Here is a 141,943-nt window from a genome sequence, read left to right as displayed (position 1 = left end):
CCTTTGTAACATCTCTTGCTCTGAAATCTACTTTGATTTTAGATTTTAAATTTACTTTATTTTTTTACTTTGAATCAGATTTTAAAATCTGATTTTAATACAGCCACTCAAGCTTTCTTTTAGTGTTAGCGGGGGATCTTTTCTATTCTTTTCCTTTTAAACGATCCGTGTCTTTATATATAAAGAGGGTTTCTTATAGATACAAATAGTTGTGTCTTTTTATCTGATCTGAATACCTCTGCATTTTAATGGAGGGTTGAGTCCATTAAAATTTTTTTTATTGTGGTAAAATACACATAATGAAATTTTCCATTTTAGCCATCGTAACACTTGCAGTTCAGTAGCATTAAGTTCACTTCGCCCTGTGTGCCGACGTCACCACCATCTCCAGAACCCTTTTCATCTTGCAAAACCAAAACTCTGTACCCATTAGACAGTAACTCTCCACACCCCTCCCTCCGGCCCCTGGCAACCACCATGCTCCTGCTTGACCAGACCCACATTTTGAACTGCCCTGGACACAGGGCCTCTTGGGGTTCCCACCCCAAACTCACCTGATTGACATCAGAACTCGCCCCTTCCCCTGTCCTGCCTCCTGACTCCCCAGCCCTTTTTCCGGCCCCTCCAACCTCCTGAGACCTGAGACTCGCTCTGGACCCTCCCCTTTCCCCCACCGGGGCACCAAGTCCTTTCTGCCCTTTGTTCGCCTTTCAAACTCCTCCTCTCTGCCCCTGGAGGTCCAGGCCCTCGCCGTGCCATCCATCGGGGCGGGTACAGTAATTCCCCAGCGGGGCTCTCTGCCGCTCTCCCCTCTGACCCCGATTCCACAGCAGCAGTTGGAGTTTTTCTGTCCTGGGAACCTGATCCCATTACCATGCTGCGCTAAACCGCCCCTGCTCCCTGAGGCTCCGGGTCCTCCTGGCGCTGCTGGCTTTGAGTATCTTCTTGTTGACCACGTTCTATCTCCTACCCCACCGCATCCTTTCCAAAATGCTTTTAGTTCATTCCCTGAAAGCCCCAAGGTCTTTCCAGGCCCTCCTGATGCTGTTATCCCTGCCTGAGATGCCCTCCTCCCACCTACCCCTGGAGCTTATCCCTCACACAGGGGTGGGGGCACACTTGGGGAGAGTCCGGAGGAGGGATGAGCTCTGGGACAGGGTAGACGCCTGGGGGGTGGTCCCAGGGCTTGGGCTGGGTGGGCGGAGTGGCTCCCACAAAGAAGCCTGAGAAGGGAATGGCTGGGGAGCCCACTGCCCTCACCTCCCTCTCTCCTACATTCCGCGAAATCTGACCCCAGCTGGAGTTGCAGCAGGAGCTGGAAGCAGGATAATTACCGTGGGCTGAACTGGAAACCGTCCAGGGCCCAAGAAGGAGCTGGCAATCTTGGGCTGGTGCGCAAACAGCTTCGGAGTGACGGGAAATGCCTCGAAGGCCGGGGTGCCTCGGAGATGAGCCGCTTCCCAAAATAATCCAGGGGGCAGCTGTCTCAGATTCTGAAACTGGGTCTGGCGGCCCGAGCTGCAGGAAGCCCCAGGCCCACACCAGCCTCACTCTGGGAACAGATGGCACTGGGAATATTTTTTTCTTTCACCAAAGTCAGCTGGTAAGCGAACAGCTTGTCTGGAGAAAAGCGTCCCTCCACACCCCCCCACCCCCCTTTTGGCAACAGATTGAAGCTGCCACCTCCCCTCCCCTAATCCCTGCCCGCCTCAGGCCTTCTTCCTTGTAAGACCCGGGCAGCCGAGCCAGAGGGACATCACAGGTATTCTCACCTCAGAGCTCGTGGGGTCCTCGCCCACTGGTGGGCTTGACTCAGGGAGCAGCCAGCGCCCCCTCGCTCTATGGGACAGCAGATTCTGGGAGGCCTGGCTGGTTGGAAGCAGACAATAGGGATGTCCCGGAAATGATTCTTTCAGGAAGAGCCAGACAAGAGACCTGGGTTGGCCAACAATTGCACGCTTTTATTCATCTCACTATGATGGTTTCAAGTCGATTGATATGCTTATTGCCTGTAAAGGGGATGCATCTATGCACAAGTGGGATTTTTGCATCTGCACAAATCATTCCTAAGAGGCCTTCCTGAGCACCTACTGTGTGCAGGCCCGGGGCTCAGAGCTGGGGATACAGAGAGAGCTCAGAGGGAGGCTCTGTCCTTGCTCACGGCCCGTGGCGGACGAGGCAGCGCGGTGCCGTGGTTAGAGCGCAATGCTTGCATCAGACTCTGAGGCGTGAATCTTGGGTCCGTCCGCTACTTGCTCGGTGATGCTGGGTGAATCACTTACCTCCCTGAGCCTCAGTTTACTTCTCTGTCCAATCAAAGCAATAAGGAATCTACTCTTTGTAGGGTTATTATGAAAGTTAAAGAAGAGAATCCCTCTAAAGAGTTTTAACATTGCTGGGCACAGAGCATTCAGTAACGTCAGATGACATCACCATCATCATCACCGTCACCATCATCATCACCACCATCGCCACCACCACCACCACCACCACCATCACCATCGCCATCATTCCTACACCTGTAAAAATGGAACTGAAAGCCCCTCCCCCCATGGGTCCTGGTGAGGATGCCATGACGAGGGGTCAGGGCCCTGGCACACCGGGAGCTCAGGGTCAGGCATGAAAGAGCTAGATCATCAGGTGAACCCTACCTGGCTTTCGTATGTTCCCTGCACCCAGGCTCTGCTTGTTGGAACCCACGACACCCAGCACATCAGAGAAACTGGGTAAATATTTGCTGACTGACCCACTGACTGTGACCTCTTACCTCCCCTGGGGTCGGGCACATCCAGACCTGCTGCCTTTACTTGAGCCCACCCAGCTGGCCTCCCTGATACCCCAGGACACCAGTGTTAAAGCTGAGCTCAACTCAGTTCACTGCTCTGGACTTGGGCTGGTTCCCTCAGCCCCTGGGCTAGGCCAGTGGGTTCACCACCTCAGCTGAAAACACAGAGGCAAATGGAGGACCACTGGCTCCAGGACCTCTCCCCTTCCCCTTGTCGTTTGGAACAAGAGACAGCGCTGTGATGTCGTGGGAAGTCCTGGGCTCCAACCCCAGCTGGGCCACTTAGCAGCTGTGTGGTCTTGAGCAAGTCACTGCCCGTCTCTGAGTTTCCTTTTCTGTAAAATGGGAACGATCCTCCCAGCTTAGCTTAAACCCCAGGTGGGAGTCATAAAGATTAACTGAAATAATGATGGGCAGGGTTTTGAAGAGTGCTATCAGCTAAGCAATAGCCATGGCTAACATTTCCTGGATCCTCATCTTTCTTTAGCTGTCGTGGTCCAGGCAGCCTGGCCACTCACCAAACCCACTTCCTCTTCCTGACGGGCAGGCAGACAGACTACATTTCCCAGCCTCCCTTGCAATTTGTGTAACCGAGTCCCAGTCAATGAAATGTGAATAAAGTAAGATGCAACATTGTTGGTCCCCTGTATCCCCTTTAGTGCTCCTTGATGCCCAGGTGATGCCAGCTGATGCAGACAAGTGTGGTCATCTTGGGAGCCATGTGCTGGAGCCACAGGTAGAATCGCCCTGGGAGGAGAGCTGCCTGCCAGTCAGGAACACCTGCTTTGAACTGTAGATGATCAAGAAATGTTTGAACTCTCATCTCTTTGGTGTTGGTTACGGCAGCTGGCGGCACCTTGACTAAGACAGCTGTGTCGACTCTGCTGTTTAATTCGTTTATTTTATTTCAGTTATAGAGTTTTTTGTTGTTTCTAGAAGTTTTCTTTGCTTCCTTTTCAAAATTTCTTGGCTATTTTATAGTCTCTTGTTCTTTATTCATATTTTTGATTCCTTTTTTTTTTTAATTTTTATTTATTTATTTATGGCTGTGTTGAGTCCTCGTTTCTGTGCGAGGGCTTTCTCTCGTTGCGGCAAGCGGGGACCACTCTTCATCGCGGTGCGCAGGCTTCTCACTGTCGCGGCCTCTCTTGTTGCGGAGCACAGGCTCCAGACGCGCAGGCTCAGTAGTTGTGGCTCACGGGCCCAGTTGCTCCGCGGCATGTGGGATCTTCCCAGACCAGGGCTCGAACCCGTGTCCCCTGCATTGGCAGGCAGATTCTCAACCACTGCGCCACCAGGGGAGCCTTGATTCCTCCTTTTAATTCTTCCTACACACAGGTATCTTTATTTTATGTTCTTGTCTGAGGATCTAAGGCCCCGGGCCTGTCTCTGCAGTCGGATCCTGTTTGCGCTGAATCTCACTCATGGTGCTTTTTCCTCTGTGTCTTCTGTGAGCTCTGCCTGTGTCCTTTCTACTTAATCACTGGTAATTCTTCGAGGCTTATGCTGAAAATGGGAACCTCCAGAGATAATTCACATCTGCTTCAGCGGGACACCGAAGGTCTCTCTGAGTCGCCTCCTCCTTTTTTTTTAATAAAGATTTTTTTTGATGTGGACCATTTTAAAAGTCTTTATTGCTTGTTACAATATTGTTTCTGTTTTATGTTTTTGTTTTTTTGGCCATGAGGCATGTGGGATCTTAGCTCCCCGACCAGGGATCGAACATGCACCCCCTGCATTGGAAGGTGAAGTCTTACCCATTGAACCACCAGGGAAGTCCCTGCCTCCCTTTAAATTAAAGTCTTAGTCTGGGATTTGTGGTCAACAGGGCCGGTGTAAAACCTACATTAGGGCAGGCTGGTGGTTATGACTTCAGGGAGATTCTTTTTCTCCTTTTCCCCCGGTGCCAAGCTTGATGTAGGCTAGTGTCCTTGCTTTTTCCGTCTTTAGGCTTTTTTTTTTCATCTTTAGGCTTTTTGCTACTAACTTATTCCAGCAGTGAAAGCATAGCCCTTGGGAGAGTCCAGCTGTAGGTGGGGCTCCCTACTGACTCATGCTGGGTGGCCCAGGCTTATCCTCCCGCCCCACAGCCAAGTGCGGTCATGGCAAAGGACCATCAGGTGACTGGCCTTGGTGAATGTCCCTGGGGCAGAGCCAGCTTCAGCAACTGCTCACCTCCTGGGGACTTCCAATTTCCCTCCTAGTTATCTGGCCTGTGAGGATTTTCTTTATTCTTGCTTGTTCAGTGTGATGCGTTTTAATACATATATGATATATGTGTATGTGCATGCATATAAAAACATGTTCATATACGTAGATACGTATATTGCTTTTTCACTGCTTTGCCGTGGGACTATTGCTCAGTGATTAGTCTTCCACATGGTGGAAAATGGATGTCATTTTCTGGTTGCAGATTGTAGAGTTTGTGTTTTTTTTTTTTTTTTTGGCCACACCACATGGCTTGTGAGATCTTAGTTCCCTGACCAGGGATTGAACCCCGGGCCCTCGGCAGTGAGAACGCCGTGTCCTAGCCACTGGACCTCCAGGGAATTCCCATTGTAGATTTTGAATAAGCACCAAAGTATCTTGAAAATTCTCTCTCCATCTCCGCCCTCCCCAAGTCTCCATGTGGAGGCAGGTATCGGCTCCCCATCCATTCACCTCCACTCTCTCCTCCTTTCCAAGACCTCCTCCCTCAGCCCGGTCCTGTCTCCCAACCCAAACCCCGATCCAGCCAGACGGTGGGGTGCGCCCAGCGTTTACCCGTAGATACTCTTCCGCATCACAGCAGCCTGTGCCACCAACAAAAGGCTTCTCAAGGACAAAATTAGTGTGGGGTGTGCAGGGAAGGTGGAATCTTCTTGAATGGCCAGCCCTGGCTGTTCTGGGGGACAGGACCTGTCTGGGGGCCAGAGTGGGCCAACGTGGCAGTTCTGGATGCGAGGAAGAGGCCGGAGGTCCCAGACTGAATGAGGCAAGAAACAGGCGCAGAGGAGCCAGTGGCCTCAGGTGGAGACAAGGCCCCACGCGCTCACCTGTAGAAGGCAGAGGCCCCCAGGTGTCGCCAGGGTGCAGGAGACATCCCAATCAGCAGAGCTTTCTAAAGGCAAGGCCGTGCCAGGGCTGCCTAAGAGATGCGTGAGAAGAAGGAGGACAACCACCGCTCGGGGGGATCTGCACATGGTTCCAGCATCCCAGGGGCAGGGTGGGAATGGGATACACCTGATGCGCTGGGTGCAGCGCCCTGGGCCAGGTGCCTTGCTCAGACCCAGAGCCCAGTGCCCTGTCTCGTCTGTCCTGGTCATCAAAATCTGGTCAGTGGTGGTCAGGCAGGGCCCACCAGCCGATGTCCATCCAGCACTCAGGGTCCAGGGGGACAGGCAGTGCATCGTGGGTGAGTTACCATGGCGGGGACCCAGAGCCCCTGGGTTGCATATTATACACCAGGCACGTTGTTCTTGCTGGTTCAGCCTTACGTGGGCATAACTCACCTGGGTGTCAAAGCAGACTGTGCATTGCTGACAAGTTCTGGGTGATCCCGTTGGACTTGCCTGGTTCCGGGTCCCCCCGTAGACGTTCTCAGTCCCCGGTCCAGGTGCAGTGTAGACACTGGGAGGTCTAAAGCCTGCCCAGGTGATTCTCACATGCAGCCGATTTTCCGAACCACAGCTCCAGACACAAAGAAGTGGAAACCTATTGCCCCTCCTGGTTCATCCTCCATTTCCATAGAGAGAGGGTTTGAGGAAGCATCCACCTTCTCTAAAAAAAAACTGCACATGCGGTACTAAGCAGTGACCGGCTGGCCTAGGATATGAGGCCAGTGAGAAGTGGGGATGCAGGAAGGGGCCCCCCAGGGCCTTGGACGGCCACTGCTGGGCAGGATGGGAGGGAGGGGACAACCTCAGGTCTGGCCGGGATTTACTTCCTCGTTGCATGTTCTATGCTCCCCTGTCTCTGCTCTTGTCCTGCCGTCTCTGGGCCACGGCCGTCACTTCTCACTTTGGCCTTGAACTCACAGTGTACGTGGCCTCTGTGCCTTGACCCCCTCTGCTGCAGCCCGGGTCCCTGCTCTGTGAGCCCCACCTACGCAGATGGGTCTGCCTCCCCCGCTGAGTGCCCCCATGCCCAGCACAGGTGGGTGGGAGAAGGGGTCGGTGAGCACCGGTGAGTGACGGGGACCCTGCAGAACAGGTCACTGTGGCAGCGCGCCGGGTCACCCCAGTCCTCAGTCACCATGGCTGTTCTTGTTAACCAAGTGTGTTTCTGAGCGTGGACGGGTGTGCCCGCCTGCTCACGTGGTCCTACGTCTCTATACAGTTTGCAAGATAAAAATGTTTCTGTGTTTCTTTGGTTCAAGGGTCCTCCCCACCCCCCAGCAAACCGTAGACGCTTTGCGCCCCGTGACACGAGGACCTGATGCTGCTGGACATGCCGAGCACTGGGCCTCCACCGCCCCCCTCCCCGGGTGAGAACACTGGCAACTTCCTTTCCCTGGAGCCCTCAGACCCCTTTCCTGCCGTCCCACAGCCGGGGCGATCCCACAGGAAACTGCCCTCTAGCACACCAGGAACTGGACATTCAAATCCTGCCTCTGCCCTCTATTTGCCCATGACCCTGGGGGAGGGACTTAGCGTCCTAAGTCAACGTTTCCTCTTGGAATAGGAGATATTATTAATAACAATTTCCTCCCTTCCAGTTTCTGTGGCTGCCTGGTAACCTCCCCATTTCTTAGGCTCCTGGACCCTGTGGGTGAGGAGTGCACCTCACCTCTGCTCCCAGTGTCTGAGGCCTCAGATCGGGAGGCTTGGGTGGCTGGAATCCCCCAGAGGCATCTCTCTCACACGTCTGGACACGTTCTTCTTCAAGTGTCTGTGGGGCGGTCCCTGGGCAAGAGGATTAGGCACGTGGCCCCTGAGGGCAGGGTGGGGATGGGGGTGAGGTGGGAGGAGCTAGATTTGGGCCTCCGTGGCTAGCAGGAAGGGGCATCTCCAGGGGTGGGGGGTCACCCAGATCCTCCGCTCTGAGCCCACCTCCAGCCTCCTCCCAGTACCGCTCAGAACAGGGGTGGGGGGCTGCAGAGACCTAGAGTGGGAGGCGGTGGGGACGGCTGGGAGGTGACCTGATGGGGAGGGCACTACCCGCGGGTAGCATACACCCAGACAGCCCCCTCCAGGCTCGGGGAGGAGGAACAGCGCCCTGCTGCCAAATGCCCAATCGTCCAGGGATGGACCCTCTCCCAGTGAGGACATCGAGGATGGCTGCTGCCTCGGGGTGGTCCCTCCCATCCTCAGAGGCCAGCGGATCCCCACGTTACCTCCCTCTGTCCAGAATGCTGTCCTTGCTGGCATCTGCACGCCCGGCTCCTTGACCCAGTTCTTAGCTTAGTGGTCATGGCTCCTGGTCACCAAGGTGGAGCAGCCCCGCTGCTCTCTCTCACCACCCCAGAGCCTCTGCATTTGTCACTAGGATATAGGATGCTCACACCATCCTATATCCTCTGCATTGTTCAGCACTAGCTGTTACCTCCTCCCTCCCTTCGTTTTGCTGTCTGTGTGGGTTCCTGTTTATCAGTCCACTGAAGGCAGGCACCCTGTCAGGTCTGCATCCTGTGTCTAGAACAGTGCTCAGGACATTATAGGAATTCAAAAAAGAAGTCTTACAAAGGAAAAAAATCTTTCTAACATTCTGTACCATCTAACAGTGGAACAAACGGCTTTTCGGTAGTGAGCTCCCCGTCACTGGTGGTATTCAAGCGGTAGTTGGATGAGCACTTTTCAGGGTGTGTTACAGAGACAAAAGCAGGAGGTAGAGCTTGTGCTTAGGGCAATCACAGCTCCCATCCAAGGGTCTCTGAACTTCCAGTGCTTCTCTCCCTGTCTTGCTACCCTCTGGCTGTGAGATGCTGGGTGACACCCTACTCCACTCTGGCCCCAGTCTCTCCACAGTTCTAGAAAACAAGAGGTGGCAGCATCTATTTGGTTGAACCACCCAGATGGAAAAGGCTGCAGAAGGAAAGACCAATATTTATTCATTATCATATCCAGAAATTAGCCTGGGAGCCACAGATAGACATTTCTAACCAGCGCCCGTCTGGCTCTGCCTGTCGGGCTCCTGCTACAGATTCCTTTTCATGTCATGTCTTGCCGCCCACACAGGGGTTTGGCTCGAATATTTGCCAGCCGCTTGGTTATTTTCTGAGGCGATTAATAGGAAGGTGGGGCATCCGACAGCAAGCAGGATGGTCTTTTAAAAGGACATGTGCTGTTCCCGACAAGGGCCCATGTGAGCGTGGTTCAGAAGCTCTTGGAGTGGGTGGGCAGGGCGGGAAGAGCCAGGGCAAGCGGAGTGAGGGTGGGGTGCCATCCGGCTGGAAAGACCCATCAAAGACGAGAGGCTGCATGGGACAGGCCAGGTCTGTTTCAGTCCCGTTGTGCACTTGGCCTCGGCCCATCACTGCCGGGCTCAGGAGCCGTGCTCCATCTGTGCTTCCCTATCAGCTCTTAGCATCAGCATCACGTACCCAACTATTCCTCCCATCTTCAATGAAACCTTCCTCTCCCACTTCTTCTGGCCTCCACTGCTGTCTCCTTCCCCCTCTTGATAGCAAAGCTTCTTGAAAGAGCAAAACTCCTCCCCATCTTTCTTCAATCTGCCCCCAGCCCCCTCCAAGCAGGCTTTTCATGCCAGACATTCCCTGAAACTGCTCTAAATGAAGTCAGCAGTGACCCTGCCCCGTCCAGACCCTGAAAGCCAAAATCCAATGTCGGCCGTCAGACTTCAGCTTCCTGACCCATCAGCTGCCTCCGACTCTGCTGGTGGGTCCCTCTCTCCTCCTGGCTGCCCCTCCTCGCCTGGCTCCCAGGACCCCGCGTGCCCTCTGTTAGTGTCTCCTCACTCCCTGGATGCTTCTTCCTGTCTCCTTGACCTTGATCACGTTCAGTGTTCAGTTCTTGGACTGTATCTCCTTTTATTAACCTCTTGCTGCCCCAGTGATCCTGTTTGGTGGCTTTATTTTTTTATTTTATTTTATTAAAAATTTTTTTTAAATTTAATTTTATTTATTTTTTTTATACAGCAGTTTCTTATTCGTTATCCATTTTATACGTATTAGTGTATACATGTCAATCCCAAACCACCCCACCCCCCCGGCCACTTTCCCCCCTTGGTGTCCATACATTTGTTCTCTACATCTGTGTCTCTATTTCTGCCCTGCAAACCGGTTCATCTGTACCATTTTCCTAGGTTCCACATATATGCATTAATACACGATATTTGTTTTTCTCTTTCTGATTTACTTCACTCTGTATGACAGTCTCTAGATCTATCCATGTCTCTACAAATGACCCAATTTCGTTCCTTTTTATGGCTGAGTAATATTCCATTGCATATATGTACCACATCTTCTTTATCCATTCGTCTGTCGATGGGCATTTAGGTTGCTTCCATGACCTGGCTATTGTAAATAGTGCTGCAATGTGTCTTTTTGAATTATGGTTTTCTCTGGGTATATGCCCAGCAGTGGGATTGCTGGGTCATATGGTAATTTTAGTTTTAGTTTTTTAAGGAACCTCCATACTGTTCTCCATAGTGGCTGTATCAGTTTACATTCCCACCAACAGTGCAAGAGGGTTGGTTCCCTTTTCTGCACACCCTCTCCAGCATTTGTTTGTAGATTTTCTGATGATGCCCATTCTAACTGGTGTGAGGTGATACCTCATTGTAGTTTTGATTTGCATTTCTCTAATAATTAGTGATGTTGAGCAGCTTTTCATGTGCTTCTTGGCCATCTGTGTGACTTCTTTGGAGAAATGTCTATTTAGGTCTTCTGCCCATTTTTGGATTGGGTTGTTTGTTTTTTTAATATTGAGCTGCATGAGCTGTTTATATATTTTGGAGATTAATCCTTTGTCGGTTGATTCGTTTGCAAATATTTTCTCCCATTCTGAGGGTTGTCTTTTCATCTTGTTTGTAGTTTCCTTTGCTTTGCAAAAGCTTTTAAGTTTCATTAGGTCCCATTTGTTTATTTTTGTTTTTATTTCCATTACTCTAGGAGGTGGATCAAAAAAGATCTTGCTGTGATTTATGTCAAAGAGTGTTCTTCCTATGTTTTCCTCTAAGAGTTTTATAGTGTCCAGCCTTACATTTAGGTCTCTAATCCGTTTTGAGTTTATTTTTGTGGAAGGTGTTAGGGAGTGTTCTAATTTCATTCTTTTACATGTAGCTGTCCAGTTTTCCCAGCACCACTTATTGAAGAGACTGTCTTTTCTCCATTGTATATCCTTGCCTCCTTTGTCATAGATTAGTTGACCTTAGGTTCCTTGGTTTATCTCTGGGCTTTCTATCCTGTTCCATTGATCTATATTTCTGTTTCTGTGCCAGTACCATATTGTCTTGATTACTGTAGCTTTGTAGTATAGTCTGAAGTCAGGGAGTCTGATTCCTCCAGCTCTGTTTTTTCCCCTCAAGACTGCTTTGTCTATTCGGGGTCTTTTGTGTCTCCATACAAATTTTAAGATTTTTTTGTTCCAGTTCTGTAAAAAAATACCACTGGTAATTTGATAGGGATTGCATTGAATCTGTAGATTGGGTAGTATGGTCATTTTCACAATATTGATTCTTCCAATCCAAGAACATGGTATATCTCTCCATCTGTTTGTATTATCTTTGATTTCTTTCATCAGAGACATAGTTTTCTGAGTACAGGTCTTTTACCTCCTCAGGTAGGTTTATTCCTACATATTTTATTCTTTTTGTTGCAATGGTGAATGGGATTGTTTCCTTAATTTCTCTTTCTGATCTTCTGTTGTTAGTGTACAGGAATGCAAGAGATTTCTGTGCATTAATTTTGTATCCTGCAACTTTACTTAATTCATTGATTAGCTCTAGTAGTTTTCTGGTAGCATCTTTAGGATTCCCTATGTATAGTATCATGTCATCTGCAAACAGTGACAGTTTTACTTCTTCTTTTCCAATTTGTATTCCTTTTATTTCTTTTTCTTCTCTGTTTGGTGGCTTTAAAGCCACTGAAATGACAATGCCTCCAGGCCCCTCTCTTTGACGGCTAACAGGTTTCCAACTGCCTCCGTGATGGTTCCACTTGGATGTCAAAGCCACCTCTTCTCAAGCTCGACACGTCCACCACGGAGCGCCCGATCTCTTCCCAGCTTCCTCCTCAGTTGGCAGCTGCCCCGTCCTTCAATTGCTCAGGCCAAGAGCCTTGCATTCATCCGTGGTGCCCCCCTTTCTCTCACACCCCACATCCAATCTGTCAGGAAATTATATTGGCTGTACCTCCAAAATGCCTCCAGAATCTGACCACTTCTCACCACCTCCACTGCTTCCATCCTGGTACAAGCCACCTTCATCCTGGCCCCCTACAGTCTGTTCTCAGCACAGCACTCAGAATAACCCTTTAAAAACATTAAGCCAGAGCAACACTCAAAAACTTTGCAAAAGCTCCCACTTTTCACCTGAAATACTAGCCAAAGTCCTCACAGGGATTGCAAGACCCCTTATAATTTGACCTCCTGTACCTTCTCTGGCACCACAGCCATCACTCACCCCAGCACTCACTCCTTCTTGGCACCCCATCACCATGCTGTGAGGAAGCCCAAGCAGCCGTGTGGAGAGGCCCACGTGGAGGAGAAATGAAGTCCCCGCCTGGTAGCCCCAGCTGAGCTCCCAGCCTGGAGCCAGCATCACCCGCCAGCCATGCTAGGGAGGCCGTGTTGAACCTCTGGCCACCCCAGTGCCCCAAGCCGACACCACTCGAAGCAGGAGACCCACATGCTCAACTCACAGAATTGCCGTAGTAAACGGTTGTTGGTGTTTTAAGTTACTAACTTTTGGGGTGGTTAGATAACAATAAATAACCTAAATAACTGTCCAACTAAGGACTAGGTTTAAAAATATATTTTAATGACGTGAACACATACATGCATATATTATACACAAATGCCAAAATGTGTTAACATATGTGCTGTTTGTTTTATTGGCAGTCTTTGTGTTCTGTTTTCCTATTTCGCTTGGCTCCCTTTTCTTCTTCCCACACTTCCCACCCTATGTCCCCAAATCATGTTGCCTTATTCTCCTGAATACGCATGCAATCATTTATTAGTATATACAGACACGTATAGAGAGGTTTTGCTTGGAGGCAGAGGGCTCTCTGTTACCAAAATGTGATCAATATTATATTCTCTTGCCTATATTTTGTTTTTCTTATTGGACAATTCTTTTGTGAAAATCCCTCCAAATCCCCTGTAGAACTCCAATTCATTCTTTTAAATAGTTGTGTAAAATTCTACCGTGTGGCCATCGCATACCGGTCAGCCATTCCCAGGGGTGTGCTGGAGCCAGCTCATACCGGCTTCGTGAAAGTCTATTGTTAGCATTTCGGGAATATCGTGAGCCAGTTACTAAATGCAACCAGTAAAAAATATTAAATTCTATAAACATATAATTAAATACATAGATTATACTCAAAACAAAGGTAATAAATACTCCAAACGTATCACTTCCTAATTATTTTACTATTATCGATGCTCCAGGTTATTTACATCTATTATAAAATACAACACGACGGCGTGCTTCTGGGCACATTTTCCTAAGTCTGTGATCAGACGTGTCCTGTATGTGGTTTAAAGCTGGCCATGGCGAAAGCACACACCCCACAGAAAGTGGCACACATTACAGATCTCGGCTTGATTGATTGTTTTGTTGGTTGTCTAGACTTGAGAAATATTAACATTAATAACACAAATTCAACTTAAAAGCAAGTCACGTCTGAAGCTATTGCACTGTGTCTAGCAGAAAAAAAGTGAGAAACTATTCCCCCAGGATTTGAAAACTGTTATTTGGGGCTTCCCCGGTGGCACAGTGGTTAAGAATCCACCTGCCAATGCGGGGGACACGGGTTCGATCCCTGGTCCGGGAAGAGCCCGCATGCTGCAAGCAGCTAAGCCCGTGCGCCACAACTGCTGAGCCTGCACTCTAGAGCCCACGAGTCACAACTACTGAGCCCACACACCTAGAACCTGTGCTCCGCAACGAAGAGGAGCCCCCGCTCAATGCAGCTAGAGAAAGCCCACGTGCAGCAATGAAGACCCAAGGCAGCCAAAAATAAATAAACTTTTTAAAAAAAACTTATTCAATTCAACAAAGAGGGCACTCAGGCCACTGATGAATGAGTGGAGTTTCAACATACAACTTTTTTGTTTCCCTTTCACCTTACTTTTTAACAAAAATGTACATTCATGTTGGACCAACACTTGTTCATGGGTCCCAGCTGTAGGTTGGCTACACGTACAGAGTTTGGCAAAAATCTGCAAAAGTATTCTGTGAGGATCAGTTGACTACTTTAAATTTATAAAAAAAGGTATTGTATATTTTATTATTATTTGTAAATGTTATGTCACACATCCTTTTTGTTAATACGTTTTATGATAAATATAGGTATATACACAGACACATGCATTTTTCCTGGAGGGTGGGTTGTTTCTCACATGGCCACATACCACCGATTCTGTCCTCTGTCAATAGGCATCATTTTGTTTCCATTCCAACAAGGAATTCCATTCCATCCATGCCAGGTCAAAGGGTGTATGTAATGTTAATAGATATTTTCAGGTTGCTTTCAACAACCATTATAACAACTCTACTTTTTTGCATCAGTGTGTGAGTATCCTTTTCCCATACAGCTGCTAACCATAAATTTATAGATTTATTTTTTGTCAGTCTGATGTAAAGTGGTATCATTATTTCACTTTGCTCCCCTCCCTCATACCGGTGTGAGTGAAGGTCTTTTCGTATGTTTGTTGCCATTTGGATTCATTCTGTGAATTGCCTCTTGGTGTCCCTTTTTTTCCCTGTTGGGTTGTTTATTCCCTTTCTGCCAATTTCTGTATGCTCTCTGTAAATTAGATGTAAGCCTTATATGTGTTCTCTGTGTTTAAATCTCTTGTTCACCTATTGACTTGGTGTTATCTTTTGTCATAGAAAAATTAATTTTTATATTACTAACTGTTTTTCATTCCTTCTATAGCTACTGGGCATCTGGTCTTGGTTAGGTACATTTCTCTCCACTGAGAGTGTTCATACAACCCTTTAGAATTTCTTGCTGCATTTTTATTAGGTCTTTCATATGAAGTTTATTTTTACATATGGCTAAAATAGGAGTCCAGTTTTATTTTTTTCTGATGGGTAGCTAGTCATGTTAGTATAATTTGGAAATATTTGTGGTTTAGTAAAACAATAATAATAGTTATGTATTAATAATTCCCCATTGTATTGAAATATTATTTTTGTTATCAAATATACTTACATATATTTCTTTATTCTAATCTGTCTGTTCTCAAGCCAACAGCATGTTGATTTGACCCTAGTGTCTTTATAGTAGGTTTTCATTTGGGGGGTTTTAGGAATACGATATATAACACTGTTTCTGGCATGAGGTCATTAAGAGAGCTTCCTTTATCTTGCTATGTCCCTTTCAGTGCATTTACCACAGGGAGGCTCTGTGTTGAAATTGTGGAGACACCAAATGAAAGCAGTTGGATCCCTGAGTCACTTTATGGAGGAGGGTTTCCCTGGAGCATTGCCTGATTGCATCATCTTTGCATGAAGGATAAATAACCTTTTGTTTTGAACTCAGCATAGTTTATCCTGTCCTGACTAATAATTGATGTTGCTGCATTTAAAAGCTAAGATACATGGCATTAGCTTAGTGGCTGGTGGTTGGCACCAAGGAAACTGATACTGGAGGGTGGGTGTTGGCAATCCAGGTTATAAATGCTGACACATTACTTCAATCAGTATGCATTAATTTATAGCCAAATGAACTTGAACACTAAACCAAGAGGTAAGAAAGCAGGGTATTATAAGTGTGTCTTGGCTGTTGACTACCCTCAAAAAGATTTTGCATGAATTCAGGAAGTGGTTAATTTGTAACCAGGAATAAAGAGAACAGAGAAATTCCAGAAATTAAGGGCTTAGCAAAATTGGAAAGCCAGAAATAACTTGATACAGCACCGAGAAAGCCATTGAACATCAAAGGCTCAAACTACCTCAGGGCAAAAAGCAGATTAAAAAAGGTCCCAATAGACTCAAAGTAGCTGCCATTACATTGTGAGTGAGTGAGACTTAGGGGCAAAAAGGCAGATAAGCAAAACTGAGATCAATATCTCAAAAAGAAGTTTTGGGTGGAGGTATGGAACATGGAACTCATTGGAAACAAATAAATTGGAAGCTTACTATGTTTTTAAGGAAATCGTGTTGTGAAAGAAACCCAAAGCTTGGACTAAAATAAGGCTTTGACTGTTCTTGACTTAAAACAAGCCTTGCGTCCCCAGCCGTCCCTGGGCAGACGGCAGCTAAGAGTTTCACGGCCCCCAGTGATGGCATGGTCTCCTATGTCCACTTCACACGTGGCCAAGGAGGATGATGGGGCAGCATGGTGGGGGCCTTGGCAATGTCCACCCAGCAGCGTTTCAGAATTACTACAGAGCAATGGCCCTACCTCCATTCTTCCCATTTCCATGTGGAAGTGTTGACCTCAGTTGTCCTGACCCGCCCCATCAGTGAACATTGGGTCTGTACAGGAGGCTGATAATGTCTCTTTCAGTTTGTAGATTGTCGACTGAAAAAAAATGCACAACCTAATAGTTGAGAATTATGTTTTATTCAGTGAACATTCTGAGGACTTCAAGCCTGGAACACAGCCTCGCGGATAAAGCTGAGAAACTCTTCTGAAGAGGCAAGCGGGGAGCCAAGATATATAGGAGTTTTTGCCACAAAAGACCAGGTAGTCAGAACATCAAAGGATTACTGTAAAAGAACGCCAGATATCTCAAGTTAAGGAATTTAGCGCTTTTCTATGTATGGGAAGATGCAAGAGTCTGGGCTTACTGCAATCATTCCTTTTTAAAAAAATTTTTTAGATTTTTATTTTATATTGGAGTACAGTTGATTTACAGTGTTGTGTTAGTTTCAGGTATACAGCAAAGTGCTTCAGTTATACATATACATATATCCATTCTTTTTCAGATTCTTTTCCCATGTAGGTTATTACAGAATATTGAGTAGAGTTCCCTGTGCTATACAGTAGGTCCTTGTTGGTTATCTATTTCATGCATAGTAGTGTGTATATGTTAATCCCAAACTCCTAATTTATCCCTCCCCCTCAACGTTTCCCCTTTGGTAACCATAAGTTTGTTTTCAAAGTCTGTGAGTCGGTTTCTGTTTTGTGAATAAGTTCATTTGTATAGTTTTTTTTAGATTCCACATATAAGTGATATCATATGATACTTGTCTTTGTCTGACTTACTTCACTTAGTATGATAATCTCTAGGCCCATCCATGTTGCTACAAATGCCATTATTTCATCCTTTTTTTATGGCTGGGTAATATTCCATTTTATGTATATGCCACATCTTTGAAATCATTCCTTTGATATGCACCTCAGCTACATGGGGCCAGCATCCTGTGTTTTCTCATCCTGAGTCTCCTCAGGGTGCACCGTCGGGGTTGGCTGAGGCAGTTGACTGCTAGATGGTGGGCATCTTGTTTCTATCCTGAGTCACCTCAGGGCCCACCGTCGGGGTGGCTGTAATGTGATGGCTTGATGGCTGCAACATCCTTGGTTTACTGATATGGCAGGCAACATTTTAGTTCACAAGAACTCCAGACCAAGAGAAGGCAGGTACAGAACCCCTGGAAAGCACCACGCAGCCACTCACTCGAAGATCTGAGATTTCAAGCTGGATTCGGAGACCCATGGCAGTTGAGGAAGGTGTGTGACTTGAATATTTGGGGACCAGGGAAGACAGCACTTCCCAGTTCCCAGGTGGTTAGGTGGGGCTATGTGGCTAGTTCCAACCAATGAAATGTGAGTGGAAGTGACACCTATTACTTCCGAGCCAAATTGTTGAAGAACTGCAGAGCTACCCTTACACTCTGTCTTTTCTTGCCATGGCGACCCTGGAGACCACAAGATGAGATGCTGGTGGACAGAAGGGTGCCTAGGTCTCAGAGTGGTGTATGGAAGGGGGGGGTCTCACCAACTCATATTCGATTTTGCTTGAATGAGATATGGGTTTTTGTTTTTTTGGTTTTTTTTAATGCTTAGCCACTGGGTTTAATTTAAATTAGGTTATTTTGGATTTTCTACCTGTATAATTATATCGTCTTGAAAGGTGACATTTTAATTTCTTCCATTCCCATCCTTCCACCTTTTATTCCTTGTCTTTGCTCTACGGTGCTGCCAGGGTTTCATGTTCAATGTTGGATTGAGGTGGTGATAGCAGGTATTGTGGTCTTGTTCCTGTTCTGAAAGGAAAGCTTTCAATATTTCAAGCATTAAGACCTGTAAGATGTTTTCTGTAAGTTTTTCATGGGTGTCTGTCGTCTGTTTTAAGAAAGTTCCCTCGTACCCCCAGCTTGTATAGCATTTTCAAGCTCAAACGGGTGTTGAATGTTATATATATATATATATATTTTTTTTTAAATTTATTTAATTAATTTATTTTTGGCTGTGTTGGGTCTTTGTTGCTGTGCGGGCTTTCTCTAGTTGCGGTGAGTGGGGGCTACTCTTTGTTGTGGTGCGCGGGCTTTCTCATTGCAGTGGCTTCTCTCATTGTGGAGCACGGGCTCTAGGCGCACGGGCTTCAGTAGTTGTGGCACGCGGGCTCAGTAGTTGTGGCTCACGGGCTCTAGAGCACAGGCTCAGTAGTTGTGGCACATGAGCTTTAGTTGCTCCGCGGCATGTGGGATCTTCCCGGACCAGGGATCGAACCCATGTCCCCTGCATTGGCAGGCGGATTCTCAACCACTGCGCCACCGGGGAAGCCCGAATGTTGTGTTTTTTTATGTGTCTATTGAAGGGATCATATAATTTTCTCTTTGAAATGCTAATGCTGTGGATTATATTTATTGTTTTTGGATGTTAAGCCAACATGACACTTCTGGGATACCCCTGATTAGGCTGTGCTGCATTTCCTTTGCTATCTTTTGATTGAAATTTTTGCATCTATGTTGATGACGGAGACTCACTTTGTCAGGTTTTGGTATCAGGGTAAATCCGCCTCATAAAATGAGTTGAGGCCATTTTATACTCTCTTATATTCATTTTATACATTTTTTCCTATTCTCTAGAAGACCTTGTGTAAGATTGGTATTATTTCTTCTGTAAATGTTTGGTTGAATTTGCAAGGCCTGGAGTTTTCTTATTGGGAAAGATTCAATTTATTTAATAAATATAGGGTTCTTCAATTTCTATTTTTCCAGTATCAGTTTTGGCAATTTATAATTTTTAAAAGAATATTATCCATTTGTTTTCAATCTTCAAGTGTTTTGGATACAATTTTTCATAACTGTCTCATCTTTTTTTAATGTTTTCTGGATTTGCTGTGGTATCTTCTTTTTAATTTCTGATATTGGTAATTTGTGTCTTCTTTTTTTTTTCTTGATGATGTTTGCCAAGAAGTTATCAATTTTGTTAACTTTTTTTCCCCAGGGTACTGGCACTTGGCTTTGCTGATTCTCTGTTATGTTTATTTTCTTTTTCATTAATTTTATATTTATCTTCATTGTTCTTTTCCTTTTCCTTTGTGTTTATTTGACTATCTTATTTTTAATTTGTGGAAAGTACAGCTAAATCATTAGTTTTCAGTCAGTTAAATTTGTATATCAATTTGGGGAGAATTGATATCTTTACCATGTTGTTGTCCAATCCATGAAAACAGTATGTCTCCTCATTTATTTAGATCTTCTTTGATTTCTTTACCAATATATGCTCTTAAGCTTAAATTTCCCTTTAAGCACCAATTTAACTGCACCACGTATGTTATAATAGTATCATTTCTTTTATGCTCAAATATTTTCTGATTTCAATTATGATTTCTTCTTTGACCTTAGGCTATTTATTTTCCAAACAAGTGGGAATTTTGTAGTTATTTTTTTCTTCATAGATTTTTATCTTAATGGCATTGTGGTCAAATAATGTCCTTTGAGGTTGGTAGAAAGTTGCTTAATTATCTGGTATATGGTAACTTTTCACAAAGGTTCTGTGTCTGCTTGGGAAAAAAATGTGTATTTTATATTTGTTGGATGCATTGTTTGGTATATGTCCATGTGGCAGATTTCTTAATCATGTTCAAGTCTTCCATATTACTGATTTTTCATCTGATTTACTAGTAATGAATTCTTTCAATTTTAATTTTTCTAAAAATATCATATTTTTACCTTCATTCTTGAGAGATAATTTTACTGGGCTTAGAATTCTGAGTTGGCAGTTACTTTCTTCTAGTACATCAAAAATATGAATCTCTTGTCTTCTGGTTTTCATTACTTCTGTTGTAAAGTTTGCAGTCTGTCTAATTGTGCTCCTTTGAAGGTAATCTTTCTCCCTCTCCCCTTTGCCTCCCCCTCATTCCTGCTCTTTTTTTCTGGCCATACTTAAAAGATTTTCTTTGTCTTCTGATTTAGTTTAACAGGGCTTCTTGAATCTGTGGCTTGGTTTCTTTAATCAATTGTGGAAATTTCTCATCTGTTTATCTCTTCAAATATTATTTCTTCTCCATTCTCTTTCACTTCTCCTCCTGGAACTACAGTACATGTCAGTTACATGTTTCCTCTGACTGCTAAATGCTTTTCTGTTTTCCATCCTTTTGTCTCCATGGTCTTTATTCTGGGTACTTTCTGCTAATACATCTTCAGGTTCATTAATTTTCTCTTCTGCTGCATCTAATCTGCTTTTTTAAATTAAACTTTTTCCTTTTGAGATACTTGTATATCACAAGCAATTGTAAGAAGTAATGCAGAGAGATCCCTTTACCAAGTTTTCCCCAGCGGTAGCTTCTTGCAAAAGCTGTATTACAATATCACAAAGAGGATACTGAGCTTGATACAGTCAAGATACGTAACATTTCCATCACCACAAGGATTCCTCCTGTTACCCTTTTATAGCTACATCCACATCCCTCCTGCCTTCACCTCTTCCTTAATCCCTGAAAACCATTAATCTGTTCTCTACTTCTATAATTGTGTCATTTCAAGAATGTTAAATAAATGGAATCATACAGCATGTAGCCTTGTGAGATTGGCTTTTTATTTTCACTCAGCATAATTCTCTGGAGCTTCAACCAGCTCACTGCACACATCAGCAATTCCTTCCTTTTTATGGCTGAGTAGTATCACACAATGTGGATGTACAGTTTGTCTAACCAGCCACCAGTTGACGAGCATTTGGATACTTTCCAAGTTTGGGGGTATTATGAATAAAGCTTTAATGTCAACATTCACATACAGGTTTTTGTGAGAACATCAGTTTTAATTTACCTGGAATAAATGTCCAGGAGTGCAACTGCTGGTTTGTGTGGTAGTTGTATGTTGAGTTTCTAAAGAAACTGCTGAACTGTTTCCCAGAGTGACTATACCATTTTATATTCCTACCAGCAATGTATGATGGTTCCAATTTTTCCACATCCTTACCAGCATTTGTCACTATTTTTAATTTTTGCTATTCTAATAGGTGTGTAATGGTATCACATGGTGGTTTTGATTTGCATTTCCCTAATGGCTAATGATTTTAAACATCTTTTCATGTACTTATTTGTTGTTGTCTGTATTTAACAAAAGAAGTGCAAAACTTACACTCTGAAAACTGCAAAGCATTATTGAAAGAAATTAAAGAAGACCTAAATAAATGAAAGACATCCCATGTTTTAAAATACTTAATATTGGAAGTCTTAATGGAAGACAATATTTTTAAGATGACAATACTCCAAACTGATCTATAGATTCAACAAAATCCCTATCAAAATCCCAGCTTGCACCTTTGCAGAAGTTGACAAGCTGAACTTAAATTTCGTATGGAAATGCAAGGGACTCGTAATAGCCAAAACAATCTTGGAAAAGAAGAACAAAATCATAGGACTCACACTTCCCAATTACAAAACTCACTCCAAAGCTACTAATCAAAACTGTGGTCCTGGCATAAGGATGGACTTATCAATCAATAGACTAGAATTGAGAGTCCAGAAATAAACCCTCATATTTGAGATCAGTTGGTTTCTGACAAGGGTGCCAAGACAATTACAAATGTTGCTGGGACAACTGGATGTCCACAAGCAAAAGAATGAGTTGGACCCCTACCTCACCATACATAAAATTAATTCAAAATGGTTCAAAGACCTAAATGTAAGAGTTAAAACTGTAAAGCTCTTAGAAGAAAACATAGGGATAAATCATCCTGATCTCAGATTAGGCAATGGTTTCTTAGATAGGAAGCCAAAAGCACAAGCACAGAATACAAAATAGATAAAATGGACTTCATCAAAATTATTTGTCTTCTGGAGATCCTCTTTTGTAAAACGTTTCTTCATATCTAATAGGATTGCTTGGATTTCTTTTTATTGTTTACTTAAAAATTTTTTTTAAAGTTACTCTTTCTTAAAAATTTTAAAAATTAAGGTATAATTGATGTACAACTTTATATTAGTTTCAGGTGCATGACATTATGATTCCATATTTTTCTTTCTACTTTTGAGGGTTCTGTATATAGTTCAACTACTAGTCCTTTGTTGGTTACGTGGTTTGCAAAGATTTTCTTCCAGTCTATAGCTTGTCTTTTCATCTAGTTAACAGGGTTTTTCACAGAGCAAAAGTTTTAATCGTGATGAAGTCCAGTTGACCAATTTTTGCCTTTTAAGAATCATGCTTGGGCTTCCCTGGTGGCGCAATGGTTGAGAATCTGCCTGCCGATGCAGGGGACACGGGTTCGAGCCCTGGTCTTGGAAGACCCCACATGCTGCAGAGCGACTAGGCCTGTGAGCCACAATTGCTGAGCCTGCGCGTCTGGAGCCTGTGCTCCGCAACAGGAGAGGCCACGATAGTGAGAGGCCCACGCACCGCGATGAAGAGTGGCCCCCGCTTGCCGCAACTAGAGAAAGCCCTCGCATAAAAACGAAGACCCAACACAGCCATAAATAAATAAATAAATAAATAAAGAGAATTATGATAATTATAAAAAAAAATTATAGAAAGAATCATGCTTCTTTGCCTAGCCTTAGATCCTGAAGATTTTCTCTTTCAAATTTTTCTACAGTTTTATCGTTTTGCAGTAAACATGTAAACCCATGATCCACTGAGAGATAATTTTCCCTTAAGGTATGAGACTTAGGTACTTAGGTCAAGATTCCATTTATTTTTTTCCCTATGAATGTCCACTTGCTCCAGCACCATTTGTTGAAAAGGCTGTCTTTCCCTCATCAAATTGCTTTTGCTCTTTGGTCAAAAACCAGTTGGGCATCTTGGTGTGGGTCCATTTCTGGGTTCTCTATTTTGCTCCCTAGATCTGTGTGTCTGTCCCTCCACCAACATCATATAGTGTTCTTTATTTTAGCTCTATAATAAGTCTTGAAATTGGGTAGAATGACTCCTCCCACTTTATTCTTGTTTTTCAAAACTGTTTTAGCTTTTCTAGTCCTTTGTCTTTTCATATAAATTTTAAAATAATCTTGTATATGTCTTCAGAAAATCTTCCTGGGATTTTGATAGAGGCTATGTTAACCTTATATATCAATTTGGGAAGAACTGACATCTCTACCATGTTGAGTCTTCCAATCCATGAACAAGGTACATCTCCTCATTTAATTAATTAATTAATTAATTAATTAATTTTATTTTTGGCTGTGTTGAGTCTTCGTTGCTGTGTGCGTGTTTTCTCTAGTTGTGGTGAGTGGGGGCTACTCTTCGTTGCAGTGTGCAGGCTTCTCATTTTCGTGGCTTCTCTTGTTGCGGAGCACGGGCTCTAGGCACTCAGGCTTCAGTAGTTGTGGCACGTGGGCTCAGTAGTTGTGGCATATGGGCTTAGTTGCTCCATGACATGTGAGATCTTCCCGGCCCATGGCTCGAACCCGTGTCCCTTGCATTGGCAGGCAGATTCTTAACCACTGTGCCACCAGGGAAGCCCTTCCTCATTTATTTAGATCTTCTTTGATTTCAGCAGCTTTTTATAGTTTTAGTATAAAACTCGTATATGTGTTTTTTTAGACTTACACTTTAATTTTTTAAAGAAATTGTAAATGATATTGTAATAATTTTAGCATTCATATGGTCATCGCTAGTACCTAGAAATACAACTGATTTTTGTGTGCTCACCTATGATCTGATGAACTCACTTACTGGTTCTAGAAGTCTTTTTTGTAGCTTCCTTGCCTTTTTTTTTTTGTAGACAATCACATCATCTGCAAATAGGGACAGTTTTAATTCTTCCTTTCTCATCTTCATGCCTTTTATTTCCGTTTCTTGCCTTCGTTGCACTGGTTAGAACTTCCAGCACCATCCTGAATAAGAGTGGTGAGAGCAGACATCCTTGCCTTGTTTCCGATCTAATCTGCCTTTAAACCCATTTATTGAGGTCTTATGTCTGGTTATCATACTTTTTATTTTTTACAATTTCTAATTGGTTCTTTAAAATTTTCCTGTATTATATTTTTACGGTTTTCAGTTTTTAGAAATAATTTTTTACATTTTGAGCATATTAAGTGAAGCTGTTTTGGAACTTCTGTGGGTCTCTCCTGTGATCCATTACTGCTGTTTCTTATGCACATTGCTGCATTGTATGCCTGGTTACCTCTGAGGGTGTGACAGACAGAATAGATCTGATAAATTGTTTGTAGAAATATTTTGAAGTCTAGGATGATGAAACCTCTCTGGAGGAAGATCAGCGTATGATGCTATCAGTTACATGGGAGTGCTAGCAATCTGGGATCCGCTTAATCCAATTTCAGGATTTGGGTGTCTCTGGGCCCGCAGGTGAAGTGGACCTGAGTGTAAGGGGGGTCCACCCTTACTCCTGGGTGCAGCCTTTGAGGTCCCCATCCAAAGTGGGGGTTATGCATCACTCCCTCAAGTAGTCCTGGACTCCAACCCCCTCCCCCTAGCCTGCTAAGCTGGAAAACCAGGCTCATCGTCTCATCTCCCTCTTTCAGAATCAGCAAGTCCCCAGGGAAAAAGCAGCCCCCAGTGCAGACCTCATCTTTCTGAGTTTCTGTCTTCTCCCAGACCTTGAACTCAAAATTCTTCGCTACCTTGTCAGCTCTCTAATGCCCTCCGGTAGTTTTAAAAAATACATGTGGCCCAGGGTTTCTAGCTTTTCTCAGCGTGGGGCTGGGATGGGCGTCGTCGTCTGAAGACCTGATCTGCCATCACTGGGGGTGCATGTTGGAGCGCGCCTTTCAGACGGGTGAAACGAAGACATATTCGAACCCTGGTGGTAATGACCCAGCGGAGGGGGAAATCCGGGATGCAGGACTGAGGAGGATGGTGTCATAGGCAACGGGGGATGGAATCTTTTTTTTTTTTAAACGAGTATAGTTGCTTTACAATGTTGTGTTAGTTTCTGCTGTACAGCAAAGTGAATCAGCTATAAGTATACATATATCCCCTCTTTTTTGGATTTCTTTCCCATTTAGGTCACCACAGAGCATTGAGTAGAGTTCCCTGTGCTATACAGTGTGGTCTCATTAGTTATCTATTTTACATATAGTAGTGTAAATATGTCAATCCCAATCTCCCAATTCACCCCACGCCCCCCTTTCCCGCTTGGTATCCATACGTTTGTTCTCTACGTCTGTGTCTCTATTTCTGCTTTGCAAGTAAGTTCATGTATACCATTTTTCTACATGGTTCCACATATATGCGTTAATATACGCTATCCTGAGACATGACCCAGTTCAGATGGGAGCCTGGATGCTTCGGTTTGTGGTCGCCCCCTTGCCTGTGTGGAGTGAAGACGGTAATCCCGGCAGGACCCCTTGGCCTGGTCACGGTGTGGAGGCAGGTGGCCCCTGCTTTCTGCAGACCTTTCTCTCCGGGGGGAACTATTGCTAGTCCAGTAAGAACCATGGGCTGTGCCTTCTTCCTGTGAAAGCTCCAGTTGGCCGTATCCCGTGGCTCAGGAGCTGAGCAGGGGAGGAAGGATGTAAAGGGAAGCTGTGGAGGTCCTTGCACAAACAGGGTGGGAGCCAGCAATGCTCAGCTCATCCGCCGTTGCTGACGGCCACCAGCTTACGAAGTCCTGCCCTGAAGTGCATCCTTTCCAAGCTCACATCCTGCTGTTCCTCAGGATAGATCCAGTGGTGTCTCTCCTTTGCCCCCAACCTGCCCATGGCTCCCCACTGCCCATACAATCAAGTCTGAGACATTCGGCTGGGTGCCCAAGACCCTGAAGCATCTGGAGCCCTTCTCATGTTGTCACCCCTGAAAGCAGTTGGGGCCAAAAATGACCCGGCCCCAGGGTAAGGGACAACTGGGAGAGAGAAGGCAGCTTTCTAGCACAATCTTCACTCAGAAGGTTATTCTGTCTGCTGCCCAGTGCCAAGGCAGAGAGGTGTGTGACTGTGTGTGTGTGTGTGTGTGTGTGTGTGTGCATGTGGCTGTGTCCTGGCCCGGTCCTCCTTGCCTGGAAACAGGGGCATGGAAGACCTCCACGGGGCTCTCCAAAGAAGCCTCAACGTGCCCCAAGAACGTGCCCGCAGCAAAGCAGTGATGTCAATCCTGCCCCTCCCCCCGGCCTTTTCCTGGTCCTTTTCCTCTGCCCCAGCCATGAGGCTGGTGGTGTTGGGCAGGAGGACGGTGTGTGCTGAGAGTCTGCGCCATCCCATGGGACTCAAGTCCCTTGGGGTGGCGGAAAGAGTTTGACTAGCACTTAAGATGGAAATTCTGAGCTGAGCTGGACCCAGAGGGACACTGCTCTGGCCGAATTGGGAATGGGGTTGAGGATTGGACGGAGAGGCTCCAACGTGGCCCCCTTGGGCGACAGTTGTTGGAGGTGCAAAACCCCTGTTTGCCCGATAAGTGTGTCTGTCCCTGCTGGAGCAGGGGGTCTGCTCCTCCGCCGTGGACCCACCGGCTGGAGGTGGACTCAGCCACTGGGGGCTGTCTTCTGAGCCAGGCCTGGAGACACACTGACCCGCAGAGCTGCTCTCATGCTGCACCAGCCTCAGGGGCAGGGGAAGGGGGTGGTGCTGGGGGGGTGTGCGAGGGGACCGCGCTGCATCCCCAGCAATTGTCGCTGACGGCCCGCGGCTTGCAGCCCCTCCTGCCGCCCGCCAGTGCCCCTTTGGAGGCTCTGTCTCCTTTCCGACCTGCCTCTTGCCCTCTGGGAGGTGGTGTCCATCAGGCCTCTCCATCTGCCCTTGGGCTGGACCCTCTGAGGCTTTCCGGAGGGACCCATGTGATCAGCTGCCCCTAACACCACCCCAGCAGCTCCTTAGCTGAGACCCCAGGCCCTGGTCGCCCACCCTCCCGACAGAGTGGCAAAAAATGTGAGCGCAGCTTCCCCCGAGCACATTTTTGAAACATTAAAGCAAATTTTAATACAAGGAAGAGTTGACGTGACACTCCTTTATTAAAACCTAAGGACATCTTTATAAAAACTACTGTATATAAAGACAAAAGCAGTGCAACAGCGGTCTGTGTAAAACACATTATTATTATTATTATTACATTATATTATTATTATTAGGAATATTATTGGTTTTTGGTTTTCCCGGTTATCAGCTCTCAGAGAGACGCCACGCCTGCTCACGTGAAGTAGGGGTTTACAGGAGAGAGACAAGTCTGTCCCATGGTGTCTGCGCCCTTGTCCGGCTGATCCTGGGGAGGACACACCGACCTCGGGGGGGGGGGTCCTACCTTGTCAGGGTGACAAAGCCCCCCACTCTCGCTGTCCCCACTTAGTTTTTGCCCATCACCCAGACCCTGACTGTTTGGTTATTTGACAGTGACGTATCCCGCTAGCTTTAACCTAGAAGTTGGGGAAGAGACAGGAAGGAACCGAGGTGAGAACTTGAGGTGAGTTTCCAAGAAGAGATTCTCTTGGGGACACCAGTTTGGTTCCAGTTGTGGCCACACTGGATGCCCACAGAGGCCGTGTAATCTGTAAGTTTTGATCATGTGCACGGTGACCCTTCCTGGGGTTCGCTGACTTTGATGGGATCCTGCACATTTCGGAGAGCAGTTTAGGGCAATTCACAGGGCACCTCACTGCACCATCCCTGGGGTCACTGTTCACAGCACAGTCTATAGAAACGGTGCCCCCTGGAGGTGGGCACTGCAGCAGCCCTGAATTTCAGTCCATCAAGGGCAAACAGGTCAGGGTTTTGACGTGAAGATAGGAGTTTTAGGTAGAGTGTAACTAATAGTCAAAGCTGCTCACTCATCAAGCATCTATCTAGCACCAACTGTCTGGCAGCATCTTGGACTGAAAACTTGGGGGCAGGGCGGGGGGGAGACAATGCCACCTCCAAGGTCACTTATTCTCCTTATGAATTTGAGCATTCCTAACCATTAGGCACAACAAGTCATTTCACAGGTGATCCCAGCCTCTCCCTCAGACACGGCATGTTCCCTGACATCTCTGTCTACAGCAGGAACAGCTCCCGGAGGGGCACTGGGTAAATGTTTGTTGAATAGATGAATGAATGCATGCATGAACAAATGGAATTTCTAGAATCTTCTATCTCACCTGACTGCTCAACTCAACATTCAAGTTTTCAGGCCACGGGCTCCAAAGCTGCATACATTCACTTAATCACCATCTGGGGCTGCATTTGTGCTGTAAGGAGGGGCTGGGGAGCCTGGCGTGGCATCGGTCAGACGGAGGGTGTGCCGTGTTTGTTTTCTGGAGGGGACAGGACATCACCCCAGCCTGGTGGTGAGTTCTGGGGCTGCAGGTGGCAGTGACCAGAGTGTCACCCACTCACTGGGTGGGTGGCTGCCCCGCTGACCTTTCAGATGGCCTGTGGGGACAGGTAGACACTGTCTATGCTCGCCAGGTGAGCAGTAAGATAAGAAACCCCCAAGGTTGCTGCAGAGAGGGGGGCCCACCCAGACGTGTCTGCAATGACGTGGCTGCCCCTCCACACGGACAAGAAATGCCCCCAGCAACTCCTCTCGGGGCCATCATGTCAACTTGGATCGCTGCGGAATCTGCAAATTCACCTCTGAGGGCCACCTAAGGCATGGCTCCTCCCACTGGTGGGGACCAATCAGCCAAGCTGAAAAAATGAAAATAAATCAATAATTTTTAAAAAGTCTGTGACTCTGGGAAACTAATCTGCTTTTACGGCACGACCTCTAGTAGACACAGTAAATGCGGTGTCAGAGGAGCCAGGAGACGGGGCCTGGGCAGGGACCGTGGTCTGGAGGGACAGCAGAGGGCCGGGACACCGGCCTGGTGTGGACAGGGGTCTGGGGGGTCTGCTGGGTGCATGGGAGACGGTGCCAGGCTCGATGTGACGGGAATGGCCTAAAGGGAGCTTTTGATTTGACGGTGAGCTGAGAAGCATCTCTTGGTAGAAGAAGCCTGTTAGCCCCCATTCCTGGCTGTGTTTTCCCTGATGCCACCAAGCCCTCCTTTCTAGTCCTGGGGATGAATTTGCCTGAAGGGTTTTTTGGATGAAGAGGGGAAATGCCACCACTCCAGGAATGCTAGCTGCCTACCTGCTATTTCTCTAAAGCATCAGAGACGGGCTTATCAGAGAGACGGGATCTACCTGCAGAATCACGTGTGCATGTGTGCGTGTGTGTGTGTGCGTGCGTGTGCTTTCAGTTAAGGCCTGTTTCCTATTGGTCCCGGTCAGCGTCAGATGTCGGGCTGGCAGCTGGCGGCCCCAGGCCCTTCTGCGCTAGCGGGCTGCTCCTTGAGGTGCAGGGGGATCTCAGAGGTTCAGGTGGGGGCAGAGAGGCCCATGGGTGCTACCAGGTATTGGTTCTGCGTAGAGATTCCAAAACGCACAATTACGCTATACACAGATGAGAAGGAAAGCATAAAACTGCTCGTTATAACACACAGTTCCCAGTGGGAAAAAGTCCTTACAAATACAGGGAGTCAAAGACAAGTTCCTCAGCGGATATATTGCCGTCTTCTTTCTCTTCTTTTTGTTTTTCTTTTCGCAGTATTATTATTGTTATTTTTACAAATTATGTGGTTATAGTCAGAAGCTCACAGTAAAAAGTAAAACTAGGCAGCTCGAAAAATCAGGTTAGGGAGTCACTAAAAAACACTAACTCTGTAAATCTCTACTTGAACGTGTCACTACCCTGAATCTTATTCTCAGGGACACCGTACTCGTTGGCACGTCTGCCTGCCATGGTAGGATGGGGCAGGTTTTTGTCGGGATGGCCCATGTCCCAGGGGCTTTGAGGAGCCCTTGACATCGAGAGGGAATGAACCTCACACGTGTGCCTTTCAGATGGGCATTCACACCCACGCACACTGCCCTCTCCCCTCAGCCACTCCGTCCCACGCCAACACCCCACACACTTGACAGGTGAGGCTCAGAGAGGTGAAGCGATTTGCCCAATATCACCCAGTGGGGAAGGGGCAGCGAGTGCTGTGGGTCCCTGCACTCCATCCCCTGCATCCCAGGCTGCCCTGTGTCAGTTTGCTAAGTCTGTGACGTCTGCTGAGCTTCACGATGAGGGGCCGCCTGCATGCAACAGAGGGTTCTGATCCCCAGCCCGGCTGCAACAGTAAACCTCCACGGGGTCATCAGTCGCACCTGGAAAGACCTCTGGTGGGGTCAGGAGCAGCGCCTTGCAAGTTCTCAAGCCCAGGGATGCAGATCAGGGGAACCCTAGCCCTTGCTGGTCTCTGTGACAGTGACCTCTGGCTCTAGTGTTCGGGGCAGAGAGGCAAGGCCTCCAGCTCCTTCTCGGCAGAGGAAGCGTCTCCGTATGAACAGCTGCATGAACAGCACCCAGAACCGCAGGAAGCCAGAGATGCAAGCCCCCTAAAACACCTGGTCTGAGCCCTTCCTTTTAGTGAAGGCAGAGAAGGCGCAGGACTTGCCTGAGGTCACACCGGTCTCAGTGCAGAGCTGACGTCAGAATCTGGGTCTGTGCCCACACCCCTCTCCCCAAGGCTCAGGTTTCTCTGATTCCCGAGGCGATGCACATGGGATGCAGGTGTGTGCTGATCCAGCTGGGCTGGATGGCTGCTGAGCACGCCGCCAGGGCAACTGCTGCTCTGCAAGGCCCAGGGGCAGGTCCTGGCATGTCTCAGCGTCCAGGGTAAAGGAAGCCACGCCTATCCCTAATCAAGACCCCAAGCAAAGGTTCTCTGACATTGCCTCTGCCAAAGCTGTACACCTGGGCCCTGGAGAAGACGGGACTCAAGCCACAGGTCCAGGTCTTCCTCAGCTTGCCTGTGTGACCTTGGGCAAGCCACCTGACCCATCTGAGGCTCAGCATCCTGGTCCACGAAATGGGGAGAGTCTATTCTTTATGGGCTTTGAGAGGATGAAAAGCCAGGCTGGATGGAAAATGCTTGACACCCTAGAAACTTCTTTCTGCTTTATCAAAGGATGGGTGTTATGTTTTTCCAGGCTAAGGTGACTCACAGCGGACCACAGCATCTGGGCTCTCACCCACCTCTCTTTCCGCCCTTCCTCTGTGTCCCAGCCAACCTGGATTTCTTTTGGTTCCTTGAAAGCATCAAGCTAGTTGCTGCCTCAGGGCCTTTGCACTAGCTGTTCCTTCTGCCTGGAATGCTCTCTTATCTTTAATGTCCATGGTTGGCTCTTGCTTATCATTCAGAGCTGGGCTTAGCCTGCTCTGAAAGCCCTTCCCAGACCACCCAAGCTCAACAGGACCCTCACGAACATTGTTTTGACCAAATTCTCGGCTTAGGGCTCACTGCTATTGCTACCTTCCTTATTCACTGCTTATTTCTTCCCTGTCCTCTCCCCCAGCTAGGACACCAGCACCACGAGCAGGTGCCTGCCTGCTCACTGCCACGTCTGATGGGCAGAGGGTCTGTGGAAGACACTGGGTCCTGCTGAGTGAGGGTATGAGAGCAGAGGAGCCGGGCCCACCCAGCTGGGCGCTGGGGGGAGATTTTGGCTTCACTAACACCAGGGGAATGAGGGTGTCTACACTGTCACCTTGGCCCTTGGGGATTTATGTGATCATTTCCTAGGTCATGTCCTTCCGTGTGTGTGCCCCCCGGGCTGGCGGGGTGGGTGGTGGCGGTGGTGAGCTCCGTCGACAGATGTTACGGGCATCCAAGTTTTTGTGGAAGTCCTTCCTTAAATGGGAAGGGCTTCTAGAACTTTCCCCTCTGCATTTCCATAGTGCTCATCACTCTGTCCAGCAAAGATCTGTGTGTCTGTCTCTCCCACCAGATGCGGCTCCCCCAGGGCAGGGACGAGGCCAGCCTGACTCATCTCCCTTCCCGATCGCCGACCAGCAGAGGACTGGCAGAGAGTAGGTGCTTAACCAGAATGTGCCGTGTGTAGCAGGGTCCTGGGGCAGCGACGGTGGAGAGCTTGGGTGATGGCCCATCCACTGAGAAGCCACTGAGGAGATGCTCCAGGGACTGTATTGGGGGTACCCTGGGCTGGGGAGCTTAGACTTTGGGTTCTTATACCTCTGAGGTCAAACCGAGGACTGGTCTCCTCCTGGCTGTGAGACATGGGCCATTTCTGCAGGGAGTTCATCCCACCCACCTCCCAGGTGATGAGAGAGGGCGTACGTGAAGATAATCTAGTGCCTGCCCCGAGGATGGCCTGAGACGCGTCTCTCATTATCACTGTCATTATGGGAACAAATTCCATAAGGACGAAACCCCACAGGCATTTGGCATCCCCAGCACCCCCTGAGACACAGTGGGGCTGTGCCCTGTGCTTACCAACTCCATCTGGCTCACAGCTGCAGCAAGAAGCTGGAGCCCGGACGCTGGGCCAGACCCCCAGCACAAGGTGACTCAGGCCCATCAGAGAACTTGGGGGGACCCCAATAAAACCAATCAAACAAACAAAAAGGATACCCCTGATCACACACACACACACACGCACACACACACACTCACATTCAATATTCTGACACAGATAGGCCCACAGGCCACTACTGGAGGGGGCAAGGGAACCACGCACGGGTACGACACATGGCCTGAATCCTCCCGGCTTCACTCGGCCAGGGCAGCTGTGTCGGTCATCCTGAGTCCACCATGGCGCCACCTCTCAGAAGCCACCGGCCCAAAATGGGACTATTGCTTGCGGACGGGTGGCTCAGAAGCCCCTCCCTGCACCCGGCCCCCACCCCTGAGTTTGCTCGTAGTGTTAGAAGTCCGAGGAAGGGTTCGGGCACAGGCAGCGTTTTCTCCTCTGCCACCGCCGTGGCCGTCTTGGGTCTCCCTGGCGTCTTGAAGTGGTACTTCTCGGAGGCTGAGCCAGGTGCCTTGGGTCTCACCTCCCCCATCCTGAGGCACGGCAAAAGGGTTTTCTAGGGAAGCAGAAGGGAACAAAGTATCACATGGTGTCTCCTCCATGGGGATGCACTGGGGACATTTCTCTCTGGCCTCGGTTCCAGGAGAAGCCAGGTTTTTCTCTGAGCACATGACCTTTTTTTTGTCTTCTAGATATTGAGACCTGTTTGACTTTAAGGCTGGAAGCAAGACAAGCAGGTCTGCTATCACTGTGGTTTCATACAGCACTAGTGCCCCTGGCCCAAGCAATAAGACAAGAAAAGAGCATAGAGTGTCAGGAGTGAACTAGAAGAAGCCTAATTACCGTTATTGGCAGATCACGTACATAGAAAACCCAAGAGAACCAACAGGCTAATTATTAGAACAGCGAGTGCAGATACAAAGATACAGTTTTCAATCTGTAAGACAAAACCAGATCAACTTACAAAACCAACAGTGTTTTTTTACCTCAGCGGTTACCAGGGTGATTATATGTCTTGGCTTAGGATAGCCCCAGTTAATACTTATGGTTCTGACATAATTTTTAATGTTGTTCCCTTTTCAGCCTCAAAAGTATTCTACTTTGGATGGTAAACCAGATGGTCACCCTTGTTATAACAAACTAGAAAATATTAAGAACAGATACAGATAACACTCATAATAATAAAAAGAACCATTGTGAATCTTGGTGTCACACCACTGGATAGGACCATATCATACGAAGCCATGGAGAGGAAACCAGGACACTCCTGGCACATGGTCAGGTCACGAGATCACTGGGATAAGGTCAGGAGTGTAAACACCAGCCCACGGGGCACTTACAGCTTTGATTGGCAGAGTTCAGTTGCCTTTGTTCTTTCTCCTCTTGAGATCACCTCCAAATGAGGATAATGAGGAACAGAAATACAAACTCCATCTCTGGCAGACACAGTGAATCCCTTGTCCTATAGCCATTTATAGGGGCAATTACTCAGTCACAAATATTTACCTTCCCATACTCCCTTGCAGACAGGAGTGGTCACATACCCACTCTGGCCAATGCTATGCAAGTGGAAGTCTACTGGGAAGGGGACATGGATCCAGAGGGAGAGCATGAGAACAAAGGACCTTCACTAATGTGGCTGGAGTGGGAAGCAGGGAGAAACCTGGTTCTGGTGGCAGCCCCAGATTGTCCACCTCCACACCATTGTAGCTGGGTTTCTGCAACTTGTATCTGATTACAGCTACTAACAGATAAACCATCTTCCACCAAACTCCAGTGTGTTCCAGGGGCAAGGGGGGAAGTTAATGGAGGGGCTAAGCCAACAAAGTCCATCTTTCCAGAGGGCTTGATACCCCAAATGGCAGAGTCAACACCCCATTCTGCATCACTGGGCTCTGGGTGACAGATTCCGTGGTCCCCCATCACCTGCTTAATCATTCTCCATCCAGTACACCAAATATTTTACTTACTAGTCTAGCTTATTGTTTGTCTCTCCCAACTAGAAAATAAGCTACATGAGGGTCAAGGTATTTGTGTGTTGTGTTCATTTTTGTATTGCCAGGGTCTGGAGCAGTAACTGGTACACATAGTAAGTCTTTGTTGAATGAATGAATGAAGCAAGAATTTAAAGCCCAGATGAACCCGATTTTAAGTATAAAGTCAACAGAAAAACTTTTAAAACACATTTTTGAATTATAGCTCTCATGAGCCCTTCTTGCATAAATTAACAGAGGATACATAGAGGATAATAAAGGATAATATCCTATACCTTAGGATAACGAAGGGTAAATAGAGCAACTCTGGCAAGAGCACTAGCAATGAGAATCTATTTAACTGTAGGACTATGTCTGAAACTAATGTATTGTGACTGTTATAGAAAAGAACAAAAAAAGAAAACAGAGAACCAATGTAAACTATAGTAGGGAGGGTGGAGGTCAGAAAGAGGGAGGTAATATATGTAAACTATGTCTTATTTGCTTACAGTTGGGAGTCCAAAAAATCAGTTAGAGATGGAAATAACATTAGAGGTACAAAGGTAAATGGAAAAACTATTATAATATAATCAACTAAAATCATTTGATGGAAGTGAGAGAAGGGGAGGGAGAGTAGATATGTTCTAACTTGGGCATCATTCATAGTAGGGAGAAAATAAACATTGTCTAAAGAAATAGAGGATTAAGGGTATCATATGACAGTATAATTATGAAGATAACTATGGGATGAAAAACACAGCTTTCCAAATTGTCAGAAGATATATACACAAAAAATAAAACAAAGAAAACAGAGACCATATGGTGAAAATTAACAACCCCCACAAAAGCTATAAAAGCAGAAAGCATGTCATAAACTATGTTGACAGAACTAAGACTAAATGTAGCTGCCATATTAGTAAATGTTAATGAGCCATACACACTTGCTGAAAAAAAAAAAAAAGACTCAGACTGGATTACAAGCAAAATCCACTGAAGGTAGAATAATTCAGAATGGTTTCATGTAATAGGGTGAGTAGATGATGAAAAAGTTTTGGAGATGGACGGTAGTGATGGTTGTACAACAGTGTGAATGTACTTAATGCCACTGAACGGTACAGTGGTTAAAATGGTAAATTTTGGTATGTGTTTTGCCACAATTACACAAGAAAGAATGGGCAGAAACAAAACAAGTGCAAACCAAGAGAAACCAGGGGTCTTGATCTGAATGTTAGACAAAGCTGAAGTCAGGGCAAGAAATAGAGAATGAGAAAAAGAAGGCATTGCGTGGGGATCCAGGATGAGAGTCACCATGAGGACTTAAAGTAATAAGTGTCTTTGCACCAAATAACATAGCCTCAACATTCATAGAGCAAGAAATCTGAAAATGTAGGAAGAAAAAGACAGAGTATGTTAATATTGGTGCATTTTAATTCACCTCTCTCAGTCCCTCACAGATTAAGTTAACAAAAACATAAATAAGGTGTAGAGAGCCAAATAACCTAATTAATAACATAGTATGTGTGTGTATTTTTAAAAATTTATTTATTTATTTATTTATTTATGGCTGCGTTGGGTCTTCATTGCTGCGCATGTGCTTTCTCTAGTTGTGGCAAGCAGGGGCTACTCTTTGTTGCGGTGCGTGGGCTTCTCATTGCGGTGGCTTCTCTTTGTTGCGGAGCACGGGCTCTAGGCACGTGGGCTTCAGTAGTTGTGGCACGCGGGCTCAGTAGTTGTGGCTTGTGGGCTCTAGAGTGCAGGCTCAGTAGTTGTGGCGTACGGGCTTAGTTGCTCTGCGGCATATGGGATCTTCCCGGACCAGGGCTTGAACCTGTGTCCCCTGCATTGGCAGGCGGATTCTTAACCACTGCGCCACCAGGGAAGCCCTATGTGTGTGTATTAAACAGAATCTTCCTTCTGTTCAAATGCTCTTGAAAATGCACACACAAAAAGCAATTATCAGGCCACAAAGAAAGTAAATTCCAAAAAGTAGATGTAAGACAACATTCTCTGATCACAATACACTAGAATTTGAAAATGTTAATAACAAAACCACAAAACAAAACCCAAGAAGTTTAAAAATGCTTTAAAATAACCCGTGTCAAAGATAGAGCAAAAAATCAAAGTTGCAGGATATCTAGACAATAATGAAAATAAAAAGATTACATTTCAGAACTTGTGAGATGCAGTCAAGGCAATGCTCAGAGGAAAATTTATAGCTTTAAATATTGATATTAATAAATAAGAAAACATGAATTAGCTATCCAGCTCAAAAATTAGAAAAAAAGACAAAATACCGAAGGAATGCATAGGAAAGCACTTGATAAATTAAAACTGAAATGAAGTTAAAAACATAAAAGGAAGAAATGAATAAATAAATCCAATATCTTATTCTTTTTGAAAAACAGGACACATTAACTGTTGGTGACTCTAATAAAGCAGAAGGAGAAAGTGACCACTTAAAAGTTACCTGTACTTTTCCTTTCCAATTCCGCTTCTCCACTATCTCTTAACCCCTCTAGATAGACTTTTGACCCAACTATTCTGCAGAGTTTACCCTTGTTAAGGCCACCAAAGACCTCCATGTTGCTAAATCCAGTGGTCAATTCTCGGTCCTCCTTTTACTTGTCCTCTTGGCAGCACTGACACAGGTGACCACTTCTCCTGCTTCCAGGACACTCCAGGCCCCTCTCTTGGTTCTCCTCCTAATTTTCTTGCTGCTTCTTCTCAGGCTCCTCCATGGGTCCCTCCCCATCTTCCTGGTCTCCTCTTCTCCTTTCCACCTCTACTCACTCCTGAGGAAATCATCTCCTCCCAAGGAATTAACTACTCTACATACATTAATGTCTCTTTCAGCCTCAAGCTCACACCATAGCTTCAAACTGTCTACTTGACATCACCAACTGGATATTTAATAGACATCTAACTTAATATGCTCAAAACTAAAATCCTGATCCTCTGCTCCAAATCAGCTTTTCCCACAATTTTCCTGACTTCAGTAAATACAACTCCATCAGAGTCCCAGAGCATCTTTGGCCCTTCTCTTTCTCTCACCCCCAAATCCAGTCCACTAGTAAATCCTTCAGATGTATCCATCAACCTTGCCCTTCTGCCACCTCCATTGCTTCTACCATGGCCTCCTCGCTTGTCAAGCTCTTCTGTCTATTCTCCATACAGCAGCCAGAGGGATCCTGTGAAAATCCACGTCACATCACGTCCCTCCTCTGCTCAAAACCCTCACTGGCTCCCGTCTCACTCAGAGTAGAAGCCAAAGACCTTCCTCTCCATCCTCTCTGGTCACATCCCTTATCTTCTCTCTTTTGCTCACTCCACTCCAGCCGCGATGGCTCATTTTACGTGTCAACTTGACTGGGCCACAGGGGTGGTGTCCAGATATTTGATCATACGTGGTCTTGGGTGTGTCTGTGAGGGTGTTTCTGGATGAGATTCATCTTTGAATCTGTAGACTGAGTCAAGTGGGTCACCTCCCCAATGCAGGTAAGCCTCCTCCAATCCACTGAGAGCCTGGATAGAAGAAACAGGCAGAGGAAGGGAGAATTCCCTCTCTGCCTTCCTGTCTTTGAGTTGGGTCATCAGTCTTTTCCTGCCTTCAGACTTGGATTTGGACTGGAATTTACACCATTGGCTCTCTTGGTTCTCAGGCCTTCAGACTTGGAGTGGTATTGGGCCATCAGCCCTGCTAGATCTCCAGCTTGCCAACTACAGGTCTTGGGACTTCTCAGCCTCCAAATCTGCACGAGCCAATTCCTTAGAGTAAGTCTCTCTATATATAGCTATCTCTATGTAGATTTTACATATTTTATCTGTATTATATATAGACATATATTTATACATAGATATCTATCTACAATCTAGATTTATATATAGATATCTACATCTATGTCTATACTATATCTATATTTGTATCGATATCTATCCTATTGGTTGTGTTTCAAAGAACTTAGACCAAGACAGCACCTGTACCAGCATGCTTCCCTCTCCTCTCCCAGCTAAACACGTGGCTATTCCTTTACGTCCTTCAAGTCACCTATTACTGAGACCTTCTCTGACCACCTTATTGAAAGTTGGACTCCATCATCAACTCCCTCCCTGCTCTCATAGTGTTTTTCTCGCTAGCACTTATCACCATCTAACAGTCTACATATTTTATGTACGTATTTTATTTTATTTTTTATTTGGCCGTGCTGCCCTGCATGTGGGATCTTAGTTCCCTGACCAGGGATGGAACCCACGTCCCCTGCAGTGGAAGCGCAGAGTCTTAACCACTGGACCGCCAGGGAATTCCACACGTATTTTAAATTGTCTATAGTCTCCATATAAATGGGGCTTTTCTTGGTTCTGGCCCACTACTCTACCCCCAGGACCAATAACGACACCTGGCACAGAGCAGGCGCTCAGGAAAGATGGGGGGAACAGACAAATAACAAGAGAAGAACGAGGGAACCTACCCACTCAACCCGGTGCAACGAAATCAGAAAACTTTGATGAGATGGGTGAATTTCCGAGACAATAGAAACTGCCCAGAGAATCCAGGAAAAGAGAATCTAAACAAAGCAATTGCCAAAATGAAAGAGAGAAACTGTCCAATGGCAAATCCAAAGTCTAAAATAAGAGAAATGCAAATGAAAGCCATAATGAGAAAGCATTCCAGAGCACAGACCAAAGGAAGCTTCTACATTCCTCCACTCATCACGTCTGCAGAGATCCAAAAGGTTGAGTGCACCATGTATTTGCCCGTTTTGGGGGGGAAACCTCTGCTTCGTGCTGGTGGGAGGGACATCAGGTCGCTCCTGGAAGACAGCTTGGCGCGCACCAAAGTTATAGATGCGCACGCCCTCTGACCCAGTAATTCCACTTAACCATTATCCTACAAATACGCTCACAAGGGCAAAATTCTTACAAGCTCATTTATTGCAGTAATGTGGGTAAAAGTGGAGGATTAGGATCAAAGAAATGTCCATCATTGGGGAACTGGTTCAAAAACAACGGCTCCCCATGCAACGGAGACCAAAGCAGAATGATGCCTTCTGGAAGCCCCTGCTGGTGGCATCTTCTGCCAGGCCTGGGCTGGGTGCTGAGACACAGACCTGGACGGCGTGGGCCCAGCCCTCGAGTGCTCTGAGCTAGGAGGGGAGCCACACTGGGACCCTAAAACAAGAGCAACAGATCCGCACTGTGTCAGGGCTGAGTGGCTGGGGGCGTGGCTTGGATGGGGGTGGGGACCCAGGGAAAACTCATGTCAGGAAGTGGGGGAAGGCACACCAGGAGGAGGGCGGAGCCTGAGCCAAGGCCAATCAGAGGGTCACAGCAGGTGACGCAGGATCTTCCTGGTGGGCTGAGGCTAGACAGGCAGCCACCGAGCACTTCAACTGCCAAGTGAAGGCACTACATGAGATCCCAGAGCTCTGGGATGTAGACATGGAAGATCCTTCCTAATCCCAAGAAAGGCCAGAGTTAGGGCTGCTGTGATGGGGTATCTCTCCTGGGCTGGGCACTGTCCAAGCACTTTCTATGCGAGTCTCACTTCACTCTCCCAACAGCCCTAGAAAGGGGGGCTCCTATGTCCCCAGTTTACAGGTGAGGAAACCGAGGCTCGGGAAGGTAGTGTGACTTGCGCAGAGTCATGTATCTGGCTAGTGGTGGAGCCAGGAGTCCAGCCTGCGCTACCAGCCACTGGGCTGCACTGCCACCCCTCAGGTGAAGGGTGGTGGCCTGGATAGGCTGGCTGTGGGGAGGCCAGTTGAGCAGCAGGCACCGCTGCCCTGGAGAGAGAGGGTGCAGGGCTGGAACCCGGATGCGGCCCGCCAGGATAAGGAGGGTCTCCAGCTGGCTTCTGCAACCTAACTGGGGAGATAAGACAGAGCACCTGGCAATTTGAATAACAATGAACGCTTCCAGAAGGCTGAGAATCTGTCACAATAACTGCTCAGGATAAAAGCAGAGGCGTCACGAGGCACAACATGACTAATTGCCAGGTGAGCTGCAGATAATGTGCCCACAGCACTGATAAGAGCTCCAGCTCGATTTCTATTGCGTCCTCACAGCAACCTGAGAGGTGGAGATGCTTTGACCACTTCTCACAAAGGGGCGAACAGTGCGGGACCACCAGGGTGGTAAGAGGGCACTCCCATGGAGGGGAGAGCAGAGTCCCCCAGCACAGAAGGCGGCCTCTTAGTGGCAAAAGGTGTAGTCATGGGGGGCGGCATGGAGGAGGTGTGCTCGTGTAATGATGATAGAAAGTGAAACGCAAGCATGGAGAAAATGCAACGTAAAACTACTACAGGGAGCTGCCCTACAAGCCCCCTGAAACAAAGGGCTAAGATGAAAAAGACTGGTGAGGAGGTGGGGGAGGAGGAGCTCTCACCCACGACCTGGGGAGCGCAAAATCGTTCATCTGCTTTGGGAAACTGGGGGAGCTGTACATGCTGAAGTTGAATATATGCCTGTCCCATGATGCTACATATACACCTGTGTAAGTAGAACTCAGGCCCCCAAAGAGATCCCCATCCTAATCCCCAGAAGCTGTGAATGTGGCCTCACGTGGTGAAAGGGATTCTGCTGGTGCGAATGAGTCGAGGGCCTTGTGATGGGGAGACTGGTTACCGGGTTGGCCTGGGGTCATCACAAGGGTCCTTAAAAGAGCGGGGCAGGAGGGTCAGAGTCAGAGAAAGAGATGTGAGGGTGGAAGCAGAGGTCCATGTGATGCCATCACAGGAAGGGCCCCCCATGCCATGGAACACAGGTCACCTCCAGAAACTGGCAAAGCCCAGGGAACAGATTCTCCCCGGAACCTCCAAGGAACCAGCTCTGCCAGCACCTGAATATTAGGTGTTCATAAGGCTCATTTTGAACTTCTGCCCATCAGAACTATAAGAGGATAATTTGTGCCGTTCTAAGCCACTGAGTTCGTGGTCACTGGTTGCAGCAGCCACGGGACACTTGTACGACACCCAGGAGAAATGTGTTCACCCGTTCACCAGAGTACTTGGCTGTGAATGTTCAGAGCAGCTTTATGGATAATGTCTCCGAAGTAGAAACAACCCAAATGTCCTCAACAGGTAAAGGGATAAGCAGAGTGTGCTACGTCCATATGACGGAGTACTACACAGCAGTGAAAAAGAACAGGCTCTTGATACGCCCAACAGCATGGAGGAATTCATCTCATAGATAAAATGTTGCGTGAGAGACACTGACCCCAGGCCCCACACCAGCCAATTCCAGCCTAGGAACAGCCCACGGTTGGGCAAAACCACTCAGGGGCTGGATGTCAGAGGAGTGGTGTTGAGGGGACACGAGGAAGCCTTCTGGGTGTTGGAATGTTTCAATTTCAGACTGAAATTCACCAAGCTGTAGCATCAAGATGGGCACTTTATGTACTTCAACTCGGAAACAGTGACCAACCTCAGGAAAGGAACCTCTGGCCTCACCTTGCATGCCCCAGTGACGGGGAGCTCACTACCTCGTGAGGAAAGCAGCTGGGCTGTGAAGGGAGGCTGCCCGGCAGGAGGCTCTTCCTCTCCTGACCCCGTAACCCGCTTCTGGCCTTCTCCTTACCCTGCTGCCAGCTCGGCCTCGGGGTCCCTCACTCTAGTCCTGCAGACACGGTCAGGCTCCACGACCCTCAGAGCAATCAGGCTTCTTTGGATCAGGGCTTCCTTCCGTCCTCCCCTGCTTCAGGCGAGCGCTGTCTGGAGCGAGGCAGGGCCCAGGCCCCTGGGGTCCCAGCAGACCCTTGGCGTGTGTCCGCGCTCACTGCCGTCACCCGCTGTCAGTCACCTACCTCCGGGAGTTTTGGTTTACGCTTCTGCTAAGTGGGGACTTTGTGAGGTTCCCAGGAAGCGGAGCGTGTGAAAGCGCCTCGCTTGCAGAAAGCGCTCAGGGCACGGATGTCCTGTGAAGCGGGCGGCGAAAGCATTTCACAAAGGGGACGTCAGAGACCCTCTAGGAAATTTTTATTTTGCCTTTAGCAAGACAGCTTGTTGGTCCTCTAGACGGATGAAGATGGGCAGTGATCCAGGTGCAGAAGGAGGGGCTGAGCAAGGAAAGGTGTGTGGTGTGTGTGTGTGTGTGGTGTGTGTGTGTGTCGGTGTGGGACGTCTGGGTGTGTGATGTGAACAGTGTCTCTGTGTGTGGTGCGTGTGTATGTGTGTGTGCTGGGGAGGCTCTGGGCTAACTGGGTCCCCCTTGAGACCTGGCACCGTGGAGGTGCTCCCAGCAGAGGGTAAAGAACCCGACCGTGGAATCAGGTTGCTTCTCACTGGCTGTTTGACTTCGAATGTGCCAGCGACCTCTCAGAACCTTAGTTTCCACATCCGTAAAATGGCCAGAAAACACCTGTCCTGAGAGGCCGTGGTGCAGGTGAGACGGGCAGCGCTCTCCCAAGTGCCCCTCGCACCCCAGCTGTGGGTCACCGGGTCTCCAGGAAAAACGAGAGACCATCAAAACAAAGGTCTTGTTTGTGGACAAATTAGAATGATTTGGGGTCATAAGGCACTGCTTCATTTTAAAGAATCTAACGTGAGAAGAGAGAAGCCAGCTGCGTAAAAGGCCAGGCGGATGGGGAGGAGAGACGATGCCTTTGGGTGTCAGACGAGTCGTCGTCTCCGTGTGTTTGCAGGAGCCGCTGACTGTGTCACGGGACGGACACGGGGCATCGTGGGAGCAGCGGGCAGAGGGCAGGGCATTCGGTCCTGGCATCTGAGGCTGACCCCGCCGCCCCAGGATCACCCCGTCTTCAGGCCTCTGGGTTCCGTCTGCCTCGGGGGCTACTCCTCTCCAGACTCCTTTGCCGGCGTCCCCTGGCCCCTTCCCACACACTTCATCCTCTCCCCAGGTGACTTCCTGGCCCCCGCACGACATGATTCCGTGACAAGCCAGCCCCCTTGGCCAAATCCAAGCTGGGATTCAACCCAGGTTTTCCTCCGAGCTCCTCGCCGACTTGTGTGCGGCACCGACATCACCCCATCCACGCTCACAGGCACCTCAGACTGCAGACGCTCCACAAGGCTGATCCCCAAAGCCACGCCTGCCCCTGGGTCCCCACCTTGGAAAAATCCCACCAGCATCTCCCCAGCGGCTCAGGCCAGAGTCCGGGACACGGTCTTTGGAGCCCCTCACCCACACCCAATCCACCAGCTGGTCCTGTGGGCTGTCTGCTTCCTCTCCTCTGCTCCTGCCACAGCCCAGCCTGCAAGACAGTGCCAGCCTCTGCTGGACGGCCAGCTCCCTTCCCCTCTCACTGCCAGGGGGAGCTTTTAAAAAGGCACCTGTCCCTCTCCTGGAGGGTTTCCCTGGTCCCAGGATCAGGAAGCCCACCCCTCACCATGGCCCTGCACATCAGACACCCCCTGCATCTCCCATCCCTCCCCTCCTGTGCTCCCCTTTTCTCCCCACACTCCTGCACCTCGACTTTCCTTCTGGTGCATGAATGCACTGGCTCTCTCTGCCTCAGTGCCTTTGCACATGCCACTCCGGGGCCTGGAATGTTCCCCGATCCCACCTCAATCTCCTCCAACCACGGCAGCTCATTCTTTTCCATCCTAAAGGTCTCAGCTGCCCAGAGAGGCAGGAGCGAAATACAGAGGGCCATGAATGCCGAGCCAAGGGCCTGTCCTTATCCTGCAGGCCACAGGAGCCTCAGAAAGGCTTGTGGCTGAGGAGTGCTGCCCAGGTGCCTCTGCAGATGCAGGGCTGAAGGCTGCTCTGGCGGGTGGCGGGAAATAGAGGAGGGGTCCGTGGGGAGCTGTGCCTGGCTCTGGGGGCATCATTGTTCAAGCCCAGCATGTACCCTTCCTGCCCGTACCCTTTACTCTTCTGCCTGGTGGCATTTCTCACGGAGCTCTGGGTCTTTAAACCTCTACATCTTAAAGGTTAATTTTTAATGTTGCTTTGGTAAATATTTGATGCTGTTGCTTCCACAGGCGCTCTGCATTCTACATTAAATGCCATAAAGTGCTCCAGACTTTGTCCTTTTCATCTGCAGCTTCTGTCCATAACTCCCCCCTCCTCCTGCTCTACAGAAAGAAAGACTCTCTCTCTTTGCTTCCTGCTACGAACTTTTCAAAGTGCTTTCCACATCCGTTCTTGTCCCCTATCGGCGTCTCCATTAGCCAGGTAGAAGGTCAGAGAGGTTTTAAGTTGAAAGGTACCATAGAAGCATTCTGTCCCTTCCCTCGACTTACACGAGGGGACAGTAAAGCTTGGGGAGGCACAAGACTGCCCAAAGTTAAACAGCAAACCAGTGGTAGAGGGGGTTGAACGAGCAGCCGTGACTCCCAGCCCAGGCTCTGCTCTGGGCCCTGGGATCCCCAGTAGGACTCAGACCGTCCTTGGCCTTGCTCAGTGCAGTGGGCACAGATGTGACAACAGACCATGTGGTCCTGGCTGTGATGGGAGTGCAGAGCAGGGGGAGAAATCCTCCAGAGGATGGAGGGAGGCGAGTGACCTGAGCAAGGTTTTGAGGGATGAGTAGGAGCTCGTGGGGAGCTGGGGTAGAGAACCCAGTGAGGCCAGGCTTGGGTGAGCATCTCATGGGCAGAGACGGAGTCTGATCCATTCTGTGTCCTCAGCCCTGGCCCAGGGCCCAGGCTTTGGTCCAAAATCTCTGGGAGATTAATGTGCCTCCTTGCTCTGGGGCGTTTGCACCTTGCCCTTGGCCATCCATGGCTCCTGGTCCCCTGGCCCTGGCACCATCCATGCCTCTATGCTCCCTCAGTCTGGGCGCTGACCTGGCCCCATTCCTATTTTACTGCACCCCTGGCTGCCTCAGGTGCCCAGGCCCCTCCCCGCTGCCCTTCCCGCTGCCCTTCCTGCTGCCCTAGGGTCAGGACAGAGGTGGCAGGAGGGGGCTGAGGCTCGGGCCAGGGACACACCCAAGCATATGAACGTGCACACACACACACATCCACACACACACGATACACACGTGCGCACACACTATGCCCAAACTACACACCTGCGCTTCACATGCACACACACCCCTCAACACGCACTATATGCTACACACGTACACTACACCCACACTACATACACAAGCCACACGCACAGGCTGCGCCCTCCTACCCACATTGTACACACACACACCCCTAGTCCTGGCCTTTCCAGGCAGGCCTCACAGCCAGGGAGGAGGCCATCTCTCAAGGGCAACACATCGTGAGTCCGCCAGCCCTCCTGGGGCCTCCCTCTGCCCACCTGGCCCACACCTGGCCCTCCTGGCACCTGCATCTCTGCAGCTCTCATGATGCATGTTCCCCCTTTACACGCCCCTCCCCCCGCAGCCCCCGCCCCGCCTCTCCTCTCATGTGTCCTTCCTGGGCTGTGGCCACACGCGTGTCACCCACGTCAGACCCCATAGTGGTCCTTGGCGCTCCCCCTCCCCCGCCTCCCCACATCCACTCCCTCCGTAGGTCCCGCCTCGTCCACCTCCAAGATACTTCCGAAGAATCGGTCCATTGCTCCCCATCACCACCCCCCAGCCTCTACCATCCTGGTCTATTCCCTGGGACATAGTGGCGGCCTACCCTCGGCCTCCCTGCCTCCACTCCCGCCTCCTACTATAAGCCCTGCCTGGGCCACGGGTCGGGGAGCTCCCACCAAACTCCCATCAGACCAAGTCGCCTGATGCTGAAAGCCCTCCACCCGCCCCATGTTTTCCTTAAACTCACAGACACGCTCCCTCCCGCCACGAGGCCGCCAGCTGCGAGTCGCAACATCAGTGGCTTTTCATGAAGCGGGCAAGGCTCCATCAAATGCACACAGCCATGGGGGCACATCTGGAGGTGAGAGACGTGAGCCCTGGAGTCGTGTAAGTGATGGTGCCGGTCAGGGTCACAGGGACACAGCAACTGGGGTGCTATTGTAGCGACTGGTGTGTCCACACTTGGGGGCAGGGAAGGTCCAGAAAGGGGCGTCAAAGGCTCGGAGGAGGGTCACTCAGAGGTGCTGGATGGGAGAAGGGGGCCCATTTGCAGGGGTGCTGGGAGCCAAGTGACAGCCGAGGGGCCTGGATCCATAGAAGGCTCTGGCATTCTACCAGCTCCCCAGGACGTGTCTGCGGGGTCTGTCGGCCTGGGGGCAGCGGTCAGGAAGGAGGGCTGGACACAGACGGCAAACCTGAAGACAGATGGGGGCCCCAGGGCGCCTCTGCAGCCGTGTCTCCCTGGCTCTGAGACCACCAGGGCCGGGGATGGCTGTCTCCAGCCTACCGAATTTCAGACAACTCTAGCCGGCCTCACCAGGGAGTGGGCTCTGGGATGTGAAGACCCCAGGGTGACCAGGCCACAACAGGACAAGCCAGCACCACATCCCCGTGTCTCGTCTGTTCGGATGAGCTGCGACATAAACCCTCGGCAAACTCCAACTGAGCAGGGGGCATTTGGCGGGGAGCTCTTTTCCCACCCACAAAGTGAGCAGAGACGAGGAAAGGGGGTACCTTGGGGGTCTTTCCTATGCGTGGGATGCTGGATTAGGTCCTCTGCACACCCTCTCAGATTCTGTCTTCACTATCCACCCCCCTGCCAGGTGGGGATTATTTGCTCCCCCACCAATGTCTACGCTGCAGTTCAGAGAGGTAAAGCAACTTGCCCAAGGATGCACAGCAGGGCAGCCCAGAACCTGGTGCCAGCCCAGCCCAGGGGACTCCCGGGATGCAGCACCCAGAGATTCCCAAAGCCATGCTCCCAGAACTCAGGGCAGGATGGAACCACTCCCAGAGCTCGCGGCCAAAGCGATCTGGCAACGGGCACTCCCCAGCACCCTCTGGGTGCCTTAGAAACAACCGGAAGACCACCCTGGAAGGCGCTGATGAGGAGCAGGGGAGGGGGTGCCCTTTTGGCCCACAGGCAAGTGCAGGTTTCCGTCGTTCCGACGGGGCTGGAATGCTCACATTGGGAGACATTTGCTGCACCAACGAGCATCTATTCTTGGAAGCAAATCTTTCAGCAGCTAAAGCCAGAGTGTTAATGGCGGGGATGGGGGAGCAGGATAAAGAAGGAAAGCTTCCGTGGTCCCGCCTGACCCACACCAATGGAGATAAATTCCTTCTTCCCCTGCCCTCTGGCTCTGGTCTGGGAGCTGGGCCTGGGAAGAGCCCCTGAACTACAGGGTCTGGGGGAACGTAACAGTCATTAGCCCAACCACGATTTCCCTCCCTGGCGACCCCGCTTTCTCTGGTTACACCTGCCGCAGCCCAGAGGGCGATTCTATGGAATTCCTGTCAAATTGACATAAAGGAGCATCCTCCCTTCTTGCGGGTAACCATCCCCCAGAGTCGCCCAGGCCTTCATGGAAACATCTCTTTGTTAATTGCTCAGGCGAGCTGGCATCTTTGTTTACACAGTAGCTACCGCAGTTACTGGGTTAGGGAATTTTAATTGATTCCAAACTCGGGAGCTGGGTGGGCCTTGCGGGTCTCCTCCAGGCTGGGTGGCCAGGTGCGAGGGCAGGATTGCAGGAGGCCCTCCCAGGGTTTGAGTGGCTGCCTGGCAGTGTGCCCCTGGGAATAGGGGCGCCACGGGGCTGATCTCCTGCTCTGTGCCAGGCTCCTAGTGGGCACCGTCTCCGTCCTCCTGATGCCCCCATTTTCACAGACAAGCAAACAGGCTTGGGAGGAGCGAGTGACTGGCCCAAGGTCACAGGGCCTGTGGATCTGGTTGGCTGGACCCAAGGCCCTCACTCACCACCTCCCCACCCTTGCCCTGGCTGAGCGACATCCTGGGCCCAGAGACAGTGGGTCTAGTTCATTCTGGAAGTGCATTTTCAGTGATTTTCCCAAAACCTTCCCTGAGGTATATTCGCCCTGTGGCTGAATACCTTGATTTTCCAGGCAAAGCAAGTGAAGGGTCAGGATCGATTTCCTGCCCATCACCGGCCAGCGTTCCTTGCGGGCAGGGCTGATCCTGTCTCATCTTTCTACCCCCAGCACTTAGCACAGCCGTGACCTAGTGCCGACCTTGGATAAAGTACTGGTTGGATAAATGAGGGAGTTAAGTGTGCCCAGGCTGCACCCGCACAGCAATGCAGACTGTTTCAGGGAAGGAAGAGCAGGATGGAGCCGGAGAGTTTGCAAAGGGACGTCCGAGATGTTTCCTCGGGGTCTGAGACCCAGATGTGTGACAGGGAGGGCTGACCAGGCTCTCTGCCTTCTCACCGCCACTGCTTTCTCTGTGCCCAGAAGAACCAGGATCTGGAAAGGGTGGATGAATCTCCCTCCAGAATCACCTTGCTTCTTGTCCCAGCTACTGCTGCCCAGGATGCCTGCCTACGGGTGTCCCAGGGAACGCCGGGACCCTGCTTTCACAAGCACCTAAGAACATGTTTGCTTCTCCACAGTGAGGGGCACAGACCACTGGGGCAGGCAGATCATTGGAGGTGCCAGCATCTGAGCCATTATGTATAGCGATGAACTGGTAAACATTTAATGACCTGTTCTCCGGCGGGGGGATGGGGAGCCCTGATTTGTAGCATTTGCTGCCCATTTCCATGGTGTAAATACTGCCAATATGATGTAGCTGACTGCAGAGTTGGGGAGAGATGGGTGGTAGCCACCATCATGCACGTTTGCATCACACAGATACAACAGAGCTAAAAACTCAAGAGCACAGAAAGTAGCCGATGTAGCAATGCAATTAGGAAGTGAAGAGTTTCAAGTATCTATTACCTTTGTGTTTAATATAATTTATATAATTGGAAGTTTATATCATTGAATTTTTATAGTGGTTTAACTACGGGCTCTGAAAATTTCTCAGAATTTAACTACCAGTGCTGCTGAGGTGGCCCCAGCCACTCTTGGATATGTTTATGGATTTGTTTTATGTGTATTAGGAAAAATGTAACTTTTTTTAAAATTGAAGTATAGTTGATTTACAATGTTGTGTTAATTTCTGGTGTACAGCAAAGTGATTCAGTTATACATATATATTCTTTTTCATATTCTTTTCCATTATGGTTTATCACAGGATATTGGATATAGTTCCCTGTGCTCTACAGTAGGACCTTATTGTTTATTTTATATATAGTAGTGTGTATCTGCTAATCCCAAACTCCAAACTCACCCCTCCCCATCCCTTTCCCTTTTGGTAACCATAAGTTTGTTTCCTATATCTGTGAGTCTGTTTCTGATTCATAAGTTCATTTGTATTATATTTTAGATTCCACATATAAGTGAGATCATATGGTATTTGTCTTTCTCTTTCTGACTTACTTCACTTAGTATGATAATCTCTAGGTCCATCCATGTTGCTGCAAATGGCATTATTTCGTTCTTTTTTTATGGCTGAGTAGTATTCCATTGTATACATATACCACATCTTCTTTATCCATTCATCTGACGATGGACACTTAGGTGGCTTCCGTGTCTTGGCTGTTGTAATTAGTGCTGCCATGAACATTGGGGTGCATGTATTTTTTGAATTAGAGTTTTAGTCTTTTCCAGGTATATGCCCAGGAGTCGGATTGCTGGATCGTATGGTAGGTCTATTTTTAGTTTTTTAAGGAACCTCTATACTGTTCTCCATAGTGGCTGCACCAATTTACATTCCCACCAATAGCGTAGGAGGGTTCCCTGGAAATATGTAAAGATATGATTGCTTAGAGCAAGTCTGAGTTTTCTAACAAAAAAAAATGGCTTGATTTAAGATCAATTAAAAATGTGGTAAGTAAATAGTACAGGGAGAGAGATACACAGTCAAGAGGAACACCTAGCAGCTGAAGTTTGGGAAAGAAATGTGGTTGATGGAAATGGCTTCAATTATCACCTGTCTTGGGGGCACAGTAAAATAAGTGGGCAACCTGCAGGAGAGGAAATACAATTAATTAACAGATGAAAGGAAAGGTGTTCAACCTCACTAATAATCAAAAAAATGCAAACCCCGGTGCTGGAGAGGAGGCTGTGAAATGAGCATCCTCAGAAGATGCTGGTGGGTGGCAGTCCCTTTGGGAATAAGGCTGGCACTGATATAAAGAACCATAGCACTGTCGCACCCTTTGACTCAATAATTTGCCGGCCTGGAATCTATCCAGAGGAAATAATTCAGAAAAGGGAAAACCATAAACACTTAAATGTGTTTGTCGCCGCCCCTGATTTTCTAGAGTATGTGCCTCCCCTGCAATGTTTTTTGTCACAGTAAAAAAAAAAACTGTAAGCTGTATAAATGCCTTGTTGTAGGGGAATGGCTAAATTAATGCCAGCATATGGAATCTAGACTACTTGGGAGCTGCTAAAACGATATTTAGAAAAATTAAGTCAAAACCACAGGACCATGGCTAATTTAATGTTAGGTGAATAAAATTAGAATGCAAAATGATGTGTACAGTCATTCCCCGGCCATAACCACGGGGGATACATCCCAAGACCCCCAGTGGGTACTTGAAACTTCAGAGAGAACCAAACCCTACGTATATTATGTTTTCTTCTATACATACATACCTGTGATAAAGTTTAATTTAGAAATTAGGCAGGACTTCCCTGGTGGCGCAGTGGTTAGGAGTTCGCCTGCCGACGCAGGGGACATGGGTTCGAGCCCTGGTCCGGGAGGATCCCACATGCCGCGGAGCAACTAAGCCCGTGCGCCACAACTACTGGGCCTGCGCTCTAGAGCCCGTGAGCCACACCTACTGAAGCCTGAGCGCCTAGAGCTCATGCACCACAACGGGGGGTGGCCCCTGCTCGCCGCAACTGGGGAAAGTCCATACACAGCAACGAAAAACCAACGCAGCCAAAAATAAATAAATTTATAAAAAAAAAAAATTAGGCACAATAAGTATAATAAGACACATTTAACAACAATGACTAATAATAAAATGGAACAATTATAACAATACACTGTAATAAAAGTTATGTGAGAGTGGTCTCTCTCTCTCAAAATACCTTATTGTACAAATTTAATGCCTTTTCCATCTTAATGAAGCACTTATGAGGCACTGGGGCCGTTACTTTTGCAGTTTGAGGTGTGACAGCAAAACTAGCACAAATTTCTTTTTCCTTTTTCACAGCGTCACGGGTAGAAGATTCGTTCTTGCCGTAGATCTTAGCAAGATCTTAGCTATTTTTCTTTCCACTCTGAGAACTTTCATCCTTTCACTTAAAGGATCCACTTCGTGGCTTCCCTTTGGCACAACTGACTTGTCAGCATCACTGCACTTGCTCTGAGAGGCCATTATTAAGTAGATAAGGGTCACTTGAACACAAGCCCTGTGACACAACAACTGCCCATCTGATAACCGAGAGGGTTACTAAGCGACTGATGGACGGGACACCCTGGACAACGGGATGTTTCGCATCCGGGACAAGATGGCATGAGATTTTATCACGCTACTCAGAATGGTGTGCAATTTAAAACTTATGAATTGTTTGCTTCTGGAATCTTCCATTTAATATTTTCAAACTGAGGTTGACCGCAGGCAACTGAAACCGGGTAAAGTGAAACTTTGGATAAGGGGGAAACACTGTACGTCACTACTGGAAGAGTGTAAAAGCACGTGCATAAGAAAGCAGAAAATGCAAAACACCTGTGCGTGTTGGGGGGTTCTGTGGCTTCTCTTGTCTACTTTTACTCTTTGCACTAATAACACGCCAATAATTACGATGAGCATTTACGGAGGCCCCTATCACATGCCAGGCCCTGTTCTAATCATAGCAGTCACCCCGCAGGGTCGGTCTACTGGGTCCATTTTACGGATGGGAGAACTGAGGCTCAGAGAAGGGAAATAATTTGCCCGAGGTTCCCCACTAGCAAGTGGAGGCACCATCTGAACCCCAGGTCGATACTGCGTCCAGACCAGTGAGGGCTTGGTCTGCTGGTGCCAGGAGCCCCAGACCTCATGCTCTTTTGGAGGACCCTCAGGGTCCTGCCCCAGGGATGGGTAAGGCCTGACTTGCACAGGGAGCCTGTCATCAGGTCCAGCATGGGGCTGGGTGCTCTGTGAGCACCATCACAGGGTGTAGCTCTCACAGCGGGAGAAGTACCGGGGGAGACCCTGCTTCCCATTCCAAGAACGTGGGCTTTGGAGTCAGCTAGACCTGGGTGTGAATTCCGGCTCAGTGGCTGTGCAGCTCTGGGAAAGTTGCTAACCCTCTCTGAGGCTGTTTGCTCCTCCATGCACGGAGTTCAGGGTGGCCAAGCTGGGGACGTGAACCGGCACTGTCTGCTGCAGCTGCTTAGCTCACCAGCTCCTCAGTAAATGGGAGCTCCTTTTATTAACAATAATGACGCAATTCACTCATCGGTCTGACATTTACTAGGTGCCTAATATGTGCCAGGCTCCAGGCAGAAGAAGATGCATTCACTCAACACTTATTTATTGAGCGCCTACTTCTAGGTGCTGGGGGCACGGCTGGGCGCAAGACAGACCAATCCCAGCTCTCTTGGGATTCCTTACAGCAGAGGAGACAGCAGACAAGAAAGCAAACACAACAGAGGTGGTGAGCTCCATGTAGAAACCGAAAGAGAAAAAGGGGGAGTAGAGGGGGACGGTGGGTGGGGTCGTGGGGTGGGAAGGCTGTTGCTGTCTTATAAACCTTGGCCAGGGAGGGCCTCTTGGAGGAGGTGACATCTGGGCAGGCACCTGGTGGCAGAGAGAGAGAGCAAGCCATGCAGATATCTGGGAGGAGAGCTTTTCAGGCAGAGGGAGTGGCAGGTGCAAAGGCCCTGAGGTAGGGGTGAGCTTGGCAAGCTCCGGGAGCCGCAGGGAGGCCAGTGTGGCTGCATCAAGTGGGGGAGAGGAGGACAGAGGGGCTGGGGAGGGGTGTCAGGTCAGGCTGTGAGCCAGTGAAAGAATTTTCTCCCCTAGTGAGAAAGGCACCGGTGGGTTCTGATTCACGTTTGAAAGGGATCGTTTTGCTGCTCCGTGTGGTTGGGGGGCGGGGGGGTTGGGAGGCAGAGATAGAAGCAGGGAGAGAATTGGGAGGCGTTGTCTCGACCCTGGTGAGAAGACGGACTGGAATGGTTGGTCTTGGGAGGGGGGTGCGGAGGGAGGATGCTGGGCTCGTTCAGGTATCGCTGACAGGACGTGTGAAGTGGGAAAGAGAGGGTGGGGTCAGCTTGGCTCCAAGATTCTGTCCCGAGGAGATGGCGGGAGGGGGCGGGGGGTCCCTGGATGTGCTCGTCTGTCTGCCGTGTCTACTGAACATCCAGGTGAGTCTGGAGTCGGGCGAGACGCGGGTGGAGACAGACCCGGGATCAGGTGCAGGGGGACAAGACTGGAAATGTGGGCCGGGTGGGGTTCCTGGGGGGGGTGGAGATAGGAGGAAGAGGTTCAAGGAAGGGCCCTCCAGTGTCTAAGGTTGCAGAGACGAGGAGGGAGCAGTGAAGTGGATTGAGGTGAGGCCAGTGAGAGGCCGGGAGCTATGAGCGGGTAGTGCCCAGGACCTGGGGCTCCCCACTTTTCCTCAGCCTTTTCCCTCCTCTGGGACGTTGCCAAGCTGCTCTCTCTGTCCTTTCTCCACTTCCAGAAAACTCCTACTCATCCACTGAAACCCTTCCTTGTGTTGATTGCTCTCTGGTACTCAGCCGAGAGGGCTGTGGACCCTGGGGACAGCCGACTGCCATCTTCAACACTGCAGAAAGCCTGCCACACCTCGACGTGATGCCAGGGAGAGATGAAAAACATTTGTACAGCAGTTTCTATATGTCAGGCTCTTCCCACGTCTCATTTAGCCAGACAGCACCTTGTGAGGCCGATTTTAATCACCCTGCTTTCCAGGTGAGGGCAGTTTGGCTAAATCATGTGCTGGAGGTCCTCTGGCCACCAAGAAACAGGGGAGCGGGATTTGAACCCAGGTCTGCCAGCCTCCAAGCGCCTCTGCCCCTCACCACTCTGCTTCCTGCCTGTAAAGAAATAGAGTTTCGTAGCAGGTGGAGTTGTTCAGATGCAGGCAGCTGGCTTCGGAGGAGTGAGCCCTCCATCACTGGGTAGCACACGCCTGGGCAGGGATGGGCAGGGGGTTTCAGTGCCAACACCGGAAACCCTCTCGTCCTGGAGGCCGAGGGACCGGGGCACTAGAAGAACGATGCTCTGAGAGGTGGGAGGTCAGAAGCCCCCAGGTAGCCAGAGACACGGAAGTGGGTCGTGGAGTGACGGACCATCTCTCAAGGCACAATGAATGCAGCCATTAAAGCACTGCGCATGAAAACTTCTCAATCACGCGGGCAGCTCGCCATGACATAATGTTGAATTAAAAACCCAAGACACACAATTTCCTGGGCGAAGGCAACAACTATAAAGCGAAATGATGCGCTGACGACAAGAGAGGGCTGGAGGGGAGAAGGGGCCGCGTTTGGTGGTGAGGCCATTTGTTCCATTCCTCGCGTGCTCTCCACTGAGCGTGGGCAATTTTATGATGGAAAGTTTGGCATGAAAAGAAAGGAAACTGTCACGGCTACTTGGTGGAGGGCTGAGGTGGAGGAAATTGTAATCAAGACCAGAGATAAGGGCCCCCGTGCTCTGGCTCCAGGCGCCCCTGCCTCGCCATGCATCTCATCATCCCCTCCCAAAGAAGACCCTAAGCCTTGAGAGGCAGGGAGGGGGCAGGGAGAGGGCAAGATGTTGCAGGAATTGCCCAGGTCACATGACTCAGGAGGGCAGCCGTGGGATTTGAACTCTGGACTGCCCGTGGCTTTCCCTCCAAACTGCTTCATCCACCCCTTTCCCGTCTGCTCCGATATCACAATTTACTCATTGGTATGAGTGGGAAAATCCACCAGCAGAGCCCCAGGTCCCTTTGGATGTGGAGTGGTTGGTGCTTTTTTCTGGACCCTGGAGGCTGGTGCCTTCAAGGGCTGGGTTGGCACCAAGGGCTGGGTTGGGGTCTCTGTTGGGGTTTACGGCCCTCGAGAAAGGGAAAGAGCAGAAAAAGAGAAGGCCTTGAGCACCGGAAGACCTTCTGGGGGGCGTTTCTGGCCTCTTGTGGAATATTATTAGCAAAGGGGGTTTCACTAGAAAAAGAATCTACCTGATAATTCCATCAGAGAAAAGGACCCTGAGTTGCACTCTGTTCCTGGACAGCTGCTCCCTTCGGAGACCTCGTGGGCCTGACCCCTCACCTGGGCCTTTGCACGTGCTGTTTTTCCTACCAGCAACACACTCCCGGCTTTTTTTTTTTTTGCCTAACTCTTACTCATCCTTAAAGATCATTCCAGCCACCACCTCCTCCAGGAAACTCTCCCTGATGCCCAGGATGGGCAGGTGTCTCCTCTGGGCTCCCTTTGATCAGATCTGATCACTCATTTCCGCTGTCTGCACTTGAGTCAGTCTGACTGTGTGTCCAGGTGCCCAACTCAGAGACTGGCGCAGGATAGGAGTAGGGGAGATCGGCTCCCATCCCTGCCCCTCTCTGGACCAGAATTGGACCCTACACCCCGTCTTCCTCCTGGCCCCTCCCCCTGCCCTTGGCCCTGCCCTGGCTGGAGCCTGCAGCAGGGAGCTGCTCCCTGCCCAAGGCTTCAGGGGCATGCAGAGGCCCTCAAGCTCTGTCTCCTGACTCCTGCCTTCTTCTCTCATCCGGCTCCCTGGCCAAGGGGACCAGGCTGAAGACCCGGCCCCGACAGCCTGGGGTGGAGCAGACTGCCTGGGTTCAAGTGCTGAGTCTGCAGGTGACCAGCTGGGTGACCTTGGACCACTTACCTAACCTCTCTGTGCCTTCGTTGTCTTGTCTGTAAAATGAGGATTTGTCAAATAAGTGTTTGGGAGCTGGGAGGGAGGCATTGAATCAAGCAAATGAAACCCTCATTCTTATGTTCTAACGGGGCTGGGGCAGGAACATAGGGCACCCAATCTGAGTGCTGGAACGACACCCGGCTGCACCCGTGCTCAAGGGTTGCTGTTATTTTAAATTCACTCCCCAGCACCAAACCCAAGCGTTCCCTCTTGAGCTAACCGCCCCGCCCCCGTACCCCCCATCCCCCTGCCGGCTCTTCTCCACTGAGAAGTCTGGCTTTCTGCCCTCTCCGGGGTAAGGAGGGACAGCCCAGCTGGTGTGGGGTGAGGGGACATTCCCCAGGAATAGGATCAACGCTCCCTGCAGCCCTACTGTGTGCTCAGCCCAGGGCTGGGCCTCTCCGTGTGCCCTCCTTCACCTCTCATCACCATTGTCCAGACTCAGAGAGGGCCAGCGGCTCATCTGAGGACACACAGCAAGTGAGGCCTCTGGTCTGGACTTTCTGTCACCCCTCATCCCTCATGGTACCCCCTGGTCGTGGAGCAGCCCTAATGAACAAACACTCACTTGGGTTTTCACCAAAGCCGTGTGAACAAGATGAAAACAGGGAGAGCTGGCAGAGGGTACCTTCCTGTATCAACTAGGCCGGGTGGGAGGAAGCCAGGGCCCAGCCGGGAAGGACAGGGGTCAGAGGGGCAGGGCCAGAGTGTCCTGATCCAGCTGGAAGCCCCAAGCATTTGAAACTGCAGCCCCACTTGGGACATTCACTGTTTTCAGAATTCCGATCACGGAGGCCTCCTTGGTATTTGATGTGATGCCAAGGAAAGAAGATACCTGGTCCTCTCCCTTTGTCTCCTAATTTTCTGGAATTTCTCGCTGTTGGCTGGTGTCCCTGCAGAAACCACACACCAGAAACTCTGGCCGCAGAGCCAGCAAAAAAGTGACGCCTGGGCTTTGCCAGGGGGGAGGCTCTGGGGTTGGGTGAACTCCAGGGACCCCACGGGGAGGCACAGATGATTTCTGCAATGAGCTGGGAGGGTTCTAGGTGGGGGAGGGAGGAGGTGGGAGGGTGATGGGCTGAGAGGGGAGCCCCCGAACAAACATCAGGAAAGAATGTCTGGTTCTCCCACACGAAATCTGCAAAAGTCACGTGATTTCAAGGGTCACCGGGGCCTTTTTTCAAGCTGCTCCCTCTGTCTGAGGTGACTTTTCCATTGTGTGCCAACCAGGTGACCTCCCCTTACCTCCTCAGGTCTGGCGCAACATTGCCTCCTCTTCCAGGAAGCATGCCCTGACTCCTCCCTCCCCTGCAGTTCATCGTGGGCTCTTCTGGGTCCTCTGGGCACTTCATGTTACTGTGGCTGTTCTCTCAAGGGATGGGACACTTCCTTGCAAACAAGCCCCTTCCTGGCTGGCCAGGTGGACCAGGGGGAGCTGCTCCTCTCCTGCCCAGGGGGCCAGGTAATTCAGCATCCCCCCTGGACTCCAGAGCCAGCCCCCCAGGCCTCCCTCCAGGGCTCCTTCTGCCAATCTGGGCCCTGAAGTCAGGCAGCCTGCCCTACAGAGAAGCTCCCAGCTCTAACGGCCACGGCTCTGTCCTCTAGTCAAGGGCTGGTCCCCAGACTGGTAGCATCAGCAGCTCCCAGGAGCTTGTCTACGAATGCAGAATCCCAGGCCCACCCCAGACCGTGCACGTCAGAATTTGCAAGTTTAACAGGACCCTGGGGGATTGAATACCCATTAAAGTTTGAGATACAAAAACAACCCCCTTGGGCTTCCCTGGTGGCGCACTGGTTGAGAGTCTGCCTGCCAATGCAGGGGACACGGGTTCGAGCCCTGGTCTGGGAGGATCCCACATGCCGCGGAGCAACTAGGCCCGTGAGCCACAATTACTGAGTCTGCGCATCTGGAACCTGTGCTCTGCAGCAGGAGAGGCCGCGATGGTGAGAGGTCCGCGCACTGCGATGAAGAGTGGCCCCCACTTGCCGCAACTAGAGAAAGCCCTCGCACAGAAACGAAGACCCAACACAGCCATAAATAAATAAATAAATAAATAAACCCAAAGTTAAAAAAAAAAGAACTAACATGAGACAAGATGGTGGATGTATTTTAATACTAATTATATTTGAAAAAAAAAAAAAAAAACGCCCTTCCCAGGCCCAGTCAGGAATTTTCCCTTGGGAAGGCTTGGGGGCTGGGCAGCCTCCTGTCTCTCCTCCAGTCACCACCCCATCTCTCGCTCCCCACCCAGCCCTCTAGGCCTGACCAGGGACCCTGACCTCAGGGAAGGTTTTGAAGGATGAATAGGAGTTCCTCAGGGAGATGTGGAAGAAGAGCATTCTGGGAAGAGAATTGTGTGCAAAAGCAGGGAGGTGTGATTCGGCAAGAGCTGGAGGGGAACCAGGCCTCAAATGGAAGGTCTGAGGCAGGGATGAGGGATGAGGTGGGAGGGGAAGACTACACAACTTTCCTTGGTGGGGAAGATAGAAGCCCCTGTAGTCCTATCTTGCTGTGGGGTGTGAGGCTCTGAGGTTGGCAGGGGCTGTGGCAGTTGGCTCAGGGTCGTACTTAGTTCCGAGAGACTCTGGACTAGGGAGACCCTGGCTTAAGTCCATGGACTTACTGGGTGGCCGTGGGCAAGTCACTTAGCCTCTCTGGGCCTGTGTTTGCTCATCTGTAAAAGGGGATGGTAAAGCTGTGCAGCTCAGTTCCCAGGGTGGGAATTACAAGGACCAAGGGAAATAATGATTGGCGGCGGGGTGGGAGTCTAAACTGTAAGTGTAACCATGGTTCCCAGCGCTCGACTTGCTCCCGTGCGTCTTAGAGGGAGGTGAGCAGCAGCCTGAGGCTTCAGAGGGAGTGAGATAGGCTGGCGAGGGCCTTGGGGGCCAGGTTAGGAGCTGAAACCCTCTCGAGCGATGGGGAGGTGGGACAAACCAGAGGGAGTGAGGCAGGGACAACGGGGGGCTGGGGTCCTGAGAGGGCAGCCAGAACCTCATCTGGTCCTGAGACCTCCCTGTGAGGTGAGGCTGTGATTGTCCCCATTTTACAGACGAGGAAACCGAGGCTCAGACAGGTCTTGAGGAGTCAAGATGGGATTCAAAGCCAGATGTGTCTGACCTGGAGCCCCTGCTTTCTCCCCTGGGCCCGTAACAGTGACAATGACTCACACAAGCGTCGAGGCAGCTGGGATGACACCGTGCCTCGGGGACCCCTCTCCCTGAAGCTGCAGTGAGGACCCTGGGCGGTACCTGCAGCACCCCAGGCCGCCTCCCTTTTCTCCTTTAGCTCCACTGCACCCCTAGGGGGGGCTCTACCAATAAAGCACACAGCCTGAGGGTTAGGGTGACGTGGCAGGGCTGGCTCCAGCTCTGTTGCTGCTGCGTCAATCTAACGGCATTTGCTGAGCACCTACTATGTGCCCTGAACACCAGAGACGAGATGCCTGCAGTGGGCGTAGGTTCCAGCCCAGGGGAACTGCAGCACAATAATAGAGATGTGATTCACCAGGAGGTAGACCCGGAGCTGGGGCAAAAAGAAAGTCAGGTGGAGGGAGAGGCAGGGGAGGGCGGCAGGAAGGAGGAGCACAACCCAGAATTGCCCTCCTGCTGCCTGGGAGCCGGCAGGGGTGCGGCGAGGGCCGAGGTGGGGAGAAAACCAGAGCGTGTCAAGTGAGCAAGGGAGACATTATGAGCGAAAAAGCAGGGCACCTTGTCACCACTTTCCGGGAGGCAATGAGCCACGGAGGTGCGGGCAGCAGGGGAGACTGAGCCCATGGGGTTTTAGCAGAAAACTTTGCAGTCCGAGGTCATTATGTGCTAAATGAAGGGAAAGCCAGCTTCTCCGTGAAATTAACTGAAAGTGGCTGCGCTTCATCCCCTCGGACTGCACCTCCCCACCCCCGGATCCAGGCCGGGTCCATAACTCAGTGACTGTGGGCTCCGAGGCAGGGGCACCACAGTGCTATCCTGAGTGGTGATGCAGTTTAGGCAGCAAGGAAATGGCGTTTCCGGTGATGGGGATGGAAGGAGTGTGGGTCTGCGGGGACCACGGAGGCAGGCACTGCTCTGAGATGCAGCGCCCCTGATGCACGACCTCCGATACTGCTCTTTCAGTGGCAGCTTGGGGGCTGCCTCAGTCCACGCGTCACCGGAGAAGCTTCTGACGAAGAGGTTCCTTCCTCCTCCCGTGGATGAGGCCACCTCTCCAGAGGCTCTGCGAGCCTCAGCAGAGAGGCCATCGGCCCTGGGGCGGGACCCTGCATCAGTCTCCCCTTCGCTGGCTGACCTGGGCAAGTCAATGAACTCCTCCGAGCCCCCCAGTTTCCACATCTGAACATGGGGCTCAACAGCCCTACAAAACAAGCGGCATGTGGCTGGCCTGTGTGGGGCATGGGGTGAATGCTGTTCCCGCCACCCCCATCAACCCTGGCAGGGCAGGACCCCTACCACGTTTATTTACCCAAATGTGAAATGATCTCAAGAATCGCCGGCACTTGAGGACCAGGTACCAGGCCTGTACAAGGATCAGCCCGTTTAATTCTCAGGATGATTATGACCTCTGCTATTTACATGGGGAAACTGAGGCAGGGGCCGGTGGAACGGCCTGCCCAAGGTCGCAGAGCCTCTGAGTGGCACAGGTGGGCCTTGAACCTGAGACATCTGACTGCCGGCCCAAACAGACGTGCTGCTTCTGATAATGCCAACAGTGATGATAACGCTAAAAATATCCACTTAAGAAGGCTGATGGCGTTATGGCTGACTGGTGCCAACCTGGCTGACGGAGCCAGTGACGGGCGCGTGGCACATGGTTGGCTCTGAACAACGGCTACTGTCTTCTGCTTCCGGTCCTCCGGTCTTGTTTCTTTCTGTGACACTGTGCCTGACACTGTGCCTGACACTGAGTAGATCAATGCCGGCTGCCTGGAGGAGGGTGCAGGGAGCAGCGCCCACAGCCTCCTTCGTGGGGTTCTGAGTGTTCGCTGAGCCTTGCTAGGTGCCTGGCCCCTCACAGGACTCAGCCGGGGGCGCCGAGGTCAGTCCAGTCCACTGCCAGGCATCCAGGTCTAGTACCTGCTCCCAGCCGCTGGACCGGGCAGCTGCAGCATCCTTGGGTCTCCCCTCCGGGATGCCTATGATAAGCCTCCTGCCTCAGTCTCCCCTGGAGTCGTTCAGGGCTGGATCTTGGCTCCAGAGTTCTCCATCCCCAAATAAGGGCTCAAAACAGGCATGTGGAGACCCCAGAAGAGGAATGCACCTCGTGATGGGGACTCCAGGAACCAAGGTGCTGAGTGTGCATTTGCAACCCTCTTCCTCCCCGGCCCCTCTTCCAAGAGGAAGAACTCTGGTCCTTCTCCCCAGGGAAGAAGCTGGGCCCTGGGCCAGGAATGGAGAAGCCTCCAGGAGCTGGAGAAGCTGGGATCATCCACCTAATACAGAGCTGGGATGGGGGGAGGGGAGAAAGAGAGCAAGGCCACAAGGCTGAAGAGTTCTGGAGATGAAAGTAGAAAGAGTGAGAGCAACAGCAAGAGAGAGAGAGAGAGAGAGAGAGGCCCTTGGGGAGCATCTCAGCGACGCCCCAGGGCTGGAACGTGGGTGTTTGGAAGATCCAGGTGACAATTTGGAGTAAAGCAGCACAGACTCTAGCTCTTGTTCTGGGAGAAACACTGATTACAACCCTCCTGCCCCGACTCTCCAGCCTCCCCCCACCCCCAGTTCGACATCACGTATGACCACACCCACCACCGCACCTGGTCTCAGACCTCCACCTGCCTGAGAAGCCCCACCTCCCCTCCTGTCCACAAGGCAAGGCTTGTTTAACCTCAGACTGCTGGGGCCCACGGCCTGGCTGTGCCCCTCATCCCACCTGCACCTCCCCCGGGCTGTACCCCATCATCCTGCGACGGTTACCCATGTCTTCGTTTGCCCCACTTGCTTCTGTGTCCCCAGCACCCGGCACAGAGCCAGGGTGGGGTAGTGGCTGCTTGGGAAACTTCAGCCAAACCAAACAATGAAAGGGAAGACAGGTACACACACGGGAAGGGGAGGGATTCCTGCCGGCACAGAGGGCGGGGAGCTGGAAGCAAGGGGCAGTGGGGCAGGAGCTGGAGCCAGCTGTTCACCCCGCTCCACCCCCATCACGTACTGACCCTACTGGCTGGGCTCCTCGGGAGAGCTTCTCCGTGCTTCCAGCACTTAGCCCCCGGGGTCGTAGTGAGAATGAAAGCATGCCAACAGGGCCCGGAGCACAGCAAGCGCTCAGCAGATGTTGCTGGAACCATGGGCGCCCACCAGGAGGCCCAGCGAGGTGAAGGTCTGCTCTGGTCTCAAAGTCCATCCCTTCTCCCTTCGGCTGGTAAAAGGAAACCCAAGCAGGAAGTCCCCGGCCCAAGGTCACACAGAGTGCGGAGGGCAGAATGGGAGCTGGGCGGCTCCTGGGGATCCCCTAACCCCCATCGCGTCCTTCCACGTTCCTGATGCTCGTTCTTGTACGAAGACTCATACGGTGATGGAAACCCTGTTCTGAGTCTGCCTATGTGAGAACCAGGAGGACACAAAGAGGCTCTGAGCTCGGAAATGAAACGTCTACCCGTACCGAGGGCAGAGCCCATGGGCTGGGAGCCCAGCCTCTCATGAAGGTGCCATGAATCCAGACTTTACGTGCAATCCCAGCAAGCTTGCATGCTCTTTCCTCTCCATAGCTGATGTCCTTGAACCCCATCTGGATCGCACAGCACAGGGCCTGGTACACAGTAGGTGCACAATGTGTGCAATATGGAAAGGGGGAGACCTCAGAGACAGGCAAGGGTAAACAGCAAGGGAGACTGAGATCTGTTAGGACCAGACGCAGCGACTCAGAAATGGACCAGCGTGGTCCCTCTCCGTGCAAGCAAACCACCCCAGGTTCTGCAGGCAGGAAGGCAACAGCCCCTAAGGGCTGGCTCACATCACCGTCTTGTCAAGAACATGGCAGGGGTGGGGGGGCACCTTTGTTTACATGGTAGAGTCTCAGCTCTCAAAACACTTGGCTCCTGGTAATGAAGTTTTCCAGTGGTTCTCAAACTGTAGTGCCTACAGGCATCACCCCCAGAGATTCCTGGTTAGGAGGCTCTGGCTGAGACCCAGGAATTTATTTTGACAAACACCCCAGGTGTGTCTGCTGTGCGAGACCCACATTTCAGGAGACCACACCTTTGGGGCGGAGCCAACAGCTGTTTCATGGTCTGTAGCTTTGGGTGGGCTTGTATGTCCCCTCCCCCCTCCTCAAGGTGAAGAGCAGCCTCTCCTCCACCCATCACCTCCACACCACCAGGAGCCTGGCTCAGGGGCCCCGCCCAGAGGACCCGCTCAGTCCACATTTGTCCAGCTGAGCTGAGCAAGGCTGCGTCTTTGCCTCCTGCATGACAGATGGGGCAATTATTAGATCAGTAAGCACAAGCTGATTTAAGTGTATCTTATTAATAATTTAAGTCATTCATTATGGAAAAGGTCACTATCTGTTAGCTACTTAAACGATCATGAACTAGCTTGCTTGCATCTCCAGCAAGGAAGCAGCAAAGGTTAACTGAGCACCTACTATGTGCCGGGTATTTTGTTTGATCCTCAGGATGGCGGGGTGGGGGGTGCGTTCTTACTCTCCCCTGCTTCACAAGGATTGGAAGGTTCACAGGGTGAAGGAGCTTGCCTGAAGTTACAGAGCTGGTAACTGGCAGAGCTGAGACTTGAACCTGGGTTGGGCTACCTGCAAAACTCATGGCTTGGCAGGGATCACTGTGTTGTAGGTTTTCGCACCTGGATCTTGCAGGCTGGGCTCAGTATTGTGACGTTCTGGGATGATGTGCCCCGTGCCCTGTGTGCCCATGGCTGCAGCTCAGCCCCTGCAGAGCAGCTGAACCCTACACCCGAGCCCTGGACTTAAGCATCTGCACTCAGCCTGGCTCCTGCCAGGGGCTGATGCCTGTTCTTGGTGCTGGCCAGCCACACAGTGGGTTCCTGCTCCAAAATGCACAGACCCCTCCTCTCTCCCTCCAGCTCTGCACCGCCCAGGGACCCCCAGGTTAGGTTATTCTCTGCCTCCCACCAGACTGGAGATGGATAGACATGAGAGTGGCAGTCTGTCCATTTCCAGGAAATCATGAACTCGCCCCTGGGGCAGGGTAACCAGGCTCTGCTGGGGTAGCCACCCTTTAAGGCCAGCCGAGATCCCACCTCCCTGACCGGCTTCCTTCCCTTCCCCTGAGCCATCACTGAGCAGCCTGCCTGCATCGCCCTCAGAAGCCTTTCTGTGACTCAACATATATGCACGATGGAGCCCAGTAATAAATATACTTATTTTCAAATTTCATGCCAAAAAAAGCTTCTCCCTCAGCCCCTGACAGATCGACTTGCTTCCTTTGACCAGACTGTGAAAACTTGGGAAGCCATCCAATTTCCCTTTTTGCCTTGGCAGCTAGGAAACTCACAACTCCACTTCATGCTCAGTGGCAACAGCTCTCACACCAGAATCTAAGCAAAATAAACTTGCAAGCTTTGTTTCTAAGCTCTGTTTCAACCTTTCATTTCGGCTTTTCTGTCCAGGCACGCGTTGTTACCATGAGCCACTTCACATCTTTCTTGGCACATAAGATAAGCAAATCATCCGGTAATTGACAAGCCAATCACAGCAGCAATAATGATCTGGTATTTTCCAAGTTCGTCAAAGACAAGAGATCGCAGCCACTCACCAGGCAGACGAACCCTGGAAGCTCATCAGCGGCGGGCTGTGGCTGTCTCTCTGCAGCGTGTGTGCAGCCTGGGGGGCTTGCGGCAGGGGACCCGGCGGAGGCTGGGACTGCAGCGCCGGCTGCCCTGGCCGGGGTGCCCGGGCAGGGTTCCCCCACCGCCTGGGGTCCTGTTTCATCCACCGTCCATGGATGCCCCACCGTGCCAGGTAAACCTTGCAAATGTCGTAGTTCATTGCCGAGTAATACAAAAGATCCAGGACCAGCAGCATCAACACGAAGAAGCCATAGATCCACACTCCCAGCAAGGCGGTGTAGTTGCTGCGGGAAAACAGAGAGGCTGAGAGAGGCCGGGACAGCCACCCCGCCGGGGCTGGAGTTAATCGGGGGGGTGATTAGAAAACGTGGCACAGAGGCTACTTCGGGGTCTCAGAGAGGAAGGTGAGCCCCTCTGGGGGGCAGGGGATCTTAGCTCCCTCTTCTCAGGCCCACTCCCCACTTTCCTCTCCCCCACCCGCCCTGTTTGCCCCCTCCCAGATGCCTGGAATCCACTGCCCTGGGCCTGTCCCTCGAGCATCCCCTCCAAGGCCCCAAGTCCTTGGGCCGGGAGCCCAGGGGGCCTCACACTGTTAGGCCCTCTGGAAGAAATTTTCCGCTGGGCATCTGGGGCTCTTGCGTTGTGGTGGCCCCTACTTTCACCCTCCTGCCCCCCCGACATGGGCGCTATGCCCAGACCTGCCAGCTGTCTCCTGCGGGTACCTCCCGCTTGCCCACCCTCCTGGCCTTGGCTTATGCTACTCCGGCCACCTAGGAGGCTCTCTTGGCATCCCTCGTCATCTCCTCCCCTCCCCTGCCAGCTCCTCCCCATCTTTCTGGAGCCAGGGCAAATGCAGGAAGTCTGTCGTCTTAGGATAAACTGACCCAAGTTCCTGCCCCTCGGCATCCACACTGGGCCACCTCACACCCCCAAGTTCTGCGTGGGACTCAGCCAGGGCATCTCCCCCCTGGGGCCGGCTCCCTTCCAGCCTGCTCCATCGCGCTCCCTCTCTCGGAAGCCCGGGAATCAGGGCATCAGCTCAGCTGCCCTCCCCACACCCCACGAACCAGACACTGGTGCATCTGCACCACCAGCCACATGCCTTTCACACCCACCCTCAGGCCGCTCCCCGACAGTCCTCTCCACCAGGCGCCCCCAGACTGCACGGCTGGGGGTCTCCGGGCCCCCTGACATCGGTTCTTTTATTCCTTCACCCAACATTTCCACGCTGAGGGCCAGTCTGCCCCCCAGAAGCAGAGATGATGGGGGTGGTTTTGAGCTGCAAATGCCCCTTAGCGAAGGGAAGCTGGCTGCCCCCCGAGGAGCTCACTGGGACACTGGGCCTTTGCATAGGCTGCGTCTTCTGCCCGGCCACCGCTTTCTGTCCCCCCACCGCCTTCCTTCCTCCCCAGCCTGACCCCCACTGCCTCTTGGAAACTGCTGGGCCCTTCCTCTGGCCTGAGTGCCCCTCAAACCCTCCCCCCACCACCCGGGGCCATGCTGGCAGGGTCTGGGTATATCCTCCCGCCCAGGCCAGGGTCTGAGTCTCTCCCGGGTGCCCGGGGAGGGCCATTTCCTGGCCTCACCACTGCAGCTGGACCAGCGGAGCTCCAAACGGTGCTCGCCCGGGACTGCGGTTGTTTAAGGGACCGATTTATTAGTCACTCAAATGCCACCTCCGCCTGCTCCCTGCTGCGGGCATCTGTTCAGGTGGGTGTGAGCTGGTGGGTGGCAAAGAGGAGGCAAAGCCAGTGTCCAGCCTCGCTGCCCCCTGGGGGGGGACCCGCCCTGGCTCTCAGCAGACAGGCTCCTCGGTGTCCTGGGTCCCCTCAAAAGGTCCCTCTGGATGCTGTCTGAAGCCGGGGGGCACGGGTGTGGAGCCAGGAGGCCCTGGCTCTGGTTCCTCCTTGGCCTCACTTTGCTGTGTGGCGTGGGAGGATGCCCGTGTGTCTCTGGGTCTGGAGGAGAAGTTGTGAAGCCCCTCCCGGTCTCGGTTTCCAGACTCTGGATCTTCCCAGCTGGGTTCACCCCTGCTCAGCCTTGGCCTCTGCAGTGAGATGGGCGCCGCTCCCCTCTGGGTCCTCCAGCCCCCTACCAGGGCTGGGCCCAGGCTGGGGAGGCTGACTTTTGCCCACACGTGCCCTCTGCCCGGAACGCCTTCCTTCCCGCCACTGGCTGGGGGCTCCTCGAGGGGAGGTTCTGTGTGTCCCGCGAGCAGGCACGCACTGGCAGGTGCTTAGGACTTAGTATCTGCTTGAGGAATGAGTAACCCAACAATTCCGCATCACGGCACCTTGGATCCCTCTGCAGCTTCATCTCCAGCCACCACCTCCATGAGGCCCGCGGCCGTCCCAGGGGCTTGTTCATGCTAAGGTGTGAATGACTGCCTGCCAGGCCCACCCTCCAGGCCCCTGAACTGCCTCATTTCAAGGCGAAGCTAGCTTCACTTGGAGGTATCTAGGTGTGAATGCCTGCCGGGGAACAGAGGCCAGCAGCCCTGTCTGGCACGCCGAGGCAGGAGTCCACGTGGACAAGGGAGGAGGGCCTGGCTTCAGCCCCTGGCACCCCTGCTTTCCCCAGCAACCCCTCTCCAACCTCCTCTGTTGCCCCCCAACAGAGTTGCTGTAAGCGTCAGGCTTTTCCTTGGTGGTTCCCATGGCGGCAGCCGCGGGTGTTGAGGGAGAGGGTGGGGAGGGAGAGGCAGGGGCAGCTGTTTGCAGATGCTGCCACACTGAGAGAGGGAGTCCACGACGCCAGCTGGGGGTGGGAGCTGGACACGGCTGGGCCTAAACCATCAGGACTAAGAAATAATAACAGCAACCAAAGCAGCAGCCGGTGGGCATTGTTCTAAATGCTTTACACATCTTAGCTCATCCGACGACACTCAAAACACACATGGAAGGAAGCATTACTGCTATCATCCCCATCCCAGAGATGGAAACTGAGGCTCAGAGGAATTAAGAGACTGTCTAAGAGCTCACAGCCATTAAGTGGCAGAGCCAGGATTTGAACCCAGCAATCCAGCTCCACAGCACACATCTCTAACCGCTGCACCATACCGCCTAAGGCAGGCGCCACGCATGTTTTCTGGGCAGACAAGCCGCCTCCAGGCTTTTGCCTATGCTGCTCCCCTGCCTGGAACTTGCTCCCTACCTCCTGTGCAGGCAGCTGGCCCCACCCCCATGTCTGAGCGCAGCTATCACCTCCTCCAGGAAGCCTTCCCTGACGTCCTGTGTTAAGTCCAATCCCTCCCCTGGGCTTCCAAAGCCACCGGGCTTCCCAGAACACATTGTGTTGTCTTTGCTGTCTTGTAGGACTGTCTGCACCTCGAGATCAGAGCTCCTTGGGGCCAGGGTCAGAGTTCAATGCTCGGCCTGGGGCTGCTTTCAATGTTCCTTAAGCTAATGTATATTGAGTGCTTATAGCGAGCTGGTGTCAGTGGCAGCCTTGATAGTAATAACTTCTTCACTAGACTTTACCTTCTCTATGCATATTCTCTAGTAGTTAATAGTGATACTAGCAATCACAACGTGCCCGTGCCTTGTGTTTCCGAATCTTTGCAACAATACTGTGAGTTAGGAGCCAGTATCTCTAATTTACAGATGAGGAAATGCGACCCAGAGAGGCAAAGTCAGTGGCCAGAGGCTACACAGCTGGGGAGTGGCCGCATTGGGATTTACACGCAGGTCTATCTGACCTCAGAGTGTGCTGAATTTTGGGGAAATCCCAAGGTCAAGTCTAAGATAGATGTCCAGGCAGGAATTCCCCACATCTGCTTGGCCCATTTGTCCTGGCTCATCCTCTACCAGGAATTGCGGACAGGTCCCAACCTCCCCACCGATAGCATCCTGCATCTCTGTGTGTCATCATCATGGTGTGCATGGGCACTGCTGAGCCTGCAGGCCTCTGCAGCCAGCTTGCTGTAACTGGCATGGGGTTTGGGGGGTGGTAGCACCCCCCATGATCTCACCGCCATGATCTCACCACACCCCGCCCCCCCAGCTCAGAGAAGGGAGGGGCACACCCGCAGGAGGTGCCACCTTTGTTGACTCCCTCCGCCCTGCAAGGGAGGCCACCCTGGAGGTGGCAGCCGGCTGGGAAGCCTGGGCCATGGACGCCGTCCCCAGGCAGTTCCCTGCCTTCCAGGGCCTGCCCTCTCCATGGTTGCCTGGCTGGAAGCATTCTGGTTTTTTAAATCTAATTTAAAAATGTGATCTGGAAATTAATTTCATCCAGATGCAGGGGTCTTTGTTGAGTGTGTGTGTGGGTGTTTTATAAAGGGCAGAAGAGAAAATAGAGGCTGTTTTATGGGGTAAGATGTGAAGCCAGCCAAAGCCACAGATAGCAATTTTTCAGTATCTTTTGGAATATTTAATGATTCAGATTCTTTTGCTGCTTCCCAAGCAGTAAACAAAACCTTCTCTGATGGAGGAATGTCACTGAATACCTTCTGGGTACAGGAGCAGGTATGTCAGCCGGCGGAGGCCAGATGGAGGTCCCATCGCCACCCATGGGCAGTCCCAGTTGAGGACGGAGGACAGAGTTCCTGAGGCCATCGTGTCAGAAAGGAACATCAGCTGCAGAGCTCACAGCTGGGCCCGGGCTGGCTGGGAGATGGTTCATGGCCCCTCAGTCGACTTCACCTAAAATAACTGAACCCGCTCACGGGGAGGCCTGTCAGTCAGTGTGACAAGTTGATAACCCTGGTGACTAAATTCTGGGCCCAAGAGATTAGGCCTATGTGGATTCATATCCCAGCTCGGCAAAATTCTTTCTCTGTGATCTGGGGAAAACGAGCTTTACTTTCCTCATCTGTAAAATGGGGATAACAATGTGCCCTACTTGGTGGTGCAATTGTGAGGCTTAATGAGATAACACGGGCCTGAAGGAGAAAGGACCCAGTGAGTGCTGGCTCCTGTGATTAAGGCACAGAGGGAATGCTCAATAGATCTAGGCCCAGAGAGGCAAAGTGATTTGCCCAAGGTCACACAGCAGGACTGAGGTTGTCCAGTGCCGTGGAGGAGCATGGGCTTGGGGCTAACGACGTAGTGTCCACTAATACCAAAATATTCACTGTTCTCCCTGCAGGCCTGCTTACGGGGCCCGGCCGTGCTGGTAACAGCCTTGGCCAAGTGATGTGCTTTGGCCAAAAAAACGTCAGCAGAAGTATCAGGCTGATTCTGAGTGGAAGCTTAGGAGTTACCTTGTAATTTCACCATCGCTCTTTTCCCTCTGCCATGGGGACATCCTGCTCTGGATGAGGACTGCTTGATCAGCTCGGGTCACAGAATGCTCCCTGCCCAGAGCCCCAGGTGACCCAAGAAAGACCTGGAGTGTAAGTCAAAAATAAGCCTTTGTGTCTCGAGTCCCAGGGACTCTGGGGCTGCTCCTTATCTCAGCATAACTGAGCCCAGATGACCCACACACCCGTCCCAAACCCTGCTGTGCCACTTGTGTGCTGTATGACTACAGGAAAGTTCTCACCTTCTCTGAGCCTCAGCCCTGGTGTAGGGAGGCCAGCGGGACCTTCTTCATAAATACCTCTACTCGGATTAAAGGAGTCAGGGCAAGTAAGGCCCCTTGCCTTCCACTAAATGCTCGTAAACGTTCATGTATGTCCCTTCCCCTGGCTTGGAGGGGTGTATTCAGATTAGGAAACCTCGTGGATTCTAGAACCTCTTCAGCATCACGAGGCTGACGGTGTGTAGGTATGTTTTACGCCTAACAGGGCTTGATAGGGCTGAGCAACTGACAAGAACATCCAGAAACTTCCGACCCAACTCAGGAGCTGGATTCAGAGCTTGAAGCATGTGTGACGGTGATGTAAGGCCTGCAGGACAGGGCCCAGGTAGAGGAGACCCTGGGTACTGGGATTCTCAGGTCCTCAGGCCTGGCCAACCGCCACATGTCAGCTCTCGGTGTGGCTGGAGCATCTCTGGGTACTGGGAAAGGAAAGCTACTGGAGGAAAGAGGTTTCAGTGAGGCCGAGGGAAGAATGCCAACCCATCACTTCCCACCTTGAGGCCCTTGAAGACCCTTCTGTCTTCTGAGAATTCCTGTCCCAGGCTCCCACCCCCGCAGCCCATCTGCCTGGTGAAGGAACACCCCCACACTGCACAAGGCTCTAGTACATACCACCTCTGCCAGAGGGATGTCCCCTGCCCCGAGAGCTGACCGCTGACCCCATATACCCCGTCCCACCCTGTGCCCTGGATAGATGCTGCCATTGCTTGTTCAGGGCCCTGGGTGGTCACTGCTGCTAGCGTCCCAGCCGGAACCTGGCATGGGAGGTGTACAGTACACTCCTGAACACCAGGGACTCTGCCCAAGTGGCAAGAAGTGGCATCTCACTGTGGCGGCAGGCTTGGCGAGGTTGCTTCCCTAGCTCTGTCCGCCTTTCTGCCAGGCAGCCAGAACCAAAACAGACCATTCTGTTCCTCCAGAGAAACACAAATAAATAAGTCATCAGAAGCACTCTCCTTTTCCCTGCCACCAGCCCCGCCTCCCGGCTGATTCACTGGCAGGACAGGCGAATGTCAGGCAGCCCTTGCTGTTGACAGGCCCCATGCATCTTCATAAAGCCCCAACGGGGGTCACAGCTGCGCTGGTCCATCTAGATGGGCTGCCAGTGGGTGCTAACCTTCTGGGATATTGGAACACCTGGCCTCTTGGCTGAGGCCTGGCACATTCCCCGGCATCAGACAAGTCCTGGCTTTCTAGATGCACCTGGGGGTGGCAGAGCCCACTGGCCGGAACAAGGGCCCTGGTGTCCCTTGGCCTTGACTGTGGCTGGAACAGGTGACTTCACCTGCCTGGGCCCAGCCCCTTCTTCCTTCCTCTCAGAGTAGCTGTGAGGACTAATGAGACAACAAAGGCATCCTGCCCAGAAGGGTCAGAGCTCCAAAGGGCAGGACGGTCCCAGAGGTGGACTTTACCTGGCTCCCCTCACACAGCCGGAGCACTCAGGACCTCTTGGCCAGGCAGGCCTGTCCCAACCCATTCACTAACCTATCCTCCCACACCCAGTGGCCCATCCTCCAGTTGTCCCCTCTCTGCCACAAGCTCTGGCTGGACGCAAGGGCCTGGTCCAGCTCCCTGGGCTCAGGCCTTCTCCCCAAGATCCCCCAGCTCAGGCAGCTAAGCGGGGTCCTCCAGGGCTTCTTATCTGAGCTCTGGATTGGCTGTCTCCTGGGTGACCCCAGCCTCTCCTCTCCACGGGGCCCCGGTCTTGCCCAGGTCATCCTCATGATTTCTGCAGTGTCCTAGGTCCTTGTACCATGCACCATCCGTGAGCACAAGCCCAGCTTAAAGCTCTCGGGGCCCCTCACCACCCTCAAGAGGAAGCCCAAGGCCCTCCCCCTCTGCCCCCCAGTCCACGAGGCCCCACCCCATCCCGCCAGCCCCCGCTGCCTCGCCCCATGGGTCCCGTGGCATTTCACACTCAGGCTGCAGGGAACTCTGTCTGGAAACGCTCTTTCCTCTGGACTGAGGAATTCCCACCTTCTTCAACACTTTCGGATGCAGGACACCAAGCACCACGCCTCCCTCGTGAAGCCCAGTAGAGCAGAACAGCCTGGGTGAGGAGCCCAGCCCAGCTCTTCTGGGCCTCCGTGCACGTCTGTGGGAAGGGAGGTGGCAGGAAGCTCGGTGGAGAATAACGAGGAGGGATCCCTCCAAAGCAGTGCTCTCAAGCGGGAGAGTCCCGCACCCCACGCTTGGCAGCGTCAGGAGACACGGTTGCTTGTCACAGCCAGTCGGCGGGGAGGGGGTGTGCTCAGCGTCTAGTGGATGGTGGCCAGGGTCTCACAATGCACAGAGCAGCCCCCAAAAAGGAGGATTAGGCCCCAGGTGTCCACCGGGCCGCGGTGGGGGTCCCTGCTCTAGGCCCTCCATCGGTGGAAGTCCCAGATTCATTAAAGCAGCTCTGGACCCAGGCTGGCTCTCAGCTCCACCCCGACTGGCTGCCTCAGTCGGGCAAGTTATCAACCTCTCCACGCCTCACCTTCCTGTGTGTAACGGGGGCCAAGGGTGGGCTGCTAAGTGACTTCAGAGGGTTGAGCACAGAGCCGGCCCCATGCTGCTAGCTCCATAAATGCTTGCCGAGGTGCCAGAATAATAAGCCAAGCTAAACTTCCTCAGTGCGTCCATGCCTCCCCAGGGAAGGGCTCTGTTTTGTGGTCCAACTCTTCATTATCTGCAGCCAGGACCCACTGCGCCGAAACGATGGAGAATTCCGTGTGAATCCTGTGTAAATGTGCAGATCACAGAAACCTGTGGGCTTCAAAACGAGGATCCCAGACACCAGTCGCCAGAGCCTTGGAGAAGTCTGGCCGTCTTGCCAAGCCTCTGTCTTCTGTCTGGCTTTCAGCTGGCAACGACAACACTTCAGGGTCCTAACCCCAGTCCTGGCACCACCCTCCTCCCTCAGGGAATTAGTCTTTGGTCTCATAAAAGGCTTGGGTCAAGTTCCAGGCTTGATTCCAGTCCTCGTGACAGAAAAGGCTTGCTGAACTACTTCACACAGAATTATTCTCAGGTCTGAGCAGATGGCAAGATATTCAGGGGAAGCACCCGTGCATTTGAGGAAGGAAGGCTGGGGAGCTGGCCTTGGTGGGAGGAGGAGAGATTCAGACGATAGTCAAGGGATTTGCATCTCCTGCCTGATCAAAGAGAAGAGGCAACTTCCCCCAAGTGAGCATGGCATGGTGGCAAAACATCCAAGCCCCAATATCAGACAGAGAGATGGAGGCTCAGACCCCCACCCCACCACTCCCAGTGGTGCCACTAATCTCTTCAACAGTCACTCAACAAACACTCCTTCCAAGTGGATTTTTCCTTACCATGAAAAAAATATATCTACCCCAAGAGTCAGCTTCAGGCTTACTGGGAAAATATCTGAAGCATCCCCATTGAAGTCAGGAAGAAGACAAGATTGCCTGACAATTTTAAAGATGGTTTTAGAGGTACTAGCCAACACGACTGGACAAGAAAAAGAAGTGAGGCACAAAAATTGGAAAGAAGGAGATGAGATGATCATTGTTTGCAAATGGCATAATCAGACACCTAAGAGAATCAGCTGAAAAAAGTATTACAAAGATAAGAAATTTCAGTAAGGTGGCTGAGTAAAAAAATACGTATTTAGAAATCATTAGGTTTTATCATTTAAACAACAGTTGGTTAGAACAGTGGTCCCCAACCTTTTTGGCACCAGGGACCGGTTTCGTGGAAGACAATTTTTCCATGGACTGGGTGGGGGGATAGTTCAGGCGGTAATGTGAGCGATGGGAAGCGATGGGGGGCGGCAGATGAAGCTTCGCTCGCTCACCCGCTGCTCACCTCCTGCTGTGCGGCCCCGTTCCTAACAGGCTGTGGACCGGTACTGATCCACGGCCTGGGGGTTGGGGACCCCTGGGTTAGAAGATATAGTAGAAGAAAAACCCCATTATAAAATAGCAGCTTGAAAAGAAATAAATATGAATAAACACAAAAGATACATGCAATATCTATATGAAGAAAACTCCAAAACATTATAAAAGAAAATGTGAACAAATGGAAAGACACATTGTATTCTTGGATAGGAATATTCAATGTCATGAAAAGTCCGTTCTCCTTGAATTAATCTATGAATTTAACACAATCTCAGTAAAAAATACTAACTAGATTTTTTTTTTTTTGGCAGGGAGACTACAAAAGCCAATTCTAAAGTTCGTATGACAAAAGACCTGGGGGAATAGACTAAGAAGACATTAAAACACATCAAAAGCAACAGTAGTTAACACAATGAGGTACTAGCAAATGTATAAATAGACCAATGAAAGCCATCACAGTCTACCCAGATACTCAAATTTAGTATACTATAGTATACAATAAGTTTGCATTTCGCATCAGTGAGGAAAAGATGGACAATTCAATGATTGCTGTTAGGATAACTGTCTACCCATTTGGGAAAAAAATAAATTTGGATTCCTATTTTACATCCAAATAAACTACTTACATCCAAATTTTTAAAAAATCTTACATCCAAATAAATTCCTGACAGATCAAAGATTTGAAGGCAAAAAATTAAACCACAAAAGAAGTAAAAGACAACACGAGGGGATTTTTAACAATCTCAGAGTAGGGAAAGTCTTTCTCTGTATGATACAAACCCCACCAGACATAAAAGAAAAAAATGGGTACAATTTGATTACATAACAATTAAAAATTAAGCATGAGGGAAAAAGCATCACAAATTCAAAGACACACTGAGAAAATATTTGCAATGCATCCTATTTCCTTCCTATGTAAAGAGTTCCTGTGAATAAATAAGAAAAAGGCCAAAAATTCAATAGGAAATGGCAGAGGACATAAACAGTTAGCTCACAGTAAAAGAAATACAAGTGACTCTCAAACATGTGAAATATGCTGTTTCACTCATAGTAAGAGAAATCAGTGGATGCTATTTCGATCCTACGTGCCTTTACTTAGCATATTCTCACTGCTTTTCTACCAGCAAACTCCTCCTCTTTCTTTACACACATATCCCCTCTATCTGGGCCCTGGTCTCATGTGTTTTAATCACCTTAGGGAAAGGGGCTTCGTGGGATTAATCTCTGGGTCAGGAACGTCAACCAATATGTGTTGAACAAATAATGAATGAAAAAGGAACTCAGGCCCCGTGGATTCCAGGTCCAAGCACCTTTCATGCCTGAAAGTCTTCCACATCCTTGACCTCATTTAACTACCGCAGCAGCCCTGAGAGGTAGGTATCACATGCCCATTTCTCAGATAAGAAGGCTAAAGTCCAGAGGGCAGAACAGGTCAGAAAACCTATCACCTGAAGACTTTCCCAGACTCCTTCCAGGTCCGCCCATCCTTGCACTGGTTGCCCAACAGCTGGCCTGGAGGCTTGGGTGTTTTGGCGGCACCCGGACTTGACTGGGGCCCAAGGCAGTGGGGCTGTGGCCCCAGCGCAGTACTTACTTGTGCATGTAGCCCTCGGAGCCAGTCGTGAGGTTCACCTGCATCACCGCCTGGAACTCTGTCTCATTGCAGCAGTATTTGAAAACCGTGTTGTTATGGTGACAGCAGAGGATGAAGGTTTTGTTGTCCGAGAGCCGGGGGCAGTGGAAGCCAAAGTGATAGCGGCCTTTGTGGTCCGTGTATGGCTCACAGACCCGGAAATGCGCGGACAAGACTGGAAAACACAGTCACCAGGCTTGGTGGGGTCCCTCCTCAGGCCCAGCTGGCCCGAGACCCCCACCAGTCCATGAGGACCACGGGCAGAGACTGGTTGGCTTATTCTAGGGTTTTGTCCACCTCTTCCCTTGCCAGGAAGGCTTTGTGGTCCAGTGTGAGCCTCCCCTCTGCCAGGAAGCCTGCTCTGGCTCCTGTCACCTCCCAGGCCCCCCTCAGCGACCACCTTGCTTAGACTGTGCTGCCCAGACTGGGAGCTCCTTGCAGGCAGGGCTGAACTTAAGCCTCACGTGGATCCCCTCCAAGGGCTTGGCACACAGCTGGCACTCAATTAGGAAACAACACTAACTGAGCACCTACTATGTGCTTCGCAGGCTGTATCAGATTTAATCCGCTTGGCCATCCTAGCAGGCAGGTCTGGGATCCCACTTTACAGAAGGAGGAACCTGAGGCTCAGAGGTGTACAGTGACCTACCTGAGCCGGTTAGAGGTGGTGGAGCAGGAATCCAACCCAGGCCTGCCTGGATCCAAGGTCCAGGAGCCTCTCCACTCCTCCATCACTGTGTGGACTGTGGTGGACTCACCAACAAGTCCAGGCTGGCCTGAGTGGTGAGTGGCATGGGTGCAAGAACCAGAAGACTGTCGCCTGAAGACTTTCCCAGACTCCTTCCAGGTCTCTCCCACTTGTAGAGAAAGCGGTGTCCCCTCGTATCTTGCTTTCTACTAAACTGATGCCCTACACCCGGAGGTCCCCAAGGGCCTGCCTTGGTGGCCCCAGCTCATGGCAACAAAGCTGCCCTGGCCTTGGACCCTCATTCTCCTGGCTCAAGGCCAGAGGCCCCTATTCAGCCACCGATGACGCTGAAAACCCAGGACAGTATTTACTAGTCATGCTGATGATGATAAACAGGAGGGAAAGCCTGAACAAATATAACAATGGAAAAAAACCTGGAGCCCGCTGTCTCCAGCTTAATTAGTATCTTCATAAAAGGGACTGCTGTATCTAATTTGTGTCCCTGAAAAGGGGCTTCCTAGGCTGAATACATTTCTCCAACCACCAAGGCTCTAGTTCTGCAGAAGCGTCTCAGTTAATTGAGAGCTCTGTCTCTGCTGAGAGGTTATTAGACTCCAGCCCACACAGCTCCCAGCGCCAGGGGCTGCTGGGGGGATCCCAGCTGGGCTGCGCTGGCCGGTGGGCGGGTGGGCCTCATGTGCTGGAGCGCCGAGGCTGGCTTGGGTGGCTTCGTGAAATCCTGGGCCCCTTCCCCAAAGTACGGCACCCTCTTTCGTGGGGACGGACAGGATCACTGTGGGAAAAGGGTCTCAGCCTTTCAGGAGTCAGGGGAGCTCTCAGCCTCGACCCTGGGAAACAGAAGACCCTCTTATGGATGCAGAGGTCACTAAGGAAGCCCCAGGTGGATGCACCATCTCATTTGATCTCATTCCCATTGTACAGAGGAGAAAACTAAGGTTGAGAGCACCGGTCTCAAAGTGTGGTCCCTGACCTGCTGCGTCTGCATCCCCAGGGGACTTGTCACAGATGCAGTTTCTCAAGCCCCTCAGCAGACGTTCTGAATCAGAAACTCTGGGGGTGGGGGGCGCAGTCTGAGTCTTAGAAAGCCCTGCAGGGGATACCGATAGACTTGGGTTTGGGACCCACTGGCCTGGAGGAACAACGTACCAGAGGCTAAAGGTGAGAGGCAGAGGCAGGAAGTGAATTCCAGCCCCGGTCCAGACTGATGAGAAAGCCCTGCCGGGGGGTCAGCTCACACTCGCTGGCAGGAGGCTCGGTGTGTCAGCAACACCCAGTGGCTGGTCAAGAAGACAAGCTGGGGCCCTGAGGCCACAGGACCCAGGGAGGGAAGGAGCAGAGTGGTGGAGGGGGCCTTTGAGCTGGGCTTCGGAGGAGCCAGGTGTGCAGAGATGGAAGTGGGGTGGGAGGCCCAGCCAGGGAAGGGATTAGGAGAAGTCCCCAGCGGCTCACCCCGGCCACCCCTGGACCCCGGCACCACCTGCTTTGACCGTGTGTGAAGACAAGGAGGCCACTGCTGCTTCCTGAGGAAGGACGTGCCGGAGCCCAAGGAGTCCCAGCCCGGAGCCAGGACAGCTGGTCTGAATCCTGGAGCGCACAGGATCACCTGGGCCATCACAGCCTCTCTGTGCCTCCTTGCCCTCAAGGATGGAGGACCAGTGGTCTCCCGGGGGCTGAGGGCTCTGAGAAGCATTTGTGAACAGCAAAGCGTAGGGCCCGCTTAGAGCAGGGAGGGTGTAAGCGAAAGAGTGGAGATAAAGGGCAGCATTCCGGCCTCCAGGCACGGGGTGCATCGCAGCTCTGGGGCTGTGCCTGGGGCCTGAGGGCAGAGGGATGGTCGTTAGGAGGCCAGCGTGTCCTGAGTCACCAGGAAAACCGGTCCACGTGGAGAGGGAACACCGAGGCGAGAGCCACTCTCTTGGGTCCCGGGGTCTTGGCGTCCAAGATAGGGCCCCGATCACCCCCTCCACATACACACACACACCTGCGAGGCTCAGGGTCTGCGTGGCCATCATTTAACAGCCAGATGACTGTGTCCACTGACCATGTGGCCTCAGGCAGGTCTCTTTCCTGGTCTGAGCCTCAGTTTTCTCATTTGTAAATGGGTGAGGAGTTCCTCTCTCCCAGGGGACAAGATGATCTACCACATGAGAAAGCAGTGGGGAAGGAGTTCTGTGCACAGTGGCCCCCAGACCCATGGCCTTGGCCTGGCTTTTTCTCTGCCACCCCAGGGCCCTTCATGGCGTCCTTCTGAACCACGATCCCCAGCAAAGGGGCAAGGGGCCCAAAGCTGCCGGCCGGTGTCCGCAGCCCTACCAGAGCAAGAGGGCACGAGGGCATACGTGCACACACGCACGAGAAAGAGAGACAGAGACAGGGACAGAGGAGGAGAGAGACAGAGGCAGAAGGAGACAGAGACGGGGGGACAGAGACACAGAGATACAGAGAGGGAGACAGAGGGAGAGACACAGAGAGAGCAGGCACCTTGCTGAGATCAGGGCTCGCGCTGGGCCAGGCCTGCTGGCGGGAGGTAGGGTGCACTTCTTGTCGGCCAGCTTCACTTTGGAGCAGCCGAAGGACTTGGTTTATATTCATCTTTGTGAACAGGAGCGTGAAAGCCCCCCTGCTGGGATCAGGGGGCCCGCCTAGGGGACTGGTCGGGTGCTGGGAGATGGGGCCCCGGCATCACTCTGTCTGGGTTGGAATCCAACCCCTACACTAGCTGTGTTGTCTCTGGCTGTCAGTTCCCTCTCCAAGCCTCAGTTTCCTCCTCTGTACAATGGGATGACTACGACATCGCCTGACTTTGACTTGCTGGGGTCAGGAGAGAATTCACTGCATGTAAGGGCTTCTCCCAGGACTTACCGGCAGCCACCGTTAACCCCACAGTGTCCTCAAGAATCTTCCAGCTGAGCTCCCCGAGGCAGGCACGTGGGGCACAGCACACAGTAGGTTCTCACCAAACAGCACCAAACATGAGCCCCTCACGAGGCTGGTGCCACTAGGGCAGGCACCCCCATCAGCGCCCAGAAGCCCAGCTGAGCTAGCACTGACACCAAGAAGGGACCACCTCCCCCTCCCGCCTCCTGCCGAGCATCACGGAGGTTCTACCTGCGGAAATCAGCAACGAGAGGACGGCAAGCACGTTCAGGGGCTGCTGGCCACAACTGGTCATCGTTTGGCTTGCATCGATTCGTCGCGCGCTGCCTGTCGAACGAGAGCCAGGAGAGGCCGGGTGTGGGCTGTTTTGTCTGAGCTGCAGACACTGGCTTTGCTGCCCATGGCAGGGCCGGACGGGCACGGGCAGGGAAGCAAGTCTGCCGGGAGCAGGGGCCGGGCCGCGGATGATGGAAACGCCACCATCCAATTTCCCTTCCGGAATGAATGACCTTCCCCCACCAGTCAACTGTCATCTCCCTTTCTTTTCACGGCAAAATGAGACCTAATCAAAGGAGGACGGCTGGCTCAGGTGGTGGAAATAACCAGCGGGCTGAGGCCGGTGGGCACGGGAATGAGAATGAGAACGGTGGTGAGCGAGGGGATTAGAGGCGAGCTCATGCACCTGCAGGGGGCTGGCGGGACCCAGGTCTCCCTGCTGTGTCGCTAACGGTGACTTCCATTAACCCCACCCCACCCCCACCAGCATGCATCCAGCTGGCACCTTCCAGGCATTAGGGACATGGCAATGAACTAAACAAACAGACTCGAGATGGAACTCAATAGAAGCTGTCCCTGCCCTGGCTTGCATTCTAGTGAGCAGGGCTGACAGCTCACAGATGAGTAGTTCAAAGGCTGGGAGGTCCCTGGGGTTGCACCCCAAAGACTGAAAGCAGAGATTCAAGCAGATACTTGTACACTCATGTCCATAGCAGCACGATTCACGATCGCAAAAGGAAGAGACGACCCGCATGTCCATCGACGGATGATGGATAAACACTAGGTGGCATGGACTACAGTGGAACATTACTCAGCCTTAAAAAGAAAGGAAATTCGGTCACGGGCGACAACACGGATCAGCCTTGAGGACATTACGCTCAGTGAAATAAGCCAGACACAAAAAGACAAATACTGTGTGATTCTACTCATCCGAGGTCCCTAAAGCAGTCAAGTCCATAGAGACAGGAAGTAGGATGGGGGGTGCCGGGGGCTGGGGGAGGGGGAATGGGAGTGAGTGTTTCATGGGGACAGAGTCTCAGTGTGGAAAGATGACAAAGTTCTGGAGATGGATGGTGGTGACTGGAAGAAGTGTTGCATACTGAGGGAGAAGCAGGTGCACAGGCCCTGAGGTGGCAGCAGCAGGGAGGCCAGTGGAGGATGGGGGGAGGGGTGGGTAGCAACAGGCCACCTAAGGCAGGGCCTTGGCCCTCAGTGGCCACTTTATATCAGGTTGTTGAAACCTCGGGACAAACCTGAGGGACAGGTTCCCTCACTATCATCACCCCCCCCCCGGCACCCCGCCCCAGGGCTTTGGGAATGGAGGCTGGGGAGGAGGACCAAGTGTCCTCTGTGTACTCTGTGTGGCCTGCTAGAGCCCCACCAGGGTTGTAGCTGCATGTGGCTGGGGAATAATTTGCTGAGCACCTACTATGTGCCAGGCTCCAGGCCAAACAAGGTCCTGCACACTACCCTCTACCCTCACGGCACCCCTGATCAGGGAGAGCTCCGGGACCCCAGCTTGGGTCCAAGGCAGCTCTGAATCCTGCTGAGTAGCGGGCAGGCAGGGCAGGAAGCCAAGGGGGCAACCCAGAGGCCGGAAGCTTCGGACCGAGGAGACAGTGCCAGATTCATAGCCAAACACAGGGTACTCACGGCCAGGCCCTGCCCCTGCTCTGGGGCCTGGGGCTTCTCACCTGCAGCATGGGTGGCAGGGAGGCACCCAGGCTGTCAGTGCTGCTCGGAAGGTTGGGGAGCCAGAATAAGAAAAGGGGGTGGCAGGGCTGTTGGACGAAGCCTGAATGCCTTAATACGATGCTTACCCATGGTGATGTTGGTGTCAGCCCCTGGGGAGGGCCCCGCCCACCTCTCCACAAAGGCCTCTCTGCTCCCCCAGGAGCAGCCCTGCCCCCAAGGGCTGTGAGCTTCTTAATTGCTTTGAGCCTGGGCCTCCTCCCTGCCTCCCTCAGGGCCCTCCTGGGAGGATGAAGGAGATTAAAGCATTTGAAAGTGCTTAGGAAAGGGTACTGGGGAAACCTAAAGATCAATCCTGGAAAATGCACTGTGGGGGTAGGGAGTGACAGATCCTCTGAGATGAGTCCTCCCTGCCATGTGGCCCCATTCCGCAGATGGGGAAGCTGAGGGCCAAGATGGGTCTCCAGATTCCAAGCCCTTCTAGCCCCTGGAGGGTGGGGTTGCTCACTTTTTAAGCTGGGGCTCCAGTCTGAGAGCTGGTGGGTTCATTGAACAAATGCTTGGGTGGGGGTGGGGGACCACCTCTGCCAGGTGCCCAGCCCTCCTTCCTGCTGCTCCCACTCCCTACAAAGCCCTGCATATACTGAGGGGGGCTATCACTCACACCTGGGGTGCCCTCCTCTCTTTCCTGTGAGTCCAAATCCTGCACCACCTTAGAAGCTGTTACAATGCCACCTCCTCCAGGAAGCCTGCCTTGATTCCATCATCTGGAATAAGTTTGTCTCTCCATTGAGGCGTATCATATTCTATCTCTTCTCTCCTTAATGTGTTAATTCATTTATTCATTCATGTATTCTCTCAACATCCACTTGCTGACCCCCACTTATCCGCTTGCTGACCCCCGGAAAAGGGCCTGGGCCGGGTTCTAGGGACTCAGGGTGTCCTGGGTGAGGGCGCCCAGCAGCTCTACCTTATGGGACTGGTCCTCATGCCCTCCTCTATCCGACTGTGAGAGTCCTGGGCCAGGGCCTGGCCAACTGGGGGTCACGCAGACTGGGTGAGACTCCCAGCACGACCGGCACCGGCCTCAAGCCCTTGGCCCGTTGGGGGCGCTGAAGCAACAGGGCCTGTTGTGGATGCGTGGGTCCCGCACAGCACAGGTGTACCCCGTCACAGTGATGCACTGTGACTCGTCGGTCCCCCGTCCAGCAGGGCCCTCCCTGTGATCTGCTCAGTCCCCTCTGCCTGGCCGTGCGCCCTCCGCCCCGCCTGGCCACCCACGGCTGTCTCAGGATGAGTCAACGGGTGACAGAAGCCGCAGCCCTGTTGGTGGGACAAAGGTGGAGGTGGGGGCTGCCCCACCTCCTCAGACCCCCGGGGAAGCTCAGGTGCTGGCACTGAAGGCTGAACCCGTGGTGGAAAGAAAAGCCCACCATGCGTCACTGGGAAGTTACATAAAAATTCCATTTCTAATGACCCAAGACAGCAAAGCTATAAGCCAGCATCTCTATTCCTGGCTCGGTGGGAGAGCTGCTTTGGAAACTCCGCGGCTGCCATCCCTGTGAGGTTTCCACGAGAGGGCCAGCTTCAGAGGGCACACCATCAACAGCACCCATATTCACCTTAGGCCCCCTGTGGGGTCCGCAGAGGGGGACCTGGGCGTGTCACGCTGTCAGGTGCCAACACCTGGGACCCTCCCCCACTGGTGACATTTGGGGGAAGCCCCTCCAGCAGAGGTAGGAGTTGGGGCTGAAAGAGTGAGCATCCCTCATCCTGCCCCCTGGGCCCAGCCCTGGTTCTGGGGTCTGCGGCCATGGGGCTGCTCCCTGGGACTGGCTTAGACCAGCTGGGCTCTTCACAGGTGCTGGACGCTGGCTTTTCACCAAGTTATCTCAGATAGTCCCCGACAGCCTGATGAGGCAGATATCAAACTCCCATCTGGTAAAGTATGACACTGAGGCTCAGAGAGGTGAAGTGACTTGCCCAAGGTCACACAGCCACTCAGTGTCTCAGACAGGAAGCAAGCCCAGCCTCCAAACTCACTCTCCCTCCTGGCACTATAGGAGTTTCCAGAGCCTCCTGAGCCCCCGACCCTCGCTCCTCAGAAAGCACATTTACCACAGACGGATTTGATTTATTGACCCGCGTTCTATTTCTTTGAAAACTGGTAAACTACCCACAGTGGTAGCTGGTGGCTAATGATAAATCTCAAATAACAGGGAGAACATTCTGGATGAGCAGGACTCCCCAAGCTGACTGCCTCCAGAATCACAAGTCAAGCACGCACCTCTGCGTCCACGCTTTGGGTCAGCCAGGGACTGCTGTTCCCAGATTTGAGGATTATTTTTAAACACCGAGTTTGGCGAGGCCTGAGTGGAGAGGATGGAGGGCATGTGAAGAGAAACAGAGCCGGCAAAGATGAATTAAACCCCACTGGCAACAACAACAGATCTGTTCTCGGTCAGCCAGGCTAGGCAGGGCTTGGGAGGGAAGGAGGGGGAGGCGGGCCCTTGGTGCGGGGCAGGGGGCACTGCCACGGACCCTCCAGGACCCCCCACGCCTGGCGGCCCCCGGCTCAATACCTGGAGGTTCCTCATCCTCTCTCGGCTTACCCCAGACCCCTGATTAGCCCACCATGACCTCCCCTGGGCGTGGCCAAGAGCATCCCCTCTTGCCTGAACCAGGTCAAGGGCAGGGTGGCCTGGAGGGTGGGCCTTGGGTTTGGGCCACACTGCCTGGCTCCACCTTTTGTAACCACACCCTGTGTGACCTGGGACAAGTGTCCTCAGTCTCCTCAGCCCTAAAAGGGGGATGAAAATAGTATCTAATTCACAGAGTCCTTGTGATGACTGAATGAAGTGATGCATCAAAGTGCTTGGAATGGGGCTGGTGCTCAAAAGTATCCGTGCAGAGCGCTCCTTGCCACTAGATACCTCTGCCCCAGCCTCGTCCACCAATCCAGGTCCTATTGACTTCCTGAAATGCCCATCTGACCACCCACCCACCTCCTTAGGGGTCTTGGCAGCTCCAGGTTCAAGTCCATGCTCACTTCCCAGGCCCCAGGTGGTCTGGCCCTTGCTGCCTCCTCTGTCTCTCTCTGCTCCTCAAGGTTCAGCCCTCCAGGATGTGCCTCTCCTCTGGGCCTTTGCACACGCTGTCCCCACACTGGGGACACCCTTCCCCTCTCCTGCAGGCGGGCAGCCTGGACCCAGCTTTTGAGGTTCAGCTGAGGTGCCCATCTCTCAGCAAAGCTTTTCTCCCTCTGATTCTCTCACTCCCCTGGGTGGGCTACCGAGGCTGGCATGGGCGGGACCATGCTGCCTGATTAGTTTGTGTCCCAGCTTGAGAGCAAATGGGTTAGAGAAAACGGGTGGCAGGCGGGGGCGTTGAGAACCCAGACCCCTGCCGTAGGGGCCTGACCTCTTTAGACCCGGCCACCTGAGCCCCGCATTTCCCAGCAGCAAGAACAAAGAAGGGCACATGACTAGTTACAAACCTGTCACCCAGACACATCCCACCTTGCCCCACCCCTGCAGGGGTGCAGCTCTGCAGTCAGCCCCGTGGCGGGCAGGGTGAGGACGGGTCCCGACCCAGCCTCCTGGGTATTGGGTGCTGGTGGTAGAGCACAGGAGTCGGGCCCTTTGCTCGGGCTGGCCCTTCCCTGGGCATCTCTTCCTCCAACTCAAATGTCCAAATCAGACCTACCACGAGGTCCGGCTCAAATGCCACCTGGTCCATGAAGCCGCCTCGGCTACTCGTCCTCGCCACGCCCAGTGTCCAGGGAGTGGGTCCTCTTCTGCATGCACATCAGTGAATACCTAACGGGCCTCTACAGGGGGCCAAACCCAGCCCTGGGTGGGGGTCGGATTCAGCCACAAACAAGATGGACCAGGTCTGGTCGCCATGGGATGACGGTCTGGGGGCGACAGTCAGGAAGCAACTGATTCCATGATGAATTAGTAATTAAGCTTGGGCATTCTTCTTCTTATTAATAGTAGTATGAGCATTATGAATTAGTAATTAAACAAGGATAGAGCCCTTTGGGGCCTCACAAACAGTCCTGTGGGCAGAGCAGGTGCCCAATAGACGGGAATTGGAAATAACCCTGGAGACAGCCACTGGGCGCCCACCCTGGGCCGGGAGGCGTGCGGCGCACTTGACTCCGATGAGCTCACTTACTTCTCGACACCCTTAGGCTGTACCACTGCCCTCCCCGGGGTGTGGATGGAGGGACGGGCGGGGCAGAGCCAGGATGCCAAGCCCGCACTCTGCTCCTGTGCCCTGTCTCCATGGGCAGAAGGGCGTGTTCACTCATCAGGCAGCACACGCCTGCACACACGTGTCTACAACAACACACACATGCACACGCATACACAACCCCCTGCTGCCCACACAGACATACACGTGACAGGCACACACGGTATCAGCGGCGACCTTATCCTCCAGCAGGTCCCCGAGTTTCCAGGGCCTTTCTTTGGCGATGCAGACCTAATCCTGAGTTTGTGAACTTTTATTTTTAGGGCAACACACACTTGGAGGTTATGAAATCTCAGTCTGAAACGTGACGTCCAGGAATAGACGCCGGTGTGAAGCAAGATCAAAGTGTGTCCTCTTGACCCCTGGGGCCTGCGGAGGGAGTGGCGGGCGGGTGGGAAGCAGGAAACAAGACGGACACGGGCCAGACTGCGACAGGTTTGCCTGCAGTCGGGCTCTGGGCTGCATGGCCAGCAGTCACGGACACCGTGAAGCGCGCCCCAGCTGGGGCCCAGCCTGTGTCGGTCAGCCCCTTTCCCTTCCCACATCTTCTCAACCTCACGCCGGTCTTGAGGTCCACGCTGCTCCCGTCTCGGTGGCCTGCACCCCATCCCATGAATCAATCAAGCACATGGGGCCTCCCTACACTTCTGTCCCCGAAACCTACCCTCACCTCAGAGCCAGAGAGCTGCCTTTCGAAATGCAAATCCCATTGTATCACTCCCTAATTAAAACCCTCCAAGGGCCTCCTACAGCACGGGGTGCGGGGATGGGCAGGGGGAAGGCCAGACTCCTGCCAGGGTCCTGGCACCTCCCCGGCCAGGGAGGCCCACCCTCCAGCCACACTGGCCATCCTGCAGCCCCTTCACCATGCCCCCCACCCCACCCTGTGGCTTCCCTTCACTTGGTAGATTCAGATGAATCCCCCAGTGCCTGTGTCCTCCAAGAGGCGTCCCCTGACCCCAGCACGAGGTCGGGGACCCTGCCGTGTGCGCTCATGGCCTGTCCACCTCTCCTTCAAACACAGATAGTGGTTTATAGTTGCACGCTTGCACAGTGGCTCTCTCTGAGCTGCGTCTGTCCGCTCCCCTAGACTGTAAGCTAGACAAGGGCTGTGACCCAGGACCGGCGGCATAATTTGCAGGGCCCAGTGCAAAATGAAAAAATGGAGAGAACCATTTTTGTTCAAAAATCAATAAGCATTTCTAGACAGCGACGGAGGAGCATTAAACCAAGCGCGGGCCCTTCTGAGCGTGGCTCACACACCGTGAAGCTGGCCTGGCTGACTCAGTTTTGGATTGTCACAATGCAGCATGGGCCCTGGCACATAGTAGGCACTTTATAAACACTTGTTGGCTTGGCTGAGTGAGTGCAGGCTTTATCATCTCCATTTTTCAGACAAAAAAATGGCAGCTCAGAGAGCCTAAGTGATTTGCTTGGAACTGGAGGCTGGCAGGGCTGGGACTTGAACTCAGGTCTGTCTGACTCCAAGCAGGGGCTCAAAGTGGGTGCTGGGGTGATGGCACAGGTTTTGGAGTCAGTCTCCCCTGGCCTGGAATCTGAGCCCTGCTGCTAAGTAGCTGAGTATTCTAGGCAAGTTATTTCACTGGCCTCAGCTTCCTCATCTGTAAAATGGGAACCATGACCCCCACCCCTTGCTGGGGTACTGAAGAAAGATGGAAAGGACCAGGAGTGCTAGCAGGGCACCCAGCACGTCGAGCAAGTGCTCCAGAAATGGCTCTTATCTGGTGTTGCCCACTGTTGTTTCCAAAGCCGGTGGTTTAGGTCCCTGGGAAGTTGCTGTGCAAAGGAAAGTGTGTTTGAACTCTTCCTTTCATGCCTGGTTTATGCCTTTAGTTAGCACTGACTTCCTTCCGCCCCCGCCTGCTTGTTAATTGCTTCCCTGCAGGGCACAAGCTCCTCGAAGGGGACGGCGGGCTTCTGTGCCTCTCTATCACCCACAGAGGATGCGTTGCACACAGTAGGTGCTGCTGCTGAAAGAGCGGGAACTCTGTCAACACTCATTGGCCTGGATGCGGGGTCCACTTTATTGCAAAGAGCAAACATTCTGATGGGAACAGCAGAGATGCAGGCAGAGGCCTGAGGGCAACTCCCACTGAGACGGGGTGTCAATTTTCACTGCCAACACCAGGAGGGACCTTGGGCATCAGCCTTGTGGTGGATGCCACTCCTCTAAGCCAAGAAACCCCAACTCCGGAGTCCAGAGGAGCCCAGGTGGGACAGCGCAGGGTCCTGGATCTACATCCCTTGACCCCCACCCAATGTCCCCCGCTCCATGGGGCTACTGTAGGGTCAACTCAGGAGGGGAGAGGCAAGCTCTGCAAAGTGCGGTGTGGGGCGTCAGCGTGGGTGTGACCACGGGACAGCGTGCAGGTCACCACCAACTTGGAAACCACTCCTGCCCCCCAAGTCCCTCCTTCAAGAGGACGTGCTAGTTGATTCCCAAAAGGGCTCTCCTTCCTCAGCGACATCCCCACCCCAACCTCTGCCAACTGGGCTCTGGGTTCAAGTTCCAAACCTGGCTTGTTTCTATCATCCCTTCTTGGGAACCTCACCGTGTCCTCCATGCATGTCCCTTTCCTGAATGTTTGAGGTGGGCACTGCTGCTCTCCCATTTCACAGGTGAGGAAACCGAGGCCCAGGGAGGGGAGAGATCTGCCCGAGGGTGCGCAGCTAAGAGAGGCTGGGCTGGAAACTCCAGTCCTGCTGAAGGCCCGGACTCTCTGCTCCCTGCTCAGAGCCACGCCAGATCACCAGGCGCATGGCTTCCCCAGTTAAGGGGAGGGCTTAGCTGAGAGCTCGTGAGGCCCTCTGCCTCTATCTGTTCTCCTGAATTATTTGGCTACACCATGGAGATAAAACAACCCCTGGAAATCCCAGCGGCATTTTTTTTCCCACTGGAGAAACACGAAAATATCACATGAAGAATGGATCACTTAAAGTGTCAGGGCAGGAAGAGGAAAGACAGGCCCGCAGACTGTCGGAGGGCAGCCCTGGATTTCTCTCCCCACTCTGGGGGCCTCTATTCCAGCCTCCCTCCGTGGGAGGGGGCTCTGGCCCCAGGAACCTTCCCTCACTGGGGAGAACAGAAACCAAAGCCCAGCCTCAGTTTCCCATCTGTAAGTGGGGATAACACGCCCCCCTTGAAGGGGTGTTGGGAGGGGCCAAGGAGGTGATGGAGGCATTCATTCATTCATTCCCTGCCTAGTGTGATGTTGGGCAGCCCCGGGCTAAGGACTGCAGACACGGTGGTGGGCTAAACAGACCCCTCCCGCCCCTGTGGAGGCAACCACACGCGGCAACTCCGGGCACCTGAGCACAGAAGAGGGCCCTGACCTGGTCTGGGTCGGGGGTGTCCCCAAGGAACACGAGATCTGACAGGTCAGATCTCAGGCAGGCTCAGCTGGACCAGGCGAGGTGGGCCTGGGGAGGGAGCACGCCAGCCGTGAGGCCAGCACGTGCAAAGGCCAAGGGATGGGGCCGAGCTCAGGGAGGAGGCTGGTACAGTGGAGCAGGAAGAGGGCAAGGGAAGGAGATGCGGCCAGAGCGGCAGGCAGTGAGTGCTCCTGGCACGTAGTAGGTGCTGATGGGCCTCTGTAGGGCCCACCCCCACCAGTCATGAGGACCACCAGAAACCGGGGGCTTGGCCCTCTCAGGTGAGGAAGGGGCGGGGAGCAGAGCCGAGGACAAGTAAAGCCAAGTGGGGAGGAGCGAGCTGTTTGAGCACCTACTCACCTACTGTGCACCAGGACAGCTGTGCAGTCTCACGCCTGAAGCTGCCGGGTGAGGGGAGGGAGGGAGGCGCTGGCCCACGCTCACACAGGGACCAGCCATGACCCTGAGGGGGTCCCCGGGGTCTGCCCACCCTGTCCTCTGCCTGGCCACGCCGGGCCAGCCGGCTGGGTGTGCGCACAGGAAGAGACCATCGGGGGAGCTGGGTGCAAAGGGGAGGTGGGAAAGGGCACCAGGTCACCAGGGCAGGGCCCCAAGAGCAGCTGACTTTGGGAAAGAGCTTGAAGGGAGAATGGGATGGGGATGAGGGAGGATGCTGGAGGTGGTCCAGGTCGGACCCTCACTCCTCCGCCGCACTCCCTGTTTTCCCTCCCATCCCAGCTTCCTCGCTGGTCCACAAAGCACGGAGCTTGTCGGAGCATTTGCCACTCTATTCACCCACCCTGTGTGCTAAGCTCCTGACACAAAGACACTAAGGCACAGAGATGGTCAGCAACTTGTCTGAGATCACACAGCCTGCAGGCAGAGGAGCCGGAACTTGAGCAGGTGGGCCGGGGCCAGCATCTGTGCTCCTCACACAGCGCTCCCAGCCTCTCTGCCCAGAGCCTGCTCTCCCCCCATCTGCCCGTCACAGCCTTCCCTGGGGCCCCTCACATCCTTCTGGGACTGAGGGTCACTTTTTGGCCCTGCCTGGCTCCTTCCCCAGGCTGGGCGCTTGTCCAGGGCAGGGACCCTGGCTCGCAGCTGGGCTCAGTGAGGGTGAGCTCCTCACCCTTCTTGCTCCTGAAGGACGTCGTGCCTGTGCACGCCGTGGATCTGGGAACATCCTTATCTGCCCAGCTCTGGATGGCAGAGACCAGAAACCCTGTCCCTCACAGCCGCTGGCCTTCCACTCCCCACCACGATCAACCCTACACCCCAATAAAATGAGAGCGACTCAGTCGGGCCTTGTATAGGCAAAGGGGCATGGCTGCCGGCAGGTGTGGACAGGAACACAGCTGGTTCTTCTGGGGCTAGGAGGAGGCTAGCAGCTGGAGAGAACCTCAGCCCTACGCCGGCGATGGGGACCCAGCTCAGGCCCGGGGCCTGGGGCCGCCAGCTGGGGACTGTCCCCGGGGCCAGGCTCAGGTCCCCCTGCCTTGGTGTCTTCACAGCACCTCACCAAGAGTCCCATTTTACAGGTGAGCAAACTGAGGCTGTTCTCTGGGAGGTCTCACAGCTCGGAAGCAGCTGAGCTGGGGTTGCAGGGGCACATCTGGGCTAACACTTCACAGGATGAGAGACCATGCGTGTGGATTCCCCCCGAGGCCCTAAAGGTCCTTGGTCAGATGTGGGTCAGTGATGCCACTGCTGGAGGCCGTCCTCCATCCCGGGCACTGCCCAGGTGAGGTGCGTTCATGAGTGCATTCAGCCCCCTGCCCTCTGAGGAAGGAAACCGAGGCACACGGAGCCCACGGAGAGGGTGTGTCCACCTGACTCCAAAGCTGGGCTGCCTTCCTGGCTGCCCCTTCCACGCACCCCCCGCCCATCTCCAGCCGGCAGCAGAAGACCTGTCCACCAGGGAGGGCTGTCCGCTCCAGCTGCTGTTGGAAACACATCATGTGACCATCTGGACACAGTCAAAAGGCCCCAGGCCTGGACCATCTGGACACAGTCAAAAGGCCCCAGGCCTCTACAGCCAGGTCTCCCCTGCCCCCAGGCACTGCCCTGCCCACCACCATCTCCACACTCAGGGTCCTTTGTGCCCCCGTAGCTGGCATTTCTGTCGTGGCCAGTGCCACGGTGGCATTTAAAGCCAGGCCACAAAGGAGGCTGGCTCCCTCTCCCTCCCTCCCATCGCTGGATCCTGCCTGTCCTGAGCTGGGCCAGAGATAAACCTCTTTTCTTGTCCCCTGAAGTCACAGGTGCTCTGCTTACGGCAGAGTGCCAGGTCCAGACAGGCCTGGGTGCCCCTTATCTAGTCACCATCCAGGGGGACAGTGGCAGCCCAGGGTGACTGGTGCTGTGATGGGGAAACCGGGGTGCCGTGAGAGCCCAGGAGAAGTGCCCGACCCAGCCGGGCGGGATGGGGGGACGGGGATTTATTTAATCCTCACGCGATTAGGAGGTGTTGTGATTATCCTCAATTTACAATTGAGGAAACTGAGGCACAGAGAGTTTAAGTAACTTGCCCTGGGTCACCCAGCTAGTTGTGGTGAAGCTGGGATTCAACTCACCAGAGGGTCTGGCAGTAACTCCTGATGGACCGGTAAGTGTGGGAGGGCATTCCCGGCAGAGAGACTAAAGACACATGCAGCAAAGTGAGGGTTCATTCAGTGCAATAAATATGGGACCAGTTTGGGGGCAGTGCTCACCCAGGTAACGGGGCTTCCCGTCCTGCCTGTGGTCTGAGGTTCAGCACAGCAGCAGAGAACCAGAAGGAAGGGCTCTGACCTTGGGGTCCAAACGCTTGGGCTCTGCCACTTCTCAGCTGTGTGACCCTGGGCAAGTGCCTTCACCTCTCTGAGCTGGGCTGCCTCAGCCAGATCCTGGGCACCTACGTCGTATGAAAGTGCAGCTGTATCATTGCCTTTACTCCTGGTGATGACCCCATGCAGTAGGAATTCCTTTATTCCTCTTTAATAGAGCCTGTAATCACAGCACAGACCAGCCTGCCTGGCGGGCTGGTGTGGGGGGTAGGGGGGCGGTGCCGGGCTGGAGAGAGCACGACCCCACAGCAAGCTCCCGGAGGCTAATTTCACGGCATCCTCTTGCGCACGGTGGGTCCTCAGTGACCGTGGGATGAGTGGCACTAACACCCCTCTTGGGCTCAGCAAAGGCCCTGCTGACCCCCGCGGGCACGAGGTACGAGAACGTTCTCGGAGGCCATTTTTGAGAGGAAAACCCTGGAGACGGCCCAGATGGATAGACGGGAGAACGCATCGCAGGATGTCCAAACACTGAATGCTCTACAGCCGCCAAAGTGAACCGTAGCCACACCAAACGTCACGGGGCATTTTAGCAACCAGGGCTCAGGGAGAAACTTCGGTCCCCAGATCAAACTCTGCACGATCCACTTTAGGAAACTAAAAAGAGCTATTAAAAATGTAGAATGCATGTAGCCGTGATAAGGGCATAGAGAGGAGTGGGGGTAACGGCGGTGGCCCCGGGGGGACGGGGGTGGGTGTTCCAGCTGTTACGCTGGCTGGTAGGTTCAAGGATGTTTATCCCTGTGCTGGGGTCTTCTGATTCCAGCAAGGATTTGTCTCCACGTGGACTCCCTGCCTCCTCCCAGGGAGCCCCAGACACTCTGCCCCGTCAAGTACTTCCTGGTCATAAGCTCTCGATGACTCGGTTTCCTCGCCTATAAATTGGGGACGCTGGTCATGAAAGGTCCTCCTATGCTCGGCAGCGTGCCCCGACCAGGTGGGCCCCTGTGAGGTAACCCAGGCACGGAATCCCACCGCCACCTCGCAGCTGCCCGGGCAGGTCACTTGGCCTCGGGGAGGCTCAGCTTCTCCTCTGTAAGTGGGTGTCCTGCCCCTTCCCACCCCTCCCAGGTCACAGGAAGATGAGAGATGAAGAGGGTGCCGTGTGGGAGGTACCCTCGATCATTCACAAAGTGACATTAGATGATTCAGGGGTGGCAGCATGGGTCTCTGCTTGAGCCAGCGGATGAAACCAAACAGACGTTGGTAACTGAATGCACCGCAAACTGCAGATGCCAGGGGTGGGGGAGGCAGCAGAGCCCCTGGTAGGGGCCAAGCGCTCTCAGCTGTGGCCCTGACACCCTGCCTTCCCGCCATCATGCTCCCCCAACCCAAGGAAGACAACTACATTCTGACTTGCCAAGGAGTCATCGCTGTCACCGATGGCGGAGCCCGGTGTGGAACCCAGACATGGAACCGACCAAGCCAGGTAACCGAGCTGGGGCCTGGTGTGCCCTGGCACGTGGTGTACCTGGGGTGAGGTGCCTGGGTCAAGGGTGTAGCACGTGGTGGGGAAGAGCCAGAGTGTATCAGCTCAGGCCCTTGGAGAAGCAAGGGACCTCTCAGACCCTTGGTTTTCTCTTCCGTCTAACAAGGACGGGGTTCAGAGTAGGATGAGGTGGGTGGAAACTGTTGCGTGGGACCCTGGAGGTGGCTGGACCGGGGTTGCCTGGAGTGTGGTCCCACGCTCCACTTGGGAGCTGATTAGCAGTGCGGGATCTGGGGCGCCCCGGGACCCGTCGGATTAGAACAAGGGTAGAGGCAAGGAATCTGCATTTTACCAGCTTTCCAGGGGATTCTGACGCACACTCAAGTATGAGAACCACTGGGCTAGGTCAGAGGCGGGGACGTTTTTCTGTGAAGGGCCACACACTAGATATCATGGGATTCGTGGGCCAGGAGGGCTCATCACAGTGACTCAGCTGTGCCGTTAGAGCAAGCAAGCAGCCCTAGACAACACAGGCTGCACGGCAGAGGCTGTGTGCTAATAAAACTTTACTCACAAAGCCAGGCAGCCCCGTTTTCTAACCCCCGTGCCTTGGTACCCAAAGTACAGTCCGCAGCCCATCGTGGCAGCATCTCCAGGGAGCTGGCAGGGCCTCCACCTGCTGCATCCCAGGCCGTGTGCGAACCTGTCCACACTCAGTTCTGCAGGCAGCTACGGGCCCGGCGGGTTCCTTCTGGGTCTAAGGGGGGCTGGGCGGCGGGGGAGCTGGGAGAGGGGCTGCCTAGCGAGTCTAACAAACCATGGCACCAACGCGGCTAATTGGAAGCAGCTGCTGTTGCAACCAGAGACTTAGCTGTGATTAAGCGAAGTTGCCTTTAGGCCAATCAACTTCAAAATTATGCAAATAGGGCCGCAGCAGAGACCACAGGGATGGTGCCGGGCCGGCTCCCCGACCCAGCCTGGCACTCTTAACCCCCCACGGCCGGCCTGGAGGGCCCACGGCCACGTTCCCATGGACCAGCTCCACTTCTGGGGATTAACAAGCCTCCCACCCACACTCTCTGTAAAGTGGCACCAAAGCTGCTGAGCTGAGAGGGAGGTGAACCAGCAGACGCCCGGAGACAGCGGATCCACCCCCCAGCCCCCCGTTTGATAAGCGTCGGCTAGCCAGGCCTGGGTCGCTAGCCTGGCTGGCGGCCACACTGGCCCTCAGGGAGCCAGGCAGGGGATGCTGCACACCAAGAGGGCTCCCTGGCGGCACTGGCTGAACGTGGAGGAAAACAGGACACTCCCAAAGGTGGCAGGAGGCGGCTCTCAGCCAGGCTCCCCGAGCGCTTGCGAACTCTTGCTCACCGCCATCAGCTCTCCCGGGCCCTGACCTGGACAGAAAGCGGCCTCCTCCTGCCCATCTCCACTCCCGGGACCCCCGGCACCCCACATTTGTTGCACCCCAAACTGAACTCCTCAGCCATCCTAGCCCATTGGGCTTTGCTGCCTCCCTCGGCCGGCCCCTCCCTTGGCTGATGTCCCAGGAAGCGTGAGTGGTCCGCCACCGGACTGGAGTGAGGGGCAGGGGCCAGGAGAGGGAGAGGGAAGACCCCTCTCACGCACGCCCCTTCAGGGGCACTCCCTGAGTCTTCATCCTGGTTTCGGAGGATGGCAGTGTCATATGTCCTGGGAGATGGGAGAGAAGCCCAGCTCTCAGGCCCGAGGTCATCATGTCCAGGGCCTGTCAGGTGTCTGGTTAGAGGCTGGATTCTGGAATCAGACCAAACTGCTCTGAGCCATTTCACTGGCATTTTTCTCTTCCTGTCTGCTCACCCCTCTTCCCAGCCTGGGGGCACCTCCCCAGCAAAGCCAGTATCAGCCAGCACTTCCTCTGTTTAAACCCGCTTTTGCTCTGTCCTCCCCAAATTGGTGACCCATTCCAATTCTGAGTTTGCACTCTGGAAACAAAAGAATTGCTAAGAAATGTGTCTGCAGGCATTCAGAGAGGCCAGAGCCCTCTGACCATCCCCCAGGTGGGCTCTGACACCTAAGACACTTAAGCGGGAGCAGGGAGCAAGGGGCGGAGCACAGGCCCCTGATGGAGGGAAGTCCCCGCCCTCAGGCTGACAGCACCCCGCCCAGCAGGGGAGGTCCCTGCTACTGGGGCACAGCCTGGTGCCAGGATGACCCTTTATCACATGGGTCCTACAGGGGCCAAACGCAACTCCCGGGCCCATCATAGCAGGCTTCCTCCTTTTCAAAACTGCATGCAGAGAAAATTGCTAAATTTTATAGTATAAGTTGACATCTAGGTAAACAGTATTATGGAGGTCTAATTCGTGTGCCACTGTGGGGAATGCTGGCTCCAAAACTTCTGGGGAATGGAGAGGTAACATCAAAAAGCATTTATGGGAGAGCCCTGCCGACAGGAAACCTGATCAGAACTGGGGTGCGAGGGCGGGACTTTAACGGGAGGTGGGTGCTGGGCCGGTGCCTGGCAGAGGGCGGCCAGAGAGAGGACAGAGAGGGCAGGCAGGCTTGCAGGAGGGGACACGGTTGCCCTGTGACCCTGGGCACGCCACTTAGCCTCTCTGCGCCTCTCCCCATAAAGTGGGGTGCTAACCCCAGCCTCACGTGGGTGGTGTGAGATTAAATGAGACAGTAGAAGTGAAACCTGGCCCGAGCTGGGAGCTCAGTAGGTGGTCAGTAAACAGGGCTTCCATTCCCAACCTCTGCCTGGCTGGGGGTTTGCTTAGAGCTGTCACATATGCTGTCACATCCGTTCTCTTAGGTGAGTTGCACGTGACCCTGAGCAGTGGCCGGGGGGAGGTTATTAGCCTCAGATGAGGACGCGGAGGCTCAGAGAGGCTGTCATTTCTGAGGGTCACACAGCTCATACAGAGCAGACCTGGGGCTAGCACCTGGGGCCCTAGAATCTCAGCACAGGTTCCCTCCACTATGTCAAGCTGGCCTCGCCCAGTACAATCTGCACGTCCCCGGCATGGTTAAGGGTGGGCGCGAAGACATTGTGGGCTCGCAGGGCCCTCTGTGCTGTGGCATAACCCCCCCTTCTCAGCTGGGGGCGACTTGCTCTGGACTGGCCTCCAGGGTGCAGACACAGAACCCAAACGAGAGTTAAGCCGCGTCTAATGACTGGCCTTCCACACAGTGGAAACGGGAGGATGAGACCATTCTTGAGCACTTACTATGTCTTGTCCAGCCCCATGACAGGCATTTGACACATACGGTCTCCTTTAATTGTCCAAAAAAGGGGGATGACCGCTCACAGTTTGCAGATGAGAAAACTAAGACTCAGAGAGGTTGCGTCACCCGCCCAAGGTCACACAGCTGCTGAGCTACTGGGACTTGGGCCCGAGCTGGTCTGGTTTCTAAGTCAAGGTTCTTTCTGGGCCTTAGGCTCTTGGCCTTGAGTATTTGGGGAAGGAGGGAGCTGCCACGTCCCCAAACCAAACCACTGGGAATTTCCCCCTCTCCCAACACCTGGGGGAAAACAGAAGAGACCATTCTCTGGGGATGGGAATCTGCTGGTCTCATTTCCCACCAGCACTGGAGCCCTCCCCCTCCCCCCGCACTCAGGACTTCCCTAAAGATCCAGCCCCTGCTTGAACTCCCTCTGGAACTCAATGCACCACAGCCCCCGGGGAGTCCACTCCCTCCGGGGGACAATTCAGACTGGAAAGCGGAGAGGGGGGATCTGCACTGCTGCCTCCCTACCCTCCTCCCCAGTCCGCCTTGCTCAGGCCCCACACTGAAGAAGCTTCTTTGTTTATTTGTTTTGAACAAGCTTATTTTAAAACAATCAGCATTTGGCTCCAGTGGTGAAAGACCCCATTCAGGAGTTGTGTCGGCAGGAAAAGAAAGCATCCTTGGCGGGGGAGGCCCTGCTTCCTGGTTCTCAGACCTGGTTCCTGGCCCCAGGGATGGTGGGGGGCTACATCCAGGTCTTGGGGTCGCAGCTCTGGTTGCAATCCCACCTCCACCACTAACAAACTGGTGGCCATGAGCTGGTCACTTCATTCAAAGCCTCTGTTCCTCTCTCCCTCCCTCCCTCTCTTCCATCCTCCCTCCCTCCCTCCCTCTCTTCCATCCATCATTCAGGCAGGAAACCTACTAGGTGCCAGTCCCAGCTCTAGGCCCTGAGGATACAGGAGTGAACCAGACACACCCAGTCCTTGGCATGGAGACGCCTTGGTCTGCCTATCTTGGTACATCCATGTCTGAGGCCCCTGCAGGCTCCCCGAGGCTGCAGCTGGGGAGGACGTCCCTCCGAGACCCCTGGCTGCCCAGCCCAGCACTGGGCAGGGAGGAGGAGGTGGCAGGGATTGGGGGTAGGAGGGGGCCAGGGCAGTGGCGGAGCGGGCGGTGAGAAGGTGAAAGGCCCCGGCCACGGCCTCGGACAGTCCACAAATAAACTCCAGCTCATCGCTCTTCCCAACTGAGATAGAAAATAGCTTTCACACTATATTTTCTGATTTTTTTTTTTTTCACTTCACTGCTTCTAAATTGATCCAGAACAGATTGTCCAATTGTTTAAATTTCAGGAGAAAAGTCTAATCTTTCCCTAGTCCTGCCCAGAATTCTGCCTGGCCCCAGCCCTCCCCTGGAGACCCCACTCCTCGGCCAGACCCCAGCTGGATGTCCGGGGCTGACCTGGACTTGCCCGCTGGCCTATGGACTTGTAGGTGACGGACAGGGGCTCACCCGGGACAGGAGGGTCTGCGTTCCCACATGGTGCTCGTGTCCGGACCCACTGGAAAGAAAGGCTTTGTTTTCCCAGCAAGGACCAAACCTGCCCAGCACTGTAAGGCATTGGAGCCACACGGGAGCCTGGCGGCCCAGGTGGAATTAGAGGCTGCCACCTGCCTCCTCTCCTATCAGGAAAGCCACACAATATAAGCAATTGTGAAGTGCTGTCATTATTCCTATTGACTACGGCAGTAAGGCAAACAGGTGTCATCTTGGGTGCCTACAGGATCGACTGGTTGGGACTGCCTGGGGGGCTGGGCCGAGGCACATCCTGACTCCATGCTGTGATGGATTGATTAGCAATGTCTGCCCTAGGCACAGCAGTGGCTGGTGGTGGTACGTAAGCCACATATCTGCCATCCTACATCTACAGAGTAAAGTCCAAACTCCTTAACTAGCCAGAGTCCTTGGAGATCAAGCCACTGCCGACTTCTACAGCCTCGCCTCCACAGCTTTCCACAAATACCATGGGACAGCCATGCTGTCCGGAAGTTTCTCAAACTTCTTCCTCTGGGCTCCATAGGCATTGTTCCCCCTACCTCAAGATCACTCCACCCCTTGTTTATCGGCCTGGTCGACTCATCTTCCATTTCCTTGGGTGCCACCTCCTCTGACAAGTCCTCCTTGATGTCTGGTCCCTTTCCCCCAGGCAGAGTCCCTGCCCTGTCCTCTGTTCTCTCACCCACATCAGTGCAATCCCTTACGTGGGACTTGGACCCGGGCAGGAGAGCCTTCCTGCGGACTTGGAGCCCCACCAGGGCAAGCCCTGGGTGCAATCTTTGGAGGGAATAATCACATGACACATACTCAGGCTAATGGCTTGCCCACTCCTGTCTGACAGCCAGCCCCTTTGGAGGAGGCCACAGGCGGCAGCAGAAACCAGACTCCAGATGTTAAGGACCCCACTGCCCTCAAGCTCCAGGCCCAGACGACACTGGGGCAGCCCCAGTGCAGACCCTCACCGGCTCCTGCCAGGCCCCGCCTGTCCTTAGGGGCTTACTACCCCATGTCTCTCTCCGCCAAAGAGAAGGAATTCAAATAACAGTGACGAATGAGTGGGGACGCGTGGAGGGCTCCCTCCTGGAGCGCTTTGCCTCCGTGACCCTTGCCTGGACGCGTTGCAGGAGGGCCTGCGGTGGACCCACGTTGCAGAGGAGGAAACTGAGGCAGAGAGGACGGAGGTGGCTGGGCAAGGTCACCCAGATGTGAGGGGTGGGCACAGGAGTGTGGTGACGCATACCCCCACGCATGCACCCCTCCTGACCACTGAGGGCACTCTGCCTTCCCCCCACCCCACGTGAGAAGATCCAAGTCCTGGCTTTGCTACTTAGCAGCTGTGTGCCCCCGGGGAAGCCATAGCCCTTCTCTGAGCCTTGGGTGGGACAGCAATCCATCCTTGCTCAGGTGTGTTCTGAGAATTAAACCAGGCAGTGTTTGCAAAGCACCCAGGACAGGGCTCGGTGTAGACGGGAGGAACTCTCAACACCTCAGAGCTCTGGGGGCCCTTGGGCCCAGCACCCCATCCCTGGGGCCGTTCCGTGCCCTCAGCAGCTTGGAGGTGCCCTCCGCCCTCACTCCTTCCCTGACTCCGTGCCTGAAGCGCCCTTGAGAAGGAATCAGATGGCCCACAGGCTGGTGGTCCACACTGCCTGCACCATGCCTGTCCCCAGCTCCGGAACCTCCCTGCAACCTGCCGTCCACCGTGTGGAGCCCAACGCCTCCTCCGACTTCCCGCGCACCTTTACAAATCACAAACCACGCCCAGTGCGTGATCTTTGCACATCACCGTACCCCCAAAGGAAGACAGCATCCTCCTGTATTATGGAGGCAGAAACAGAGGTTCAGAGAAGCACTGGAACTTCCCTGCCCTGAAGAGGAGGGGGTCACAGACTGAATGCAGCTCTGTCCTGCACCAAAACCACACTGTCAGGGACACCAAGCAACCTGGGTCCCCAGATTCGGGCCACCATCCCTGGTCCCTGGAAGTGGGGGAAAAGTTCATGCAGAGAAGAGAGATCATATCTGGCTATAAAACTCATTCCACCTCATCGCTTTTGGCCCTCAAAGAGAAGCCTCTGCCCCAGTCCTTGGGCCCCTTCCAGAGCTTCCCTGAACTTAGGCTTTTGAAGTTTCCTGACAGCCATCACTCACTCACTCATTCATTCATTTACTTACCCATCCATCCATCCATCCACCCATACATTCATCCACCCATCTATCCATCAGTCCATCCCTTCATTCACAGACCTGTCCAAAGCATGCCTGAGCTAGAAGCTGGCTACAGAGCTAAACCAGGAACAAGGTGGTCTCTACCCTTTGAGGACAGAGAGAAACTCCACTGCTTCTGTGCCCACTGGGTGTTTCTGTTAAATGTGGTGATAATGATAACAGTATTATTTACTGAGCACTTACTATGTGCCAGGCTCTACACCAAACATGTTCCTTGAATCAACTCTTTTAATTCCTGCAAGAACCCTGTGAGGTAAGTGCTATTCCCATTTTTAGAGGAAGAAACTGAGGCTCAGAGAGGTGACATAACTTGCCTAAGGTCACACAGCTATTAGGGGTGGAAACTGGGATTCAAATCCTGACAGCCCCTTCCAGAACTCAGGGATAAGATAATAAATAATGGTTATCACTGTAATTGATCCAGGAGCCTGGAATGTCACAGTCCTTACCTTTAATCCTCAAAACCACCCTTGTAAGTTATTATTATTATTATTATTATCAGCTTTCTCAAGCGGATTTAAAAAATTAGGATACTGAGGCTCAGAGTGACATAAGCAGCCCAGCACTGGCCACAGGTAGGGGGTGGAGCTGGTGTGTGAAAACAGGCAGGTGAGCTCCAGAGCTGGCTCCCTTGCTGCCCTGCTCTGTGGTTGCCATGGCACTGGGCAGGCACCAGAGCAGTCTAATGGCTCACTTGATTCATTTCCTCACTCAATCAACAGCCAGTCTTGGAATCCCCTGCTCCGGGGATTCCCAGATGATCGGGTTTGGTTCCTGCCTCGCTGCTTCACCAAAGGGCTGGAGCAATGCTGGCAGAGTAACAGTTAATAAGTGAGAATACAGAGAGCTGACCTGTCTTTGAATATACACGATGCACTAACGAAGCTGCAAATTTATCTTACCTGGTTCGTGCAATAAGCCATTTCCCAGATGAGGAAACTGAGGCTCACAGGTTATGTAACTTGACCAGGGTCACAGAGTTAGGAACAAGCAGAGGGGAGACTTGTCCAGGGTGGATCCGAGGCTGCTCCCCCGGGAATCTGCACCAGGAGCTTCCCTGCAGCTCTGCTTCTTGCCCTGACAATGGGCCTCAGCTCAGAGGCTCTGCTCATTCCCCAAAGGCCTCATGGTCCCAGGGATCAGATTCTGGGCAGTGACACCCAGGTGATGCCATATTCCCGACCTGCTCCCGGAAAAATCTAAACAACAGAGCCCTTCAGAAGCAAGCCCATGGGAGGGCGTGCTGTACTCCCACTGAGCTGAAGGCGGAACGCCACTGGCCAGGCCTCCGGGGCTCGGTGATGATGCCAGGCTTCCTGCAAATGGGCAGAGAGAGGCTCTATCCCCCGATTTTCTGGATGCAGAGACGGAGGCTCAGAGCCGGCAGCTCTGGCATGGACATTCTGGGACCCCTGTCCGGAAACCCAGCCTGGGCTGTAGCCGAGAAGGAGAAGCAGGGCCCAGGTGGAGGGAGAAAGGGGATCTTCCAGACTTTGGTATTAGTGTCTGTAATTCTTTGATTTAATTTTTAGAATTTCCCTTTAGCAGCTTACGATACTGATACTTGCTCTGCTGTCCCCACAGAGCCCATCTGACCCAGAGTCTTGGGCTTCAGAGATCTGACTGGGACCCCGGCCACCTGTTTCCCCTCTCTGGGCTGTGTTCTCCTTAGGGAAAGGGAGACTCGGAGGTTGGCCTTGGGATTGCCTGAGGTTGCTGGAAGATAATGGACAAGAAAGGGCTTTGTAATAAAGGAACCTGCAAACATTAAAATCTGAAGATGCCCTTGGGAGGCCATGCCTGTCTGAGACCCACTTGAAGACTTTCCTCAGGCTGCTCCTCTGCCTGAATGCCCTCTGTCCCCTTCTGCCTGGCACTCTCCTATCTACCCTTCAAGACTCAAACCTAAAGTTACCTCCTCCAGGAAGCCCTCCCTGACCCCTCAGGCAGGGTGGGACCTCACAGATGACTGTTTTTCTTCTGTTCTCCTGCCCCCAACAAATACACCGCAAAACCCACCAGGGCAGGGTCCTGTTTTAATTGTCTCTTGTCCCCCGAGCCTGGCACTATGTCCGGCACAGGGTAGGTGCCCCGGAAATGTGGAATGAGCCAACGCTTAAATGCGTTTTCTGTTGGTTTATAGGTCCAGCTGCACATGGACGATTCTCTCGACAAAGGCAAGGAGCCCAAAGTGAAAGCAAATCACCATCGTTTCGGTAACCTGCTCAGGGAGCCGTGGAGGAAATTCTGGCGCTGGATTATGGAAGAAATTGGCCTTTATTTTTAATATGTGTCAATATCTAAGAAAGCGGCACTTTATTTTCAGCCCATCATGTGCCGAGGAGCTTCGAATCTGGCGCAAGAGACAAACTTTCCCAGCCCCATTTCCCAATGCAAATCTCGCAGCCTCAGCGGAGCAGCCGTCTCCGCCCTCCGCCGGGCATTTCTCATACGCTTGCCAGGAAGGAATAATCAGATTATGTAGCTGGGTTTTAAAAGATCACGGTTTGTCTCATTTTCCAGGGGAGTGTGAACCAAAAAAAAAAAAAAAAAAAACAGAAAAAAAAATTTTTTTCCCTCCCAGGGTTCTGTTAAGAGATTCCAGAACTTAATGCAGTGTTAAATTGGTGTAATTCGGGAAACTCACGCATTATTTCTTAATTTCTTGAAGGCGAGTTTACATGCATTTGCTGGGGTAGGTGTGCGTGCAGACAGATGGGCGGTGACGGGAGTGTGTGCCCCAGACAGGGGAGGAAGGGGGCAGCCTGTCCAGTATATGCCAAGGAAATGCTCCATTCATGTCTGATGGCCGGAAATATGGGACAGGAGGCATTTGCATTTCATCTCTCGGCTTCTGCTTTTCCGCTTGGATGGTCAGGGAGGGAGAGATTCTGAAGCCTTTTCCTGATGGGAGAGCCTCGGGGTTTTCAGGGCAAATTTCTCCATCCAAGGAGTTGTTTACACGCCTCCCCCACCCTGGGCAGCAGCTTCAGAGGCTCTGGCTGACACCCACCGGGCCTGCATCATGTCACGAACATCCTTGGCCTTCAAGGACGCCCAGTTCACTGTGACCTTGAGCACGCCACCAGCCCGCTCGGGCCTCAGTGTCCCCATCCGTACATGGGTAAGCGGACAAGCTTCTAGCTCCCTATCAGGCCCCGAAGCAGCAGCTCTTCGGGCTTCCCACCATCATGGCACAGCACAGCACACGGGCCTCGGAGATGCTGGGGTCCCAGACTCTATCTGCCCCTCCCCCCAGCTACAGGATGTGGAGGGTGGAGGCCCTCACACCGAAGATTCTGGCAGTCCCTTTCTCACCACAACCTTCATGAAACCCACTAGACAGGCACCAAGTCTCTGAACTGCTGAACGGGAAAACCCAGGCTCAGAGGGCAAGGGCTTTGCTGGTGAGTGGTAACATCAGGATGCCCAGAGAAGGCCCTCCAGAAAATTCCCAACCCGCTCGCAGCTAAGGGGGAAAGGAAGGGGCAGCTTGTCACAAGTGGGCCAAGCTGGCGTGTGGGAGGGGGTGCGCTAGCAGAGCCAGGGGTGCTGGGACAGCCCCGGTCTCAGCTCAGAGTTATTTATTCACATAGTCAGTTGTCAAACAGATCCTGAGCCTTGGTCACGTCTAGGGACAGGTTTGAGGGATCTTGGGCTCTTCTTTACTTTCCTAGGGGGTCAACCATGGGGGGGTGTCAAGGAATGTGTGTGCTGGAGGAGGGAAGGCAGGGAAGGAAAAAAAGGGAAGGGGAAGGAGGGAGGAGGAGACAGGACCTCTTCTCTGCCAGCCCCTGTGCAGGGCGAGACTGACACCAACAGCGTGGGTGGCACCCGGCATTCCCAGGAGAGCGTGGCCCGGGCTGGGCAGGGCCCCTGGTCACCCTTCTCACTTTCACTGGCTCCAGATGTTCAGGACCCCACCTTACAGAAGACTGTTTAGGAAACAAGGCCCCACAGTTCTTAGGGCTTGACTACTGCTTCAGTAACTTCTAGAAAGAGTGGCTGGGCTGGGAAAAGCCACTCTGGGAGAGCCAGAGATGGGCTCTGAGTTCATTCTAAGATCAATATGAATCTGTTGTGTGACTCAGCTGGGTAAAAGCTCAAGCAAGAGGCTGAATTTATAGAGGTAGAGCATCCCCAAGAAGGGAGGTGATATCTTTCATCTGAGCCTAACACGGGCCACACTCTGGATCAGACCAAAAGAGAAAACACAGGACAATGAGAAGGATGTGGGATTCAGCAGACCCAGACCTGCAGCGGCTCGCTGCACTGTGTCTGAAGGGCTACCACGCTTGCCGTCAGGCACGGGCGGGGCTCCAGGTGGTGAAGTGTAGTGGTTAGGAGCGCGAGAGTAGCTGGGCTACTTTTAACATCTCTGAGCCTGTTTTCTCAGCAGTACAACAGAATCAATAACGGCCAGCTCACAGGGTTGGTGTGAGGACTAAATGGGATGTTGGGGTTCAGTGCCTGCCCCGCACGGTGCCTGGCACATAGTAGGCCTCTGGGCCTTTGTGGTCAAGTGCAATCCTGTTGCTGTGCAGGTGCATCCTTAGGCTCATGGCAGTGAAGTCGTTTATCACAGACTCGGACAGTTGAAGCAGCCCGATCTGGTGTCCACTCGCTACTTTCCCCTCCTAGCAGCCAAGGGCCTGGCGGGGAGGCAGTCCTCTCCCACCATGTGGCCGGAAGGGGGGAGCATCTGGCAAGGGCTGGGCCGATTGCCCCAGAGAGCTGGAAACCAGACTCTTCTTCTCCTTCTCGCAAACCTCCCTCTGCCCACCCCAATCACAGGCTCCACCCACGGGCCATGGACGTGTCCAAGTGCTGAACCTGACCATCCGCCCCTCCTCCCTGCCCCACCCCCACTATCTAACCCACACCCAGGCTGGGTGGTGGTGGTGCCCAGATCTCCTGCCCTAGCCCTGCTCCAGCTGCACCACCGTCCCCTGCTCACTCCTGCCGCAGCCCCTCCCTGCCCCACCTCCTCCAAGCCCCGCCCACCGGTCCTCGAGATGCCTCCCTCCCTGCCCCCTGTGTGCCCGCGGAGGGTCTCTGCCCAGAACACTGCTGCTCCTCTCTTCTTCTGGCTGCTTCAGGCCTGCCTTCCGAACCAGGCTCCCCCAGCCCCGAACCCACCTCAGGCTCTCTGGGAAGATGCTCCCCACCTGCACCCCTCCCACTCAGCTTCCCCCAGGCAGGGCTCCATCCCCACTGGCTTGTCGGGGGCTGTTTCCTTAAAAGCTGCCAAGAGCAGAGCTGATGCCCTTCAGCAGCAGACATGGGGGCTCGATGAGTTGGCTGAAGAAGGGGAGTGAGTGAAAGAATGAATAAATGGAGGGATGGATGGATGACTGGGACCGAGGGAGTGGCTCTCTTCCGGTCTCCTGATCTCCCTCGGGACAGGCCTCACTCCCTTTCTCTCTCACTCACAAAGGTCTAAGCAGCACTCGCCCTGCCCCCACCCATCCTGTCCAATCCAGCTGCCCCATAAGTTCCAGGCTGGTGGCCTGGGAGAGCGGGGGTGGGATGCGCGCGCGCGCACACACACACACACACACACAACACACACACACACACAACACACACACAACACACACACACACACACACACACCCCCCACATGGCTCCAAGCCAATCTGCTCCCCCAGCTTCCCCATCATACCTCCCAGATGCCTGAGACAGAGTCAAGAATTCAGTGTGATGGTGACAGTTAAGAAACAGGCAGAAACCCCTCCCTGGGGCTTTCAGCTGGAGCCATGAGGCGCTCGGGCTGCCCAGTTGCAGCGAACTTTCTGGCCACCTCTTTCTCCTGCTCCACATTCAACCCCCAGCCGGGACAGGCACAGCCAAGAGCCTCTCTGGGGAGATGGATTCGTGCAGGGAGGTGTCCCACCCTGAGCAGTCACAGGTCTAGGGGATGGTGGGGGACCGACCCCCAATCCCGGGCGACCCTGACCAGCATGGGTATTGTCCTGGCTGACACCAAGGACCGAGGCTGGGCTGCCTGTTTCCCCGCCACCTTCAGACCACCTGACAGGTGAGGGAACAGGGGGTGACGGAGGAGCTCCCCTAAGCCTGGTCTGAACGCAACTTGCTGGCTCAACAGTATTTCAATTGCAGCCCGGAGTGAAAGTCACAGGACGCCGGTGACTAAAGACACCCTGGGGTCCAGGCCCTCATTCCACAGACTTGGAAACAGGCCCAGAGAAGGACAGGCATCTGCCTAGGGTCACACGGTCAGAACTCACAGAGCTTTCTCGGTGTGACCTCGCAGCAACCTTCAGAGGTGGGAATGGCGCCCACGCTACTTTACAGATGGGGAAACAGAGGCTCAGAGGGGTCAAGCGCCTTGCTCAAGGTCACACAGCCGGGGGAGAGAGGGCTGGAGGCCGCCGGGTGTGATTCCTGGTGCAAGGCACTTTCTGCTCTTCCCATCCCGGCCTGGGCTCCCTGGGCTCCATTGGGCGGGAGGAGCAGTCACTAAGCCAAGGGATCAGAGAGGCCGACAGAGGCAGGGTAGACACAAGAGGCCCACAGACACACTCCCACGGCAGATTATATAACTCCCCTTCCCAGCCCCACCGCCCCAGGGGTGCCACCCCGGCAACTGCACAGGGCACCAGACCCAGACGGACCGGCCTGACCCACCAGCCAGCATCAGTTCTCTCTAAAGAGATGACAGTTGGAGGCGCCAGGACGCGCTGGCTTTTTTTCCTCCTTTCTGGTTTCCTCTGGCTGAGTAACAAATACTAATACTAACAGTGATAATAATAATTAGAATAAATATAACCTGAAGACGCTTGGGGTCTCGTTGCCATGGCAACCGCTGGAGCTAAGGCACTTCGGAGGCCGCCGCGGGGCCACCCGGCCCCAGGCGCGGGATCAATATTGATTCGGCCCCGGGAGGCGGCGGCGGCTCCACTGGGGCCACGCGGCGGGTGGGGAGCGAGGGGCACGCACTTGGAGGGGTCTTCCTGGTAGCCCGCGCCGCCCAGCTGGGACCCCCGGAACCGGTCGGGTCCCCAGCGTGGCTCCGGAACCCTGCCCGGCGCGCGCGGGGCTCCCGGTTCGCTCAGCTCCAGGACTGGTCCTCGGACGCCGGACCCCACCTCGGACGCGGATGCCGGTCGCAGCTGCCGCGTCCCTGCACGGTGCGCCCTGGACTGGTCTTCGGACCCGGGCCCGGTCCTCTCCAAGGTCCAGCGACCCCGACCTTGGCGAGCCCTGGCGCGGACCGCAATGCCAGGGCACCGGCTGCCCGACACGGCTCCTGCCCCCAGAGTCTTCCCCGGGCGTACCCCCCCCTTTCCACAGCACCCGGGACCCCCGATGCACCGAACTCACCTCTCCCAGGGGGCCCACCCCTCCCCGCCCCGGGCGCCCGCACACCTTCTCGGAAGCCGGGGCGCCGAAGACCCGCCCCCCACTCGCCGGGACCCTCCTCCGCCAGGAGCTCCGCCCCGACCCCTTTCCCCCACCCCCGCGCCCCGACCCTGGCCCGGCGCGCCCCTCCCCCGCGCGGTCCCCGCCCGGCCCGCCCGGGGCGCCGCTCACCTTGTGCCCGCCGCCCGCTCGCTCCTTGCTCCGCCGCCGGGAGCCGGCGCCCGCGGGGCTGAGCCGCCTACCGGGGCGCGGGGCCGCTCACGCCCCCGCGGTGCCCCCGCCGCCGCCGCAACAGTTGTCCCAGCTCCGGGGGCTGCGGGGCCGCGGGGACTCGGGGCTCCGGGGCCGGCGCCGGGAGAGCGCCCGCTCTTAGGCGCGCGGGGCGCGGGCTCGGGCTGGCGCTCCGGCTCGCGGACCGGCCGCCGGCCGCATGCCCCGCCGGCCGCCCCGCCGCGCGCCCGCCGCTACTGGGCGGCCCGCGCCGCCCGCCAGCCCGTCGGCCCCGAGCCCTGCGCCGCGCCCGCCGCCGCCGCCGCGCTCATGCTCGCCGGCCCCGCGCTCGCCGCCGCAGCCGCGGTGCCCACTTCACTCTTTGCCGCTCGCCGCTCGCCCTCTGCTGCCCCCTCTCCCCGCTCGCGGCGCCCGGCCGTCCTGCCCTCGCCGCCGCCGCGCCGCGCTCCCTCCCCAGCGCCCGCGGCGCCCTCCTCCCTCTCTCCCTCCCTCCCTCTCTCTTTCTCTTCTCTCTCTCCCTCTCTCTCTCTCTCTCTCGCCCTCCTCTTCTCATTTTTTTCTTTCGCAATCTCTTCCTCCCCTCTCGCGCGCTCTCTCCCCGTGTGTGTTGTCTTCGTTTTCTCCCTTTTGCAATCTCTTCCTTCCTTTCTTTTGTGCTTCACTCTCTTCTCACTCTTTTTTCTTTCCTCTCCCCCCACTCCTTTCCTTCCTTTCTACTTTTCCTTTCCTTTTCCCCCTCTCCTCCCTCTTTTCCTTCTGTTCCTTCCCTTTCTTCTTTCTCTCCTCCTCCCGGCACCCCATCTCTGATTCTCTGTCTCCCCAGCCCCACCGCACGAGCTCACCTGCCTCCTTCCTGGCTGCTCCCCAGCCTTCGGCCGGGCCCGGCTGTTGGGGAGGCGGGCTTCCCCAGCCCCTCCCTGCGGGAACACCAGACCCGCTCCAGCCAGGTGGCCGCTGTCCTGGCAGCCCCTCCTGCCTCCCCTCCCGCAGCCTGCCACTGGAGGGCCCCACCTCCAGTGCCCCTCCCCCTGCGGTGCTAAGCAAGACATTCCTTCCAGCCAGCCTCCCCCCCCCCACCCCCGCTGGAGGTGGTCAAAGTCAGGGTCAGGCGGAGGTGGTCCATGGCAGGGTCAGACTTGGGCAGGAGAATCCTTCACATCAGACAAGATCTGCTGTCCAGTTTCCAATGAGAAAACCCGACTTCCCCAGGAGGTGGTACCCCTCTCCTGCTCCGGGCCCCCTTCTCTCCACCTCTCCTCCACAGCAGGCCCCCCCCGCCCCCATTTCACCCCTCACTTGCAGGACAACCCCGTGCTAGACTCACTGTGTGGCCTGGGGCCAGTGAGCCAACCTCACTAAGCCTCAGTTTCCCCACCTTCACCCCCACCCGTCCCTGGCCCAGTGACCTCTGGTGGTAAAGAAGGACATGTGGGGGGACATTGCAGCCTCTTCAACGGCCCGCGGAGGGGATGGCAATGAGGATGGTTTATGTCGTTCAGGGTTAAGGAGAGTGGTCTTGAGTGCCCTGGAAGGCAGGTTGATCCCACCGGTGCAAACTCTGTGTCTCCCACGTCATTTGATCTGGCTCCATTTTTACAGATGTTGATTGAACCTCCCCGGAAACCAGGCTGAGCCCTTCATACAACTTATTTTACTCACATGTCACCACAGTGCTGGGTAGTGTCTTCCCCGTTTTACAGGTGAGGCAACTGAGGCTCAGAGAGGTTAGGGCACCTGCCCTGAGCCACACAGCTGCCAAGGGATAGAACCAGGGCTCCAGCCCAGATGCCCCCGACTTCCAAGCCCAGGCTCCCCACCTGTGACAGTTTTCTTCCCTAAAGAGGTCTCAGCAGCGTCTCCCTCACAAGATGTTTCGCAGATTAAATGAGGCAGGATATGAAGCACTTCACCCAGCTTCTGCAAACCCTCCCAAGAGCGGGGACCATGATCATCCCATGGGATGATGGAAACCAAGGACCAAGGAGGTTAAGAAACAGACCGAAGGGCCCAGTGCTGGAGGCGGCTGGGACTGGGTTGAGAGCTGACCGTCCTCTGTGCTAGGCTGGGCTGCCCTCAGTGTGCTCCCAGGGCCCTGTTCCTTCCCTTCCCTAAAGTCATGCTCCCCAGCCTCGGACAAAGCCACTTTGCCTCCCTGTGCCTCAGTTTCCTCATCTGCAAAATTGAAATGATTCCACTCACCCCCGAGTCAGCATGAGGATTAAATGAGAGGCTGTATCAAAGAGAAGACAGTCCTGTTGATTTTCCCAAACAAATGAGGGCCTTGATCTGCATCAGTGTCCCTTCTGTCCTTCCAGGAGGTGGTAGCGTGGGCAGAAAAATGTGCGGGTTTTGGAACTGGTCGGACTTAGGGTTGAATCTCAGCTTGGCCATTCACCAGCTGTGTAACCTTGGGCAAGTTCACTTCTCCCAACTCCTGTGCACTGGTTTCCCGGGGCTGCCATAACCAATATTCACAAACTTGTGGCTTAAAACAACGTATATTTATTCTCTTACAGTTCTGGAGGCCAGAAATCCCCAAATCATTTTCACTGGGCTGAAGGTGTGGACAGGGCTGCCTCCCTGGGAGGTTCTAGGGGAGAATTCTTCCAGCTCCTGGTGGCTGCTGGCATCCTTGGCTTGTGGCCGCGTCACGCCAACCTTCAAGGCCAGCATCTTCCCGCCTCTCTCTGCCCCGTCTTCACGTGGCTGCTCCTCTGTGTGTGTCGGAGCCCCCTGCCCCCTCTCAGGACACTTGTGATTGCATTTAAGGCCCACAGATAATCCAGGATAATCTCTCATCTCAAGATCCTGACCTTAATCAAATCTACGAAGCTCCTTGCTTGTTGCCATATACGGTAAGGTCCCCAGGTTCCGGGGATTAGGACGGGGGTCTCTTTGGGGGTGGGGGGCATTTTCAGCCTCCCACACTCTGTGCATCTGGGATCAGGACCGGTTGGGCTGGTAGGGCCGCTGAGGGAATCAGCGGAGACCAGCATGAAGACCAGCCTGCGTGGACCCATTCAACAAACATGTGTGTCTCCACTCCGGCCGGGGCTGGGGGAGAGGTGGAGGGGGGCGGGGCTATGCAGGTAATTACCCAGACCGCGTGGGAAACGTTGCCCCCATTTCTGAGCATCTACTGTGAGTCAAGGTGCCCGGGTGCTCCACGCTCTCCGTCGCCTTTAATCCCTTCCCTATTTACTATGTCTCTGCCTTCGGGAGGCCTGCTTCCCCGCAAACGCTGCTCACCCGGGGCGGGCTGGCGGCCTGGGGGATGACTCACGCTCTCTCCCTCCGCTCTCCGCCGAGAGCAGCCTTTTCAAAGGGCTGGCTGGGGAGGGAGCTAAATTTAAAGCCAGGCTTCCCGAGAAGATCACCTGCCACGTCAAAGTTGCTGCCATTTAATTAGAAGTTGGGGGCAGCCGAGGTCCACGCCCGTGAGCCCCTTTGGGAAGCGGGGAGGGAGACTCTGGGGTGGGCAGGGGGAGGGGCCGCGACCAGCTGGCACCCTGCCTCTGCATCAGCATCCCCCACCTCCCTCTGGGGAGCAGCCCTCCCCCTCCCAGGAACCCCCTAAGTCCCTCCTCCTCCAGCCCAAGATCTCAGGGTTCCAAGCCCCCATTTCCCAAATTCAAGACAAGGAACTGGGGCTCCCCCGCCACCAAGTCACCCATGGAGGATGTGGCCAAACTGGAGTTTGAACTGCTGGCCTGGCCTGGGGGCTCGTGTTCTGGGCCAGCCGGCCGCTCGAGGAAGTGGATGGAGGTGGTGGGCAAGAGGCTCGGCTCTTTGAGCCTGCTTCCCTCTCAATCCAAAGAGGCTGAGGTTCCCAGGCTGTGGCCTGCCTGCCGCTGGAAGGCATTAGCTACACCCCGTTTACCTGGGAGGAGACAGGCCCCTGGAGGAGCCCGACCCCGGCTGGGCCCCTGCTGCCCAGCCCTGCCCCTCTGAAGCACGAGGCTTAGGTCACAGCCATCCTTATGCCCTTGCTGCTTCCGCTCTCCCAACTGGCCGTGGGAGCTACGTGTGGCAGCAGAGCCGCAGCCTCCCCGTGGCTGCAGGGCTGGGCCTCGTGGGTGGCAGGGCGGCCCAGTGGTTAGGAACACTGGCTCTGGAGCCGGGCACTGAGCTGGCAGCCCACGGTGGCCCGGGCCGTGCTCTCCATCTCAGTTCACTCTTCTGTGAGATGTTGTGACTTTTGACTCTACCAGTCCAGACACACAGGAGCTGCTCCCTGTGTGGAACCCGCTGCTCTGGCTGACTGTTGTCCTGGAGGTTTGGGAGACCAGTAGGTCATCTGGTCCAGAAGCCTCCTTGACCAGACACACCCCGTTGACTCCAACTTACGCTGGGCCCGGGGCTGTAAACTCACCGGGGGCCTCCTCCCGACTCCTGCCCGCCTCCCTCCTGGCCCTGGGTGTGACATAGTTTCTACTCTGGCCCTGCGAGGATGCCCGGCAGAACTACCTACAGCCCTCCAAGCCGGGAGGAAACGGAGCTTCTGTCTGCATCAGAAAGGCGCGTGGCAGACCCAGTTCCAAGAGGGCCCCATCACCTTCCCCCTGCTGTTACTCCACTGTGGCAAAAGGGGTTTTGCAGATGTAATTAAGGTTATTAATCTGTTGATTAGTAAGATCAGGAGATAAGGAGGTTATCTGGCGTGCCTAAGCCAATCACGGGAGGCCTTTGAAAGCGGAGACTTTTTTCCCCGCTGTCAGCAGAAAAGGAAGTCAAAGAGATGGCGGCCAAAGGAGGGATTTGACATCAGGGAGGCTGGCGCTGAGATGGAGGGGTCTCAGGGCAGGGAGGTGAGAGCAGCCCCCAACCAACACCCAGGAAGAAACCAGGGGCCTCAGTCCTGCAACCACAGGAATTGCATTCTGCCAGCACCCTGAAGGAGCCTGGAGTCTCCCCAGACCCTCCCCTAAGAGCCCCGCTTGGCTGATGGCTTGATTTCCACCTCGTGAGACCCTAAGCAGAGAACTCGCGGAGCCCGCCCTGACTCTGCCCCACGGAACTGTGAGATAATACATGGGCGCGGTTTTAAGCTGCTAAATTTGTTACAAGCCACAGAGAAACCAATATACCCAGCAACCGTTTGTGCCAATTCCTTTATTTTTAGGGGGTGAAGGTCTTTACGGCCCATCCCTCCCCCTGCAGACCCCTGGGCTGGTCTTTGTACTGTACAACCTGACTTAGCCACCCCTCTGCCTGCAGACCTTCCATGGCTGCATCTTCTCAGGGTGATGTCTGAGCCCCTGGTTTGGCATTCAAGGCCCCCTGTGTTCTGAACCCTGTTCCCCCACGTCCCCACGAGTGGCCCTGCCCCACGTGTGCTGTTCAGAGAGCAGCCTGGGTCTCTCATCAGGCACGTTATGGATCATCACGGTTCCCCGTACTCAAGTTCAGCACCTACATGTTCCCAAGTGTTTCTGTTTCTTTAAATACACCCCCGATAGCTGCTTGTGTGGATATTGCGGAGATGTCAACCAATGTTTTACGCACAGTTGCAAATTCCACATTTTAGAAAATTCAAAATGGGGAAGAAAAGACACCGTTCCCATCAATCTGGAGAGAGTTGGCAGCAAGGGCCCTGCTACTTGCTTGGGGCAGCTGATTAAGGCAACAGAAATCAATCCCAGGGAAACGGCAAAACTCGGAAGACCCCCCACCCCCTTTGCAGACCTGCCTGCCTCTGGACCCTAAGACTCAGAGCCTGCTGGTGCCCAGGAGTCAGGAACCGCTGTGTGGACCAGGGTTCCTGGGAACATGTCTGCTGCAAAAGGGCAGCAGGAACTAGGAAGGGTTGGTGTGGAAGGGGTAGGGGGACGGACACCCAATCACCCTTCCCAAAGCTGGAAAACAAGAGACCCCAGGGGAGTCAGTGTGCCCTTGGCCTCCTGGACCCTCAGTTTCCTCATCTGTACACTGTCACTGATAATAACCTCCGCTCAGGTGGCACCAGGCTCTGGTCTCAGTCATAACAAGCCTATGGGGTAGGAGCCGGTATCCTATCTGTCACTGTAACGGTTTCACAGGTGAGAAGCCGAGAAGACAGGTGATGCACTGCGACCCCAGCTCCCGGGTGGCAGGAGGAGCTGGTGACTGAGAGACCCCTGGCTTCACAGCCCCCGGGCTTGAATCCTGGCTCCCTGCGTGCCAGCTGGTGGCCTTGGGCAGATCCGTTCACCTCTCGAAGACGGTTTCCTCATCTCTGAATTGGGATGACTCCGGCCTCAGCCTCCTGGCTTAGGGAGGCACAGCACGAGGCTGATGGCAGAAGGCAGAGGAGTTCTTTTGGGGTGGAGTGAGAGACCCCCACCCTTACTTCCGGGGCACTCACCCCCGCTCCAAACCTTCGAGGCATCAGCTTATACGAGGTGACAGCTCCATCCCCCGTGTCTGTCCCAGGTTTGGATTCTGCCACAGCTGGCGGCGGCTCTCGTGGCCTCCCTGCGTCTCACCGGCCTCTCAAACCCAGCACACAGATGATGAGAATTAATATGGTGCAAATTGGTAGGTTGAGCCAAGCACCCTGAGCTGGAGGCCTAATTTCCACACAGCCCAGCACTCCCCACGGCGGCCGCAGAATAATAACAACAACGATAATCAGGACAATTGGCATACGCAGAGCCTCTCAGTCACATGCCCTCCACACCCATTTCCACCTTGAAAAAAATGCGGGGAGTAAGGGCAGGGATCTACCCTCATCTCAGAGCTGTAGGGTGGGGGCCCAGAGAGGTTGTGTAATGGACCTGAGGTCACACAGCTCATGAGAGGCAGGCCTGAGGCAGGAATCTGAGGACTCCAATGCGAGTGCTCTTTCTACTGCCCTGGAAGCCCCTTCTCAGAAGCCTCTGTCTAGGGGACTGGAGTGGGGGCTTTGCCCCAAAGACTAGTCATTTTAAATCCCCAAGGGCAGGGCAAGGCAGCCTAGACCACAGTAGGATTCGCAGCTTTGTAGCAATAAGGCCTTGGACAATTTGCCTAACCTCTCTGGGATGAGGATCTACCTTTTCTCCCGCTTACTGGGTGCTCTGTGGCCCCCAGTGTCACTTGGGTGGTCTCCTTGAATCCTCACCACCATCCCAGGAGTTGCTTCTATTTACTCCTGTTGACAGATGACAAATAGGCCCAGAGAGGTTAAGTGACTTGCCCAGGGTCACACAGCCAGGAAGTGGCAGAGCTAGGATTTGAACCTGGGTCTGTCCCTCCCCTGCCCCTGCTCCAGGCCCGTGCTCTTGACCTTGATGCAAGGAGGAACAGAGTTGAGGGCCCTGGAATGGGAGCACGTCCTGGCTCTGCTTCCCCATTTCTCAGTTTCCCCACCTGCTCCATTCTCACTGCCGGTCAGGCCCCTCTGGCTCAGAGAGTGTGAGGCCCTGGCAGACTCAGCCCAGCGCTGGCTTCTTGCAGGTTTAGCCCAGCCGTAGGGAGGCAGGTTGTATGGGGTTTGACAGATCAGGCTCCCCGTGGCTAGGGTCCGAATTCCAAGCTTCTTTGATTTTGCTGAGCAGCCTCTCCCGATATTGTAAATGGTTTGGCTTGGTCTCACAGAGCGACCTTTGTTATTGCAAAATCTCATGTTTCCACAGAACCCAGGGAAAAAGGAGCCTTTGGTGGTGGGTTCCGGCATCTGTCTGAATTCTATTCTGGTGAGGTTCCCAGCTGTGGGGAAGCCAGCCCCGGCCTGGGCTGCAGGGTGGAGCCCGTGGCCTTGGCCAGGTAGCCCCCGCCTGTCTGGCTGCCTGCCAGCTACAGCCTGTTCACCGGTCAACATCTGTGATGAATCAGAACCTCCAAACGGCTACTCAGGGGCCTGACGGGAAGCGGCTGGAATAAGAATGAGGGGGATGTGCCTTCAGCCCTGTCTGAGGGCTCCTCTGGCTGACCAGGGCCAGCCGAGCCCTGGTTCCTTTGGAAGAGGGGAAAGGGAAAGGAAATTCCAGCTTTCAGAGCCTGGATTCAGGTACCTCATGCCAGGCCTGCGGCTTTGCAAACATTTTCTCCTGAGCCCCACTGGCCCCCCAAAAGCAAGGCACTATTATTTTTGCCCCATTTCAGCTGAAGATAGGGAGGATCAGAGAGGTTAAGTACCTTGTCCAGGGTCACACAGTGGGTAAGTGGAAGCTGCTGCCTGCCCTATGTTAGATTTCCAAGTTCAGAACCCTTTATACCATTTACATCACTTTCTTGATCAGAGAAAATGTGGCCCCACTTTGGTGTCCAGGAGATGACTTTGTCTCAACCCTCCCCATCTGAGACCCAGACCACGTGAGGGGCCAGGCCCCCTGCAGTCAGTTTTCCTCACATATTGCTCTAAGGCCTCCCCAGAGCACCATGCCTGGTACTGGAGCCTAGCCAAAGAGAGGATGGGCTGCTTTCTGCCCCCAGAGCATCATGGGAATATCCTGGCATACCACCTGCAGAGACAGAACCCCAGAATCATGGCCTGCTGGAGCAACCTTCCAAGATCAGCAGCATGAGCCCTAATTGCAGATGAGGAAACTGAAGCTCAGAGAGGTCCAGTGACTTGCCCAAAGTCACCTAGCACATTAAGCCTTCTCGCCACCTTAATGTCCTATTTTAATGTGAAAATTACAAAATAAGCCCCAGCTTCGGAGTCAGACTCTTGGGTCTGCCTCGCATCAGAAGAAGTCACTTTCCCTCTCTGAGCCTCGATTTCCTCATCTTTGAAATGGGGGCAACAGTTCCTACCTTTCAGGGACTCTGTGATACGTGGTCGGTTGAGGCCATATTAGTACGTGCCTTAGCACAAAGCCTGGCACACAGTAGGGCCTCTACTTGGCTATCCCCACCACTACCCCGCTAGTAGCTAGTGCCTATAGTCTGGTACTTACTGGTCATAATAACAGTTACTAGGTCTTAACCACCTACTGTGTGTGACTCACTACACTGGGCACTTTGCATCTTCAGCATCGTGAAAATAACCACAACCAACGTCTTTGAGCCTCGTGTTGGACACTGTTCTATGCATCTGACAAGCATCATATGGGCTAACGTGATGTGGGCTGCGGCCACGCCCATCTCACAGACAAAGAAACTGAGGTTGGAAGTAACTTACCCGAGACTCCTAAAACCCAGGTCTGCCTGACCCCGGAGCCCAGCTCTCAAGCCTGGGCCAGAACCTCTGTCTGAAAAGCTGAGGTCTCGTCCTCCACCCAAAAGGGGACACCCGAGCTGGCTTGGGGAGGAAGGAGGAAGCAGGGTCTTCACCAAACCCAGTGGAGAGTGTGTGGGCCTGGATGTAGGTGGGCAACAGCTGCAGGTTGCAGGCTGCTGGGCACCTCCCCAGAGGGAGAGTCCACAGGGCTGATGGTCCACAAATGCCCTTGGCCAAGGCCCCGCCCTGGTGGCACTCAGAGCAGGATGGGGTAGGTGCTGTGGACGCAGGCACCAATCTGTGTGGGCACTCTGCCCTTGACCATACAGGCTCACACCTTTACCAGTCACCAGGTGTCTTGGCTTCGTCGGGCAGAGCCCCCGGAACCCTCCACCAGCAGCCCCTGAGCCGCTCTTCCTAGTATTCACTGGAGCTGCCGGTTCAAGCCTCACTGTCTCCTGCCTGGACGCGTGCAGTAGCCAGCAGTCTCCCTGACTCTGTTCTCCCACCCAGTGGGTCATCCTCCAATGGGAGCCAAAGGGATCCATGTGGAACCCAAATCTGACAGCATTGCTCTCCTGTTCAAAGCCCTTCTATGGCTCCCTACTTCCCTCCAGATAAAGTCTGCATTCCACCTGCCACTGAGCTCCATCTCCTGCCACAAGGCCACTCTAGGCTTGCTCTGCCTCCCTACTTTCCTGAACAGACTGTGCTCTCAGGCCAGCAGACCCCAGCGCTCTCTGTTTTCTCTTCCTGGACTGCCTGTCTTACTTCTTTTTATCTTTGAGGACCCAGGTCATTTGTCTCCTCCTCTTGGAAGCCTTCTCTGAGCCAGGCTGGATCTCTGCTTCCTCTGGGCTTCTCCACCCATCACAGCCCTGGCCACACTGAGTGACACTGTCTGTGCTTCTGTCACCACCAGGAGCTCCCCTAGGGCTGGCCTGGGTCCGACCCAGCTCCGTGCTGCCGACACTGGCCACCACAGGGCCCAGCCCGGAGCGGGCCTCGGTGTGAGAAGTTGCATAAGTGGTTCTAACAGGCCCAGCCCAGGAGGCCAAGAGCGATTGACGTCTCTCCCCGCTCCTGCCAGGACACCCAGTGCCCAGTCTGGCCACGTCGGCAACTTGGCGCCGATATTTTATTAATAAGCACATTTGGCACTTGCTTTGCACCTTTCCTTCTCAGCTCTCTGAGCACCTCCCCAACTTTAATTAATTCTCCCCACAACCCAAATAAGCTGCTCTTCCCACAGCAGATAATGATGTGTGAAGTCCTTTCCTTAAAGGTGCCTGGGATTCATTCCACAGTGTAATTAGAATCCTCTCTTCTCCATCTCCTGGGCCCTTCCCAGTTCTACTCCTCCCTCCCCTGGGCCAGCAGGTGGTCTCAAAACCTTTGGGATGGAATGTTAATTTATTATTGTTATTATAAAGCCATGCACGAGCTTGCTGTCTTAACAGCTTAGTTTTGTCATCAGAAAAAATAACAAGATAATTTTTGAAGAGGCGAGAACCGGAGGGGCAGTGGGTGGAGTGGAGAAGCACTGGAGCCTGGTTTGTGCAAGCCAGCTGGGTGAACTGGTGTTGGGGAGGGCCCTGGGAAATCACAGTTTTAGGCAACTCCCCTTCCTCCAGGAAGACTCCCCTGATTAGTCCACTCACATTGGGTTTTTCTGCTTCCCTCTGGCCTTTAGAGCAGAGACCCTTGTTCTGATAGGTGATTGCTCTGTGTGGGCTTGCCCCTCCCAATGACACTGAGAGTCCTTGTGTAGGATTCAAGTTTCCATGTCTTTGCATCCTGGGAAACGAGCAGAAGACTGGGCATTCGGTGACCAGTACTCGTGATGCATTGAGGAATGTGGGAATGAATGAAAAGATGGTGGGTGGATGGATGGATGAATGGATAGATCAATAGATGGGTAGATAATGGGTAGGTGGGTGGGTGGATAGATAGATAATGGATGGATGGATGGATGAGTGGGTAGGTGGGTGGATGGATGGATGGATGGAGGGATGGATGGATGGATGGATGGATGGATGGATGGATGGATGAATGGGTAGGTGGGTGGATGATGGGTGAGCGGGTTCATGGAAAGATGAATATGCAAGAAGATGGTTGGTTAGATGGAGAGCTTCACGGAGAGATGAATGAAGGGAGGGCTTGATGGATAGATGGATAAGTGAACGATGGGTGGATGGGTGATAGATGTGTGGCTAGATGGGTTAACAGGTGAATGAAGGGTGGGTGAGTCTTTGGATGGACAATAGCAAGAATAATAATATCGTACCCAGAGCTAATATTTTTTGAGGTTCCAGGAACTGTTCCAAGTACTTGTTCCAGGTATATTCATTAACTCATTTAATGCTTGTAACTATCACTAGAGGAGAATGTGTGCTGGATTGGGAGATGAAGGGTGCTTGAATGGGTGTTTTGGTGGGTAGACAGGCAGACAGGTGCCCGGCTGGTGTGTGTTTGTGATGGAGAGGTGGGCAGGAGCTCGGTCAAGCAGATGGGATGCTGGGCGGGCTGGGAGGTGATGGGGAGGGAGAGTGGACGAGAGGTCAAAGCGATGGGCAAGAGCCTGGATATTTTCTCTCTGTTCCCACCCCAGCGAAGGGTATTCCATTCCCTAGACACCCACCGCAGGGACCTGGCGTCATCCTTGGCCACCGTCTCACCCTCCACCTCACCAACCCTCGGAGCTCCAACCGTCTACACCCGCGACAACTGTGGCTGGATTTGGCCCCCAGCCCCCCTTAGCTGTCCTGGGCCCTCCTGTGTCCCCTCCACATGGCAGCCAATGGGGTCTCGCTAAAACACAGCCCCAAATCCTCCTCTGACCCCGAACGCCCATGGGCCCCCAGCCTTCCTGGTGTGCCCAGCCTTCCATAGCCAGTGCCTGTGGACATGCTGAAGGGCTCTGGTTTCCTCCCATGACAGGTGCCTACAGGCTCCTGGGTCACTGTTTATGCAGGGCCCCTTCTGGAAAGCCAGTCCCCCCCCGTCCACTAGGGGCCCAGTGAAATCTCTTCTTCCCTGGGGTTCCCATCACTGCCCACCATCTTCAAGTCACCACAGAGGTTTCCAGCTGGGCTCTGGGGTCCCTGCAGGAAGCGACCCCTGGCTTCACCATGTCCGGCCTTCTCATGTGTAAAACAAGCATCAGCAAGACCTCTCGCCTGTGTGGCTGTCACCAGGACTGATGAGGTGTGGCCATGCTCACTATGGCACCTGACCATGGAGTGCTCACGAATGGCTGCTATGCTTATTATTAATAAAGTGTCTGCCTCCCCCCACCTGACAGTCTATTTCTCAAAAATAAGACTGGGCCTGGTGCACAGACCAATCAGTTCATTCAACAAGTATTGATGGAGCCTTTCCTGTGTGCCAGGCACCATCCTGGGTGCTAGGGTACATCAGTGACTACAGGCGTCCCGGGGATCAGGGCCGTGGCACCTACAGGAGGATGGTGATCTGTGGTCGAATCACTAAACGACAGCGAACAAGACCAGCGAAAGGGCCTCGCGGCTGGGTTCACACCAGCTGCTCGCCCTGGTCGGTTCTTGGAACCAGGAGCAGCCCTCGCCTTCCAGAGCAGGGCAGGCCCTCTGTCAGTATGTCTGAATCTGAGTCACTTCTGTCTCGGGGACAAGAGGGTGACCTTGCTTGTGGGTCCCGAGGAGCTAAGAATAGCCTGGGAAGCCGAGCGTCCTGCCGCCCTCCCTCCCCTGTGTGTGTGCGGGGTGGCAGAGGGGGGTACGTGTCCTGCCCCACCGCGGCGTGGCCAGCTGCTGCTGGCATCTTTGGGGCATGGCTGAGCCTTGCCAGCTGTTTGGGAGGAGAGGAGCCAGAGGGAGGGAGGGTTTCCATCAACCAAAGTGCTGAGCCAGAGCTTGGCTGCTGTCCTGGAGGTCCCACCTGGGGAAGGGAAAGTCCTGGATCGGCCACTTACTAATGGGTGACCTTCAGCAAGCCGCCTGTCCTCTGGTCTCTGTTTTCCAGGTGAGGAAACTCACATGCTTTTCTTCAGGGTGCGGAGCTGGCTCGGGGCCCCCCACCCGATCCTGGCCCCCGCCAGTGGACTTGGAGGGCAGAGACCCTCGCCCCAGACCTCTGCCCGCCACCATCTAGCTTTGCCGAGATGACCCCCCGTGTGGCCTCCCCTGCGTCCGTGTGAACAGGCAGGAGCGTCCAGCAGCTCAGAGCGTTGCTCTGGAGCCTGATAGCCTGGGGCAAACCCCAGACCAGACACACACAGCCTTTGTGACCTCAGACCAGTCACTTGACCTCTCCCAGCCCATTTCCCCCACTATGAAATGGGGGTTATGGCCCATCTCAGGGGCATAGTGCTGTGGCGGGAGATATGCACGCAAAAATGACACATAGTAGGTGCTTCTGAAGCACATAGTAGGTACTTGGTGTTGGTGTCATGCTTCCTGGTGGGAAGTGCTGGGTGTGGTGACCGGCACAGGGAATGACCTTTCAGGCCAATCTGGGAAGGAGAGGAAATGGAAGTGCTCTTTGTGACTCTGAGGGGGAGGCCTGGGACCGGCAGGGAGACCGTTTAAGCAGATTTGGATGGAGGAATAGCCCCAACTATCAGAGATGAGAGAGACAGAATGGGCTGTCCCCTCAGATAGAGAGCTCCCCATTCCTAGGGACAATCAAGAATAATCTGGTCCCCTGCTTCCTAGGGATATTGCAACAGCGATTCACACATACATGGATCGGTATCTACCCCGGGGTTTCATGACGCTGGGGTTTATCTGGATCTGGGTTCAGTAGAGACAGACTGTGTAGCTCCAGGAGGGGAAGGTACGGCTGCCCTGCAGCTTCCGGCGGTAGCTCTCTGGCCCATCCACCTCCCGGCCCCGGGGCCGCACAGTCCTGAGCTGCTGGCAAACACACGGATGGTTTCCTCCTCCTGTGGACCAGCTGCAGGAGAGCGCACAGCTGTCTGCCCGCCCCCACGGGGTCCTTGCCCTGCAGGTCGCTGCGCTTTCCCAAGGCAGCCAACCTGTGTGCTCCTCCACCGTTCTCCTGACAATCTCCATACCCAGCGCCCTCAGGGGTATTTTACACAATCAATGTAATGAGGACCGGTTTCTGCATTTAGGTCTCAGCTTAAAACCCTCCCACCGTGGCCTGGAATAAGAATTCATTCGTTCAGCAGGGTTTAGCGGTCAATACTGCAGATCAGGAATTGCTCCACCTGGAGAGAAGCTGGCAGGGAGGGATTGATTCTTGGTTATACTTATAACCTTGCCACTTCTTCTTCCTCCCTCTCTTGTGCATCTGTGGACGCCAAGTACCAAATCTCTGGGCCTAAATCTCTCCTGAGTGCAAAACCACATCACCAGGTGCTCGGGCCCCCGGGTCTGCAGGGAAGTCTGTGGTGGAACTCTGCGTCCTCCTGCCCCGAGCCCGCCCCCTCCCGCGGGCCCCTGGCTCCATCCCGCCCTCGAATCAGATGCCTCTCCCTGGTTCTCCCAGGCTCTGTGGGCTCCACCTCCTAACCCTTGCTGGAGTCTGTCCACTTCCATCCACTACCACCTCACCGTCACTCTCACCTGGATAACTGACCATTGCAGCAGCTGCCTGGGGTCATCCTCTCCCCTCTCCCCCTGCCACCAAGCGCAGTGTCCGTCCAGCACCTGCAGTGGACAAATAAAGCTGAAGTTCTAACCAACATGTCAATGAGGTATCAGTGGTGCAGCTTCCCCGGACACAGAAAATGAGCAGGGACCCTTCCCCAAACCTCAGGCTCCCCAGCCATATCAGAGCAGAGAGAGACTGGAGGGGCTTACTGTCCTACTGTGAGTCCCCGAGGGGAGGGGGCTGCCGCCTCCTGCACCTCCAGCCCGGCGGGGGCCGGTTGGAGAGTCTGTCCTGTGTTGCTGGAGCCGGGGTGCCCGGGGGTCCCCTCCAGGAGAGGCCAGGAGAGAGAGCAGGGATGGACATGGAGGCGTCCCCACGGTTGTCCCCGTGAAGGTGTCTACCTGAGTCCTGTGGACCAGGCATGGCGCCCAGAGCCCACCTGGGAGAACAAGGGACCCCAGCAGTGAGTCTTCCAGGGGTGGATGTCAGAGCATCAGGGGCCGGGGTTGGGGATCCGCATTTGAGAAGCCACCACGATGGAGGCGACGGAGGCCGGGGGATGTAAGACAGGCGGCAGCTGGGCTGGGGTTTGCGTTAGGAGCCCAGGGGGCTGCGGTTCTGCTGACTTACTTCCTCGCTCCAGGGGAAACACAGCAGGGCCCTGCCTCTGTCCGGGGCTCGAAATCCCTCTCTCCCTCCACAGGCTGAGCCGCCCTGGTCCCTGGCCCAGACCATGAAGCCCTGTGGCCAGGCCGGTGGCACTCGCTGCCTTGCCAATCGGGGTGGGATGTGCGGGGCCCTGGGCCTTCTCCTGCCTGGGCCTGGGTCTTAGGGACCTGGAGATGCCTGTGTTGACATGGAGACTCATGAGCTGGCCATGGAGATTTCCAGACCGTGGGCAGGGCCGGGGCAGGGTCCCTTTCCAGCCCAGAGTCTGGCCCCATGTGTCTAAGGCAGGGGATCGAGGCGGGGGGCAGGCAGGGGGAGATCTGAGCTTCATGAAGGGCCCGTTGCTGGCAGCTCAATCCCTGTTCGTGGGGACCAGGTGGTCCCCCACCTCCACTCCCTCTGCCTCCCAACAGGTGTGTGACAGGTGCTTTGTGGGTGGATGTCCGTCTGTCCCCCTGAGAACTCACCAGAGCCAATCAGTGATAGCCACGGGGCTCACACCCTCAGGGCCCCACGGCACCCAGAGCAAAGCCCCCTCATAGCACCCTTCCCCGCAGGGCACTGGTCCTGAGACCCACACAGCAACTCGGCTCACTTCTGTCAAATCCTTTCTGAAATGTCAGCTCTTCAATAAGGCCTCAGGGGGTCTCACTTCCCGTCCCCCATTAAGATTCCTTTTCTCAGTTCGGTTTCTGTTTTCTCCCGCTATGGGTGAAGCACCTCCTGATCGTCTGGACGCTTTGGTCCTTTGTTCTGTTGTTACAAATGCCCCTTCGATCTGGAAGTTCCACCACCCAAGGGCTGGGCTCTGTATCTGCTGTGCCCCTGGGGCCTGGCACACAGTAGGCCCTCAGCAAAAGTTTGCCAAATGAACGAACTAACCAGGATTCTGCGGAAACATCGGGCAGAACATGGGCAGGGATCTGGGCCCGCTGCTCTCAACTGTGCAAGTGTTTTTTAAATATTTTTGTTTCATTTATCAGAAGTCAAGGCGGAGTCAAATGCGGTAATACATCTAAACTGGTTGATTAAACCATAAGGAAGAAAATGGCACTTTGTAGCAGTTAGACAGAAGCCACCGGAAGATTTAGAAATATTGTGATCCCTTGAGCGGTTTTTGCAAATGGGGTTTCTATTCATAGTGAGGCCATCGTCGTCTTTATTTCATTATTTCTGGGGTTTTTCTTCACTGCTCTTCCCCAGGGTTTCATGATATTGTTATATAAAGTGATTTCAATAATGAAAATCATGCACTGTTTGCTCTTGCCATTTTGGGAGCTAGGCGTGTTGTGCAGAGGGCTGGCCTGGGGGCCTTGATGTGACAGGACTGGGATTCGAATGTTGAGGCTTTTCTTGCCACCTGACAGGGAGAACCAGGTCGGGTCAGAGGCTGAATCCTGGGCCAGGGGCACACGAGGTAACCAACTCGCCCCCGAGGCCTCCTTCCCCCCACCCTTCCCACCAACTCTTCCTCCACTCCAGCAAGCCCACTCCTGCCTCAGGGCCTTTGCACTGGCTGGTCCTGCTTCCCAGATAGTTCTGCTGTCCCCAGATGTGCCCGGGGCTGGCGTTCTCCTTCCTGCCTGCCTTGGCGGAAATGTCATTTTCAAGAAGAGCCTTCTCTAAAGCACCCCTCACCTCCTGAAGCTTCCCACCTGCCTTCTCAACTTTTTTTCCCTGAGACATTTATTGCTGTCTGCTCTATTATATATGCACTTGCTTATTTGTGAACAGCAAACAGACTCAAGAGTTCTTTAGGTGGGTGGGGGGTCAGATCTGGGGGCTGAGGGAGAGGGAGGGGCGGAGACCACCCCTGGTTTCTGGTTTGAGGAGCGGGGTAGGAGGGGATGGATGGGGAACCAAGGCCACGCTTCCATGACCAGCTGCTGGTTTCCCATGCACACTGGTGCCTGAAGAGCCCCCATTGGGCTCCTCTTCCGGCTGGCCTGTCCCCAGGGCCCACGTGGCACGCAGCCTGGCCTCCCTGAGCCTGTGGCTGACCCGAATTACCAGCAGCAACCCTTTGGGTGCCCTTGGATTGCTGTTATGGGTTGAACTGTGTCCCCCCCCCAAAATTTACACGTTGAAGTCCTAACCCCCAGCGCCTTAGGATGTGGCCCTTTGTTTGGAAATAGAATTGTTGCAGATATAATTAAGATGAGGTCATAGTGGAGTCGGGTGAGCCCTGGTCCAACATGATTGGTGCCCTTATAAAAAGGGGACATTTGGATACAGACACATACACAGGGAGAAGGCCATATAAAGATGGGGGCAGAGATGGGGCTGATGGGTCTACAAGCCAGTGAATGCTAAAGGTGGCCAGAAACCCCCAAAACATGGGGTAGTGGCCTGGCACAAATCGCCCCTCAGAGCCTCAGAAGGAACCAGACACCTTGATCTCAGATCCTGGCCTCCAGACTGTGAGCGCATACATGTCTGTTGTTTTGAGCCCCCCAGTCGTGGTGCTTTGTTACAGCAGCCCCAGGACACTAATGCCGTTGCCAAGCTCGAACTGGCCGGCCCCCAGCCCTCACCCGGCGGCTCCACTTGCAGCCCCACCGTGTCTGGAACTGTCTGTCTGGGAGGGACACCCTTGCTTATCAAACAAAGAGGCAGCTCTCCAGTTCCTGGTTCCTTGTTTGAAAAATTAGGATAATAATACCCACCTCCCACGGCTGTCACGAGCCTTCAATAAAATACAGTGGCAACGCACCTGGTTCGTGGTAAGGCTTGGTAATTGGTGGCGGCAGTGCCGTGGTTATGTTTATTGTTGTTGTTATTAATAGTATGATTGTAATTAGCTGTCAGTTGCCAGGTCTGAGCTGGCTGTCGTGGAGATCAGAAAGCCTCGCGGTGGGGCCTATGCTCACCACTGTGTGCAGGAGAGGAGACGGCCTGTAGGAGAGGGCCAGATGCACGCACCGTCATTCATTCGCAGTCACTGTTGCCACCTCTGTGCCTGGACGCATCTGCCCCCAAGGAGGGAGGTGCACCAGTGGTGATTGCAATGCAGCATGATCTGGGCTCTGATGACAGGACCCTGATGGGCTGCAGGGGCCCAGAGGGCACCAGATCTGGCCTGGATAGGGTGATGGATGCAGGGAAGGCTTCACAGAGTAGGTGACTTTTGAAAAGGGCGTAAAAGGAAGGGAATCTGGGCATCCAGGTTCCCAGCTCCCACACCGATGCACAGTGTGACCTTGGGCTGGTCCCTGACCTTCTCTGGGCCTCTGCCTCCCTGCATGAAAAACGCAGGCCACCAAGGGCCTATCCCCCAGAAGAGCTTGGAGTAGTCACCCTGCTAAGTATCTCCAGTACCCAGGCCCCATCCTCAAAGCCAACCAAGGTAAGGACCCAGATGTCCCATGAGGCACTTGAGCAGGGCAGGCTTGTGGCCGACATTTCGGCCAGTTCTGAGAGCTGCATGCCTGAGGATAAGAAAAGAAACTCTGGACAAACATCTAAAACCTTTCATCTCCCTGCCCTGCTGTTCCAGTTGAGGAGAAAACAAACAGCCAAAGCAATCTCTCTGAAGACCCACACCCAGCCAGGCCGAGCCTGGACCATCCAGTAAATTCCCAGTTCTTTTATTCAGTTTCAGCTCTGCGGCTGGCCACCTGCCTGTCCTTTTGAGCACCAAAATAGAGCGATAAATGGGGATGCTGGAGCTGGGCAGATGTCACCATTTCGGAGAGTCGCCTCTCACCTGCCACCTGGGATTTTGTTTTCCCCATTGCACGACAATATCCCAGCAACGTGGAATCTTTCTCTGCTGGCAGATTTAAGGCATCCTGTAAACAGGAGCCAGAGAAGGAGAAAGAAATGCCCATTTGCTGAGCACATGTTCTGCTCGGAGAGCTGCCTTCTGCGCTGTGAGTGTGGTTTCTCCTCTCCCCTGTTCCTATTTTACAGATGTGAACTACGGTGCCGGGAGCTTAGAGATGAGAGAGCCCACCCGGGAGGGCAGCCAGGAAGTGAAGTCAGGGCTCTGATTGTCAAGTTTGCTGTGGACCAAGACCCAGAGTAAGATTTCAGGGCTGAGCAGCTTTGGGAGGACGGCCAGGTTGGTGGGGGCTAAAGGGTGTGTGATAAGGAGAAAAACTGCACCGGGCTCTTGCTAAAAATGGCAAGGAATACTTTATTCAAGGCTACTGCGATAGGGGCCAGAGATTGAACTCAATTTCCGAATACAGCAAGGACAGCTGGGGATGTAGAGCCAGGAGCAGAGTGAGGGGGTCAGCGGATGGAAAATTACTAAGAGAAACTTGATTAGATTTCCAGGGTAGGGGAATTCTTGCTAAACTGGCCCAAAAGGATTCTGGCTAAAGGGTCAAGAACTTAGATACCAAGGGTCGGGAGAATGAAGATATGGGGGAGGGCATCCTTGATAACCTGGCTTAGCAGGATTCTTGGCTGAAACTGGGCTTGGCAGGTCAAGGTCAAGGAGAAAAGGGCTCGGGAAGCCTGATGGAAGTTTGGTCCAGGAAGGAGTCTGTCACGTGGAGGGGAGACCCTTAGGAGAAGGCGTGCCATAGTGTCAATATCCAGTTCTCTCTGGGGACTGGGCAGGGCTCGGAGATGTCCCGGGATGTGGTGATGGGAAGGCCAATGTCCGGGGCCAGGAAGAAGGCGACTGGGGCTGTGCTTTGACCCTCTGACTCAGTTTCTCCATCTGTTAGGTGGGGCCCCTGGTGCTGACTGAGAACACACAGGAGCAGCAACTGCACATAAAAGGGGTTTGACAGTTATGAACCCTCCTCCGATCCGCTGCCTCAGAGCCTGGGGGTTTGTAAACTGAGCTGCCACACATAGGCCCACTGCATCCAATGTAATTTGGGGAGAAAATTCCAACTGGGACAAAGACACATGTTCTTTGCTACTGCAGCTCCCGGCCCTACGGGGCCGTCTTGTTAGGCTGTTTACAGCTGGCAGCAGGCTGGGACCACAAGTGGCGAGGAATTCGGAGCTGGGGCCAGCGGGGCCTTTCATTCCAAGAGGATGCGTCCTCTCTGGGTATTTCTGGGTGGTGTAGCAACGAGCTGAGCCACTGGCACCGCTGGGGGCAGGCAAAAACACATGGGGGCCAGATTGCTCCCTAGGAATCCCACCAACCTCCGTCGTGACTCAGTTCCGGGACAGCTGAGCCCTTCGGAGTTAGCTACAGCCCCGCCAGCAGACGCGCACAGGTTAGCTCCACGCGGCCATTGCATGGAGGTTGGCGGGGCCCAAACCAGAGGGGAGAAGTGCCCGGCTTTTGGCTGCATGTCCCCGTTGCTGGGACATGCGGCTGGCTCGCTGCCCTCTTGCAGAGTGAGTGCATTCCTCCAGGGCAGCGACCGTGCCTGCGTCATCCTCAGGTCCGTCCAGCAATTCCTGAGCTGCTGCTGTGAGCCGGGCAGGGGTGGGGCACCGCGGTGCCAAGATAAATAGGTCTCAAGTTCTGTCTCCTCAAGCTCCTTCCAGGACTGGGCCCCCGGCTGGCACAGACAACCTGATATAAAGCAACTGACCGTGTCCCAGCCCCTGAAGGTGGCTTGTGGGGAGTCCGGAACTTTCCCTGACCATTTTACGAAGCTGCGGTAGCACGTGGAAAGCTGACGGACTCGGGGATGAGCCAGGCCTGGGCCCAAGTCCTTCTCAGCCCCCAGCTGGCTGTGTGACCATGGACAAGTGACAGTCTCTCCAGCCACGGTTTCCCGTCGGAGGCAGAAGTCTTGGCGTTGGGGGACTGTTTTTATAGGAGTTACCAGGGTAGTGATCCATAAATTCTAGAATTATGATGAATCACCAGTGTCATGGGCTGAATCGTGTCCCCTCCCAAATCCATATGTTGAAGTACCACAGAGGGTGACTATTTGGAGAGAAGGCCTTTGAAGAGGGGATTAAGTTTATACGAGGTCATTAGGGTGGCCCCCATCCAGTAAGACTGCTGTCCTTATTAGAAGAGGAGATGAGGACATAGACACGCACAGAGGGACGACCACACGAGGACACAGGGAGAGAAAGAAGCTCAGAAGAAACCAACTCTGCTGAAACCTTGAACTTGAACTTCAGGCCTCCAGGATTGTGGGAAAATAAATGTCTGTTGTTTAGGCCGCCCGGTCGGCGGGGGCCCCAGCAAACGATTACAACCAGTATTGACGTTAGAAGAGTCAAATGATCATCAGAGCCTCTTGGGCTTGAATTCACCTGCAACCTACCAGTACCCGCCGTGGGACACTCCGTGACATCCGTGGAGCCCCCGGGCCCCTCAGGGCCAACCTGAGCTGGCCCCAACAGTTCTCACTCAGAGCATCCCAGGTGCTCTTCTCAAAGGAAATGCCTTCCACCATTCCCGACAGGGGCGAAGCTGGAGTTTGTCGCAACCAGGCCCCGGCATCCGCCTCCAGGGACGGTCCATGGGGAAGCCCTGGGCACAGAGATGTTCGCTGTGGTCATCATGGTAGCAAATCACTCAGAGAAGCAGTTAAGTGAGCCATGCGGGTCCACCCAATAGACTCTAAAGTTGCTTGAACTCAGTGCGTCTGAAAATTACATAGGGAAACGGGAGGAGGGAACTGATGGATTTTGAACGGCTGTATGAGGCTTGGCTCTGATAAACACTTTTGATAGTTATCTTGTTTATTTTTCTTAGCATCCTACGTAAGATAGATATTTTTATCCCTATTTTATGAGGCTAAAAATCATGCCCAGGGCCACGTGAGAAAGGAAGACAAGTTTTAAAAGGAACACGGGAAGGGAAGCGAGCCCGTGACGAGGGAGGCATCCTGAGGGCATCCCTGCTGGCTCAGGGACTAGAGATCAGAGAGGAGTTCTCTCTCATACGCTCCTTCAATGCTCCTTTTCTACTTGCCATAGAGAGGGAGGAAAGGCCTTGGTGTCTGATCGCCGAGGCCTGATCCACATCCCCTCCTGGAGGAGGCCTCTCCTCTGGCACCTGCTGGTTTGTGTCCTGGTGTCTTGAAGGCAGACTCTGTCCCTCTCTCTGTCTCCCTCCCAGCACCTAACACAGGCTCTGCACGGCAGGTGACTGTGACAGCAAATGCTGACGTCGCTGGCCGTGTGCCAGCTCCACTCTGCACCTCCACCTCATGCCCAAAACCTGTGGCAAGGGCTGTGATCGGGCCCATTTCACAGACGAAGAGACTGAGGCCCAGGGAGCCTAAGTGACTTGCCCAAGGTGCACGCCTGGACATGGGGACACCAGGATCCACCCATGGTACTTTGGCCCCCGCGGCAGAGTGTGTGACCACTGGGCCACCCTGTCTCTCAGCACACGCATGTGTTGAGTGACTGCTGGAGCGAGCAGCTGTGGGGTCTGGAGTGAGTCCCTATGCCTGGCCGGGCTTCCTTCCTCAGCTGGAAAATGGGCTCCCTCTGAGGCAGGAGATAGATGGGCTCCAGGCCAGACATTCATTACCAGCCCCCTGTTTATATATCCTGAGGCAAGAGACAAACGGGCCCCGGACTACATACTTATGACCAGACTCCTGTCTATATTTCAAGATCTGCACTTCGGTATAAGAAACAACAACAGGAATAGGGTAGATAACCGGACATTGGACACGTTTATGGCAGAGACAGAGAGGGGGTAAACCCTGTTAAAAGATCAAGTGGTCATATATTTCCCATCCTTGGGGCAAGGATGTCTCCTTGGGGGTCAAAAAGGAAGGGGCACCACCCCATAATAGGTGATGCTAAGGCCGTCCCATAGGCCTCTGGGCTGTATCCCATCTTGGAAAAAATGTGCGCACGCATGCTGGGGCGGGTCCTAGGGCAGGTCACGTGTGGAAAGAGAAGCCAGGTAATTGGCCAAAGGTAAACAGACCCGGAAGAACTGCCCTATATGAGTGACTTCACTGCCTCTTTACTGGGCTCCTCCTCATTAGGGGCGACGCCCACACCCTTTCTCTCCGGGTGTGCATCTCTGCTCTGCTTCTGTCTTAACTAGACAAACTGTTTCTCTGTGTGCTCTCCCACTTGTTGTACTGTGTCTCTAATAATAAACTTTGTACCTGTTTTTACAGTTTTGCCTCCGTGAGAAATGCATTTTTCACTGGAGGCAAGAGCCAGGGGGTGTGGTGGCTGGGATTCCTGGTTTTCATCCAGGCTCCCCAGGTTCAATTCCTGGACAGGGAATCAAGATCTCGCTTCACGCCACCGCTCACTGCTGCGTCTCCGAGATCACCTCCCCACCGTGAGCCTCCTGCGCGGCTGCGGGAGAGGCAGGGAGGACCAGCCTGAACTGGTCAGTACTGGACACTGTTTCTAGTGGTGTGGACTTCAGGGAGGGCGGGGACGGCTCCACGTGGAGCCTGGCTCAGAGAGGGCGTCCTGTGAGCGGCTGATGAGTGGCCACAGGACCGGCAGCCTCCAGGCGTGGCCACTCTCCCTGGGCCTCCCGTCCCTCCTTGGCCCAAGCAGCTGCCTTAAGGAGCCTCATCAGCAAGCCCAGGGCTCTGAGAAGGAGCCGGCGCGGGCCCACATCCTGAGGCCCCTCTGCCCAGGACAGCCCCAGCCCTGTGGAAGGGCTGGCCCGCGGGATCAGGACGCGGCGGAGCGGTAATGAGGGCTCCCTGCGGAGCGGGTTGGCGGCGCCTGGACGCCACCCAGCGTTCTTCCAGGGCGTTCCGGGATCCCGCTCGGCGGCTCCCTGTCTGACGCTGTTTGAACCGGTGCTCGCGCCAGCCGCCTGCTCTGGGCTGGTCCACAGATAGAGCCACCGAGCATCACAGGAGGGACGGAGTGTGTGGGGGCCCCCGGAGCACCCGGACCCGGAAGCCTCCTTAGTTAGATGGGCCTGACTCACTGCTCCATTTCACAGATGAGGAGACTGAGCCTAGCGGGGGATGCTGCCTGTCAGTCACCAGGGTGGCTGTGCTCCTGCAGGGGCCTGCCCCCACCCTGGCCTCCCCTCCAGCAGCTGCTGCCATCGTCCTGCCCTTGTTCATGATGGCAGCAGTGGGGTCAGCCGCATCCCACCTCCTGCGGGGAGACTGGCTGGCCTAAGGAAGGAGGAATTGGGTAGGGCCCCTCTACCTCAGGTGTGGGGAAGAGGGTCATGTGACTCCCCTCAGGGCAGCAGGACGGGTAGGGAGGGGGGCTTCCCGTGGGGAAACCAATCCCCGGAGATGCAGCAGCTGCCCCCATCCCCCCAGGGTTATGACTTCCTGGCCCAGGATGGGCCTGGGCCCCATTTCATGGAATGTTGTCTGCTCACCACCTCACTCTGCTGATATTTTGGGGGTCCCACCGCGCGCCAGGCCTTCCTGCCCAGGAAGCAGTGTCTGCCTTCAAGACCGTGTGTGGGAGCGGTGGTCTCCAGGCCAGGTGGTCAGTGTTGAGATGGGGGAGCACAAGGTGACAAGAGAGCCCGGGGTGGAGGCGTTGGAGGCAGTGCACACTCCAGCCAGCCCGGACCCTGGCACAGGCCCCAAAGGCAGCCATCACTGTGCCTGGGGATGCAAGTGGGGTTGGACCCCGGCCACACCTCTAAGCCAAGCCACGCCAGGGGGTCAGCCTGGAGGAAGGGGCCTGGCTGTAATTTGCACAAAGGCACGGTATGTACTAGTGGCTGCTGGAGGAAGATGGGTGGGGCTAGCAAGCAAACCACGCCCAGACTTGACCAGTGTCCCCTGGGGTCCTCTGGGAATCCAGGTCCGGGGACAAGGGGCTGCTGGAGTGGAGCCAAGTGGGACGAAGGGGCTCCTTCTCGGGGCCAAGTTAGACCCTGAAGAAAGCGTGGATCCTGGAAGCTGGGGCAGAGGGCAGGGCATTGCCCAGGGAGCCGCAGGCTGAGGCGCCCTTGGGGAGGGTCTCTGAAGACGGCCACGCCCATCAGGAGACCCTCCCTGCCCCTCCTCTGGCCCTGCCATGAGCCCAGCTCCAAGGGGTAAGAAGCACCCCAGCAATGGGGGAGAAGGGGGGACAGAGGAGAAACTGACCACGTCCCAGGCCCCTAAACCACGCTGAGCTGAGCTGGGCCAGGCAGGAGCTTTAAATTCCACGAGACTCTGAAGTGTTAATATTAGACTTGCCTGGACTTCGTATTACCCAAAAGTGCCTGGAAAAACTACAGGAAATACCCTCAGTGTTCATGCGAGGGAGGGAAGAGTCTGCCAGGTGGGAGCGAGGGGCCGGAATGGAGAATGAAGCTGGTCCCACCCCCAAGCCCCCAACCCACGCTGAGTGCACGGTGGGCGTGTCTGTTGGGGGTTGCGGGGTGGTGGTGGTGATGAAGAGCCATCAGCCAGGTGAGTGGGGCTTGGGGAGCAGACCTGCGGGAAGGGGACGGGGTTCCCCTGGGCGGGGGGTGAAGAGGGAATGGAGCCCTGTGCAGGGGGCACGTGGGCTTGTGGGCTGAGCCTGGGCAAAAGGCTGCAGGCACCAAAGACCCAGTCCCTCAGGAGGGTCCCTGACCGTGCACTTGTTACAAACAACCCTCCCAGAGGTCAGCACTCATGTGTATCCTTCCTGCTCCCACCCGGCCCCGGGGCACCCGCTTCCATGTCCAGAGATCCCGGAAGCTGGGCCGCTGTAATGAGGCCTTTGAAGCCGAGTCAGCACACGTCTGGAAGGGCTCTTTTGCCATCAGAAAACTTCAGACAGATTTTGAAATAACGACGTGTCCTCGTGGCCTCCTGATGTTTGAAGAAGGCAGGCTTTGGGCTTCAATCTGCACTTTTGTTCCTTGGCCTGTGGACCAACACACCAGCTGTCGACTGACACACACACTTAACACATTCACGGATGCGTGCACACACAGGCACACACAGACACACGCACACGCACTCTGCCTGTATTGCCACAGCTGTCCTGTGGAGGGGGCGGCCGTGCCCCATGCTGCCTGGGGCGAGGGCGGGGCACACTGGGAACCAGAGTTCCCTCACTGTTCTAAGCCTTTTCAGAAATTCAGCAGTTTGGCCCAAGTGGATCCAAAAAAAGCACGGTTTCTGGTGGAAATTAAGTAAAGCGAGAGAGAAGTGCTCCTGCCTCAAGCCTTGGCTCATGCAGACGGCGGCCAGGGTTGCCCTCCCGGGGCCTCGGCGGGCAGGCATCCACACCTCCCGGCGGATGTAGACCCAGCCTTCCCAGTGGGTCATAGGTCGGCAGGAAGGGACTTTGGGTCTCCTCATGTCCGTGGATCCAGCTCGAGGGTCTCCAGCCCGGCTAAGCTTTCTCCAACCGCCTCCCTGCAGGGCTCCCAGCACCCCTGCACCTGATTCCCGCCGCGGCCCCTTGTCCTCAGCACGAGGTGCAGGAGGGTCGGGTAAAGGGATGCATTGTTCCTGCGTGATATCCACCTGAGGCCTCAGGAGGAGACACTGCTCAGGGTCACACACAGGGCTGCTCTGCATTTCTGAGACCCCTCGGCCCCTGGGAGGCCTTTGCTGCTTTAGGAGGGGAAAGGGTGGCCCTCATCCGGCTCCCCTCCCAGCCCCGGGCTCCCCGTGTCTCGTCCCTGGCCCTGCGGCTGGGGGCTCTTTCAGGGCAGGCGCTGGTCTGAGTCAGCTTGAAGGACGTACACCAAACTGATGAGGGAATGAACCAACAGATGCTTTTTGAAGAGTAGTGATAATAACCCAGTGATAAAGCTGACTCCTTCTAGCACCTGCAATGGGCGGGGTTCTCCTCCAAGCGCCCAGGTAGCCACTTGTTTATCCTCACCAGGGCCCTTTCAGTGGACCCTATCACCAGGCCCACTTTCCAGAGAGGGCCACTGAAGCACAGAGAAGCTGAAGGACTCCCCAAGGTCACACAGCAGAGTTAGGGTTGGCCACAGAGACTGGAAGGCAGCCAGACGGATGGCAGAGCCCCCCACCCCCCTCCCCTTGGCTGCCCTGGTGGGGCCACAGCTGCTCCCGTCCTGTGCATCTGTGACTCAGTTTCCCTACTGCAAAGGGCCCGGTGCTCTCTCAGACCTCTTAGCCCCCAGCTCCTTCCTGTTTTGGCTTCACTTTCTGTTCACCAGCACTGCCCACTGCCCAGCACTGCCTTCACCTCACATTGGATGTCCTCTTGAAGTGGAGTTGGCGGTTTTGTTTTTTTTTTAGTAGATTCACTTGCCCCCATGCACAGCCACCCCCATTATCAGCATCCCCCATCAGGTGGTATATTTGTTACAACTGATGAACCTACACTGACACATCATTGTCACCCAGAGCCCATAGTTGACATTAGGGTTCATTCTTGGTGTTGGACATTCTATGGGTTTGGGCAAATGTATAATGACATGTATCCACCTTTACAGTATCATAAGCGGAGTTTCACTGCCCTAAAAATTCTTTGTCCTCCCGCTATTTGTCCTTCCCTCCCCCCTACCCCTGGCAACCACTGATCTGTCACTGCCTCCGTAGTTTTGCCTTTTCCAGAATGTCATAGACTTGGAATCCTACAGTTGGTAACCTTTTTAGATTGGCTTCTTTCACTTAGTAACACTGGCTGGCTTTTAATGACACCTTGGCTGGGGGGTTGCTAGCATGTGTCCCTGCCCCCAACACCACCAGCCAACCAAGACGGTGCCCATGGCCACAGGGAGGACTGCTCACCACCCACTTCCCCACCCGCTGTATGAATCCTGTCTTCATTATAGAAATAACAATGATCTTAAATTGCAAAACTGGCCACATTCTTCCCCTCCTTCTTGCCTTGATCTGTGTAGTCCCTCCCACATCGACTCTGGACTTGCCCAAGGGGCTTGCTTTGGGCAAGGGGACGTTAACATGATGCAAGCAGAGGCTTGGAAAGCATGTGTGCATTAGGATTTGCCCTGGTGATGCCCTTGGGAGGCTGAGAGCAACAAGTGAATGAGCCTGAGCCAGCCTGCTGGAAAGACCACATTGAGGAGACCAAGGTACCCCAACCAGCAGCCTGCCAACCACCAAACATGTGAGTTGGCCATCCTAGGTCCTTCTATCACCAACCAACCTGCCAGCTGACCACAAATGCAAGGCGTAGATTGCCCAGCAGAAGTGAGCTAAGCCGACCCAGACCCAGAACTTCTCAGGCAACCCATGGAATCATGAGCTAAATAAATAGTTGTTAAAGCCACAAAGATTAGGGATGGTTTGTTACACAGCAGAAGCTAACTGATGCAGCCATTAATATTTGATTTGAACGCTGGGTATTTGGTGTGAGTGTTCAAGACTTCTGTGTATTGGGGTAGTTGCTTTCAGGGCAGACTGGTGTGGAAATTACTCTTTACGCACCAAAAGTTTAAGTTGCCACAACCCTCTGTGCCCAGCACAGGCCTCAAAGAGCAGCTGACTGACCCACAAAGTTGCCCAGATGCAGAGAGCCCAGGTCTTTCCTGAAGACTTGGGATTGGGAGGCAGGCACTTTGCAGACTCCACGAGGGGAGACAAGTCTTAGAAATGTGGTCGGTGATGACCTCACGGACAACCAAACTAAAATTGACCAAGAGCCTGAACATTCTCTGCAACGAGAAGGGTCCTGCTGGAAGAAGCAACGAGTCTCACAGGAAATAGCTCAGGACAAAGGACACTGTGGCCTCTATTTTGACCCAGAGTTAATTCTCTTAGTTAAGGGGTTTCTCCAAGCCCTAAGTGGGGAAGGGATACAGAGCCCCATGATCTATCCTTATATCTTACTGTATGAATTTACATATGGCATATGATAAGATAAAGTATATATTTATATAGATAGTTCAGCTTATGGTCTAATACACCAGACACATGTTTCTTATTCTAGAGCAAGGATCTGCAACACACTTTTCATTTTCTTCATAAAGTCCTGAGTTGAAAAACACACCTAGACACTGTTGCAGACAGATATCTGGCTTGAGGACCCACCCCACGCCCTGAAGTCAGGTTTCCTGAGTGGGGGAGGAAGATCAGGAGCCCCTTCCCCAGATGAAGTCATTGGATCTCATCTGACTCTTCAGGGAAACACAGGGAGGCAAGTGGGAGCCCATTTTACAGAGGAAGCCTCAGAAGGACAAGACGGGCTGTTTAAAGTCCTAGCTGGTCCATGTCAGGGCTGGGACTCCTACCAGCCAGCACTTTGGATTGCGTACCAAGTGAGCCTTTCCCAGTGTCACACGTACCAGAGTCGATGCCACTCCCCTCCCCGCCCTGGCAGAGAGACAGACCCCACTGCGCTGCACAGCCAGCCCCCAGGGCTCCTCCCCTGCAGCCCCTCCCAGAGAACGATCAGCAGCTGGGGCGAGGGAGCCGGGAGCCCTTCTGGGCCAGGGCCGTTGTCAGTGGGAGCCTGGCCTCCCATTGTTCCTTGGGCTGATTGCTTGAGATAATTGGATGTAGACTGGGGTGCCTCTGGCAATGGCACAGCGTGGGAGCGGCTCAGGGCCCTCACCTGCCCAGGGCGGGGAGTTGGGGTGGCTTGTGCAATGGGTCTGGGCCTCTTCAGCCCATGGGTACGTATATCAGCTGCTTCCAACCCGATTAATTCCTCCGCGCCTTGGGGGGACCTGGAGGCCCCGGCAGCAGCTGGGGCCCTTCTCGATCTGTCTGGGCGGAGTGTGCAAGATGGGCAGGCGTCTAGAAGCGGGTGGGGTGTGTGTCTGCACGCACAGGGGGCACAGGGAACACGGCGGGGGAGGGGGGGCGCGAATCCCCTTCCTTCTTCCCAGGAGGGAGCTTTGGGAGGCCGGGTGGAGGCTGAGACGGAAGTCTTCCTCGGGCTGTCTTGCACAGAGCTGCTTGCAAGAGATCCCCCCGGGCAAAATTCAGCTGCTCACCTCCGGTGCGGGCAGCAGCCGGCAGGGCATTCAGGCCTCTGGCAGGTTCAGCCAGCCCCAGCGTGCAGCCCGGCACGCGCTGCTCCCCACAGCCTGCTGCCCGCACTGGCCTCGTCCCCCAGGCCTTTGCCCTCGCTGCTCCCTCTGCCTGGAAGCCCCACAGTCAGCCTTTTGATCTTCTTTCCAAAGGCAGTTGTACACCCAGCAGCTGGGAAGAGCGCCCCCTGCAGGTGTGCACCCATGTGGCACCTTCCCGCGAGGCCTCACAGCCCACTCTGCCCTCCCCCTCTCCCCCCCTGCCACCTCACCTGCTTTACTGTTATTACTTCTCATGTCATCTGTTGCTTGGTTCTTTATTGTCTGTCCCGCCCCCAAGGATGTTAACTTCACAAGGACAGAGACTTTGTCTGTTTTGTCTTACTGCTCTGTCCCCACTGCCTAGAAGAGTGCCCGGCACATTGTACGTGCTCCATAACATTGGGTAAATGAATGAGTCATTCATATGATGATTGTTGTGTCCCACATCACCTTTTCAGCAAGGCAGACAGGCCAGGCTTAATAACTTTATTCTGCCAGTAGGAGAAACTGAGGCTCAAAAAAAACGGAGATCATATAAGAAGTAAAGGGCAGGGGAAGGCTGGAGTGCAGATCCAAGACTGCCAAGGCCAGAGATCCCTCACAGAGTCATTCAGCAAACATTCATGGAGCACCAATTATGTGGCAGGCACAGGGCTAGTCAGAGGAATATGGAGGGGAACCAGCTCTTTGTGGAACTTGCAGTCCCTTGTGGGGACATCAGACGGTCATTACCAATAAGCTGTGATTGCAAACTGGAGAGTGGGGAGTCTGGCCTAAGCAAAGGACATTCAAGCTGAGACCCCAAGTTGGGGAGGAATCAACTGGCCACATGGAGAGGGTGGGGAAGAGCATTCTCAGGCTGGGAAACAGCTTGTGCAAAGGCCCTGAGGTAAGACCTCAGAATGTATTTGAGGCAATGAAGGACTCTCAGGGTGGCCCAAGCCGAGAGAAGGAGGGGTGCTGGGTGGTCAAGGGCTGGGCCAGGACCCACAGGGCCTTATTGGTCCCACTGAGATGTTTGGTCTTTACCCTAGGGTAACCAGAGTGCTTGAAGGTTTTATGTGGGGTGATGTCATTAGGGCTGACGGCTCTTGGGTTGGATGTTGGAGACTCTCTCTGGCCACCAGCCCTAGTCACCTGGCACCCCAGGCCCCGTCAGCATGAAAGCACTTCGGGCATTTCTCCTGCAATATCCAAACCAGATGCCTCAGGCATAGACTTTGTTTCTGACCTGTTGATGCCTCGGATGTTGGGGGTCATTTGCCGCCACTCAGTGGCCAGGAACCGGCTGCAGTGGCTCAAGTGAGGACAGCAGCATGCACAAGGCCTCGCGGGGTGGCCTTGGGGGATGTGACCAGCTGCTCCATGGCCAGATCTGCCTGGGTCCTCAGCCACCAGGCTGCCTTGGTTCCTGGCCCCTTTCCTGGCCGGGTTCCGGTTTCTGATTCTGAGAAGCCCCAGATATGCTTCCTAGAAAATATCTCCACTGCCTGCAAACAAGCCCTTGATGGTGACCATCCAGGGGGCTCTGCCACTCACGGTGGGGACAAAGGCCTTGACGTGACCTGTTGGGAAAGTGGTGTGACCTGTCAGTTAAGGGGAGTGGCTGAGCCTCAGAGAAGCAAGGAGCTGGGAGCTGGGAACACGGGGATGGTTGAGGCAGACTGTTCTCAGGGTGCCCACATCTGGGCAGTGGCCGAGCAGACAGATGCCAGGACAACACACCCAGCATGAAATCAGATCAGGGAGGCATCCTAGAGAAAGAATGATTCCTTCTCTTGGGGGGGGGGGGTGTGAGGCTGAGGAAGGCTCCCCAGAGGAGGCAGCCTTGCAGTTTTGAGGGGTGAAGAGGAGTCCATCGGGTGGCCAGGGTCTGGAAGAGGCAGTGGGCAGTGGTTAGGAGTTTGACCTGGAGCCAGAAGCTGCTGGAGCTTCGGGAAAGAACCAGAATCCAGCACCTGAGACCCTAGCCCATTACCCTCAGGCCACGTGACCTCGTATACCTCTCCTCTGACCTCACCTCCCAGCCCTGCCCACCCAAACCCATCCACAGCTCCTCAGAAAGTCTCCATCTGAGGCCAAAAGGAGTTTCCCTCACACTGTGCCAGCCCAGCTGGCTCTTCTGTGAGTTTCCTCTGTCCCACGGCCCCTACCCTGTGGGGACCTTAGCTACCCTGCACAGAGAAAGCCTGGATGGTCAGAGGTGTGTGACAACTTGCCGGGCCAGCTCTTCGCTACGTGATCGGCAGAGAGGAGTGGGCAGCCAGGGAGGGGCTGGCAAGGTGGGGGGAAGCTCTGGGTATCGAGGGTGGTCTCTGTTGTTGCTCTAAATCCTACACTGAAAGAGAGGCCAAGGGGGGGAACCAGCAGTGTTCATCTCTTCTATTCCTCCAGGCTGCTGTAAACCCCGACTCCCCCAGCCCTCCCATTGCCACGGAGAGGCCTGCCTCTGACACACACCCCCTCTGGCCTGAGAAAGGGGTGGGGATGATGAGAAGGTGGCCTGGCCAGGCGAGGATGAGGGCTGGGCACAGCTGGGAGCCCAGGGGCTTGCCTTGGGAATAGCCTTGGGACTCATCCAGTGACCCAGTCAGAGTGGGGTCCGGGCATGCCAGCTGCCAGGGGAGAACAGAAGGGCTGGGGCCCGGGGAGCACTTCCTAGGAAAACCCAGCCTCGCCACACCGCACACCCAGCTGGGCCACAGTGGTCGGTGCCAGACGCCTTTGGACCCAGGAGATGCCAGTCTCATCCCAGGTCATTGTTAGACAAATTCGCATTTCTTTAATTAATTCATTCCCTCAGTGACCTCTGACCATCTCAGTGCCGGACAACGCTGGGGACACAGAGCTCCCAGCTGTGAAGGAGGTGGGCAAGGACATAAAAGATGCCCACAGCGGGGTCAGGGCTATAATGGGGGTGGTTGCATAGGGAAGAGGTTTGGGCATCCAGAGGGGAGCCTGCAGAAGCCTGGTGTTGGTGAGTGTGTGCCCAGCTTCTCAGAGGGACAAACAATCTGGGCTCATTAGCGCTCCTCCTCCCCCTGTAATAAATCCCCACAACTGCGTCTCTCTCAATTCATCTTCTTCTGCCACCTCCCCTGCCACCAGCTGAGTTGAGGCCAGCATCGCCTCTTGCCTACCCTCCTTCCTGATCTCCTAGCAAAGAGAAAAGTGAGATAAAATGCAAGAAAAGTCTGTTTAAAGGTTTGAGAGAGCTACAGAGGCTGCCAGGACTGAAGGGGCCAAATCCCAGAGAGAAGGGAAACTCATTAAGGCAAAGATGATAGTCTACCCTGATTTTCCCCAGAGACAGCTGACAGTTTGTAGCAGCTGTTCTAAGGGGCCAAGGAGCTAAGCCAAAAAAAAAAAAAAAAAAAGGCAGAAAGTGGCAGCTAATCAGAGCTCTTAGAAATCTCACGGGACTGGGGAGATGAAACTTGGAGTTGAGGGCTGTCAGGGTACCCAGGACCTGAGTATCTAAATTCCAGGAGATGAGAAGCACAGAGAAGTGAGCCCAGTACTCACTCTCTCCATCTCCCCTTCCAGAAACTTGCCGACTCCTAGGCAGAAAGTGGCTGCTAAGAGACTGAAAATCTAAGCAGAACTTCCAGCAGATTTATGATCATGAGAAGAAAAAAAATATTGGAGTTCAGGGACCACCAAGGAGGAGTGTCAGCACAGTTGGACCCGTGAAGGTGGCTGTGTCCTAGGAATAAGGGTAAGTCAGAGATAAAGACAGCCTGAGAAAGTCTAAGCCCCAGCAG

The 141,943-nt window shown here is 53.7% G+C and overlaps 1 protein-coding gene across 3 annotated transcripts; it reads right to left on the bottom strand.

Annotated features, from left to right (window-relative positions):
• Positions 1–27,245: 27,245 nt before the first annotated feature.
• On the bottom strand, positions 27,246–108,934 carry SHISAL1 (shisa like 1). Of its 3 annotated transcripts, XM_061205216.1 has the most exons (5): positions 108,834–108,934; positions 79,732–79,827; positions 75,876–76,089; positions 64,880–65,197; positions 27,246–33,070 (listed from the first exon to the last, which is right to left on the bottom strand). In XM_061205216.1, coding segments are annotated over exons 2-5 (597 nt in total). In that variant the 5' UTR covers positions 79,796–79,827; positions 108,834–108,934; the 3' UTR covers positions 27,246–33,069. The 3 variants fall into 3 exon arrangements, with proteins under 3 accessions (XP_061061199.1, XP_061061197.1, XP_061061198.1); XM_061205214.1 differs by lacking the exon at positions 27,246–33,070 and having other exon boundaries at positions 64,480–65,197; XM_061205215.1 differs by lacking the exons at positions 27,246–33,070; positions 108,834–108,934 and adding an exon at positions 107,932–108,032 and having other exon boundaries at positions 64,480–65,197.
• Between the last annotated feature and the right edge of the window lie 33,009 nt (positions 108,935–141,943).

This window comes from Eubalaena glacialis, chromosome 11, assembly GCF_028564815.1.
Source record: "Eubalaena glacialis isolate mEubGla1 chromosome 11, mEubGla1.1.hap2.+ XY, whole genome shotgun sequence".
NCBI classification, from domain to species: Eukaryota; Metazoa; Chordata; class Mammalia; order Artiodactyla; family Balaenidae; genus Eubalaena; species Eubalaena glacialis.
The sequence above is the reverse complement of the archived record's forward strand: the minus strand, read 5'-3'. Positions and strand labels throughout refer to the sequence as shown.

Excerpts from the sequence above, each read along its gene's own strand:
- SHISAL1 (XM_061205214.1), bottom strand. The coding sequence starts at position 79,795 with ATGACCAGTTGTGGCCAGCAGCCCCTGAACGTGCTTGCCGTCCTCTCG. Across the intron at positions 76,090-79,731 it reads CTCGTTGCTGATTTCCGCAG|TCTTGTCCGCGCATTTCCGG; the intron begins GTAGAACCTCCG and ends TGTGTTTTCCAG. Across the intron at positions 65,198-75,875 it reads TCCGAGGGCTACATGCACAA|CAACTACACCGCCTTGCTGG; the intron begins GTAAGTACTGCG and ends GTTTTCCCGCAG.